General features: G+C 40.6%; 19 protein-coding genes across 29 annotated transcripts; 9 read left to right on the top strand and 10 right to left on the bottom strand.

Annotated features, from left to right (window-relative positions):
- Positions 1–2,972: 2,972 nt before the first annotated feature.
- On the bottom strand, positions 2,973–21,262 carry LOC111602099 (hillarin). 2 transcript variants are annotated; one of them, XM_023319035.2, is made up of 9 exons: positions 21,200–21,262; positions 12,021–12,520; positions 10,243–10,384; positions 9,971–10,179; positions 4,988–5,982; positions 4,037–4,523; positions 3,864–3,977; positions 3,620–3,783; positions 2,973–3,557 (listed from the first exon to the last, which is right to left on the bottom strand). In XM_023319035.2, the coding sequence occupies exons 2-9, from the start codon at positions 12,207–12,209 to the stop codon at positions 3,380–3,382; spliced, it is 2,478 nt and encodes an 825-aa protein (XP_023174803.2). In that variant the 5' UTR covers positions 12,210–12,520; positions 21,200–21,262; the 3' UTR covers positions 2,973–3,379. The 2 variants fall into 2 exon arrangements, with proteins under 2 accessions (XP_023174803.2, XP_023174802.2); XM_023319034.2 differs by having other exon boundaries at positions 21,161–21,252.
- Positions 21,263–21,439: 177 nt separating this feature from the next.
- Positions 21,440–24,079, top strand: LOC111602111 (DDB1- and CUL4-associated factor 11). The gene is made up of 7 exons (XM_023319056.2): positions 21,440–21,819; positions 21,883–22,150; positions 22,224–22,370; positions 22,453–22,995; positions 23,283–23,438; positions 23,499–23,605; positions 23,665–24,079. The coding sequence occupies exons 1-7, from the start codon at positions 21,640–21,642 to the stop codon at positions 23,803–23,805; spliced, it is 1,542 nt and encodes a 513-aa protein (XP_023174824.1). The 5' UTR covers positions 21,440–21,639; the 3' UTR covers positions 23,806–24,079.
- A 201-nt stretch (positions 24,080–24,280) lies between these two features.
- Positions 24,281–26,710, bottom strand: LOC111602110 (PIN2/TERF1-interacting telomerase inhibitor 1). Of its 2 annotated transcripts, XM_023319055.2 has the most exons (3): positions 26,491–26,708; positions 24,716–26,427; positions 24,466–24,570 (listed from the first exon to the last, which is right to left on the bottom strand). In XM_023319055.2, the coding sequence occupies exons 1-3, from the start codon at positions 26,561–26,563 to the stop codon at positions 24,553–24,555; spliced, it is 1,803 nt and encodes a 600-aa protein (XP_023174823.2). In that variant the 5' UTR covers positions 26,564–26,708; the 3' UTR covers positions 24,466–24,552. The 2 variants fall into 2 exon arrangements, with proteins under 2 accessions (XP_023174821.2, XP_023174823.2); XM_023319053.2 differs by having other exon boundaries at positions 24,281–26,427; positions 26,491–26,710.
- Positions 26,711–27,211: 501 nt separating this feature from the next.
- Positions 27,212–32,484, top strand: LOC111602112 (WASH complex subunit 2). The gene is made up of 4 exons (XM_023319057.2): positions 27,212–27,399; positions 27,459–27,653; positions 27,718–27,857; positions 27,920–32,484. Exons 1-4 carry the CDS (start codon positions 27,298–27,300, stop codon positions 32,358–32,360), a joined length of 4,878 nt encoding a protein of 1,625 aa, XP_023174825.2. The 5' UTR covers positions 27,212–27,297; the 3' UTR covers positions 32,361–32,484.
- Positions 32,485–33,297: 813 nt separating this feature from the next.
- Positions 33,298–42,038, bottom strand: LOC111602106. 4 transcript variants are annotated; one of them, XM_023319047.2, is made up of 5 exons: positions 39,613–39,642; positions 38,108–38,159; positions 35,466–35,687; positions 34,516–34,755; positions 33,298–34,434 (listed from the first exon to the last, which is right to left on the bottom strand). In XM_023319047.2, exons 2-5 carry the CDS (start codon positions 38,135–38,137, stop codon positions 33,364–33,366), a joined length of 1,563 nt encoding a protein of 520 aa, XP_023174815.2. In that variant the 5' UTR covers positions 38,138–38,159; positions 39,613–39,642; the 3' UTR covers positions 33,298–33,363. The 4 variants fall into 4 exon arrangements, 3 of the variants coding, with proteins under 3 accessions (XP_023174815.2, XP_023174816.2, XP_023174817.2); XM_023319048.2 differs by lacking the exons at positions 38,108–38,159; positions 39,613–39,642 and adding exons at positions 40,177–40,255; positions 41,848–42,038 and having other exon boundaries at positions 33,299–34,434; positions 35,466–35,864; XM_023319049.2 differs by lacking the exons at positions 38,108–38,159; positions 39,613–39,642 and adding exons at positions 40,177–40,255; positions 41,856–42,038 and having other exon boundaries at positions 33,299–34,434; positions 35,466–35,864.
- A 695-nt stretch (positions 42,039–42,733) lies between these two features.
- On the bottom strand, positions 42,734–49,447 carry LOC111602142 (protein rigor mortis). Its single transcript, XM_023319091.2, has 9 exons — positions 47,874–49,447; positions 47,501–47,813; positions 47,271–47,433; positions 47,050–47,203; positions 43,965–44,830; positions 43,739–43,904; positions 43,525–43,675; positions 43,207–43,464; positions 42,734–43,140 (listed from the first exon to the last, which is right to left on the bottom strand). Exons 1-9 carry the CDS (start codon positions 49,321–49,323, stop codon positions 42,960–42,962), a joined length of 3,702 nt encoding a protein of 1,233 aa, XP_023174859.2. The 5' UTR covers positions 49,324–49,447; the 3' UTR covers positions 42,734–42,959.
- Positions 45,105–47,056, top strand: LOC111602143 (cilia- and flagella-associated protein 206). The gene is made up of 3 exons (XM_023319092.2): positions 45,105–45,819; positions 45,887–46,236; positions 46,295–47,056. Exons 1-3 carry the CDS (start codon positions 45,177–45,179, stop codon positions 47,039–47,041), a joined length of 1,740 nt encoding a protein of 579 aa, XP_023174860.2. The 5' UTR covers positions 45,105–45,176; the 3' UTR covers positions 47,042–47,056.
- Positions 49,448–49,525: 78 nt separating the features above from the next.
- LOC111602148 (transcription factor MafG) lies at positions 49,526–50,117 on the top strand. Its single transcript, XM_023319097.2, has 2 exons — positions 49,526–49,664; positions 49,737–50,117. Exons 1-2 carry the CDS (start codon positions 49,632–49,634, stop codon positions 50,100–50,102), a joined length of 399 nt encoding a protein of 132 aa, XP_023174865.1. The 5' UTR covers positions 49,526–49,631; the 3' UTR covers positions 50,103–50,117.
- Positions 50,118–50,281: 164 nt separating this feature from the next.
- On the top strand, positions 50,282–51,168 carry LOC111602146 (mitochondrial inner membrane protease subunit 2). 2 transcript variants are annotated; one of them, XM_023319096.1, is made up of 3 exons: positions 50,282–50,348; positions 50,435–50,610; positions 50,672–51,168. In XM_023319096.1, the coding sequence occupies exons 2-3, from the start codon at positions 50,517–50,519 to the stop codon at positions 51,085–51,087; spliced, it is 510 nt and encodes a 169-aa protein (XP_023174864.1). In that variant the 5' UTR covers positions 50,282–50,348; positions 50,435–50,516; the 3' UTR covers positions 51,088–51,168. The 2 variants fall into 2 exon arrangements, with proteins under 2 accessions (XP_023174864.1, XP_023174863.1); XM_023319095.1 differs by having other exon boundaries at positions 50,310–50,610; positions 50,672–51,167.
- Positions 51,169–51,419: 251 nt separating this feature from the next.
- LOC111602145 (yrdC domain-containing protein, mitochondrial) lies at positions 51,420–52,214 on the bottom strand. Its single transcript, XM_023319094.1, has one exon. It carries the CDS (start codon positions 52,197–52,199, stop codon positions 51,459–51,461), a length of 741 nt encoding a protein of 246 aa, XP_023174862.1. The 5' UTR covers positions 52,200–52,214; the 3' UTR covers positions 51,420–51,458.
- Positions 52,185–52,752, bottom strand: LOC111602149 (DNA-directed RNA polymerase III subunit RPC10). The gene is made up of 2 exons (XM_023319098.2): positions 52,447–52,752; positions 52,185–52,390 (listed from the first exon to the last, which is right to left on the bottom strand). The coding sequence occupies exons 1-2, from the start codon at positions 52,585–52,587 to the stop codon at positions 52,205–52,207; spliced, it is 327 nt and encodes a 108-aa protein (XP_023174866.2). The 5' UTR covers positions 52,588–52,752; the 3' UTR covers positions 52,185–52,204.
- Positions 52,753–52,847: 95 nt separating this feature from the next.
- LOC111602144 (DNA methyltransferase 1-associated protein 1) lies at positions 52,848–54,566 on the top strand. Its single transcript, XM_023319093.2, has 4 exons — positions 52,848–53,053; positions 53,110–53,499; positions 53,553–54,142; positions 54,212–54,566. Exons 1-4 carry the CDS (start codon positions 52,953–52,955, stop codon positions 54,430–54,432), a joined length of 1,302 nt encoding a protein of 433 aa, XP_023174861.1. The 5' UTR covers positions 52,848–52,952; the 3' UTR covers positions 54,433–54,566.
- A 1,539-nt stretch (positions 54,567–56,105) lies between these two features.
- Positions 56,106–80,101, top strand: LOC111602118 (slit homolog 3 protein). The gene is made up of 6 exons (XM_023319067.2): positions 56,106–56,238; positions 76,233–76,629; positions 77,047–78,237; positions 78,296–78,442; positions 78,509–78,594; positions 79,418–80,101. The coding sequence occupies exons 1-6, from the start codon at positions 56,222–56,224 to the stop codon at positions 80,025–80,027; spliced, it is 2,448 nt and encodes an 815-aa protein (XP_023174835.2). The 5' UTR covers positions 56,106–56,221; the 3' UTR covers positions 80,028–80,101.
- Positions 69,717–71,862, bottom strand: LOC111602119 (lysozyme). The gene is made up of 4 exons (XM_023319068.2): positions 71,644–71,862; positions 70,287–70,436; positions 70,062–70,214; positions 69,717–69,994 (listed from the first exon to the last, which is right to left on the bottom strand). Exons 2-4 carry the CDS (start codon positions 70,432–70,434, stop codon positions 69,813–69,815), a joined length of 483 nt encoding a protein of 160 aa, XP_023174836.1. The 5' UTR covers positions 70,435–70,436; positions 71,644–71,862; the 3' UTR covers positions 69,717–69,812.
- Positions 73,884–74,978, bottom strand: LOC111602120 (lysozyme). Its single transcript, XM_023319069.2, has 4 exons — positions 74,405–74,978; positions 74,264–74,352; positions 74,136–74,199; positions 73,884–74,058 (listed from the first exon to the last, which is right to left on the bottom strand). Exons 1-4 carry the CDS (start codon positions 74,553–74,555, stop codon positions 73,925–73,927), a joined length of 438 nt encoding a protein of 145 aa, XP_023174837.1. The 5' UTR covers positions 74,556–74,978; the 3' UTR covers positions 73,884–73,924.
- A 2,161-nt stretch (positions 80,102–82,262) lies between the features above and the next one.
- On the top strand, positions 82,263–82,797 carry LOC111602141. The gene is made up of 2 exons (XM_023319090.2): positions 82,263–82,641; positions 82,703–82,797. The coding sequence occupies exons 1-2, from the start codon at positions 82,290–82,292 to the stop codon at positions 82,795–82,797; spliced, it is 447 nt and encodes a 148-aa protein (XP_023174858.2). The 5' UTR covers positions 82,263–82,289.
- Positions 82,798–83,265: 468 nt separating this feature from the next.
- LOC111602100 (protein fem-1 homolog B) lies at positions 83,266–88,601 on the bottom strand. Of its 2 annotated transcripts, XM_023319037.2 has the most exons (7): positions 86,716–86,799; positions 86,551–86,650; positions 85,335–85,617; positions 84,524–85,266; positions 84,047–84,462; positions 83,761–83,987; positions 83,266–83,697 (listed from the first exon to the last, which is right to left on the bottom strand). In XM_023319037.2, the coding sequence occupies exons 1-7, from the start codon at positions 86,733–86,735 to the stop codon at positions 83,534–83,536; spliced, it is 1,953 nt and encodes a 650-aa protein (XP_023174805.2). In that variant the 5' UTR covers positions 86,736–86,799; the 3' UTR covers positions 83,266–83,533. The 2 variants fall into 2 exon arrangements, with proteins under 2 accessions (XP_023174805.2, XP_023174804.2); XM_023319036.2 differs by lacking the exons at positions 86,551–86,650; positions 86,716–86,799 and adding an exon at positions 88,180–88,601.
- A 1,768-nt stretch (positions 88,602–90,369) lies between these two features.
- On the bottom strand, positions 90,370–93,230 carry LOC111602104 (maternal protein exuperantia). 4 transcript variants are annotated; one of them, XM_023319042.2, is made up of 5 exons: positions 93,077–93,230; positions 92,503–92,671; positions 92,285–92,437; positions 91,002–92,203; positions 90,370–90,483 (listed from the first exon to the last, which is right to left on the bottom strand). In XM_023319042.2, exons 2-4 carry the CDS (start codon positions 92,656–92,658, stop codon positions 91,022–91,024), a joined length of 1,491 nt encoding a protein of 496 aa, XP_023174810.1. In that variant the 5' UTR covers positions 92,659–92,671; positions 93,077–93,230; the 3' UTR covers positions 90,370–90,483; positions 91,002–91,021. The 4 variants fall into 4 exon arrangements, with proteins under 4 accessions (XP_023174810.1, XP_023174813.1, XP_023174811.1 ...); XM_023319045.2 differs by having other exon boundaries at positions 90,370–90,462; XM_023319043.2 differs by having other exon boundaries at positions 93,090–93,230.
- A 693-nt stretch (positions 93,231–93,923) lies between these two features.
- Positions 93,924–95,486, top strand: LOC111602105 (MIP18 family protein galla-1). The gene is made up of 4 exons (XM_023319046.2): positions 93,924–94,511; positions 94,580–94,692; positions 94,990–95,140; positions 95,203–95,486. Exons 1-4 carry the CDS (start codon positions 94,304–94,306, stop codon positions 95,298–95,300), a joined length of 570 nt encoding a protein of 189 aa, XP_023174814.1. The 5' UTR covers positions 93,924–94,303; the 3' UTR covers positions 95,301–95,486.
- Positions 95,487–117,536: the final 22,050 nt, after the last annotated feature.

Genomic DNA, 117,536 nt, shown 5'->3' with positions numbered 1-117,536 from the left:
GGCTTTCAGCAAACAATGCGGGATTCAGCGCTGGGACCAGGCTATCAGCAATCAATGAGGGATCCAGCGCGAGAAGGCTTTCAGATGAATCTCTTTCCGAGCACCTATCGCAGACAGCGTAGTCACAGTCCGGAAAACATGGAGTTGAATGAAGGAGGACGCCGCAGTCGCAGCTCCATATGCGGCATGCGTCAATTCTCGCCAACATATTCAGGGGAACATAGTCCAAGGCGTTCTGGGGATCGGGAAGCGTCGCCATATAGGCAAGCTGCAATAAACCCTGGACCTAGGCATAGCTCGGGTCAAAGGCATAGCATTGACTACAGGCCAGAACTGACAAGAAATAGAAATGGCGATGGCAACGGCAACGATGCGAAGAGACCTCGTAAAAAGTGGGAGATGAATCTGCCACCTCTCGGACAGCCCGGCGCTCGAGACGATCCGAATAAGAGAAACCTGAGTGGTTCGCGCACCAAGTGGTATATGCGATATCTGCAAAGAGGATTTCAGCCCGAAGAAGCCTTTCGTATGGCCAAGGAGCCAAAACAGCCGGCAGCTAACTACGAATCAGCTCCCGATTTGCCTGCCACGGAGCAGTCAAGCAAATGGGAGAAGCCTTCGGAAGAAGACTTAGCAGATGAATCTGATAATACTATGGAGCACATTGCTTCCACAGATAACGTTCAAGAGCGCGACTTGCAGATCTGTCTGCTGCCCGTTGGTTATCCACAGGCTAAGCTCAGCCAGAAGGACAAAAAGGATCTGGAGGAGGCCATACTCCAGGAGGTTGTCACAGCTGGCTTTAGTTCGTCAGCTCCGTTGCGTTTCACGCACATTCGCTTTAAGGGCGGCTACCTTAAGGTGACCTGCTCTGACCGTATATCGGCGGAGTGGCTAATGAGTAGAGGTGCACACCTCTATTCCTATCGCGGACACCCCGTGATCCCGAAACTAGGCGCTGTGAACTCGCTGAAGCCGAAGCGCTTTTATGTTACGGTCTTTCTGTCGCAGACCGCGGGTAAAACCGATGAATTCATTTTTGCGTTGCTCAAGTCACAGAATCAGTATAAGACACACCTGTGGAAGCTGATCTCGCGCAAGGATCAGTCGGGTGGCGCCCTGCTCGTCCTCAGCATCGATCCGGAGAGCGCTACGGATATAGCGGCCAACGATTATTTCATCTATTATCGTTACGGCAAAGTTCCGGTGCACGGACTGAGAAAGAAATTCGGGGATAAGTCCCCGCCCCGATACAAGAAAGCATCAGCTAAACGTGACTACGAGAGTCCGAAAGCGAAACCAGCTGAAACTGTCGTGGAAGAAGAGCCGATTTTGATGCCTGTCCTCAAGCAGGATCCGGTCGAAATCGCAGATGAATCTCCGCTCTGCATCGATCTCGTCGCCTCCGACGACGATGCAGGCGATCCTTAGACTTAGTATTGTCTCAACAATCTTCCCGGCCCAATTATTGTTATTTGCTCCATGGAGCCAAGTCGATTTTTAACTTCTTCCATTTTTACAGTTAATAAATGCTTTTGGTATTCATTCTACAGTTTTTAACAATTTTTTCATTTGGTTCTTGATCAACTCTTGCAGAAAGTCAACATGAGCGGCTTGTTGTGGGTCAGGTCAGCCAGTCATATCAACTCGTTGGGCAGCATCAGTCTTGGAGTAACTCCCCTTTGTGACCACGAGTTAAATGTTTTTAAACTGTTCATTAAATGTTCTTTGTTTTTCTTTGATTGAGAAAAATGATTTTCTTTTACTTTGGGAAAATGGAAATTCTGTAGCGTAAAGATAAAGCTCTGCCACAGTGAACACTCAAGGAGAAATACTGGAAATTGAAGGAGCTCCTCTAATATTACAGAAATGGAATTTTCTTTAGGCAAACTTTGCTGCTGGCTTACTACAGTAAACGCTCAGTATACAGAAAAGGTATGAGCATCTCAAAATTAGTTGAGTAATGGAAATTTGAAGAGCTCGCCATCATAAAACCAGTTACAGTCTCAGTCAAGGCACTGCCACAGTGAACACTCAGTAACAAGATCATAGATCAACTGACTTGGCGTATATATAAGATAGTTGAATAAAGCTTAAGAAAACCTTCAACATTTGCTGCTGGCTGGCTAACTAAGGTCATGGGCTATGGAGTACAGTGAATAAGCAGTAAAAGCAACTTATGAACATTGAAGGAAGCCTTTTCTTGTATGCTTAGCAGCAGCTAAAGTTGAGCAAGTGAAGAAGCCAGAATATTTAAAAATTACTTTGGCTAAATAAACTTAGACAACTGCCTGTACAGTAAGCACCTAATAAGATGAACTTAAACCAAAATATGCACTTTTATATTGCTCTACAAATTTAAGTTAAAAATTGTTTTATAGATTGGTAAAAGCATAGCGTAAGCCTACAGTAAACACTCTTTAACAAGAACTAGAAAGTGAACTATATTTTACAGCAAAGGAAGTTGGCTTGAGAGAGTTGCGACGGTAGCCTAATAGAAGCTTAGACTTGCAGTGGGAGTACAGTAAATACTCAACAGTCAAGTTTACTACAGTGAATACCCAGTAAAAGGTTGCATTGCACCTACAGTTGCACTTAAATAAATTTAATAAAAGAAATATTTGAGTATATTTTAAAGGCCTATACAACTTGTACCTTAGCGAGACTTCACTGTAAAATGCTCAACTCAAATAAAAATCTTTTTTTTTTCATTTAGTATGCCAAAAAAACATAGGTTTATAATATATTGCTGCACATGATCAGAGAGTGTTTAATTACAATTGATTGTTGATATATTTATGTAGATATATATTATATAAAGAAATATTACTATATATAACTGAAGATATATGCATATATATATGTATACGTGGTTGTATTAAAGACAATTCATAATAAATTATTAGGCTTTAATTAAGGTAAATTAAGTACAAAAAACGGCGATTGTTCAGATATTACTATATAATTTAAGGTCTAATGATTAGAGTCTAGAGTATTTACATGTTTTCAATTCGATTCAATTTGTTACGATATATATATATATATATGAAATATATCTAAACGATGAAGCCAAGTGTGGATTAACAATTGTTGAGCGGGATATACAAGATATATATATATATATATAGCATGTGGATGATTGGTTTTATTATAGCACCTGCACAGTGGTGCAAAAGAGACGTATATATACGTGCCTAGCACGAGGGTAGTCTAAGCAGTTTGTGAGCTAACAAAATCTAGCTTACTAACTTCATGTCCTCACTCGCTCCACAAGCTGTTCAGTCTACCCTCGTAACTATTTTGATATATCTTATATCAAGTTGTTCAGTTTAGTTAATGCTTAATGTTTAGACTATGATTTAATATTGCATTTGTCGTTTCAATTCCTTTTGGAGGAGTTTATCAAATATTTACAGCAGTGCGTGAGCAGATGCTTCTCGCCTGATGAGGAGTTGTTATTGTTGTTGCTGCTATTGTTGTTGTTGTTGTAATGATGCTGCGGTGCGCCCAGCTCGCGTGTGTAGATGTCCAGACCATACTGACCCTCCTCGGGAAAGCTGCAATGAAAGTGAGTCACAGGTAAGGGCACAGCTCAAGGCGGACTGCGAGGTAACCTTACTTAATAATGAAGGTGACGATGTCATCCAGCGTGCTGTGCGTCACATACTTGGCCAGCTTCTTCTCCTCGATGCCGTTCTTGTGCAGCGTGGCCATGAAATCGGTTAGCGGACGGGACATGCGAAACTGCAGATCCAGGCTGCGACCAGCGAAGATGAGCGGATCCTGGCGAGAGAGATTCGAGATTAGAGATTAGCGATTAGCGATTAGCGACTATAGGGATAAGTGTGGTCTCGTCTACCCACCTGATGGGTAATGGGTATTAGGCCAAAGAGACGCGTCGCCTTGGTGGGTCCCCATTCGCCGCTGGCGCAGTCCGGCAGCGGCACCATTACCGTCTGCAGCTCCTCGCAGCAGATCTGGAAGCGGACGAAGATTAGGACTCTAATAGAGCTTGCATGGGGCTCGCGCTGCTCACCTTGAACTTGCAGACAGACTTGAATTTCATGGGCTCGCCCGTCAGATACTCCTGCGGCGTCACTGCGTTGGCAAAGATGTCCAAGAGAAAGGCGCCCGAGCAGGGCGCATGCACTCGGAACGCCACAATGTTGCCAATGACGGACTGCATGACGAAGCGCTTCAGCGAGACGCCATCGTAGGAGAGCTCCTCGTCGCTGTCATAGAACTTCAGGTTGTAGTGGAAGATCAAGCAGCTCTGCATGTCCGTGGGCATCGCGATTCGCACGGTTGCGGCGCCCGTGTCATCCGTAAAGACAACGGCGCCGTAGCCCTCGTCGGCGAAGTGCAGGCCATAGCGAAAGAAGAGCGAGCGGACGAACGGAAGATTCTCGAATTCGCGCAATGTTATGGGTCGCTTCAGCAGTTGCCACTCCTCCTGCAGCGGATAGAACTCGTAGATGAACTCTCGCGGATCCGTGAGGAAGTAATGATCGTCGTACTCATAGCTGCGGGGGACACAGAGAGGGAGAGAGAGAGAGAGAGAGGTGTGTGTAATAGAGAGCGAAAGAGTGGGCGAGATGAATAACACTATGCAACAAGGTATAATAAAATAAAACAAATATAACATACGATTCTGAAAGATATTTTTGCTGAGTTTTGTTAGACAGTGTAAAAGAAATATTTAGCCCCAATTCCTTACTATAGCATATAATGTTAACATTCTGCTGTTCTCCTAGTCAAACTCTTGAAATAGTAAAAAAAGTTCAGTTTTGTTGAACAGTGTAATTTTTTTTAGACTTTTTTGGAGACATTGGCTTCAACTGCTGCCAATATGCAAAAAGAAACCCTCAATTTTGTTGCGCAGTGTAAAAGCAGCTGCTGTCTATAGTAAATATCAGTTCAGTATCACAGCCCCCCCCCCCCCCTCGCCCCTTGTTGCACAGTGTAAGGCCAACAGCTGCTCTCTTACCGCAGGCTATCATTCTTGCCACGCCCCTGCTTGGGCGCCTCCTTGGCATTGACCAGATGACGTGCACCCCAATTGCACTGGACGAAACGCCAGGCGCCGGCCACGTAGACGGCGTTCCAGGAGTTGCGAAAACGCGAGTCCTGGAACTTGACGCCCGGCTGATAGCCGGCGCTCTTCGAGTAGCCCTTGATGACCACACAGTGGAGGCCAGCATAGCTGCAGAGGCGCTTGAAGAGCACGTGGTAGCTCTCGGTGCCGTATTTGATGCCGCGCAGCAGACCCATCGGGGTGTCGCCTCTGAGGTCGTCGTCGAAGTGCATGGCATTCAGGTTCTTGACCGTGATCCAGCGGAAGATCGTGCGCGCCTTCTCAATGTCCGTGGTGCAGCGGCCGACGAGCTGGCGCACCAGATCCGTGAAGGTCTTCTGATCCTCCTGCGCCACCGAAATGGCAATGCGATCCACGTCCTCGAACTCAATGGGATCCGTGTAGATTTGAAATTTGCTGACAGCTGGCGGCGCTGGCACCGGAGCATTCAGTGGATACTCAATGGGCACGGCGCCCTCGCTGAACTCGTCGTCCAGGAAGATGCTCTCGCTTTGCATGTACTCGGAGCGACGTGCGCTAATCAGCTCCAGCATCTCGCTCGACTGGCGATCCACCAAGGCGGCCGTTTCGTAGCGCTCGTGCTCCAGCATCTTGCGCGTGATGCTCTCCTTCTTCTTGCTGCGACGCAGCGTCATGTTCTTCTCCAGATCCTCCTTCTGCTGCTCGTGGCGTAGCGTCAGGATGTTGGCCTCATCGCGATTGCGCCGCGAGGTGGCCAGCTCCTTTTCGAACTTGTGCGTCAGGCGTTGCAGTTCGCGTTCCCATTCGTCCTGGAATTCGTTCTGTATCTTGCGATCCTCCTCCTCGCGCTTGCGTGCGAACTTCCGGTACAGATCGTCCTCCTCCTTGCGATGCTTCATCTCCAGATGCGCCTGCTCCTCGCGAGCCTGCCAATGGACAAAGAGAGAGCAGAGAGAGGGAGTGTGAGTGTAAGTGGAGAAAGTAACTGTATTTAGCCGCATCTGTATCTGTTGCAGCAGTTGCATCTCGTTGCAGCTCGCAATGCTTGGCTTGTTAACTTGGCTAATTATAATGCCACGCTTCAGCTGCCAAATATCTGACATTATCTGCAGTCCAAGCTGAATGCAGGCCAAGCCACCTAATACGCGCCCCGCCCCTACAGTGGTCACGCATTGCGTGCGCCTGCTCGATGAGTTGAATGAATCTTCGAACTATGCGAATTTTTCGTATTTTCATTTTACTCATTTCACTCAGATCTTATCTTTGCTAATATAGACTTATGGCATATAGATATAAATCGTATATAGAGAAAAACTTGAGCAGAAATGAAATACTACGAAAATACTAAAAGTTCGTTTCCATTTGGTATTCTCATCATGAAAAAAATAACATTTAGTATTTTCAATGAATTATTAAATAAGTACGATATATGTATATACTAAAGAAATTAAAGCTAGTTTGGTTTTGGTATTTTCTTCTCTAAAAAACTAATATTTGGTATTTTTTTTAGTATGTACATTATACGTATGCATATAATAATTCATTGAAAAATATAGTATTCATATATTACACAGTTAAAAAATATACTAGAAAAATACTAAAAGTATTTTTGCACACATCTTCTCTTCTTAAATATTCATTTAACAAATAGTTGTTTCAAAAATATTTATCTAAAAAATATATTTTTAAAATATATAAATAAAAAAAAAACAATTAAAATTAGTTTAATGTTTTATTATACCCAATATTAATAAATTCACTTTGCTATCTATGCCAGCTTTGATATGCATAACAGGGAGTCTCCACTGTACTAAATCTATTTTATTCTCTTACTTGTTTTTGTACAGTAAACCTGCTCAAGCAAAGAAAAAACCTTCCCCTAAAAAATTAGACATTAAAAACTTCGCTTTTGTTTGACAGTGTTCCCATAATTTGCGCCTTTTGGTGTTTTTTTAAGTAACATAAAATTCAATTAGCTGGCTTTGTCATAATTACAGTGGAGCTGCATGTTGCATGTTGCACTCAATTTTGTATGGAATACATGTGTGTGTGTGTGTTGGTTGGTTGTAAATAATATGCTGTTAAACAAATTAGTTGCGGAGCGGTTTAATTAATGCTTCCGCATGGGAATTTCGAGGCATTTAGCGCCACACACACACACATACGTTCATATATAAGTCATAACAATATGCAATTAAAACCAAATTTCAATGTCAAGTTCAAAACAATAACTTTTTAACAAACAAAAACAAAGAGTAATGAGCAACAACAACTAAATGGTTCATAGCCCCGTTGACAATGGACAGTTGAAATTGCGTGAGCGTCAAAATAAATATATATTGAGAGCAACAACATTTATGACGCCCACTGTGACAAAAGCTATAACAGTAACGGCTACGACAACAACAATGAGAACAACAACAAGTAGCAGCAGCGGCAGTCACAGCCGAAATCGAAATGAAAACGAAAGTCCAAAAAGTAACGAAACTAATTATTGCGCAAGCTACCTATACAAGCAAATACAATATAAACACACTCACACTCACACACACACACGCCTGCATAAACGGTAAATTGACTGCGTCTGATTAAAGTGCGCAAAAAGCTTAAAGCTAAGCATGAGGAAGTGTGTGTTTTGCAAGCAATAACCATTACATGCCATTCATTGCATAAGGGCGCGCCAATGCCAGAGCGAGATGGCAATAGGCGAAGAGAGCGAGCATTACAATGCGTTACGCACACAGTCTGAGAGAGAGAGAGAGTGCGGGAGAGCTTGAAAGAGAGTGCCAAAGAATGACGCTGCCAACTGCGCTGCCGTCAGCTGGAATGATGAAGCAAAAGCGACGACGACGACATTGCCGTTACTTTCACTCTGGAGCGCATAATTTAGATTTAGCAAACGGCGACGGCGCTGTCGACGCTGACTGACGCTTTAGTGCAGCCGGAATAACGACGCACACACAGTTAGCCGTATATGGAAATCTATGCTGCTGGCGACACTGCTGGCCAAAATATTGGGTACGAGTGCGTTAAACCAGCTGCAAATGAGCGTGCAGCGCATTTTCTCGTAGTTGCAGCTGGTGGGTGTGCGTGCGTGTATGTGTATGTGTGCGTGGCAGTTGTAAAACATGCAAAATTTTTAATGATTGCATGCATGCAATTTTTCACATATTTGTGGCTTTTGCGGTGTGGCAACAACAAAGCCATCAAACACCTGTTCGAAATTTGTTAAATTGAGCGTTGCAATAATATGCGCTTGCTAACTGTTGTTGTTGTTGTTGTAAGTGCTGTTGTTGTTGCTGTTGATCACTCGCGTGTGGCATTCTCGAAAGTGAAAGAAAAACTGTTTGTGGTGCCACCACCAAAACTAACACAGATCACACACACACAGAAAAATAAAAACTTGTGCGATTTTATTTTCGTTTTTTAATCTTTTTTTTTTAGACATAAAATGCGATTATAATGCTTTCACCATCAGACAGATTTTTGCAGCAGATTTGCCAAGTCATGCGCCAAAGCTAAAGCTGATCGGCCATAGATATAGATATATATGCATGCATACCGACGATAAGTGCAGCAGCTGCTCATAAATTGTAATCGAGCTGGCAACAAGAGTTGAAAACTAAAATGCGTTTTCTATATGGAGCAGCAAACGGAAGTGAGCTTAGCACTTTTTTATAGCCATGCCTGTTACAGTGCTGGTTTAGTTATAGACATAGTTCATTCTCATGCATTAGCACGTCTTAAAGCAAGGCCAAGCTACATTTAGTTAGCTCACATAATGGTAGCTGCATAGATACCCTGTAAAGCTTGAACTATACAGAAATGATATACAGCTGATGTAATTTTATAGCTTTCAGAGAACAAAGGCAACGATAAGCTCCATACTTTGGTGAGCAGTTGTCATACAGACAGAGAGAGAGGGAGTGTGTGTGACTGTACCCTATAAAACTCTTAGATCTGCTGCCCTATACCCTTTAATTATTGCAAATTTGCCAAATCATAGTTGCATATACCCTGTAAATCACTCCACATAATTCTCATCTCTGCCTTATGCTGTCAAGTATTGTCCTCGCTTCTTTATCTTCAACCTACTTATGCGCTGCTTTAAGCACACAACAAACTATACCCTGTAAATCTGTAGGTATGCAGCTCAGCTCAAACTGAACTATGCCCTCCATTTGCACGCTAAATGTGGCTCTCAGGTAAGTTTTCTAACCTGCTTATTGGCCACGCAAAACGAAAGACTTAGGCAACAAACTATACCCTATTAGCTGAGCCATACTCTATTACTGTATTCTCGGCCAGTTTAAATAGCTGTTGTTTGTGCTAGCTGCTTAAAACGAAAGACTTAGGCAACAAACTATAATACCCTGTAGAAGTGCTAGCTATACCCTAACTGTTTTTTTCTAGTCTGCCCGTCTAGCTAGCTGCTACGCTAGTTTATTCTGCTGGCTTTTTGGCTTCGCAGTGCCCCACTCGAAACAAAAGACTTGGGCAACAAACTTGATGGCGCACAAGTGCAAATAGCACACTAGCCTACATAATCATGACTCTGGCCAGCCGGCCAGTTAGCCAGCCAGTCAGCCATCGAGTGCATTAATTAAATAGCTTCCCCGCTCCGTCCAAGCCAGCTCAAGCTCAACTAGCAACGCGGATCGAAGCGAGGCGGACATGGCAAAAGATGTAGATGGAGATGGAGAGGGAGCATTGCACAACCGTTTGTTTACAAGACACTGTATCTGTATCTGTGTGTGTGTGTGTGTGTTGGTCCGCTATAAACGACTCTAACAATGATTGCTGGTTAAGAGCAGTTAAAATTTCATTAGATGTTCTGCACTAAATAATTTCTTAATTTGCGGCCAGTTGGCAGTTAGAACAGATATCAATAGCTATATATATATGTAGTCTTACCAGGTAAAAATCGATGGGCTTCTCGCGCGCCTTGTTGTAGGCCTTTTGTATTTCAGTTTGCTTGAGCGCATGGGCTATATGCAAAGCGCTGGCATCGAAGCGTCCATATTTGTAGTCGGAGTCATTTTGAGAGGGGGAGCTCAACTCCCCCCTGCCGCCGTAGCCGTTGGGCGTTGATTGACGCGAGCCCAGCCCACCTGCGCTGCCACCTGCAATGGTTTATTATCAGATATAGACGCATAGTCGCGAGTCAGATATCGCGTCTCGCTCACCATCGACTTCGGTGCGTGTGCCGCGTATTTGTTCGTTCACAAATTTGTTTGTGCGCGGCGCATTCAAGGCTTGACGTATGCCCACAGACGTTTGATCGAGATGACCGGGTCCGCTCTTTGGTACATGTGAACTGCAATAGACCTGCAATAGACCGAAGAAGAGCATTACGTAGTCAAAAAGCAAAGAAACATAAAGCAGAGCAAAGCAAACAAAAGGCGAAGCTCAGGCACAATGCAATTAGATTTGTAGATTGCGTCGCTTAAAAAAATGTTTATTAGTCTCATTGCAGATGAATCTTTGGGCTTCAGTCACGCTTTTGTGTTGCGTGGATCATGCAGTGAAATCTTTCTATAAAAGGTGTGCGAGATACGATAAGATGCTGTGGCCATATAGAGCACTGCTCGGTAACCGAGGCCGAAAATGGATTCAAAGGCAGTTCAAAGTTTTCAAATCATGCTAAGCAAATCAAAGACATGGGCAGGAAAGAGAAAGGGAGAGGGAGGGTAAGAGAGAAAGAGAGAGTGAGATTTGAGATAAGTGTAATAGAAGGCATGACTTGAAGATACTCTGTAATCTATGTAGATTAAGATAGGCAATTCCTTTGCTGGAATTGATGAGCTAAAGACATGACTTGAGACTAAGCTATACCCTGTATATTTACATAAATTTCGAGTGTGTACTTGGACTTGGAGCTAGCCAATTCCACTCCCTATAAGCTGCCCTTATAGGCAAGCGCATGCCATTTACATTTTGGGTCAAATCAAAAATGAATTTAAATCAAATTAGAAATTAGAGACAAGACTTGAAGATACCACGTTTTCGTTATAGAATATAATTGAATCTAATTGATCTCGCTCTAATTTTCATGTAGCATGAGTGACATGTTTACAGGGTATACTAAATAATATTACTGACATTAACTCGCGTTGGAATTGTGCATGAACTAAGCCCATACATCTATGCATGCAATTCATTTATATTCTATTTGCATAGCAGTATAATAATTAATTTATCTAATTGGATTTCAGTTAATCAAGCAGCTTTAACAACAAACAACTCTTGCTAACTGAAAACAATTACTAAAGACATAAATTATATTTCGAAATGTGAGAAAAAGTGAAACATCTCGAAAGTAAGAATCCATAAAAAATATGCTTGTTAATAAAACTAAATTGCTAGCAATTACCATAACTCAAATCTATATATATATATATATATATTATATATAGTTATTATATATATTATATATATATAGGCAAATGCTTCACCTACTCACAGCAGGTGAGCAGGCCTTAAAAACTGGCCATAAATATAGATATGCTGGCACAGATATACAGATATATATATTTGCATAAGCACACTACATACATGGATACACATATATATATAGATATATATATATAGATATATGTATAGTTATATGTCTAGGTCTGACAGACCGCAATGACACACATTTGGCTAAGAGCAATAACAATGTTATTTATTGTTATGCAAAATGCAGTTGAAGTAAGTAAGAGCATGACTAACGGGTATGCGCGACTGGGCGATACCTACAAGGTGCGTGTCAGACACAAGTTTCTGCTTTAATTTCTTCTTCTTATTGACTTAAAGTTATAAATACATTTGACTATAGATTTTGATCAAGAATATATATATATATATATATATACAACAGTATACCCTGCTTTTCGTGACAACTAAGTGCCGCTTATAAAAACAGCAGTAAATAATTTGCTGGTGCAAGTTCGTCGCCTAAGTCTTTCGTTTCGCGGCTTACCTCTTTGTCATCCTGCTTGTGCTGGTTGTTGAAATACGTTTTGAGCGTTAGTTTGGTGCCGCAGTGAACGCACTTGAAGCAACCGGAATGAAAGAATGTGAAATCCTTGAGCGGACCCACACGATCCACCTGATAGACGGTCTCGCTGCAGCGCAGGCAGGTTGACTCGTAGAAATTTGGACGATACATGTTAGTGGAAGTTGTTCCTACAGCTTCCACTTCTTCCACTGCTGCTGCTTCTTCTTCTTGTTAGCTAGTTTCCGGTTTGCTTGTGGTTTTACTTTTATTTCCAAAAAATTTCACTTGCAATTTATATTCTGTTTCGATTGTCTATCGACACGTTTATCAAGTTCTACTTGTTGCTGCTGCTGCTGCTGCTCCTCGACGTTGGTCGTGACACTTTCGGTTTGCCTTGTTCAGCTCCTATGTTAATTTATTGGCCAGCCAATTTGTGCGCCATGTTCCACATCAGCTGCTGCTGCTGCTGCTCAGGCCAGTAGCTGCCCAAAGGAGAGCGAGGAGGAGAAAAACACATAAAATAAGTCAAAAGTGCCAAATTGAAACAACAAATAAATTGAAATCAAAGTGTGTTAACTAGTGTAAAGACAGCACGACCTGGGCATACCCTGTAATTGACAGAGCTTGACCGCGTTTTTATAGAAATACTTGGATTTCTCTTTGCATTTAATGCAATAGCTAAAGTATTCTTTAAAATAGGTATATAACTTAATATTGAATAAGCGAGGGTAGTCTTAATAGTTTACATATAATTATAATTATATTCATATTATAGAAAGTGGTTTAGTTCAGCTTAGAGACAAGGCGCAATCGCACAAAAGTCTTCCTCTGCTTCAACTCCATGCGACTCTATTCCCGCTAATGAGTATCTTATGTGTCATCAACTTTTGAATATGTATTTTAAGTTTTTATGGCTCAAGTTTTTTCGCACCTGCCAAGCCTCTTGCGAAAACAGTTTCGAGCTCTTTAACTTGAATAGCGCCGACTCAGAACCATGGCAAAGACAAATTCTTTTACAGATAAATATTGAAGTGCAAGGAAACTAATGTTCTTGGCTGAACAAGAAAAGAGCTCAGATAAGTTCTACAGATCATTCATTAAGCGCAGTTATGGTCTTAGTTAGTAATCATTAACGGGACTATAAACGATATTTATCGATTTGATGGCACAAGACGTGTGTCTATATAATAATACTCTCAATGCTTATGGTTATAGAAATGACAATAAATTTAGGCAACATTGACACAGTCAATTGTCATTAGATATAGACAGACAGCAATCGATATTTATCGAAAATAATTTGATCACTCAGTGGAAAGAACAAGCATAACAACTGTTATAGCATGCCTATTTTGTGTTTACAGGGTATTAAATTGACAACCACTTTTAGGCGGAATCCCAACTTAGTCGCGTTTGTGTGGGCATTTGAATTTCCTTTTAATACGCGCTAACCCACCCGCAGCAGATGCCTCAAATTGGGCATATCAATGGACAGCAACAGCAACAACAGCAGCAGCAACTGTGACCAAAACTGGCCAAAAGCCAAAAGCCAGCAAAAAAGTCAAAGTCAAAGCCAAAGTTGCTTCATTTTTATATATTTTTTTGGTTTGGTTTGTGTGTCCAAAATAAACTTTCATTTTTGTTGCGAGCCGACTTGAAGTTGGACTGTGAAAATATAATTAATGTATTTTAATCAAAGTGGACAAGAGCAGCAGCAACAGCAGCAGCAGCAGCAGCAGCAGCAGCAGCAGCAGCAAGAGCGCAAATATGGACATCCCACTTGAAAGGTTAAGCTAGAGATCTTGACGAGGCATTGAAAGCCATTTGCCATTGAACTCGCAGCCAAGCAACGTGCAACAATTGAACTTGTTGCAATTGTTGTTGTTGCAACATGCGCGCCTGGCACCAGCTGCGGCAGAAGCAGGCCATTGAATTGTTATTGCTAGCTCCAAGCTCTCTCTCTCTCTCTCTCTCCCTCACTTTTATTTCCATTTAATTAATTGCTGCGATTGTTGTTGTAGATTTTCCACAATTAAATCAGAGTTGGCTAACCATAAAACACATACACACACACACACACACATATATATATTAATAGATTGTTGCAGTTGCATTTGCACTTGCTGCCAAAATTAAAAAAAAAAAAACTTTGCTTTCTTTTCAAGTTTAATGAACGTTAAGCAATTGTTCAAAGCAGGTAACAGGCAACAGGTGGCGGAGCGGGAGTGTGTTGGGGGTAGCCTGATTGCAACATTCAATTGCGAAGGTTGCTGGCCGCTGCTTGCTGCTTGCATGCCACTTTGCCACGTTTTGCGGCAAGCAAACGTTTTGTAATATCAAATTATTTCTACCAAAACCATTTGCCCCAAGTTTCCGTCTTCACAGCGAGCTTTTGCTCTCGATCGAGCATTACCAAATGCAATTAGAGAAGGATGGCGAGGGGCGATTAGTTACTTCCTATTAGATTAACATTTCCTTTCTTTCCAAAATTAAAAACAATGAATTTACACACTTTGTTCAGCGAGAAATTTGGATATCTTTGGAATGTTTTGATTGAGCAATTTAAACAAGCAAAATTGGCTAGATAAAGTGGGGTCATAAACTGTTCCCACTTCTATCTCATATTTTTGTATATAAGCTCATAGAAAAACTGTTCCCACTTCTTGTTTAAATCATAATTAATAAGACATAATTTATTTCCAAACATTTTACAAACATTCTCTTAATAACAATGCAAACTGTTCCCACTTCTTTTATATATAATATAATATAATATATATAATATAAATAATATATGCATTTCTTTTTTTCAGTCTTATAGCAATATGAAATTTTTATATTCTAATATAACAAAATAAAAATCTTTGCTCGTATTAATTATAGAATGCTTTTTAACTGTTCCCAGCTGTTAGCTCACTCAATATATGCACCTACACATATACAACTATATATATATATCGAAAGATCTTTCTATCTAAATATGTTAAACTAATTTTCTCAATTAATACCAGCTGAGAGTTAAGACCAAAACCGTTTTTAAGCATAGATTGTTTTTGGCCAACACCTCGCAGCATTCCTCGCAGCATCACTCATCAAAAAGTTTGACTAGATTCTGTCAATAAGCTGGTCACAGAGAGAGAGAGAGAGGAGAGTAAGAGAGAGATGGATAGAGCATGTCGTAAACTTAAATTGATTTGGCGCCGCTGGCAGCCCACACGAAAAAAAAGAGTCAATCGAGCCATGAATGAAAAACGCCTACAAAACAAATATATATATCTATAGACATATATATATATATACAGATGACAGATCTGTGATGCGATCACAATGTGGCTTTGATTGAATGGTCTAATTAGAGTCTACTTTCTGACATAATTGGCGTGTAATGATAATTTGTAATGACAGACATTGAAGAGATTCGAAATGGGATTTGAAGCCAACTGACAAAACGCCTGCCGCAGCCCATCAGCAAAGAGGGGCAGCGCGGCAGAGTTGCGGATCTTACATAAGCGTTACAAACGCGCTGCCAGCGCAGCGAGCTGTAACTAAGCAGCAGAGGAAGCAGAAGCCAGAACGTGGCTGCCGACTGCTTGATACACGCTAAACATTTCAGATATACTAAGTCAAGCAGGTCTCCAGTTTCCAGTGTCCATACAGCCCAAGCTAAACCACCCCCTTTTGCACCTGCTGAACGTGCATTAAGAGCAGCTATACGTTTTCTATATCCATGCCGAGCAAACTTTGTTTGTGTCCCGCAGCTGGCGTAGAATTTCGCACATGCCAAGCATAAAATTTATCTCATGTATCACTCGACGCGACTCGCCCCGTCTCGTAAGATTTGTTTTCCATTTCAATGCATTTCATAAAATGCGATGCGGAAAAACAGCTGAGCAAACAGTTGAAAGAAATTTGCATTTAAATTGGAATATTTTTGTTTGTTCAATTTTGAAATAAAAACTGAAAACTTTTAGCAAATTTGAGTTAAGAAACTGCGAGGAACACTATAAGTTAAAAGTGTCTTTTATTGCTTGTTGATCTAAAACCAATTTGTGGATCCTCAAACCTTTCATTATGAACTATAAACAAATATAAATATAGTTAAATTGTTTCTATATTTTTTAAATTACAATGTAAAAATCTGCAAAAACTTGAAAAAAGCTGCAAATTTCTAAAATGAAAATTCTGCTAATATATATGTATGTATGTGAGTATATGTGTGTGTATGTATGTATATATGATGCATCATGTATCTATGCACATATGTATATAGTCAAATCTTCCTGAAATCATATCATTTGTTGTTTAAATTTAGTTTTCGCTGCGCTGCAGACTTTAATATATAGAATGGGTCAGTGCTCTCCTCCTCGATTCTCATGAATTCAAGTAAGGTTTGGTGGCTAGCCTGCTGGACGAAGTGTTTTTTTGTGAGTGTGTGTGTGTGCGATGGTGTTCTTCTCAACAGTGGTGTAGAGTATGTAGAGAATGTAGAGTATGTAGAGTATGTAGAGTATGTAGAGTATGTAGAGTATGTAGAGTATGTAGAGTATGTAGAGTATGTAGAGTATGTAGAGTATGTAGAGTGTGTAGAGTGTGAGAAGTATGTAGAGTATGTAAAGTATGTAGAGTATGTAGAGTATGTAGAGTATGTAGAGTATGTAGAGTATGTAGAGTATGTAGAGTATGTAGAGTATGTAGAGTATGTAGAGTAGTAGAGTATGTAGAGTATGAAGTTATGTAGAGTATGTAGAGTGTGTAGAGTGTGAGAAGTATGTAGCAGTATGTCAAGTATGTAGAGTATGTAGAGTATGTCGAGTATGTAGAGTCTGTCAGCGTATGTCGCGTATGTCGCGTCTGTCGCGTCTGTCGCGTCTGTCGCGTCGTCGCGTCTGTCGCGTCTGTCGCGTCTGTCGCGTCTGTCGCGTCTGTCGCGTGTGTCAGTGTGCGCCGTCTGTCGCGTCTGTCCCGTCTGTCCGTCTGTCGCGTCTGTCGCGTCTGTCGCGTCTTCGCGTCTGTCGCGTCTGTCGCGTCTGTCAGCGTCTGTCGCGTCTGTCGCGTCTGTCGCGTCTGTCGCGTCGTCGCGTCTGTCGCCGTCTGTCGCGTCTGTCCGTCTGTCGCGTCTGTCGCGTCTGTCGCGTCTGTCGCGTCTGTCGCGTTCTGTCGCGTCTGTCCTGTCTGTCGCGTCTGTCGCGTCGATCGCGTCGTCGTCGTCGCGTCCTGTCGCGTCTGTCGCGTCTGTCGCGTCTGTCGCGTCTGTCGCGTCTGTCGCGTCTGTCGCGTCTGTCGCGTCTGTCGCGTCTGTCGCGTCTTCGCGTCTTCGCGTCTGTCGTCTGTCGCTGTCGAGTCTGTCGCGTCTGTCGCGTCTGTCGCAGTCTTGTCGCGTCTGTCGCGTCTGTCGCGTAGTGTCGCGTGTGCCTCTGTCGCGTCTGTCGCGTCCTGTCCCGTCTGTTCGCGTCTGTCGCGTCTGTCGCGTCTGTCGCGTCTGTCGCGTCTGTCCGTCTGTCGCGTCTGTCGCGTCTGTCGCGTCTGTCGCGTCGTCGCGTCTGCGTCTGTCGCGTCTGTCGCGTCTGTCGTCTGTCGCGTCTGTCGCGTCTGTCGCGTGTGTCGCGTGTGCGCCGTCTGTCGCGTCTGTCCCGTCTGTCGCGTCTGTCGCGTCTGTCGCGTCTGTCGCGTCTGTAGAGTATGTAGAGTATGTAGAGTATGTAGAGTATGTAGAGTATGTAGAGTATGTAGAGTATGTAGAGTATGTAGAGTATGTAGAGTATGTAGAGTATGTAGAGTATGTAGAGTATGTAGAGTATGTAGAGTATGTAGAGTATGTAGAGTATGTAGAGTATGTAGAGTATGTAGAGTATGTAGAGTATGTAGAGTATGTAGAGTATGTAGAGTATGTAGAGTATGTAGAGTATGTAGAGTATGTAGAGTATGTAGAGTATGTAGAGTATGTAGAGTATGTAGAGTATGTAGAGTATGTAGAGTATGTAGAGTATGTAGAGTATGTAGAGTATGTAGAGTATGTAGAGTATGTAGAGTATGTAGAGTATGTAGAGTATGTAGAGTATGTAGAGTATGGTATGTAGAGTATGTAGAGTATGTAGAGTATGTAGAGTATGTAGAGTATGTAGAGTATGTAAGTATGTAGAGTATGTAGAGTATGTAGAGTATGTAGAGTAGTAGAGGTATGTAGAGTATGTAGAGTATGTAGAGTATGTAGAGTATGTAGAGTATGTAGAGTATGTAGCGTATGTAGAGTATGTAGCGTATGTAGAGTATGTAGAGTATGTAGAGTATGTCGAGTATGTAGAGTATGTAGAGTATGTAGAGTATGTAGAGTATGTAGAGTATGTAGAGTATGTAGAGTATGTAGAGTATGTAGAGTATGTAGAGTATGTAGAGTATGTAGAGAATGTAGAGAATGTAGAGAATGTAGAGAATGTAGAGAATGTAGAGAATGTAGAGAATGTAGAGAATGTAGAGAATGTAGAGAATGTAGAGAATGTAGAGAATGTAGAGAATGTAGAGAATGTAGAGATGTAGAGTATGTAGAGTATGTAGAGTATGTAGAGTATGTAGAGTATGTAGAGTATGTAGAGTATGTAGAGTATGTAGAGTATGTAGAGTATGTAGAGTATGTAGAGTAGGTAGAGTATGTAGAGTATGTAGAGTATGTAGAGTATGTAGAGTATGTAGAGTATGTAGAGTATGTAGAGTATGTAGAGTATGTAGAGTATGTAGAGTATGTAGAGTATGTAGAGTATGTAGAGTATGTAGAGTATGTAGAGTATGTAGAGTATGTAGAGTATGTAGAGTATGTAGAGTATGTAGAGTATGTAGAGTATGTAGAGTAGGTAGAGTAGGTAGAGTAGGTAGAATATGTAGGGTATGTGCAGTACATAGAGTATGTAATGTATGTAGAAATGGAGAGTATCGTAGGTATGTAGGCATCGTAGGTATCCTGGTTAGCTAGGTAGATTGTGTGTGTATGTATGCATGTATTATGTACGAATTTATAAATTGATGAACTGCAGGCCTGTGCGAGTACATCTCACTCTCTGCTCAAATGCTCATATTAAATATTAACATCATTATACTGCTTGTCGATCTAAATGTTAATGAGTTACAGCATACATACATACATACCTAGCCGTGTATATATATGCATATATATTTACATAATTAAGAATGCTTGCTAAAGCAATTGATAATTAGAAACGGGTTTTCTATTCCAAATAACAGCTTATGTAAATAGAGTTAACATTTAAAACTCTAATTTAAGCATCAATATTTCATTATCGAATTGACAATTTCCTATTAGGTAAGCATTCTCAACATTTCGCAGTTAACGAAAAGAAAACTTGAAGCAGTTAAAAAAGTGATGGCATTATTTCTTTTGAATTATTTCCAAAAATCAGTTTAACTTCATACAAAAAAAAGGAATGGAGTGAAAGAAAGAAAACGAAAGTCGCTCAATCAAAATATTTAAATAGATTAAATTAAATGCTATTTGCATAAAGAGCGTTTTGGGCTTTTGGATGTCTAGGTTTTTTTTTTTATCAATTTAGCTGCGTGACAATTTGGTGGCAAGTTTGTTGCTTAAGTCTTTTGAGTCGTGTCAGCAACAATACAAACAAAAACAAAAACGATATGTCATTGTTATCGATATTAATAACGGTAAAAGACGCAATGCAGCAACAACAACAGCGATGTGAATACTTTAATGAGCTTTTATTGGCATAATTGCCAGCAACAACAACAACAACAACAACAACGACATCAAATAAAACGAAATGAAATGAATGTCTAAATAAAATACAGCTTGTTTATATCTATAACTGGTTTCCAGTCATTAGCAATGAAACAATCATAGTTATTTAAACAAAATGCAAATGATTGCGTCACTTACGGCCGCTGCACGGTCAAAAGCAGATAAAGATAAAAATAACGAAAATAGAAAGAAAATAAAAACACATTTAAATTGCGCGCTTACGAAACGAAATGAATAGCATTAAAAAAGGTAGCCGGAGATAACTGTTTTTTTTCATATTTTTTGCCATCTATTGTGGCAAATGAAATGCGCAAATATATATTGGCTTATAATGGAATGTGGAAAGCGGAGGCTAGTGCTGCTAATAGCTTGAGCAAGTACTTTTGGCTAGCGCTAATTGCAAGTGTGCCAAATTCCAAGCTGCTAATTGGAAGTCGCCCTAACAATGGGGGAGAACTGTCAAAAAACCCAATTTGATTCCGGAGCAAAACTAACCAACACTAAAACGCAGTGTGCACTAAATTACACAGACGACGTTTATTATTTACGTACAAAACAGACAAAAGGGAAATAAAAAGTACAAATGTGCAGCAACAACAACAATGACTGCAGGTGCCTGCTCTCTCTCTCACTCTTTCTCCCTCTCCCTCCCTCGTATACTCTATGTGCGTGCGTGTGTATGTGTGTGCATGCTTGCAATCTTTCACTTTTTTGTGTGCCGCTCCAGTTTTTTGTAAATTATTTCTCGTCTCTTTCCATTATTATTATTATTTTTTCCTTGATTATACACACGCGATATACACATACACATTTATTCATATGAATGTATGCAAGTGCATGGCTGGAAAGTTCGCTTTAGACGTTATGCACTTTGGAAGGCCCTTTGCTCCTCCGCCACTGCTCTTCCGCTGCCTTCTAGCAAACATTTGACATACTTTGTATTTCAGCATTTCAATTGTTTTCTGTTATTCTTTCGTGTTTCGGTGTTTTTTTTCTGTTGTTTCGTGTGTTGTTTTCTACGCAGCTAAACAACTTTCTTCTCATGCGTTTTGAGGGGCGCGCGTTGTGCAAAAGTATTTATGATAAATTTCACACACTCATACACACATGCATAGACGGCATAAGCATAAGCTGGTATAGCAACAAAACTCGCCACTAAAAACGCACACACATACACACACATGCACACGCATACAGTTCAGTGAGCACGGGCAAAGGCACGGGCGCAAACAAAAGTTTAAGATTCTTTATTATTTACTACATTTTTGGCATTTTTTTAATATTTTCGGCTTATATATGTGCACAACTGTGTACTAACACAAATGCAAACTATAAACGGGAATGTAACAAATTTCATTACCAAACGCACACATATAAATATATATATACAAACACACACACTCATAAGTGCAAGGCAAAGTAAAGCCGACCGCTGCGCACGCTACTTCGTTAACGATCGCCGAGAGACTGATCTGAGCTTTGAGACATGCGTGAGCTTCAAGCTGAGCAACGAGCTTTGAGTGCTGTTAATTAACAGTATATGTAAATACTGGAATTTAATTTAAATTATAGCCACCTTTTTTAATGACTTCAGAATTAAATAAAACAATGACTCTAGGTGAAAGTAAACAAATAATTTGATTGTAATTCAAATTATACTTATTCACAACAGCTAATACTTATAGTGTTGTAAAATAAGAACTGCTGTTACTTTCCGATAGACCACACAGCTGACGGTTGACATATCGACACACCTCCACACAAATTCTAACAAACAATTTTTGTCGATTTGGTGTAAATTACATTTATTTTGTTTGGTTTGGCTTTCACAGTTATAGCATGGGTAATTCATTGGGGTTCATAAGCGAAGACGATGACCTATTTGACTTACCCGAGGATGGATTTGGCTACAATGTTATCAATTTCACAGTGGATGCCATGGATGTGCATTTTCGTCATCAAAACAATCACCCAAACAATCTGCCAGTTTGTGAAAAGCCAAACGTAGATAAATTTCGAGTGAGCATGAAATTGATAACAATAATCTCTTTGTTTACACACAACAATTGCAAATCATTACAGAACACAGATATGTACAAAGAGGTGAAAGCACGTTGTAGCTTTGTGAGCAAACCAACGGAACAGCGTTGGAATTTAATGCAAGCCCTGCAAAAGCGAGAAAATGGCCTTGCATATCCTGGCAGCGATTCCTTTTCACCTAATCAACAACGATATTTCTCTAATATGTATATACCGAATCATAGATCAATGCGTTTAATGTCGCTCGATGCCAAAGTGTTTGTATCCAAGTTCAATAAGACGGGCAGTAAACTTTTAACAGCTTGTCAAGGTCAGTTCCAGTTCCAGAGTTCCAGTTCCAGTTTGGATTATCAAATAAATTAATGCGCAATTGAACTTTGCAGATGGCTTCGTGCGCATTAATGATGGCTCCAAAGGCACTTATCATCTGCTAAATAGAATAAATGCACGCGATGTACAGTGGAGCATTACAGATGCGGATTTTAGTCCGAATGGCCAGCATTTTGCATACTCTACTTGGTCACGTTCTTGTAAGCATTTATTATAAATAGATAATGCATGTATATTTATATTTTTTTATCTCTCTTACGCTCTCTTTCTCTCTCTGTGTAGTCTATATAATGCCTATTGATGGCTCCGACGATGATTGCCAATGGATTGATGTAAACGAAACTTCAAGCAGTCGGGTTGCTATTTTCTCAATTCGTTATTCGCCAACGGGCGATAAAATTATTGGTGGCAGTAATAATGCCACGGTAATTATTGGAGATGTCGAAACACGTGCTACACAAATCCTGCGTACCCATCGCATGCCTTTAACGGATGTGAATGCCGTTTGTTATGTCAATGACAATGATCCGAATGTGATAATCGCTGGTTGTGACGATGGTTTGTTAAAGGTTTATGATTTGCGTACCTCATTTCGCAGCCGCAGTTTGTCCAAAAGTGTTGTTTCTTTTATTGGACACTTTGATGGCATTACATATATTGATTCACGTAATGATGGTTACCATGTGCTCTCCAATTCCAAGGACCAAAGCATTAAAATTTGGGATATGCGCAAGCCAAGCAATTTGCGCAATCGGAGCAACGCCCGGCAACATCAGTTGGCGATGGCCACTTGGGATTACCGTTGGGATCGAGTGCCACGCGAATGTAAGCAGCTGTTGAGAATGATAATCTTTAGCTATTAAATGTATTATGTATAAATTAAGTTTATAGTATAAATGGTAAGAATACTGTGTGTAAGCAAGCTTAACTTACCTTACCAGACTTTTAAGAGCATTGACCGCAAAGTAGAGTCAAGATCGAACCTGAAGTCTACAGTAAAAGGCGCTGAAATTATTGGTAGTCGCAAAGAAAAAGCGGTTACCAAGTTTATGTCCATTTAATTATTATATAATGCAATAATTATTAACTTTTTACGGAATCCTTTTTTACAGTTTACAATCCACATAAAGCTTTAGATGGTGATAGCAGCATTATGACGTATCGTGGACATCGTGTTAGTAAAACGCTGCTTCGCGCCAAGTTTTCACCTATGGAGCAGACCGGCCAACGTTTCATATATACGGGCTGTGCCACGGGTCGCATAATAAGTAAAAATATAATATATATACATAAACCTACAACTACTCATATATATTATTTCTTCACAGTTTATGACGTACTGACGGGCAAAATACGTGAGGCTATTGAGGGACATAAAAACGTAATACGCGATCTGGACTGGCATCCAGTGCGCTCTGAAATTGTATCCAGCTCCGTAAGTCAATGCCTTTGTAATAATATCTGATCTAAACTATTTCGTTTTTATTTTTGCAGTGGGATACGCATGTTAATTTAAATAATTATAATAGAAATATGGCGATGCAGAGCTTGAAACGTCGTCGCAGTCAAACGCATGAGAATCGACCGTTGCGTCGTTCGCGTCGTTTAGCTAATCGGAATAATACACCTGAGTAGGAGGCCTTTGATATTTGCATATTGTATAGCTTTAATAATTAACAATTAGTAATTAATTATAAAACATGTTCAGCTGTTAAATCATACCTCTACGAGTGACACGTTCATCTATATTCATATACACACAAATATATATATGTATATGTATATAAATCAAAAAATAAAAAAAAATCAGCTGCACAAAAACTCTCCTCTGAAGACTGAAGACAAATTATGACACAGAGGAGAGCTCTCTACAGACAGCAACACAACGTAAGATGCACTTAAATCAAAAGAAGCGAACACTCATTATTTTTATGTACGCGCGCATACACCTTGGCTGGTTTTTATTATTATATATAGTATATATATATATATAATTGTTACACATTAAAAAATGGAAACTATGTACAAAAAAACTAATATATTACCTACAAGTTAAGAATTCAATCGTTGTTTAATATTAAAGATTTACATCTGTTAATCTTTATGTTTTGAATTTTTAACTCATCTACAGCCCTGAGAAGGCATTATAACTGTTTATCTTTTTAATATGCGAACTCGTAAGTTTCTTAAATGTTAGCTTGTTAACCATTCTGCGTGTTCGCTGTTCATCTGACTGATGTCCATATTTCGCCTGTTTGCCCTCCCACAGATTCATGATGCGACACGCATCCGACTTTATCTCCACGATCTTCAGTTCAATGTTCTCGTCGAAACTGTAGCCAGGTATTCCGCTTAGTGTTGAATTCTCGAATGCTTGCATATCTAAGATGTGAAACTTTTCTGCACAAAATGAAGAGATTTGTAAGACATTGTATGAGTTGAGCAAGCTTTTCAATTGCTCCATTGATAGATAGCTTGCGCCACTATTTTCTGCTGCAGCTGTCGCGTCACTGGAGCATTCAATTTCATCAGCTGTTGCACTTACATCAGTTTCGGGCTGCTTAGATTTCTCCTTATTGGCAGGCACTGGAAGCTCTCTGGAGATGTCTTGAAGCTCATCCACATTGGAGGGTTTGCTTTTTTTCGATTTCTTTTTAGATTTGACTTCCTCTTGCAATTGTGGCTGCACTAAGTCCTCTGTGTCTTCTGTTTTACTTTTCTTGTCAGTTTTTTCGTCGATTTCTTTTGGAATTGGGTCCTCTTCTCTATCCTGTGTTTTACTCTTCTTACTTTTCTTGTCAGGTTTTTCGTCGATTTCTTCTGGAATTGGATCCTCTTCCCTATCCTGTGTTTTACTCTTCTTACTTTTCTTCTTGGCAGGTTTTTCGTCGATTTTTTCTGGAATTGTCTCTTCTTCCTTTTCCTCTGTTTTACTCTTTTTGCTTTTTTTCTTGGCAGGTTTCTCAGTTTTCTCTTGTCTTGTTTCCTCTTGCAAATCAAATTCCTTTAGCCCTTCTTTGTCTTCTATTTTATTTTTCTTGCTTTTCTTCTTGGCAGGTAATTCATTATATTCAGGTTGCTTTTGAAATTCAACCTCGTTTATCTTATCTTCTTTATTTTCTATTTGACTGTTTTTCCTTTTCTTGGCAGAGTTGTCAGGAATTGTGTTCTCTGTTAACTCTGGTTTCTCAGTGAGCTCTTCTTTGCTTTTTTTGCTTTTCTTTTTGGGCAGTTTTCCTATATACTCCTCATCTGCATTGCTCTGCTCATTTTTATTATTTTTAGTCTCTTCTAACGCTGGAACTAGTTCGCAGAGTTCTGTCAAATCTTCCGCAGCCTTTACCTTATCCTTCTTTTTCTTTTTGCGCTTTGGCTCATTAGACGCCTCTGTAGCCGGGTCTTCTTTGTGCTCTGTATTCGTACTCTCTTCGGCTGCACGCTTTGATTTCTTTTTTTTCTTCGACGGTTCTTCAATTGTTACCACTTCAGTTTCTGTTATCTCAAGCTCCTCTTTGCTTTTATCCTTCTTCTTGTGTTTCTTTTTAGCGGGCACTTCTTCACCGTTTTCGTCTTCGATTACCAATGCATTTGCTGATCCATTTAATGTGGTATTTATGGTATTCTTGTTCGCCAACCTTTGTTTTATTGCCTCCATTTTCTGTTTGAAGTAATCATTGACAGAGAGTCCAGTGCTTACAGTTTTAACGCCCGCAAAGTTGGGATTCACAGGCTTCTCCTCTTCCATTTCTTCCTCTTTCTCAATCTGCACTGGAATCTCAATTTCATCTGTGGCCTTCTTTCCAAATATATTGGCCAGATCTTTTTCACTGTATTGTGAAAGATCCTTGCCACGTGTGAATTTCTTGTAATGTACGCGAGCTTTACTATCTTTGGATTTTTCCTCCAGTGAAATGCCGCTTAACTTTTCCTTGAGTTTCTTTGGCTGTGCCTCTTTAACAGCGGCTACTGGCGCTTTGAAACCAAAACCCATGGGTCGGGCGTTTTCTTCTAAATCGGATGCATTGCCATTCGCTTCATTTCCGTTCTCCTCCTCTACATTTAGTGATTTTAGCAATCCATTGAAGCCCTCCTCATGTATGGTCCATTGATCATCGCGTGTTTCGTAGCCCAATCCTAGAGCGTCGTTCTTAAAGCGCACTCGTATAAATTCCTGAGAACCATTCTCGTTGGCACCCAGACCACGTCCTTTCGCCCAGCCCATTTTCTCCATCATTTTCATGCCGAAGCGCGTATCATCTACCGTTAAAATAAAATAAAATAAATAAATTCACATTTTTTATTATTCTTTTTTGTGTTCACCTTCGTAGAGCGCCTTGCCGCGCGGACTCAAATTGTAGCGCTTGCGACGACGCGGTTCTGCGAGCATTGCCATTATTATTATATTATATGGCTGTATGCAGGTTTAAATCACTACTTATATTCAATAATAATACAAATTAAATAATAAATAATATTAATAGAAATTAACTTTTAGCTGCCGATACAAACGCTTCCCATGCCAAGCACGTGTTGAACAGCAGCAAAAGAAAATCGAAAACAGCTGTTAGCTTGTGCCCAACGGCAATATCGGGTGTATCGTGTATGGGACAAAAGCTGACAATATATAGCTTAGCACATGTTATGTTAGAGTTGATGTAACTTAATTCGGACTGACATAATTATTATTTTAAATGTTTAATTTCCCACATCATAACATTTTTCTGTGTTAGCTTACGTTACTGGCAAAATGTTGCCTTGCATGACGCTGAAACGTGTGTGAGCCACAATAAATTATGTTAAGCTGCAGCAGAGGAAAGGAACAAGAAACAGCTATTCGGTGGCGCATACACGACAACAATTACAGTTTTCACGTGTGTGACATTCGTTTCACATATGTACATGTAAGTACATGTAATTTTATTATCGATTCATATTTGATCTAACGTAATTGTCAAATTAAAAGGTTTGATCTAATAACATGGGTTCTTGCATTTTGCATGACATGTTGTAACGTGTGTGAGCCACATCAAACCAAGTTCAATTGTGCTTGATGGCAGTCAAAGAGCCGCTGAAGCGGCGAAATCTTTTGTTTATTTACAATCTAGGCATATTTAAAATATTTATAATATGGATTTAAGTGGAGATGTCGATGCGATTATATCGCAGGCTTCAGATTGGAATTTTGCTGGTGACTGCGCGTTGCTGGAGCTAATGAAACGCATCTCCCAAGTGGGCGTGGATTTTGATAAAAAATTGATCAAATTTGTATTAATCACAATGATTTTCAGAATCTGCAAGAGCAAGGCGAACGAACGAGTCAAAATTTAATCCAATTTGAAACGAACGTAAGACGTGCTGATATTGCTCTGGATAATGCAACAAATAGTTTGCGCTCGTTGCAATTCGGACAGCAATTCGTGGAGTATCGCGTGGAGGAGGTGGAAGATGACGATTTTGCGTTGCCTGAGGAGCAGGCGAAGACGGTATTCTTGAAGATAATGTTGCATTTATGTATAGCTTGAACTTAAGCTTTTCTTCCAATTATAGCCTGAGCCTCCGCTGAAGACCTCCCAGCAGCTGGCTGAGGAGTTTCTGCAGAATAATTTGCAAATGTTTAGAAAGAACTTTGAGGCAGTCACAATTGAAGTGCCCGACTCGGATGATGAAGACGGCGCTGTAAATGCCACGTAAGTAATGTCATTTCATATAAAACTTCTATTATCATTCTTCTATTATATATCTCGTGCAGCACTGTGTACAGAGATAAGAACCCCTATGATGCTATCCCATTGCCCTATATTATTGGCTCTAAGCAGTGGCAGGAGCACAAATATGCGGGGCTCTATGATAGTGCTGAAAACAGCGAGGAGGAGCAGCCCGAGCAGTTCTCCTCCAGCTCCTCGGACGAGCTGGAAACAGCTGAGCCAGTAAAGGCAACGCCCCTACAACAATCAGATCCATCACAGCTATCGCTACAATCTGATTCTTCTTCGCTCGCCTCGCTGCCCAAGGAGGTGCCAATGCCAAGACAGCCACCGTCTGTAGCTGCGCCTGTTAACCAAGCTCGCCCTACAGCCCAACCTCGACCTATTATCAGCATGCATAGAAATCCACATGAGAGCGATTTATTTACAGCGTTGCGTGCTTCGCCTCCTAGCGATGATCCGCCATCCAGTTCATCCTCGCTTAACTCCTCTCCAGCGGTTTCTCATGGAAACGTCGCAGCAATGAACCAATCAAGAGCAAACGTTTCGCTCAGCTCGAGCAGCAGCAGCGTTAGCAGGGTCATACAAGCAACAGGCAAACAAACTCCGCCTAAATTATTTGATGATGCACTTCCAGCAGTTGCAGCAGCCCAGCCTGCTGCGATGCCCGTTGCAGCTACCAGCGAAGTAAAACCCGTTGCTGCTGTCAGTCAGATCAAGCGAAAGCCTGTAAATCTCTTCAATGACGATGAGTTCAATTCGTTTATGTCAGAAATTGTGGACAAGGTGCAAGCAAAGTCAGGCAACAGCTCCAAAGCAACTGTGGCCAAGCCCAAGGAATTGCCTGCTCCACAGGAAGTTAAATCGAAACCAATTGATACAGCTTCACGTAGACCAAATCTCTTTGAGGACAGCCCACCATTGAGTCCTAATTTGCAACCAGCAACTGTTGTACAGCCCGTCAAGAAGCTGCCTACATCGCTCTTCGATGACAATTTGGATGACGATGTCGACGACTTCTTGAGCTCCCTAAAGCCCAGAGCAAAGCCACTGCAACAAACATTGAAAAAGTCCCTATTTGATGACGATGATGATGTGGATATAGATGATATATTTGCGAAGAAGAAACCGATAGGGCAGCCAGCTAAACCAACTGCGAAAGCGCCGCTGTTCGATGATCTGCAAGATGACGAGCAAGACGACATCTTTGGCAAGCCATCAAGAGAAGTTGAGAAGCAGCCTGTGCCTGAATTGCCAACAGCTGCAGAGCGCACTGCCAAAGAGACGCCCACAGAGGCAGCTTCGCTTGCCAACAAAGCCTTTTTGTTCGATGATGATCTAGCCGATGATCGAGCTGCTCAGGCTTCTAAAGAAGCTATGAAACAACCAACAGAAGTTGAGTCAGTGCAGCCAGCAACTGCGAATCCGATTGCCCGGCAAAAGCCGACCAGCAAAGTCTCGCTGTTTGATGACGATGAAGAGGATGATCAGCTTGTCCAAAACATCTTTGGCCAGGTCTCCAAGGAACTTGGGAACAAGCAAAAAGTGGCTGAGGCTGCACTGCCAGCAGCTGAGGAGCAGCCCAAGCGAAGTCTCTTCGATGATCTGGACGATGATGATCTATTTGCCACGCCCAAGTCAAATAAGCCTGCATACGCTGCAGCAGAAAGGGAAACTAAGAGACTCGCTGAGCAAGCACGAGCAGCAGATGTTGCCAAGCAAATGGAGGAGCCACAAGACATAGCCGAAGTTGAGAAGCAGCAAGCTAGCAAAGATTCGACTGATAAGGCGCAGCTGCAAATGCCTACAGCACCTATATTCAATGAAGATTTTAGCGATGCGGCAGTAATAAGAGATTCAAAAGAGATTAAAGCAGTGGAAGAGCCAAGTAACAAAGCTGAAGATCATCCGCCAGCTGAGCAGCCAAAATCTGAGAAGGAAGTGAAGCCAGTTGCTAATCTTGATGTGCATCCTAGAGCTAAGGCTGTGAATGAGCAGTTATCCAGTAAGCAGGAAGAGCCAGACGTGAAGCCTGCTGCCAAGTCCGAGTTACCTCCTAAAGCTGAGCCAGAGATGGAGCAGCCATTGAGCAATGAGAAAGAGCGAGTTCAGGAGGCTGAGTTGACTGATTGGAAGCCTGAAGAAAACTTTGAGGCTGATATGCAGTCAGAGAAAGCAGAAGAGGAGCAGCCGGCAACTGAGGATCAGCAGGATCCGATTATCAGTCTCGTTGCTGAGCTAAGTCAAGGCAAAGCCAAGAAGGAGACGCGTGCATCCGAAGATGTGGCTGCTGCAAAGCAAGTTATGCAAAACTATTCAAGCCTCTTCTCGGATGAGCCGCCCGATGATAGCGAGTTCTTTCAATCCCTGGCCACCAGCAGCCTGACCAGCCTGAGCGCCTCCAAGATGTTCGACAGCGAGCACGAACAGGACTTCTATGAGCCCGCATTGCCCGATCTGCCAGCAGCTGCAGAGACCAGCAAGGATTATGGTGGCATGCGTTTGTTTAGCGATGTGCCGCCAGACGATGATGATGATGAAGGGATGCAGGAATCTCAGCCTGCACCTGTGACAGCTTCAGCTCCTGCTCAGCAGGAATCGACCACACCAAAGCGGATTCACACCATTTTCTATGATGACTTTAGTGAAACAGCGCGCGCAGGCGCAGCTGCGTTCTTGGATGAGCAACCTCCAGCGGATGTGGCTAAGCCCAGCTCGCCCATCAAGAAACTGCAAATGCCCAACATAAACATCAATGTGCAGGCGCTGCTGCCTAGCGCAAAGCTTCCCAAAAAGCAGGAGGAGCCAGCTCCCACTCCCGTCATTAGCCAAGCTGCAAGTCCAGCCTTGAAGCCAGTGCCAAACTCAAGTCTCAGCGAATCGGATAATATTCTGCAATGCATTGGCAAGACACGCGTGCGTGGCCCAGCTCATCGACGACCCTCAACGCGACGTGCTAGGCGAGCCAACTATGCCCAGAGCTTGCTAGAGGCACAGCCAGCTGACAGTGTGGTCTCTGCTTCACTGTCATCAACTACTACCACCACATCTAGTGCACGCAGCTCTAGCAAATCCACTGGGCAGCTGCCTAGCTTTGACAGTGACGACAACGAAGAGCAGGCAGCAGATGATGCCTTGTTCAAGGCCTTTGCAACAGGGGCCGCAGCACAGGCTGCCACGAAGATAGCTGTCAAGGAACCAGAGCCAGCTGCGAGGGCTAAGCCTACTCTGTTTCTGGACAGTGATGCAGAGGATGATGATGATGCGCTCTTTGGCAAGGCACTGCAAGCAAATGTGGCAACCATTGCTCCAGCTGCTCCAAGAGCTACTCCAGCCGCCGTTGCTGCTGCTCCAACAGAAACTACTTCAAGTGCTTTCCAGAAAGCTGCTGCAAATGCCTCGCCAGCAGCAACTACTTCTGTCACTCAAGCAACAGCTTTTCCAGTGGCCTCGTCAGCAGAAGGTCCAAAAGGAGCTGCTCCGTCAGGTGCTACGTCTACAATGCCTTCAGTAGATGCTGCTTCTGTTACTCCAGCAATGAATCCTGCAGTGCTTCAAGCAGAATCTTCTTCAGTTGCTTCATCAGCAGCAGTTGCTGCAATTGCATCAGTGGCTCCAGTAGCAGTCCAGGCGCCTCCTGCATTTACAACGCCAATATCTGCACCAATTGCTTTGGTATCCACGCTACCACCAGAGGATGATATGAAGAAGCCCCCAGCCAAGTCGGCTTTCTTTTTGGACAGCGATGAGGAAGAGGAAGATAGTAACAGTTTTCTGTTTAGCCCAGCATCAGCAGCCCCTCCGCGCAGAGCCGCTGCTGGGCCACCCAAATCCTATGTATCCTTCCTGGACAACAACGATGAGGACGAGGATGCACTTTTTGCAGCAGCAATAAGCGAAAGAGCAGCCAAATCAGCTGCGGCTGCAGCGCCATCTCTTGCTCCTTCAATTCCAACGAACGAGAAGCTCAAAGCCGCAGCTAAAACGTTCCTGGACAGCGATGATGAGGATGGGGATGCTGCACTCTTTAACCCAACTAAGTCAATGGCTAAGCCAACTCTGAAGAATGAGTCCAGGGACAGTAAAGCCTTGCCTAAAGAGCAGAGCAAATCGAAGCCTCTGAAAACCCAACTCTTTGATGACAGCGATGATGATGATGATTTGTTTGGCAGCAGAGCTGCCAACCCACCTAAATCCCAGCCAGCTGCAGCAATAAACCAAGCTACAGTGTCTGCCAGCAGCAAAGGGCTGCAAGCCAAGGCAAAGGCAATCATCAAACCCAGCAAAAGTCTCTTCAGCGATGATGAGGATGACGATGATCTGTTTGGCAGTGGTGCAGCTGCTTCAGTTGCTCCTGCCAGTGGTGCTAAGCGTGCTGCAAGGCCTGCTGCATCAAATGCAACAAAAAAGCTAACAGCCACGCCCATCCAGGGCAGTTCCACAGATATAGCGGATAATCCGCTAGCCGATCTATTAGGACCTTAAGGAGCTTTAACAACAAAAGAAATCATATTTAATTACTTCAATTATGTATATTTACACTTAACGATTTGTTTATGTTAATTACACAACTCTACAAGAAAACAGTTGCAAAAATTTGTTAATCTCTAGTAAATTAATTAACAATACAGTGAACACTCGATAGTTAGACTAGTAACTAAAATTGTTAACTCTACACAGATTGAAGTACATAACATTTATATACTACATATATACCTAAAATATATATATGTATATATACTCTGGATTGGTACAAACAGTCGACTTCGCGACTTTTGTCTGCCATCTGTGGAGCGATCACTGCACAAAACGCTTAGCATTAGAGTTAAAGCGACTTTAATCTATAATTACTTGAGTAATTGCAGGTTTTAAGGTTTAATTACTAATTAATTACAGCTTTTAGATTTTAATTAGTTGAGTAATTACAGCTTTCAGGTATTTTTAATCAACAGGTAACTACAAATTAACATTTCAAATTTAAATTACTTAGTAATTACAGCTCTCAGATGTTAATTACTTAAGTAATTAGCCTAAAATCCCTTTTAAATCTGAAATTTGTCAAGTAATTAGGCATATTAGTGTGACTTTAATTAAAAAAACTGCTAATTGGAAGTAATTACAAGTAATTCTTAGTAATTACAAGTAATTACTGCACGTAATTCCTACTTCTAATGCCTAAATCGTTGTCGCTCTGAAAGTGGTAATGTTCGCATTCGGACGTAGAGCACTTATATCTAAATGTTATACAGCTAGAACCTCAATTGATAACGTTTGCGCACTGCAGTTGCAGATGAAACGAAACAAAAACTGTAATTGAGTTAGTTTTGTGGCTCTTTGGTCGTTATTCCGAGGAATTTCTTGTGTGTGGCAGTCGAGCGGGCTACCACTAATGAGTATGATATATAATTTATACATATATAAATATACATATACATATATATATATGTGTGTGTGTGTATGTATGACTGGAGCTCAGTGCAAAGCTCTACTAAAGAGCCACATCTCGATACTTGCGATAGTCATCGGACTCATTGCCCAGAGACAATTTGCTGTTGGCTGTGATGTAGGGATTGGCATAGTTGGCATAGCCGAAGCCGCCATAGTACTGCAGATGCTGTTGGTGCAGCTGCTGCTGCTGCTGCAGATGATGTGAGCCGCGTCGCTGCTGTCCAAGCATTGTGCAGCTGCCCGTTACGCTGCAGGCCGAGGGGCGGCGATAGAGATTGGATGCGGCTGCCGCAGCTGCCTGTTGCTGCTGCTGCTGCAGCAGCATGGCCAAATAGTATTGCTGCTGCTGCGTGTAGTTCTGCAACAGGTTGTTGCCGTAGGTAGCTAGATCGTTCTGCACCTTGCTAATGCCATCGAGATTCTCGAGTGAGATGCAGTTCCGAGCCAGCTTCTTCTGTTGGCCATGTCGCTGCTGCTGCTGCTGCGAAGCAGGTGGCGGCGTCAGCTGCTTGGGCTCTATGGAACAGTAGATGGGATCATTGCTGGCGGAGCCAATCAGCGAAGGCGGCGACGGACGATGCGAATCCTGCAAATTGTGCTTCAGATCATCTATGGTTATATTGAAGTACTTGGCATTCTTGTCCTCCGTGTCCAGCACATGACGCGGATTGTACATGCCGGGCAGCGTGCAGCGCAAGTCCATCAGCGATTGCGCACGATGTCCCGGATTCGAGCTGCTCCTCTGGCCAGGCACGTATTGCTGAGGTGCAAACATGCTGGCATTGAACTCGTTTTGCGAGCCGAACAGCTGATTAGATCCCGCTCCGTTGCCCAAGGGCAACTTCGTCTCATCGCACAGCTGATAGCCCGCATTCTCGAAGCCGCTCAGACGCTGGCTGGAACGCCTCGAGTCCGCCTTGGTCATGGGCACACTGGGCGCTGGGGTTTGCAGCGAGAGACGAGTCGCTAGACCTTGCAGCTGATTCAGCACCTGCGTCTCGCGACGCCACTTAATGCCGGTGGGAATGACGCAGATCAAAGCCAGGCAGTTGATGATGAGCCTTATCAAGTAGGAGGTTAGCTCCGTTAAGCCATGCACCGACTGCAGACCCTGTGAATCGCCAGTTACCAAAATTAGACACTGCTTCAGACGCGCTCTCACTCAGTCTCTCTGTCTGCCTCCATTACTCACCCAATGCTGTGTGGTCATTAGCATCACTAGCACCAGTTCCGGTATGGACAGCAAGCCAATGACAGCCGACCAGGCAAATAGAGGCCAGCAGAGCCCACTCACGAGGCCATGAATGAGAATGGTCGTGGCCACAAACATCACAAAGTACAGTGTGCATAGCGTATAGGCGGCAAAGGGCAGCTCGCCATGCGCCTCCAGCAGCCAAGAGACCTCACACGAAAAAGCGCCCAGGTAGACAATCTGTGCAGCAGGTGAAATTGATGCAAGAAAAAAGCGCAAACATAAATCAAAAAATTGAATGGAAAGAAAAAAGCAAAACGGAAATCTCTATATAAACTGGAGTTGCAGATGAAGCAGCAGCTGTGGTGTGATGCTGTGGCCACTTGAAAAGCCGGAGACACATTTGCGCCGCACTCATCTATCAATCAATTAATGAGTCTTGTCTAACTGTCTGTCTGCCTGTTCGTCTGTTCGTCTCTCTGTCTGTTTGTCTCTCTATCATAAATAGTAGCAAAAAAGTTGAAACGATTTCATTTCATTTTCACTTAATGGCGCAAATAATAACGAAAAAAAAAACATATTGTGGCCAGTTGATAACGGTACCCACAACAGTTTACAAAAAAAAAACTGACAAGAAGCTGCTAACGACTGCCCAATACTTGTTCAAGTTGAAAGAACTTAGGATAGATCAAAATTTCAGTTAAGATATATGCCGTCTTACGACATGCCACAATCAGGACTACAGGGTATACATAGTGTCTGCATATACCCGACTTTATATCTCTATCGGACCGCTAGCTTCAATCATTTGATATCTCTGGTCGCTATGCTTCTTCCATGGCAGTTCTGCAGCAGCAAACACCGAAAGCTAATATACCCCTTATTTTCTTGGCTTGCTGAACGAGCATATTAAGTGTGTATAAGTGTAAATCACGAATTGGCTTACTTACCAGCAACAGGCCTGCTGCCACGCAGCAGATAATGAATAGATTCGCCTTTATAAAGCGCTCCATGATGCGTTCGTTCCAAAAGTTTTGTATGCCGTTCCCGTTCCCGTTGCCTTTGATGCTGCTGTTCTTCTTGTTGCTGTTGCTGTTGTTGCTGTTGTTTTTGCTGCCAGCGGGCCGTTTCGGCTTCTTGAACGGGGACGGCGAATGCGTTTCACTGGCCTTCTGATAATTCATGATCGCGTTGTTTCGTTGTTTGTTGTTGGCCAAAAAAGAAAATAAGCTTTGATTTCGGTCGGCCTTGGTCTTGGCTGTTGGGTCAGTGGTGCGAGGCGATGACAAGCTAGTTCTAGTTCTACTTGGGATGCTTTCTTGTATGTTTCAATGATGAGTTTCGTGGCGCTGCGAATGCGAAAGCGTTAGGCGGCCTAATTGAGGCTTGTCATGGTTTTTTGATTTTTGTTTTTTTTTTATTTCTTTTTCTTTTTCTTTTTCTGTTAAGCTGCCCCTGAAATGGAAATGCAGATGAGTGTTAATGTGTAAGTGATTGTGCGAGAGTGTGGCTAGAGATGTGTGTATGCTTAACAAAAGACTTAGGCAACGAACTTGTTTTGCGGCCAGCTAACGGCATGCCACTAGAGATTCACATTCTGATTCGAGTCAACGATTTTCACTTTTTCTTGAAACAATATTTGTTTGCAAGTTCGTTGCCTAAGTCTTTCGTTCTTAGTAGTTTGTTGCCTAAGTCTTTCGAGCTAGTTGTGTTAGTGCTGATTGAGCAGCTCTTTTCACTTTAGTCTAAGCAATGTTTGCTTGAATAGTTATGACCTAAGTCATTGCTTCCTTGAAGTTCGTTGCCTAGGTCTTTTGCTCTTCAAGTTTGTTGCGGAAGTCATTTTGCTATAGCAGATCAAAAATATATAATCGAATTTGTTTACCTCTTGGACATTTATTTTTCACCTATTGAACAAGTGCAAGTTCGTTGCCTAAGTCTTTATTTCTAACAAGTTCGTTGCCTAAGTCTTTAAGTTCTTCAAGGTGTGATTCCTAAATCTATTGACCTAGTTGCGAACAAATAAGTACGCCATGTTTTTATATTATCATAGGCCAAATCTGTTCGCAAGTTTGTTGCTTAAGTCTTACAAACAAGTTCGTTGCCTGTGTCTTTGTTTACTCGAAGTGCGTTGCTCTAACACCTCGAAAGCATACTGAACTTCGCTTTTGATAAGACAATATTGGCTTGCAAGTTCGTTGCCCAAGTCTTAATAATTCTAACAAGTTCGCTGCCTAAGTCTTTTGTTTAGCAGCACGCAAATTTGTGCACAAATAATTGACTACTTATGTCATGAATTATAGCTAAGCGCTAAATGCTCAGACAGCCAGACGAGCACTCACACACACACACACACACATGCACACACCTGTCACACACACACGCAGACAGCTAGTCAATTAATCGTGTTAGCGAACGCCAACGTCAGTTAACGGCTTAGTCAGTCATTTGGTAATCTGCCTTTAATAGTCAAACAAAATTGCGTCGTCATCAGAATTGGAGTCTCATTCAATGCCGTCAACAGGTGTGCCATCAACCCAATCATAAGCATAATCGTCTTCGCGTTGCGTGGGTGACAAGCGTCGGCCCAATGCCAATGGGCCGGATATGCGCGCGCCTTAAGCGCTTGGGTCACCGCCCCGACGTGGCCCATTGAGAATTCTGCGCGAACAACCGCTTTCTTCGTTCAACATAACTGCAAACGTTGCTCAGTTGACCAGCAGCTCGTCTTCCTCTCCTCATTTCTTTAATTCTCGTTGGCTATGCAAACATTGCGAGCAAATTCTTTTCGGCTCGTCCGGTTTGTTTTTTTCGGGCAATGCGTTGAGTAAAACGGGTTTGTTTATTATTAGCCAGCCAGCGGAGCAGCAGAAAAATTGTTATCTCGCTTTGCGTATTACCTCCAAAATGTGTTAAGTGAAATAGGCGAGCTCCGGGCACAACTGGACGGAAGCTGCACGCTGCGCGTTGCGCTTATCTAGCCGCACCTCAATTGCTCTAAGCGTTCAATTACGCCAAACTGCCGAGAGTTGTGTAATAAATCTTTCTGTTTGACTTTTGAGTGATAAGTTAGTGTTGCTTATATGCATATATATATCTCTGATATATCAGCGCTCAAATGAGCCAACGATAATTCACTTGGAAAGCGCTGCGAGGCATTGCATTGATAAATAGATATACTATAAGAAATTTATTTAGGAGCTTTCTTATATTGATTTTAGAGTTGGAGCTCTGATGATTTTAGTTAAAAAGAAATGGGCCTATGACTTATCTGATGATTGCTAGAGTACATTATAGATTGCTTAGTGTAATCTTCTGGTAAACTATCTAATCATTACATTTTATTGATAAGAGCAGCTATATTTTCTATATATTTTTGATCATAATAGCAGCTAGAAAATATTTTTTTTGTTAATTTTTGTGCTCTTTATTTCAACTAGAATTTTAAAGAGTTGCAGACATTATTTTATATAATATAATTTGACATGATATGATATTAACATGATAACAATATTGTGAATGTTTTCTTTTTGAATGAAATTAACTATGATATGCTTGAAATATTAGTGCAGGATCTGTCAATGATTCATACCATGTTATAAAGGTGCAGATTAGAATTCATATGATACGCAAAATTAAAATATCTAAAAGAGAAAAACTTGAGATCAACTCTAAATATTTATTCTGTGCCTTCAGCTTGAGTTCTAGAAGCTTTTGTCTTTTTTTTTTCTAAAACTATATTTATTATTATTATTATTTTTATTATTATTATTATTAATTTTATTATTATTATTATAATTATTATTATTATTGTTATTATTATTATTATTATTATTATTCTTTGAGTTGAGTGCCAAAAATATGACAAGTCTTGGGAATATTTTTTATATATGAAAAAACGATATATTTAAGCTGTCTACCAAAAAAAGATAGGTAGATAAAATATTTTTCTCTATAAGCTTCGACTAGGCTTGCTTTGGTTTAAGGCTGTGTTTTTGGGAATATTGTTGTCATATATAAAATAAATCTATAAACGCTAATTAAACTCCCCTTGGTACCGTTTTCAACGCAAGGATATTAGAAACCAGAAGCGTACAGCAAAGTAAGCGGACCACAGAACGAAAGGCTTCTTGAAATAGCTGTCGAGACAAGCCAGACCTGCTCACCTCTTGGCCGCTTATAACTTGTCTCATTGTTGATTTGCACTCATCAACAAATTCATGAATATGAGAAGTAGAAAACGTCTCTTAAGTAGATCAGCTATATGTATGATATGTATATAGAAATGAATATATATGTGGCATTTTAGCCATATTTATGCATATATATAGACTCTTATTCTAGAGTAGTTCAATTAGTTAAGCTATGCTAAAATTTGTGCCGATCTTCAAAGGGGAATCTTTGGAAAAACAATTAAATTCATTGTTAAGTTTAAATAGTTTTTGCTTCTAGTTGAAAGGCAAGTCGTGCATGCCTGCTCAGTGATGTAACAGAGCGAAATCGATTTAAATATAATAGAGGCTTACACAAGGTGTGTTCAAAAAGTAGCGTGTATTCTGTATTCTGATGGACGAGCATCGAAGGATGACGAACCTACACGAGATTTTGTGATATATTTCTAGATGAATTTCTTGTTAATAATATTTTGAAGTGAACTTTGACTAGTATTTAATCTCTGATTGGGGAAAAATAGATATTGATATTGATGAGAACAAATATTTTTATTATAAATTTGCGGTACTTTTTGAACAGATCTCGTGTATCGGAAATGCATATAATCCATAAAAAAATTAAAAAAAAAAACTAAGTAGCTTTAATTGACTGTTCAGGCATATGTCGTAAATATTGACAGATTAGAAAGCGTTTTTGTTGTTGCTGTTGCTGTTGGTGTCAGCTGCAATAGTTGAAAAAAAAAAAAAAACATTCGCCTATCGAGCACTGCATTCGGAATGTAATGGCCCCTTGAGCCACAATACAAATTGAAAGACAGCGCGCCCTTGACTGTCACGCCTCGAACGCCCACTTTTATAGTCTCTCTGTGCGAGTGTCTGGGAGTTGGCATCTGTAACAGCGCACAGCGTGGTTTTTTGGCATTACAAAACTTATGTAGATTCCGCATAATTTGCTGTGAAAAAAAACACATTTCGAAACAACAATTTGCATTGTGTTATATATATGTATATATGCTGTCTCGCTCTCTAGCTATTGCTGTACTCTTCCATATGGAATTAAATATTTAAGTTGCTCATGATGCTATGATTGTTATATGTATGCGCGAGTGTAAAGCGTTGCAGTTGTGCGGCTCTTGCGTGTGACTGCAAAGGCGAGTTCAATAGCATCCGCAACAACAACAACAACAACAAACAATAAACAATAATAAACCATAAATAATCACAATATGAAATGGCATGAGTGTGCTGCATATGGCTGAATGAGCAACAATGCAATACGGCGTGCTTAAACTATTATGCAAATCCTGAACTATGTTGAAAGGAAAAAGCAAAAGCAATAAATAGGAATTCCAGTTAGTGCGTTAATGCGTTTCAAAATGTAATAAAAATATATGTGTTTCCATATACGTGTATAGATATATATAAATAAATTTATATATGCATTCATGTTTTTTGTCTGTTCGATTTGATTTCGTTTTGATGGGCTTACCTTTCACTTGATTGCAGTTTAATCCGTCGTTAGTTGCAACAGCCACAAAAACTGATATCGTATGTGTGCGAGTCTCTCTCTGTTTTGTGTGTAAAGAAAAGCGCAGAAGAAAGACGAATTGTAGAAATTATCGTTCAAGCAAGAAATGATTTCACATGCGCCACAGCCCGGGCCGGGCCTAAGATACACTCCCAGAAACTACGCAAAAAAGTACAAAGCGACTCGTGGGTAGAGTGAGCGACTGGCAGATGCCCTGGACCAATTCCTTGCCTAAGAGATATGCTAAAAGTTAAGTACTATGAAGTTGTGAAATGTCTTTAGCTCTTAAAGTTCCTGAGTTTTGGTTTAATAGTGGGTATCCAAAAATGAAGATATTCTATATCTTCGTATACCTAAAAAGTTATAATCTACAAAATTTGATAACTGAAGCTCTTCAAGCTCTCGAGCTAGAATAAGAAAAGGCTTCATTAGACAATAAGTTAATATCCTATTGTGATATTTTCTATATGTTTGAATGGCTTAGAACAATCTGTATTGCAAATTTGATGGTTCCGTTGTAAAAGTTCTCGAGTTGGGTTTGGCTTGGGTGTGCAATAATTTAACAGTTAGATAAGTTGCACCAATAAAAAATATATTTCATATTATAAATATGCTTTGAGAGCATTCGCATATCAAATTTGATGTTGCTAGCTCTTATAGTTCTCGAGCTATGACTTAAAAAGTGTCAAATGCTATTTATGCGTCAGGAAACCAAGAGGTTCAAATGTGTTTAATAGCTAAACATGCTTTAAGCGCACCCGCATACAAAATTTGTTGTCCCTCGCTCTTAAAGTTTTCGAGTTATGTTTATTTTGTGAAAATGATTTTCAAAGTTATTGAGAAACTTGTGATAAATATATTCATTAAAGTTGATAAACTTAAGTTTATGGATAGATGAATATATATTTTTTATTTTTTGCCGTCTTCAAAGAGCAAGTCTACTAAGCATACAGCATACAAGTCAGGAAATTCTCGTTTCAAAGCCTTCATAAAATACTTTAAGCTTCATAAATATGCCAGAAATAATACTCATTCCAATCTGAAATATGTCTATATACTTAGTATTTTACTGTCCCGCTTTTTTTGTATGAACAATATACCCTGTTTAGTCATTTGCAGTGGATATCATAACACCAGCAACAACAACAACGATAAGCGACATATACACAAAAAATTGTTGAACGTTGAGTCATGCTGAGGGAGAAGTCGTCGTCGCAGTTGTTGTCTGTTGCTGGCTGTCACATGCAAATGGGCAAGCAACAGCTACCAAGATGACTACGGCTGTGACATATGTGTGCCAGGAGAAAGACAGCGAACAGCAGCGGAAAAGTGCTTAAGTAAGAAAAGCCCGAGCACTTGTTCTAACACTTTTACAAGCAGCGCAGCCCAATTAAGACTGTAAAAAACGTGTTTCCTCATGTAATTCTTTTTATTTCGCTTTTTAATTTACTTCTATTAAGCGCGACACTTGAGCAAAAGCGAAATGCACTTGAGCAGAAAACGAAAAAAATTACAATTTAATTGCGTTTTAATTGTTCAGCGGACAACACGTCCCCAAATAGACGTGAGAACAGAGCGCGCCACATGCGTGGTCATGCAAATATATACACACACATACATACACACACTTACACACTCACTAGCAGATAATCGTAACGTGCTGCGTCTAACGGTAACGGTTTAAGCACAACGCGCGCGCGCGCGCTCTTCGAAACAGTTAAAAGTGAAAATCGAAATGACTTAGGCAACGAACGCGATTTCTCGTCTTCCTCTTCTACGACGTCTCATACAAAAAGCAATCGACGCGTCAGCTGAGTTCAGCGGCTGCCCCACAACTGAATCGTAGCTTGAGTCTTTGCCCGTTTGGTTGCGGCTCTGCTAGCGTCGCTGACTGCAGCTACGACGTCGGCGTCGATGTCATCGCCGGCGTCAGCTGTTCGCTTATTGAAATCATCTTTGATACCCATCTGAAGTGTGCGCCAAATGGGGTATATTGAAGTGAAGTGTTGTTAGGAAGATTATTTTTATACAAATATGTTTTTCTTATATATGTAGTAGATGCTGTTTGTTACCCATTAAATGAACAAGCAAATTGGGTATACCATGTATAAGCAATCATTAAGAACTCAGTGAATTTATAGAGAACTTCGTTCATTCCAGGGTATGCTCTAGTCGAGCACGCTGCTATTATATTGCATATTGTCTCTTCCCTCTGTTCGCACGCATTTTGTCGCTGCCCGCTTCGCCGTTGACGTCGCTGCTGCCGCTGCGCACCTTCGTTTCAAACAATTAAGAAAAAACTTAATTTCTAGCTGCCGCTGCATTTGCATAATTTGATTGTCGAGACAAACCAAAACAATACTCGTTAAGATTTTTTTTTCCTTTTGTTGCTGGCTTTTTTGTCTTTTGGGCTAGCTAACGGGAAGGCAAACAAATGGGCCGAGCTGTCCATAAGAGAGTCTTTGGACCAAGGGCCCAGAAGTTGTTCTAATTAAAAAATAAAAGAGGCGCATTTCTTTTCAAATATTTCTTTTTATAACTGCGTTTTTCTGTGTGTTTGTTTGCCTTGGACATTTTGAATTGTGATTCGTATAAATTCATGTTTGGGGTTTCCATTTGGAAAACATTTTTGGTAAAAATAATTGATTGATCAATTAGTTTGGTTAATAAAAGCTTGAAGAAATATGAGCCATGTCTTCAATAAACAGTTGATGGTAGGTGTTTGTATTAGGCTAAATGTGAGCTCAGCCTGCCTCCTCAGCATCCTCGACTGGCTCCGCTTTGCCCGTTGGGTCCTCATCGAACATGGGCGGCAGCTGGCCGATGCGTTTGATCTGCTCCATTAGATCGGCTATTTCAGCGGTGCAATTGCGGAATTTGCGCAAGAACAAATAGCCACGCAGCATTTCATTGTCCAAGACGCAGCTGCAAGCAGAAAGCAGTAAAGGATTAAAGCTGAACTTAGCCCAAATGATCAATCTATAAGCTTACATAAGTGCCGCTGCGGCATAGTTGCCTGTCTTCTCCAGCTGTTCCAGCCATTTGTTTATAATTATCTTAATGATGGGATCTGTTGCGGCCAGATGGATGCGCGCATTTATCAATGCCTCCTTGAAATACTCATGCTTCAGCAGCATTTCAATGGCCTCTGTTTGCATATCAACAGCCAGCATATATGTCGCAGCATGCAAAATGTAACCCTGCTCCTCCATTTGCTGGGCATAGGCCTTGCAGCAAATCTGCCAGAAGCTGCAGTTGAGAATTAGCATTAGATGAATGGGAAAGAAGCAAAGGCCATGACCGACTTACACATAGGACACAGCGGGCGCCAAGGATACATGCCACTCGCTTAACGTTTTGTTCGCAATATGTTGCTCCAGTTCATCGCGTAATTTAAATGTCGTAACAGCCAGATTAAGTGGAGCAATATCCTTGTTGTTGGACTGCTTCAGATTGTTAACTGAAATGGATGAGAGTCAGCATTAGATATAAATATATATGGATAAGGTTCAATTTAACTAACGCTCTGTAGCAATTAGCTCCTTGGCCATAACTTTGGTGCTGAACAGCTTTGACATGAGCACCGCTTTGTCTATCTTGGCTGCATCCTCTGTGAGCACTATGGCCAGCTTCTCTAGAGCGTTCTTGTTAAGCTCCTTCTGAGCGAGGCACAGGCAGGTTCGGCTATGCTGTGAAGGGTAAAGAAGAGCATGAGTAAAATATTACAGATCAATGATCAAACTACTTACAGACAGAAAACTATTTGGCAAAGTTTGAGTTTCCAGCTGTTTGCATTTCTTGCACTCGACAGCATTTGTGTTTGTGCCTTTGGTTTGCAGACTTAGAGCTCCCATCATGGATTCAATTGGAGGCTGCTGCTGCTGCTGCTGTTCCTGTTCCTGTTCCAGCTCGACTGCCTGCTCATTGCATGCAGCTGTTTGATTGGCTCTACGCTTTTCGCGTCGTTGACGCTTCTTTTGGGCAGCGGTTAAAGCGGGTTGATTGGATTGTGTATTGGATTTGTAAGCCCAACGCAGCTTGCCCAGCGGATCCAACTTGGAGCGTATCTGTTTTTCATTGTTAGCCAGAGCCTCTTTGATGCTCACCAGCTCGAGTGAAAGTGTCTTGCCACTGCACATAATAATTAGCTCATCGGAGGGCAGAAAGAGGCCACACCACATGGGGCATTCGTATTTGATGATTAGCGGTGGCTGCTCCGGCTCCTTGGTGCTCCACATGCAAACCTTGCCCTCAATATGAAAGCTGAGCAACAAATGTGCATGCAAATTGCTCCACTTGACCGATGTAATGGATGCCATCGGATCGGTGTCCATAAATTTGTGCAGCTTGGTATAGTCACGCGTGAGCGGGTGCAACTCCAGCACATGAATCAAACGATCGTGACCCACCACAGCAAACACATTGGTCGCAACCGGACTGAAGGCTATATCTGTGACATAGCGCGCTAAGAGGACTGACCAAGGCAACTGACCCACCGCCCAGTCAGGTAAGCTAGGGTATAGTTTAAGACTACCATTATCGGTGCCAACCAGTAGCAAAGGTCCACGCACATTCAAATAACTGGGACGCTCGATATAGCGCAGCAGTATGGCCTCTGTAAAATGGAAAGAGAGCGAGGGAGATTCATGTAAATTCAATAAGATTTTTGTCAGAGAGAGAGAGAGAGTTGATTCAGCCAAACTGTGGAAGAGGGTAGGGCTAGAGAGGGCGCTTGAAGGAGATTCGGCAAGACCTTTGCAACTACAGTTGATGCCACAAGCTCAGTTTAGTTTGTGATTAAATTATCGATCAAAGTTGTTGCCAGGGACAACTTGTTTCCTTGTTTAAATAACAAAAACAAGGCAGAGAAATCAAGTCACATTTCATATTTACGTTCTAATGCGCGCACAAAAGTTAATAAATTAATAGTTGCAGTAGATTAACTAACAAACAATTGCAACATGTCGCATCCTCACCAGGAAAAGCTCGATGATATTTGCCAGAGCATTGTGTCGCAGCTAGAGGGGCGCGACGTCGAAGTGGATAGGAAATTTATAGATTTTGTGGTGCATCTGCTCGTTCGGGACATGCGCCTTGGGCTATTGAAAACAGATTTAAGCAAGCCAAGCTCATGCCACATCAAGACGTTCGTCGACAACATTATCAACGGCTATTTGGACAACACCAATACAACCATGGCCAATCTGCGTTTGTCCTGGATCATGAAGACAGGCCACGGCATCCAGTTGTCTTACGTGCGCGAGAAATACGAGAATGACTATCAGAATCAGCTCAAGCTGCTCATTGATGATATTCTGCAGTATCCAGAGACTTGCAGCAAAGTGCAGCTGGATCAATTATTTTCCAAAATGCAAGTCTTCATAGTGGCCACCAATCATCTAGGCTGTCCCAAAAACCATGTGCTCCTCAAGCTGGCCGCCATGGCATTGAATAGCGTCATCGGGCGCAGCGACCTACAGAACTATGTGCTCAAGAAGAAGTATCACAGGAAAGAGTATTTGCAACGTTTGGCTGACACTGTGGCTGGCATTGTCATCTACAACAACGACGGACCCGACGGCGATCGCGAAAATGTTCGAAATAGTGAGTAGAAACAGAGCTCTGAGCCACATTAATTCCATGCATCTGATCTACTCCATCATCTCTTTAGTAATTGGAGATTTGCATATGGCCCAAAGCAATACAAGTGCCGCCTTTGAGACAGCGCTGGAATATCTCAAGGAGCTGAGCACCAAGTGCCAGACTACGATTAGCGACCAGTTGCAGTTCGATTGCAAGAACGCGGTGCTCTACTACCGCATGTCGCTGGCTCAGATGGAGCGCGTCAATCAATTCACAATCACGTTTAATATGCTGATGCGATGCTTGGTCGCGCTGCAGACCAGCTATGAGCATACGGCGTATTTGGTGAGCGTGGAGACGGGTCGCTACGAATGTGTGGTGGCCAAGATCAACGCAACACTGTGCATGCGCAGCTCTATTGAATCGGAGCTGGTATTTGTAAGTAGTAGCGAGAGATCTGTGGTAGATCCTTGAAATACTTATCGTTCCATTGCAGCCACACTTCGTCTACCTGTCCAAGGTCTGGGCGAATCTCAACCAATATTTCAATCACATTGTCGAGTTGAACAAGCTGCGTGAGCGTCTCGAAGCCCAGGTCCCTACTCAGATGGTGGACCGCGCGAAGGAAACGATTTTGGAAATTCAGGAGCTGGGGAAACATCAACCTGCAATGCGCGAACGCACATTCGATCAGCTCATGGAAAGTTTGAAGCAGTATCAAACTGACGGCAACTTTTGCAGCCTCGCTCAGGCGGATATCAAAGAGTTTTGCGCTCTCGCGATGGCCTTGACAAATGGGCTACTTCTGCCAGCCAAGGTGCTGCGCAAGCTCTGCATGAATCTCGACATTAAGTTTGGTTTTCAAGACGAGACTTATGCTCGCATAGGTGAAATCTGGTTCGAACGTTTCATAACCGCTTTAAGACAGTCCATCTTCAACAATGCCAACTTGGCCTTACTGTTCAAATTGGACCATATTCTGATAGCCAAAGAGATGCTGCCAGCGCCCGTAGAGCGTCCGAAGACAAAGAATTTCAGAGGACAGACAGAAATGGTGATTACCAATGACTTGGCACCGGCCAATTGGATAAACGTGACTTGGAATGCCTGGGATTATCATCGAGAGACAATCCATCTGGCCGAGATACGCAAAAGACAGACGCGAGATGCCCAATCAAAGATCACCTATGGCAAACGCAATGCACAGAATCAAACATACAATGTACGCCATCATTTGCGTTAAGCATTCACCTGCATTTGGTTGTCGCGCCGCGTAGATGCCCACCACACGATTCACTATGAAGTAAATCATGTTATTCTGCCACATCAACGAATAGATCTCCTTCTTCTGCACGGGACGAAACGTTGTCTCTACTCGCATGCGCTCCACATCCAGTATGCCCACCTGCATGAAATTTATGTTTAATGTAGTTCTATATATGTAAATAAATAGTTCGTGGAATTTTACGCACAATGCCATCGAAGGTGCCATAGGCTAGCTGCAGGCAATCAGGACTCCAAGACAAGGAGTAGACGGCGCTGTTCACATGCACGCTCTTTATGGGTATGCAGCGCTCGGTCAATTTGGATATGTCGAATAGTGCAATGCGTTTGTCCGAGCAGCCCAAAGCAATTCTAGCAAGTTAACGGAGAAATGAGTTGACTTGGCCTACAGTAATACTACAATATTTAACGGACTCACTTATTCATATCATTGGGGCATTCGGCCATGGCGCGTACGCCGTAAGCTAGACAGCTAAAGACAGCGCTTACTTGTCCATTAAGAGGATTCAATAGAACCACACGACGGTTGCGCATATTTAACCAGATTTGCGGATATGCGGCGCTGGCCACGCATGAGAGAATATCCTGCTCGGAGCACTTGTGCAGTTGATCTCTGATGATGTTGTAGCGACGTGATTTGGCTTCATAGCTTACAGCCCAGAAATGCAATCGATGGCGGCTAAGGGAGACAATTGTGTGATCGTTGAGCCAGTGCAGCTGCATAGATTTGGCTGCAAGGAGAAGATCATGTGCTATATATCTCAGAGATAGCTATTCTCCTGCTCACTCACCTGAGATATTTGTCTTGCTATAGTTTTTGGCGCAATATTCACCCGTTTGCGTATTCCAAATCATAATAACATCGTTGTCATTAATGGTAGCCAAGACAATGTCTGGACGAGCTGGCAGCAGCTCGGTGGAGCAGTAGCTCAACGTATCTATGCTGGCTTGCTTGGCCAGTGGTTGGGAGTTGGTTTGCAGCTGCTGTAGCTGTGGGGATTCGGGTGCATCGTGCACCTCGGCTTGATGGTAAATGTGATGCAGCACCTCACGCTTGGGCTTGGAAGCTTCGCCGTCGACTATGACAGCGTCATCGCTAGACGAGCTAAACTGTATAACCTCCAGGCTGCCTTCGCTAGCGCTGTGAATAAGTTGCTGATCCTTTTCTGAATTGTGGCTGCTATCGCTGCGAGGACCAGTTGTTCCTGTTTGCTGGCAATCCTGCAGTGTAACCTCCACTTGAGGCTGATCTTTGGGACTCTGGCGATGAGCTGCTAGTTCCGCTTTCATAGTCTGACAGGCCTCCATGAAATCGAGGCCCACATTGTTGGCGGGCTTCTCGAGACCGACAAAATTGTCACAATCATCTGAGGATTTGCTTGTCAAACGTGGACGCACGCTAGCCGGAGCCCCGAACTCCGATTCCAAATGGTCGTAGTTGTATATATCGAACAGATCATCTGCCTCAGCTGCTTTTGACTTCAGAAGCGGCGCCTTGGCACTGCGCCACTGCTCAGGCTCTGCTTCCGCTTCTTCTTGATCATGCTCCAGCTCCTGCTCTGGTTGCAGGGACATTTCCCGCCAGGCCAGGCCACAAATGCTGGCATTCCGGCCATGTCCATTTAACTTATGCACTATGGTCATTTCATTTAAATTACAGATTAAAGTTGAACCAGCTGTAGTGCCCACAGCAAACAGATGCTCATTGTATGGCGAACAGCGGAGCACGCTTAAATTATGATTACGTTGCGATAAGAAGGTGGGACGTCGGAAGTAGCTGTTGGAAGCGACGCAGTAGATGACCAAACTGTTGGCATCCACCGATAATATGTTGCCATTGCATATATAGCTCATTAGCACATTCGACTGTGGATACATGCGTACATCGCGTGCCTCATGCTGATGCTGATGTGCCTTATGCCCGCTGATAGCCACGCCTAGTTCACAATCCCAGACGAACACGCTCCAATCCTCGGCAACAATGGCAAATTGTTTGCCATGAGCATTTGATAATATTTCTGACTTGTTTTGTTTACCCCAGAGAGGGCTGACATCAAGTCCACTTATGGTGATGCGCGTGGACATGGTTTTCACTTCTCGATCCTTCGCATCCACAGCCGGTATATAATTGATGCTTTTAAAGCCGGTGTACAGCAGCCCGCCATCGGGCGTTGCGACTGCAAGCGGCGTTTGTACGCAGATTGGCGTTGGTACATTATTTATAATTACTGCCGGTTTCATACTGATGCAATAAATTGAAAAAAAAAATGGAGAATTTTTCAGCAGATTTCACTTCTGCAACTGATGTTAAATTCTTCCTCCTTCCGTTTCGTCCTCACTAACTTTCCAGCACTTGTTATCAAAACTATTCTTAAAAGGATAGTGCGCTCTTTGGTATTTTTTTTGCAGCTTGAGTTTTTTAGAGTTTGTTGCTGTTGGGCACACTGTTTCTGATTACTGCTTTTACTGCGAATGGTAATACGCAAAAACATATACAAATTACGGAAATATTAAAAACTATTAACTGCAGGGGATTAAAAACATTGACTATGGATGCAAAACGTGAGAGAAAGTCATCTTTGGTAAGTGCACAAATGATTTAACCTTAGTTGCGTTGCTTTTCAGCTATAATAAACTTCCATTGCTTATGACAGGCTCCACTTTCGCCATGTCCAATACCAGATATAACTGATGATGAGCTGGTGACGATCTCGGTGCGTGATCTGAACCGAACGTTAAAGATGCGTGGACTCAATCGGGAGGAGATTGTGCGCATGAAACAACGACGTCGCACTCTGAAGAATCGGGGCTATGCGGCTAGTTGTCGAATTAAGCGCATAGAACAAAAGGACGAATTGGAAACGAAAAAATCATATGAATGGACGGAACTGGAGCAGATGCACGAAGACAATGAACAGATACGCCTGGATGTTGCCAACTGGAAAAACAAATATAAAGCTCTCCTACAATTTGCTATTCAAAACGATATACCTATTCCAAGCGAACTGGAGGGCTGTTGAGTTCAGCCAGTGGAGTAACATTAGATCTAATCACATTCCAGTATCAGTTCGAAAATGAAAATCAAAAAGAAACACCTGTAACCATAGTACAATAGCTGGAATTTGATTTGTAACACCCTCAAACTCAAATTAAATTTTAATAAACATTTGTATACGACAAAATCAGACACCCTGTTTGAAAAAAATCAAAGTGAATGTCAACGTATACTTGTGAATGTTGTAAATTGTAAGGAAACAGCTGTATACGTATGTATATTATTGTTATGTATTCATTTGAAAGACGCAACCTAAACTCATATATATGTATGTACATACATACTTACATGTGCTAGCGGTGCGACTTTTTTCACTTTACATATAAAAACGCAAACCTTCAAAAAGGCTACCCAGAACTAAACCCCAAACCATGCCGTCATGGCATTTCGTCGCTTTGGTAAATCCCTACTCTATGGCTTGCCACTAGGCATCACGTTCCTCGATTGTGTTGGATATGTGGCTAGAGTTGATGGTAAGTCTGCACTGAAAATCCCGATAAGAATGACTGTTTAATTGAGGCTTTTAACGTGTAGGCACTTCTATGCAACCCGCTCTTAATCCGGTGGCAGAAGAACGCGATTATGTATTCCTTTTGCGCTGGGGTATCCACAACAGTGTAGTGGAACGTGGCGATATAATCTCCCTAATATCACCCAAGGATCCTGGACAAAAGATAATCAAACGCGTTGTGGGCATGCAAGGAGATGTCGTATCCACTCTTGGTTACAAACATGAAATTGTTCGTGTACCCGATGGCCATTGCTGGGTTGAAGGTGATCACACGGGCTACTCTTTGGATAGCAACACTTTCGGTCCAGTTGCATTAGGTCTGATGTCCGCCCGGGCTGTAGCTATCGTTTGGCCACCGGAACGTTGGAGGATATTGAAGAATGAGTTGCCCCGACGAAGGCGACCCGTACAGGTGGCCAAAGCCAACTACTACAACTAGGCACAAAGACTGAAAAAGACAAAGCTGTTGGTAGCCACTAAGTAGTCACATACATACATACACTGTTTGTACATATATATATATTTTACTATCGGTTTTGTGTTCAATTGGTATCATTCTGTTACGCGAAAAAATTGTTTCAAAATTTTTAATGCTAAATGACTATTAAAGTAGATACCATTATATTTAACACAAAGTAGTACTTGGTCACACTTTTTATGTGCTTACTGTGAATTCGAACTAACAAATAGCTGGATTTCTAGCACAAGCATTAGTGTGACTAATGGAATAATGGGTACTATATATTCGTTACTTTTAGTGATCACCGATTTTGTTCCCAATTTATTGTTATAATAATAATTAGAATTTATTTAAATTAAATGATTGACATAGCCAAATTCGTGCAATACTGATAGTGTCTGCTTAAGAGCCACTCCAGAGCGCACGATCTGATAGCATCCCGGCTTGGCCAGGTCAATAACTGTAGAGGCCAGACGTCGCTCCTCCGTTTGTCCAATGCGACCGGCATCAAAGATAGCGCCCAGCTGTGGCCAAAGCGCATGGAATTCATTGATTTCCAGACTGCTTGGTGCACTAGACCGATTTGCACTGGTCAACGCCAAGGGTTGCTCTTGCCAACTAGCACACAGATTCCGTATGAATTGGAAGTCGGGTATCCGTATGCCAATTTTGCTGGTGCTTGGATTTAAGAACCGATTACTCAGATGCGCCGTACGCTCGACGATGATGGTCAGGGGCCCCGGAAGCAGCCGAGTTAGCAGCTCGTCACTCAAGTGGCTCGCCTGACCATAGCGACGCAGTGCAGCAATATCGTTCACGCAAATGGCCACCGGTTTGTGTTCATCTCTTCCTTTGATTTCGTAGAGACGCTGTATGGCCTGCTCGTTGTTGGCATCGCAGGCCAGACCATAAACTGTATCTGTGGGCAACGCAATCACCTTGCCCTGTTGCAGGCATTGCTCCGCCAGCTTTAAGGCATTCAGCGATTCGGCAGAACAAATGGGGGGTACCTCAAGCTGTTGCTTATGCATGCTGCTGCTGTTGCGAGTCCCTTGGAGTCGTCTTAGTAGCAGCTTTTGTAAATAGCGCATTAGTCCTAATCCCTCCAATTGTGTCCGCACTGATGATTACAGCACTTGTAGAAAGTGGTCATAGGCTCATCCGCCGATCGTGTTTGTATTTGCATAAAATAGGCGCGCTTGTGTGAGCAGGCTGGGCATTCAGCATCCGTGGAATCAACGTTCTCCCAAGCTGCAACGCCGCCCAAAACGTGATCAACTTCCTAGAAAAAAAATGAAATTAGAACAAAATTGCATCATTCGGTTTTTGTCAACTAACCTTCAGACGAGGATAGGTTTTGGTTGTTATCTTGCGCTTGATTTTCGATATGAATGGGCACGTGTTGCACGTGAATCTGTGGCTGGAGGTATCTTCTTCAATAATTAATATATTGCCGCAAGACGGGCAGAAAAACAACATAGCGAAATGCGAGCACGTTTAACAATCAACTGTTAAGTTACCAGATCTGGCTTGCCCGGCTAAAAGAATTATCGATTAAAGCTGTAACCAACACTGATATACGTAAGCCGTCGTATATAAAATGAGTGAGTTCCACGTTGTTTTTTTCGTAAATCTAAGCAATATGTTAATAGATAAATGATAACAAACATGAGAACATTTGAGCGAAAACTGGCTTGATAATCAGTTATCGAATTGGCAACTGTTAACTTAACAGAGCTATCGATATATCTTGGTGAAAAAACGTTGATCAACACCGACCAGCAGAGGTACACAAAACAAGCGAATTTAATAAATATTGAATCAAATTGTAAATTAAAAGCAAGATGTCGGCTGATGTACGTGATATTTTGGACATTGAGCGAGCTAATACGCCCGAAATAACCAGGGACTCATTCCTTGCAACAAAAAAGCGTAATTTTGAGCGGTAATTGGAAGCATGCAATGCTTTTTGTTCGCTTCTCTAAGTTAATTTATTTGCAGTACAAAACATGCTTCCCGGCGTCCGGAAGGAATGCACCGCGAGGTCTTCGCGCTGCTGTATACAGACAAGAAGGATGCACCGCCTTTGCTGCCGACAGACACTGCACTGGGCATCGGGGCGGGTTATAAACAAAACAAAGCTCGGCTGGGCATGAAAAAGGTGCGCAAATGGGAATGGGCGCCTTTCTCGAACCCCGCTCGTAACGATGCTGCAGTCTTTCATCATTGGAAGCGTGTTAGCGATGACTCCACAGACTATCCGTTTGCCAAATTCAATAAGCAATTGGAGATACCCACATACACAATGACCGAGTATAACGCACACTTGCGCAACAATATTCAAAACTGGAGCAAAGTGCAGACGGATCATCTGTTTGATTTGGCCAGACGGTGAGAGGAATAGTTTATCCTCTATCAATTTATACTCATTCTTACCTCTGCAGATTCGATTTACGCTTTATTGTTATGGCGGATCGTTGGAATCGCCAACAACATGGCATCAAAACTGTGGAGGAGCTTAAGGAACGATACTATGAAGTAATATCGCTGTTGGCTAAGGCCAAGAATCAGTCCGTTGAAAAGAAAACATTCGTATACGATGGCGAGCATGAGCGTCGTCGCAAGGAACAACTGGAGAAGCTCTTTAAGCGCACAACGCAACAGGTAGAAGAGGAGCAAATGCTGATCAACGAAATGAAGAAAATCGAGGCGCGCAAAAAGGAACGCGAACGCAAAACACAAGATCTACAAAAACTCATCTCTCAAGCAGATCAACAAAACGAGCATACGACCAATACGCCAAGCACACGCAAATACGAAAAGAAACTGCACAAAAAGAAGGTGCATCATCAGCCGCGACCCTCTAAAGTAGATTCGGTGGTAAATGCCATCGAAATTGGCAGCAGCGGCATCAAATTTGCCGATCTACGCGGCTCTGGTGTATCGCTGCGTTCGCAAAAGATGAAATTGCCCGCAAATATAGGACAGCGTAAGGTGAAAGCGCTCGAACAGGCCATACAAGAGTTCAAAGTTGGTAAGCTACGAAAATATTGCTGAAGCAAAGTAAGAGACATTTGTTGTAACTGACCAAACTTATTTACAGATCCTGCTCCACCGCCCACAGAGGATATATGCACCTCCTTTAATGAGCTGCGTTCGGATATGGTCTTGCTTTGCGAACTGCGCACAGCTCTTTCCACCTGCATCTATGAAATGGAGAGCTTAAAGCATCAGTACGAGGCTGCCTGTCCAGGCAAGACGCTCAATATACCGCCCTCCTTGGTGCCCATAAAGAGCGAAACCCTGGAGCCCAATGCAAACTAGACAGGCAGCGAATCACGGAAGATAATACGCACGTCTTACTAATCAGCGCAAGAACAACAGTAACAACAATTGCACTTAACCCGTTTGCCACTCGCTATATTTGTGCATGTGCGCTACTCCCAGTCTAGTTAGTAGAATAAATAGAAAAAAAAAAAAAACAAAAAGAAAAAAGAAAATTGTGTTTTGCAGCGATCACAGATCACACATATGTGTGTATATATATATATATATATATATATAAATATGTGAAAATCAAATAGCCAACGGTCAAATGGAGTGTGAGAACTTTTTTCTTGCTGCCGCTAGCTGTGATTTATTTACCTCTTTTCATCTTTCCAGACGCTCTTGGCCTTAGTTTTCTTCTCTTAAAACTATTTGGGTTACGCTGGCCTCGCCAAATATGGCTGGCATGCAATGGCAATCGGCAAACGCAATGTGGATATGTACAATTGAATGACTGGCCGGCCCGTTGGCTGATGCTGCTGCTGCAGCTGCTGCTACTGCTGTTGAACGCTTGACTTAGTTGTTGCTGCTACTCTTGGCCTGGTGGGTGTTGTCGTTGACTGCTGCTTGATATAGCCTGCTAGCTGTTGCTGCTGTTGCTGTTGATGGCTCTAGCTGCTGCTTGATATTTGTTGACTGATGCTGTTTGATGTTGCTGATGCTGTTGCTAATGCTGTTGCTGTTGCTTCTTGCCGGGCGGGAGTTGTTGCTGACTGCAGTTGGTCTTTGATATAGTCTGCTGACTGATGTTGCTGCTGAAGTGAGTTGCTGCTGTTCTTGATGTTGCTGATGTTCCCGCTGCTGTTGTTGCTGCTGGCCGATGTAGCTGTTGCTGCTTAATGTTGCTGCTTCTTAAATTTGCTTCTGCTTCTGCTTAATACTATCTGTTGTTGTTGTTGCTAGCTGCTGCTGCCCACACACAGTCGTACCTGGTCGTAGACTGGTCATTCAATGAATCTGTTTGAGTCAGCAGCCGTAGCCGAAGCAGCGAGCGACTTCTATATTTGTGAATGAAGTACAAAACGAAGTCATGCCGATTCGGGAAATGGGGAATCGGGTTTTGTTTAGCTGCAGCAGAGCTCAGTCGAGTTTTAGTCGTCGGCGCGTTTAGTTCAGCTGACAGCTGCGGCGTTAACTCTGTAACTGTGTGTGTCTTGGATGTTGTTGTTGGTGTTTGTGTTAATGTAAATAAACGTGTGTGTTCAGTGCAAAGTTCGTTGCTTCAGTCATTCGTTGCGTTTTGCACAGAAGCAACAACGTGAAGTAAATGCAAATGCTAAGGCCAAATGTAAATTGCAGAATTTTTGAATGGCCGTCGGCAATAGCTGTTGAGTATCCTGAAGGCAGTCAGGCAAACAAAACGTCTTTGCATCCGTTTCCGGCTCTTTGTGCGCTCGTCTTTTATGAATGAAATGCTGGCGCGTCATGTCCCTGTCCCTGTCAACTAACAGACCCATTGTTATTGTTACCTAGAAAGAGAGAACAAGTGAAAGAGAGAGAGAGGGCGAGTGACAAAAACCCTAACCAAGTGCAGCGTAAAGATCTTTATCGCATTTTGCCTTCTGGAGCAGCAAGACAAGACAGCCAGGTAGACAACACAAAAAGAAGTAAAATACTTTCGGTCAAGTCAAAGTCGGCTTAAATATATATGTATATATATATATAAATATATCTAAGTCAGCATAAACGTCGCCTGTTTGACTGATAAATCGCTTAGCTTATCTGCTGTTTAAGTTTCGCACGCTGATAAATCGAAGTGAGAGCGAGCGAGTTCGACTCATTCAAAATGTTGCCCAAACTAAGGTGAGCTTTAGACATTTATTGATTTACCTTTTATATATATTCATTTATTTAAAGCTGGACATTTGGGCCGCATTTGTTGACTATATTAAATGAAATTTATTATATATGTTAGCAACGCCCACCTGATCTGCATTCCAAATGAGCCAATTAGAAATCACATAGCTGATCTAGATTGACTATATATATATACTATATATACTCTCTGCATATAAATGATTTCTGTTTCTTTTATTAAAAGATCCGTTTATTTAAAATTGATTTTGATTGCAAATTCGTGCTCTAATGATGCTCTTATTTCGTATCAATTAGGCCGCAGGCGTGGAACTTAGAGCTAATTATAGACCTCATAGATTAGAGTGAGAAAAGGCCTTAATAATTGGCATATTAGTCATATGCGATATATATTTTGATTAGCTTAGATAGTTGATTTTATTTAGCTAAAAACTTTTGAACTGTTTTCAAAGATATATTTATCTATATCTATATCTTTATAATATATATATAATATTTGCTGACTTTTAGCTAAAAATATTGATTGCCTTAACATAAGGCGCGCTGTTCTGAACATGTTTCGAGCAATGCACATTTTCTTATACAAGATGCGCGCTATATTGTATCTCTAGCCACAATTTGTCTATATCAAATTTGGTTGGATAAAAAACTGTTTAGACTACACAGTTATATGTGCTTTATAGCTGAGTTGGACTGAAGACGTTGTTGTGTTTTAAGCTAAAAAAGTTATAAAATAAGAAAGTAAAAGGAACAACTCTTTCTGCAGGCTTTAAAGGGAGTGCTGGACAGATTGACAGACGAATACTGCTGCTGTTGAGCCTGAATTCATAATTCCTATGCGACTTCAATGTGGTTCAGTTAGGTTAATAAATTTATAATGAAATTGTACTTTAATCAACAATTATTGTACTTCAAATTATTAGTTTTAAATTCCATTTTTAGGTACTTCCAGTTTTAAAGAAAGTTTTTCATATTTTGCTAGAGCTGTTGAGTTTTTAATTTAATTCAATCTTCTTCTGCTTTGATCAGAGCTTGAGAAGAAGCTAAAGCAGTATATAGACCCTTGTTGCCCACAATAGTCTTATCCCAAAATATATCTGTGTATACTATAAGTATTACCTCCATATATACACTAGCAATAGAGTTACGCCTCTGCTGTCTCCTAATAGATATCTCAAGCTGCCGCACCACACATAAATATTTAATTTATGGCTTTTTACCTTTGTCACCGCCACATTTATGTTTGGACATTTGAACTGTTCATCTAATATGTATATGTATAAATAGTATTTAATTTTCTATGATTTTATGTTTATAAATGTTGTGAGCTTGCGTCACGTAGCGAAGCTGCCGCTGACTTGCTGGAAGCTCATTAAACGCTGCTAACTTTGTGGAACAGCCGCACTTCCGTTGCGGGGGCAATTATTGCGACTCCCTGCTGTCGTTTGCCCAAAAAAAAGATAGAAAAAACCAAATTCAAAATGCGTTAAGAGTTTTTCAAAAATTATCAACACACACAAACACTCACACACACATGTGAAGAAAATGAAAAGCTAGACGAAAGAGTTAAATGTAATGTGATTGTTGTTGTTGTTGACAGCTTGAATAGTGTTCAAGCGAGCTCCGACAAGAAGTTTGTTCAACCTACGCACCTTGCACACACGCACACTCTCACACACACACACATTCACATACATCATAGTTTAAACGCAATTAGCGCTTTGTCGTTTTGTTTTCTTTACATTTCATTCGTCTACGACTTTTATTCCTTTTCTTTTTCAGCTCTCTCGCTCTCTCTCTCTCTCTCTCTGTCTACTGCTGGCATTTTTCTATGCTTCTCTAATTTCGTATAGTTCATAATTTTCACAGCATGTTGTCTGCTTCTTCTTCTTACATATAAACAACATTTTTATTTTTATTTCATTTCGTACGCCCACAACGTAGCCGAAATTAAAAAGATACAGTGAGAGAGAGAGAGAGAGAGAGAGGAGAGACAGGAAGAAAGGCTTTGAGGGGAGCGAGTGAGCGAAGTAAACGTACATAATTAATGTTTATATAATTTTTTTGTTACTTTTTTTTTTACTGCTTTACATGCGCTCATTAGCCGCTTGGTTTGCTTAGTCAACGTGGTTGTGTTGTTGTTTTCTGTTCTGTGGCTGGTTGTTGGAGCTCAGCTGGTATCAAGTTCGTTGCCTAAGTCTTTTGTTTGCCCAGCTGTGGGCGTCATTTATAAGCCGCCGTTTTGCAGCGGCAACAGCGGCAGACAAGTCTTCAACTGTGCTACTTGCTGGTCCATTGTTGTTTGCCAGTTGCTGCTGTTGCTGGTTGCTGCTGCTGCTGCTCCACAACAAGTTGCCAAATTTGGCAACAACAACAAACGCTGCCCACTTCATATTGATAAGTATGTCGCCACAGCACACACACACACATACACTTGTATATAGAACAACTTGAATGTAACGCATCTCACTTTAACTGAGCTTCATTTCAACTGCATTTCATTTGTCTGAGTGCTCTAACGTGTACTGAATGCCATTAAAAAACGTATAAAAAGCGTATAATGCTTGTTTGTAGGAGGCTAACATAGATGTCCTAAAGTATATATATAAACTAGTTGGAAATGAGAAAAGAGAGAGAGAGAGAGGTAGAGATTATAATTAAGTTTCGCTGTAGATCATATACGAAAATCGATCTAGAGATTTGCCATCTTTTAACATAACTCGGGAACTATAAGAGCTACAGATAAATAATTTATCATACATACGCTCTTCGAGTATGTATATATAAAGAAAACTTATTTTTTTAGTGTGTTCTTCCTAGCATCTACCTGAATACCTAAGGAGTTTCTTACAATAATATTAATTAATATAATAAAACTTAGTATGTGGATCACCTTGAAGTAAATAAACTATATATATTATATCTCGCTTGCTGCATAGCTCCTTCAAAAATTCGTTCGATTATGGTCTTCTAACATTATTTTAAGCATAGCTCGAGTACTTTAAGAGCGTCTCATGCACACTTAAAAAAATAATTCTCTTTTTCTGAAAATCTTAATAAAAGCAGTTTTAATGTTGTCTACAGAGCATCTTCTAGTCGTCCCTATTAGTTTTACTCATTTTTTGCTAATGAACGCAGCAGCGGCAATTTCTCGCAGTGCACACACTGAGAGCTAGAGCCATTCACTTAGCATACTCCTCCGCAGCATCCAATACAACAACAAGAATAGCTACAAACAGCATCTACAATTTCTTGACATACAAGTTGAGCGGCTGGCATTTTGTGTGTGGGTTTTTCGGTGCTTTTCATAGACTGATGTGTCGCTACGTGTGGGCTAGCACACAGTTATGTGTGTGTGTGTGTGTGTCTGTGTGTGTGGCATGTTAGCCGCATTGTCAGCCATTGCTTACAAATCGTACATTAACTTTAATTTGGTGCATTTCGAATCTATTTCCGCAATGCAGCGCTTATCTAAACCAGATGCCACGCCCTCGCATTTAAATGCCATTTAAAGGCAAATTGAAAATTTGGAAAACTATTTAAGATGCATACGCATTGATCAGTTTATCGTAGTTTCGTTTTTATTAGTTTTTTCTCTTTCATTCATACAATTTTGACAGATTTTATGAACTCTTCATGGAATATAAATCTATCCATATCTACATATACCTGCGTCTGAAGTCTGTGTGTCTGAAGTCTTGTGTCTCTGCTTTTTGGGCCTTGTCTTGACTTTCGAAATGTCGCAATTAACAGGCGATTTAGCATTATGCACGTGCGTTGGCGGCGCCAACGTTTTTGAGTGTTGCGTGGGCTGTGAACTTGGGTTGGTTTTTCAGTCATCAGCTATGCCCTACCTTAGCTGAGCATAACCATATTATTATGCTGTTTGTGTGGCAGATAAGCAGCGCTGAACGAACATAAAATATAGAATAGAAATCGGAATCTGAATAGATAAAAATAGCTATGGATGCAATTTATAGTTATGAATCATTTCTGTGATCATTAATCGAATTTTTCCTTCATAAAATGCTATAATGATTATATGATATGAATTCCTTATATACATCTTTACAGTTAGATGTATAGATATTCTTACATAGGTGAGCAGAGAGAGGTTTATGTCTTCCGAATGAACTAGGAGCAGCTTTAGTCTAAGGAAAAGATCACAATGGAAACATTATTAGCAACAATTGCTACAATTGAGCCGCCCATTGAAACGTTAAACGCCTTTAATATGTCAAGAGACATGACAAACTGATTTCTCGGCAAGATACGACTCAATGACATGTTGCAAGCCTTGCCAAGCTGACTGCAGACGTGCTGCAATGAGACGTCCTACCACACAGAAGATATAGCGCTTAGATTAACACGACGATAGCTCCATGGCCTGATGGAACAGAAATTCTTTTGCAGAAACTAAGTTGAGATTGAGTTTTGGATTGCATAGTCGAGGCGGTCTACTCTTTGGTCGTTTTTCTTTGTCTGCCTTACTTTCCTTACTCTTCTGCTTCTTGCTAAAGTATAATTATTTAGTTTTGTATATATGAATCACTTAGTAATATATTTCAATAAAAACCTTGCTTATAAATTATTGCATTATATATACTCTATATACTCATAATATTTCAATTATAAAATTCATAAAAACGGCTTAACATCTGACTGAATTAAAGCCTCAGTCAATTGCAGGCAGATACATTTGTATCTGTGTCTGTGGCTACACACATACACACATATATGTCTGTATATAGTATATGCATTTAGATTAGTCTGCTTTTTTTCTAGTTTTAAATTACGGGCAATATTGTCAAGCGGCTGCAAATTAGTTTACAAACTTGTTTTTTGATTTTAACAACAACAACAACAACAACAACAACAACAATTGGTAAACATATTTTTGAGAGTGGGTTGCGAACCGGAAATGTGTGGGTGTCTTCTGTCTTTTTGATTTGCGACTGCTGCCAAGCCGGTCGCTGCTTTTTGTTTCTTTTTTTGTTTTGTTAAGCAAATTACTTTTTAATTGAACACACACTCACACACAGATACACCTGTAGCATAGCTTGAATACTCGAACAATTAAAAATGCCTAATAAGTGACAGCCATTGAGAGTCAAGAGCTTTTTTCAATTGCCTGATTTGCTGCTTGCCAATAACAGAATTTTATGAAAAAAAATAAAATTTTTAATACAAAATATGAAATGAAATACAAATTTAAGGCAACTTAACTCACTGCAATCGAGCTTAGCTGACTGTTTAATACTTGTGCAAAAGTTTTTGCTGCGAGATCTGAAAAAGATTCTGATCCAAAATCCTTATCTAGCAATTCTTTTCAGAAGAAGTCAACTAAAGCTGTTATTTTTATTTTATTTATGCCACGCCCACATTTTGTGTTTATATATATATTTTAAGTGGATGAACAGGTGAATTTTGTAATTTTTATTTATTATTTAATTTAAGTTAATTTAAATTAATTTATTTTTGGATTTGTCGCCTAATGGACCAAGAAGATTTTTAGGCAAATTGTTGTAGGCAAATAGATATTTAAAGTCTGTCGTGGCAATAGTTGTTAGATATATAATAGACTTAAGTGATTCATATAGATCAATTGCCGATTGTTTAAACGTTGATATCTGTAGAGCAGGTTAAGAGTGAGTCACTAGGTTTAAGCTGTAAAACTGTGAATGAGGCAGTTTAATTCGATTAACAACGCGTTCAATTAGAGTGGCTATATTTAGTCATATCTTGTCATATCTCGCATGCTTCAATAGCTTATATCTCACATGCTTCAGCAGCTTATAATGCTTCTATAGCTTCTCTAGCTTCTGTTGGAAATGTAGAAAATAAGTTCAACTCGACTAGCCAAAGAAATTTGAAGACTTTATCAGGCAGGTCTTTAGCTTCAATATCGTCGAATTAACTAGCATTAGTTCATATACGATCAGACAGACGGATGAACAGCTAGTTGAGCAAAACTTCAAGCCAAATAAAGCTGAATGTCGAATCAAATCAAATGTATTTATACATACAACATACGCCCGCTCGCTCGCTTCTGTAGCAGGCATAACAAAAATACAAATACGATGAAATATATGAAATGCGAGGCAGCAGTTGCTTAATCCCAAGGCAAAGGTAAACAAACCATTTTTGAAATGACTTTAAGCTGGCATTTGTCTGCAAGACCGAATCGTTCAGTTTATGGGCTCTAGAACATTTCCGTCCCAAACGGCAGCAGCAGCAACAACAGCTCTGATGCAGGCGCTGTTCGATTTTGTTACCTGCGCTGAATTTCATTTAAATTAAATTGGGTTTTATATATATACATATATATATAGATTCATTCAGTCAGTGCAGCCTCTTTGTTGCTGCTGCATTTTTTTTGTGTGTGTTTTGCTGCCTGGGCATTTGCATATGAATGTTGCCCGCGGCATTGGCAGCAACAACTAAAAGTAATTTGGCATTAAATTTATGGCTGCAGCGGCCGTAGGATGCCAGGCAATAGCTGCGGTTGTTTGTTGTGTTGACGTGCAGGTTAAATGTTAACGTGCACGTTAACTAATTAAAAAGAGCGCTTGAGTGAGAGCCCACGCTTTGCTTTGCTTAGCTTAGCTTTTACTTCAAGTTTGTTGCCTAAGTCTTTCGTTTTTTTTCGCAAGTTGGCCTTAATTTTCCAGCGTAATGTGCTTAACTTTTGACACAATTGCCTGAGAGCAAATAGAGTAGCTGCTGCTAGCTACTGTGTGATCGAGTCTGTTTAATCTAAGTTTAAGTGTTTCTTGGGAAATTCTATTTGTTTGTTTTGGCTTAAGGACAACATCCGCTTCCGTCTTAATGTGCAGCGCTCTGTGATTTCAGAGTTTCGCAGGAAAGGGTCTGCTGGCAGGAGCGTGTGCACAATCAGAAATCCCTTCTTCATTGCTTCCTGCCACGCACTCGAATTCCACATCCACATTCCCATTCCCATTCACATTCACATTCAAAACAGCAGCAACAGCTGCTGCTGCGGTGTCTTTTGTTTGCTGCACGTCTGCGGTTGCAGCTACTTCAAAGGCAGCCACTTACTCGCACATGTCTCTGGCTCTACCTCATCCCACTCTCTTGCTCTCTCTGGCTCTGTCTGTTTGCCTTTGCGTGACATTTTGACCTCTGACTGGCTTTGGCCAGGTCGCAACTTTTACTATTTTTCACGCATACATTTGCTGGCTAATATGGCAGAGAAACGCATCAAGGTGCGCGCAATTCAATTATGCCCAAGTCTTATGGACCACCGACAGCAGCGGGCACTTAACTAATTACGGCAGCTTTTTATAATAAATTAAAATCCAAATGAGTTTGAGTTAAGCTAAGTCAAGTCTACTGCCATCAATCTATGTCTATTGTTGTCTAAGTATAAAACTATATCAAAATACCCTTATATGCATTACATATAAATAAAATATATATATATATTAGATATTTTCTATATTTATGTTTTTGACATATCTTTTATCTCTTGTTATAGTATCTCTGCATTGTTGCAAAAATATGCTGCCTTTACTAACTCTCAATATATCTCAACAAAAGCTTTTCTTCTGACTTCATTCAGCTGTCTCTATTCATATGCGCTCAGCTGTCAGCCATTGAAATATGGATTGGAAACAGTTTCTGGATTATCATTTTATTAGTTTATTACACTCGCAAAAAACAATCTATTGAATTTATCTCTAATCAATCTCTACAATAGCTAAGCTGCCCCTTTTATCGACCATAAAAAGCTGTAAGCCATCAATGTGTATTAGATATGTTTGATACGATTTGGTTTGATGTCCATTCAACTGTCTCTATTCATGCGCCCATAGCTGTCAGCTCGACTCTGGCAGCATTTAGTTGCGCTTTCGAGCGTATTTTTTAGATTTGGCGCTCGCTCAAGCGATAACAATGCAGCAACAACAGCGGCTGGAGCAGCAGGTTGTTATTGACTTGGCCAAGAAGCCAAAAGCCGCATATGCACACCACCCAAAAAAGCACTGAAGTCTCTAATTTAGCCTTTGGCCTTTGCGATTTGCAGCAACATGTTGCTGTCAGTATTAGCAACATGTTGCCTAATTTGACTGCCGCAACAGCAGCCTGCCTCTTGAAGCACTGAAGAGGGGTATATTGCATATGAAACTAGTAACGTATGAACGCAGATAAAGAGAGCAGATGTTGCACTTAAATATGCCATATAGCTATCTCTTTCTAAATTCAATGGCTTGCATTCGTTCTCAGCTCCCAGTTATGTGGCTAATATGCTTGAGGCCAGGTCGCCAGGTTGAACAGCTGAGCAGCCGCAGCAGCAGCAGCTGCAACAAATTGTTCCAAAGTGACAAGCAAAAAGTGGCCACAATTGTCGTTTACTTTTAATAAGCACTGTGTGGCAACAAGTGCAAGCAGCAAATACAACTTGGGCTGCTTAGCTACGGCAAAGTCAATGAAAATATCTTAAAATACAATTTTGATTGAATTGGAATATAGATGCATAAATATATTAATAATGAACATGAAAATGATAATTATAATGATAATGATTATGAAAATTAAAATACTAATAAAAATTTAAATTTGAATAATAATGATATTGATGATACCATGATAATGATAATGCTAATGCTAATGGCAATGAAAATGCTAATGCTAATGCTAATGCTAATGCTAATGATAATGCTAATGCTAATGGCAATGCTAATGCTAATGCTAATGCTAATGCTAATGCTAATGCTAATGCTAATGCTATTGCTAATGCTAATGCTAATGCTAATGCTAATGCTAATGCTAATGCTAATGCTAATGCTAATGCTAATGCTAATGCTAATGCTAATGCTAATGCTAATGCTAATGCTAATGCTAATGCTAATGGCAATGCTAATGCTAATGCTAATGCTAATGGCAATGCTAATGCTAATGCTAATGATAATGCTAATGCTAATGCTAATGCTAATGCCAATGCTAATGCTAATGCTAATGCTAATGCTAATGCTAATGCTAATGCTAATGCTTGCTAATTTCAGGCAGAGTATGCTCTGTTCGCATTTGCTTCGATGCACTTTATTTTCGACTTATTGCCCCACCAAAGAAGGCGAAATAACGAAAAAAACGCGTTTTTAATTGTTCAGTGGCTTATCGCATGTTTTTGGCCATTTTGGGAGCGCAAATATGTTGAAAAAATAAACAATAAAAAAGACAACAACATTGAGCGCATTACTATGTGTGAGTGTGTGTGTGTATTACTTGCGTGCCAATTGGGCATTAAATTATGTGAAAATCAGTTTTCGCATTCGCTCACTTTTTGGCCCGGCCAGCAGCTGGAGACGGTCCAAAGAAATTGCAACCGATTATCGCCTCTGTTTATATATTTTTTATTTACTCTTGCTGTATTTTTACAGTGCATAGTGCACTGTGAGGCAATCAAATGCAGCGCAGCGGGCGGCCAACACCTTTGTTGTTGTGATGATGCTGCTGCTGAGGCGGCTGCTGAGGCTGCTTACTGCAGTCGCAGCAGGCAAATAGTCGATATATCATTTATATATATATATCATATATCATATATATCATCATCATATTAGTGCATCTGATTCTGCATCTGCAGTTACATCTGTATCTCCCTCTGTACCTCTCTCTGTATCCCTATATAGTATATCCATGCCTAAATCTGTATCTGTATCTTCATATGGCTCTATATATCTGCATATATACAGATGCGTATCTTTACTTGTTTGTCTGCACCTTCGTCTGCATCAGCATCTATCTCTATCTACACATTGCCAGCATCAACGGCACATCAAGCGCATGTCTGCAACCGACAGCAACAACAACAATCTTTGGCTCGTCTTGCTGTGCCACAAAGCAAATGCTGCAATGCCGTTACGAACAACACATTTTGAGTCATTTGGCAGCGCGCGCGCTCGCTCGCGTTCGCTGGCTCACAGAAATACAAAAATTAAAGAAAGAAGGTTTATTTCCGCTGACGTGCCTTAATTTCAGCCAGTTGTGAATACATTTTTGGCCAGAGTGGCTTTTGGTTTGAGGCCGGCTGGCTGTCTGTCTGTCTGTCTGTCTGTCTGGCTGGCTGGCTGGCTGGATGAGTTTCACTGTGTTAAAAGCGGCGCTATGATTGCGCCTACACAAAACAGCTCTCGGGTGTGCGCTAAGCTTCAAGCGGGCGACGTGACTTGGGAGAGTGATTTGTTCAAGTTTTTAATGGATTGAATAACATTTTGAATTACCATGTGAAATACCATGAGGATAAGCAGTTATAAGTGAGTTGTAAATGAGAGTGAGAGCTGTCATGGCATTCAAATGTTGTTTATAGACTAAGCCATAAAATATTTGACAAAGCTCAAGATGTAGCTCAAAATTTACAAGCTACTTGTAAAGTAGAGTTGTAGCATGTTTGTTGACAAAAAGAAATATGATTTGACATGCAGACAAACTTTTGCAACCAGCTTATAAACTAGAGAACTCATAGTCCAAAAGAGTATTTAAGACTTCGCCATAAACTTGAACACGTTTATTGTGTGGGAGACGGCGACTCAGAAGAATGTTAATGCGAAACTGCCTGGTAGATTGGCTTGTTGGGAGTCTTTCAGCTCTTCAGCTCTGCAGCTCATGCGCCTGACTTGTTGTGCCTTGATTAGCGAGCGAGTGCTAAAAAAAGCAGAGCTCGTCGACGGCTAAGGCTAACAAGTTGGCTGCCAATGCCGTCTAGACAAAGCATATGGATATGCCGATTAGCACATGTCAATGGGCAATGAGTCAGGCAGCCAGGCAGGATCAGTGAGATCGAGGTTCAACTGCGTGACTGCGCCAGAGCGCAAGGGCGTGGTTTGATCTTATTTTGGCCTAGGACAAATCAAATTGCTGCTGCTGCTTTGTTGTCAATGCATTTTATGCATAATTAGCTAACCAGCGACAGTGACGAATACATCAAGCTGACCAAACACACAAAAGGAAGCAGCAACAACAAGAGGCAGAGGCAGAGGCAGAGACAGCGACGGCGACAGCGACAGAGGCAGCGGAAATTAAACGCACTGAAACGTTTCGAACATTACGTTTTGGTCGCAGTTGTTGTGAGTTGTGGCCAGATTAGCGTGACAAAAAGGGCGTTGCAGGCAGTGCTACGCATTTAGCTTGTTTATAGCTGAAATTAGTTAGTGTGCATGAAAGCTCTATTTGGATGATCTATGATTAATTTTGAATGGCATATGTGGCATAGCTGGGAATTGAATTATATTCTACCATTTGCTGACTTTCTAAACGACTCTTAGAGTTTCATAAAGTATTTGAACAGAGAATTTGAATAGTACAAAATAAAAAATATATTTATTAAAGTTATTAAATTGATAACTTTTGTGAACTGAGAAATTGATCAAACCAGCCTCGCATATATTTTCTTTTATTTTAAATAACTTTCCATTAGCAATGGCTATAAATATACTGTCAAAATATATTATAGATATCAGCTTAAAAAATCAAAATATGTTAGAAATTATTGCATAAAAAAGTTTTAAAAATTGCTGCCTTCTGGCTTTGCTACCAGTTTTAGCTTGTTTTCTAGCCTTTTTCTAGCTTCTGACATGTGATCAACACTGATTGCAGGAGTCGATAGCTGAGCTGCATATCAAAAATGTTTGAGGTGAGCGTCCGCTGTGTGCAGAGGATGTTGCTGCTGTGCCTTTTGACCAGCTACGCAGCAGTAACAGCAACAGTTACTGCTGCTGCTGCTGCTGTTGCTTTTGATTTATTTTGACCACTCACATATGCAAAACGCATTCTAATGGAACAGCAGCAGCAACAGCAACAACAACAAGGGCTACATTGTAATTTGTAGTTACGCTCTGATTTTTGAGTTTCATTTGTAGCTTCACCTGCTGCCATGAATTGTGCTTATAGTTATTGTTATTATTATCATTATTGTTGCTGCTGCCGCCGTTGGTTGCACGCTTCGCGCGTTTAAGAATGAAAGAGCTGCTCATTGTTTCGGCTTTCGGCTTCCATAAGCGGAAGTGCGGCTTTTGCTGGAACGGAAATGCAAATGATATTGTAGACAATGCCCGGGCTCAGCTACGCGAATTGTTTTACATGTTTTGCACTACCTGAGCTGACCAAAGCCTATCAATTACAAAGTGAACGCTTGTAAAAGTAGCTGCATTTAAATGTAGTTCGTAGAACCTAGCTAAAGTGTCTTCAGAGTGCAAAGGCTGCTCGCATAGAGAGGCGTTGGCTGTAAGAGTGCTGTCTTTTTATTGCCTTGAATATATTTAAAGCTGTTTCGAAAGGGTATATTAGGCTTGTAGTGAGCAGTTGGATAGTTGATCATGATATGGGCACTCATCAACTATAATCTGCGATCTCAATGATCAATCCATAACTGACTCCTCTTATTAGCTGAATACCAAGTAAAATTGATTTAAAGCTTGGTTTGCTCAGCTTACAGATCTGGGATCTACTAATAAGTAATGCATTACTATGAACATCTCGGAATTCTGTGGCATCCAGAGATATCATATTAGGTATGTAGACTCGCTTGCAGCAGACTCATATGCTAGATGACTCGTTTTTTGAATACCTTTCCTTGCCACGCTTCAGCAGCAGGCACATATCTAGACACTCAGAGCATCTCCTAGTCAATCACTCGTTTTTAGACCAATCTTACTTGTTTTACCTACAGCAAACTGCATTTCATTAGATCAAAAATAAAACGTAGGTTGTCCTACGCCCTTGCAGTCAGCCAGCCATATGGATGCAATGGCAAGACGCATCTAGGAAGTGCAGATGCCCAAGCTAGATGTCGCCAGAGCTACGATTGCGACTTCGTTTGCCGAGGCGTTCAGATCAAACTACAGCAAGCCAAAACGCCCACGTTTAGTTGATTGTTGCTGTTACTGTCGCTGTTGCTGCGGGGCGTGGGAGTAGTGAATATAAAAGAGTTACGGCTGCTATAAATGTGTATAGTATATATGTATATTCATGTATGTGACAAAACAAGAAACTCAAGCCAATTCGTTGGGCGTTTGCCATTAAGAAAGTTATTATTTATGGCCATAACAAATATTGGTTAGCGAATTATGTAAAAATTATTATTGCTATTCTAACCAGTAAAAGAACGATGCTAAAGATTTGAGCGCCGACTTCAAACGAATCACGAAAACTCAAAAGCCTTAAGCACAAATTTAAATGCCTTTTTAAAGATTTTAACAATGTATAACTTACTTAAATAGATAACTTGGAATTAAAGAGTTCGCTCGCAATAAAGGCAATATTCTGTTCGCTTGGTATTTGAGAGGAAATCGAGTTGCCCTCGAAAGTATGCCACATTAATTTGTCCGCAAGAATTAAATGAGCTGCCTAAAAGTAGGCAGCATAAAATAATAAAATCCAATCCATTAATTTCTTCAGTTTGTGGTTTATTTTCAACATTTCGTTTTCAGTTTAAGCACAATTTGCATTTAAGATTTAGTTTTCATTTGCAGTAGACTTACAAGCTAATACCTGATATAAAGCTAGATGGAAATTCACTTGGTTACTGCACACTCAATAGACGGAGTTGTCTAAAATAAATTGAGTGTACGTATGGGCGACAAGGTGCTTAGTTTACAGGTAACATCCAAGTTAGGTAAATTGCGTGTATTGCGACAGTAGCGATTCCAGCCCTTCCAATACTTGAAGCCATCGCGTTGCTGTATTCTCTGCGCACAGGCAATGTCATCCGAAATATCATCATTGGACAGATCTGACAAAGTATATTAAGATTAGAGAGATTTAAAAATGATATATTCTGTATATGTTCCTTAGCTTACCTTCACATTTCATATTGCACAGACCGCCAGGGCGTCCCTCTGCACAGTAATCCTTACTATTGATTTGAAAGAGTCCATAGTTTTTGCTATTGTTCTCATTTCTCGTCACTTTGTTTGTGTCCAAAAAACTCTCATGTTCCACCAGACAGATCCCTAAAGAGATATGAGTATTTAATAATAAGTTTTCTATATATATATATATATATAAAAATTTCTGCTACTTACAATTGGACATCAAAGTCTTCTGAAATCTGTAGGTCTCGACCAGCACACGCGTTAGCTCGCATCGCATATACTTCTTAGACTCCGCCTCTTTGCCATTCAGCAGCAGGCAGAGCAGCAGAGCCGGCAGCAGTAGAACTTTTGGCAACATTTCTGAAAGCATTTTAAATATATATCAACCATTGTCACTTGTGTGCTTGTACTAGTACAAGCTAGCACGCGTAATTAAATGTAGATTATGCACATTAGTTCCAGGAATGGACAATTGATAAGCGACTCATTATATATGGGCATTCATTGTCTAGACTCACGCGAATAGCCAAACGGTTCGAAAGGCCACTTTTGTGACTGTAACTCGGGTGTTCCACACTCGATTGCCAAATGTGATAGGTCTTTCGACTCGATTGAACACGTTCAGTTGGTATTTAAAAATTTCAATTTTAAATCCCAGAAAAGCATATTTCCTGACTGAGCTTTGACTGATTTTTATCAAATCTGTAATTGGGATACCTTTTCAGATTCATTCATTATTTCATTAGATTGTTGAATGGAATACCCCTTCTGTTGCGTATAGCTTCAGAGCATTGATGTACTCCACTCCGAAAAATAAATCTGTTGACTTTGCATGACTGTAAGTCGGATGTATCTTGCACGATTTTGGAATGGAGTACGGAGTTTCGAAAGCATATAGATTCTAAGCATCGATTCTCCTACGCTGCTTCTCCATTATTTTAAAAATTTTCAAAATATCAACTTCAATCCGAAAATGACCTCTCAAAGCCTGCATAACTCTAACACGGACATACGTTGCCCAAAACTCACTAACTAGTCCCATATCAAATATTTAAACGTAATTTGAAGAAGTATTTCAAACATTTATTGTTTAAACTAACTGTGTTGGGCTATGCAGTTAGGAGTCTCCGGCTAGCATTTGATTTATGGTATGCGATTAATTAGCACATTGAATATTGTTGATAATAACAATAATGATAATTTAAGTTATTGTTTGAAGCCTCTGTGAAGTCTATTGCTTAAGCCAACAAGTTTCGAAGAACTGCTGCTGTGTAAACAAAACGTCAACAAAAGGAAACGTGTCAGCACATCTGGATAGCTGAGAGAGTTGACTTGTTTCCGAAAACCGGAGAACAAAAAAAAAGTGTAAAGTAAATAATATTTGATGGCATATAATTATATATTGGGAAACTACAAGCAGAAAGATTTATGCATGATTAGATTTTTATGGTAGAGCATCATCCAAGTGCTTTAGGTATTCAAAGCACGTAATTTATATTATTTTTTTGGCTAAAGAGCACCTTCCTACCTTTTGCGGACTCAATTATAAAGTAATTACAATGTTTACCTTTAGTTAATTAACTGAAACGCAGTGGAGCAGCCGCCCGGCGCAGCAATAAAAACTAGTTTCAACACGAATACGAATTGTGATATCTTTTATTATTAGTTGTTTTGTATCTTTTGTATTCGAGTTACGCTTTAAAGGCTAGACATGTGCGCCACAGCGGGGCCCCACACAGTTACTGAAACCGAAATTGAAATACTTCACAAAGTGTTCTTTAGGCAGCGCAGCCCCAAAACAAAACAAAGCCAAACGCTCTCATCGAATGAGACGTTGGCGCTCGCCTTCACGAGTATTTATTGGCAATTCAGACTCTCGCAATTAGCTGCGCTCTGGCTCTGCGTTGAGCACTTAATACGTACTTTGTATACAACGAGCGCGAACTGACCAAGAGAGCATATTCGCTTTGATTGCAATGTCTGTCTGCCTAACTTTTCGACTATCTGTCTGTTCGACACTAATGAAGAGGGGCGTGGATATAGATAGAGATAGAGATTGAGATACGTAGAGATGAATAGATAAATAGATATAGATTGAGACAGATAGAGATAGATACAGTTATAGATAGAGACAGCTATAGATAGAGACAAATAAAGATAGTTAGATAGAGGGCTGGCAGTTTAAGAGCTTGTCAGCTTGTCTGAATACGCCCTCTTGGGGATTTGGCGAGTGTGGAACTGCAGTATTTTCCACACTCTTAAGAAAAGTATAATCTAGACAGTCTGCTGTTCTATGCATTTGGGGCGTAACGAATAATCAATCAATTCTTTCAATGCACGCGTATTATGCAGTCAGTTACGCCCGACTGCAATGTTCTTACTTGTTTGTTAATGATGTTGTTGTGCCTACAGTTGACTTAGTGATAAGATGTGTCTAAGGTGTACAAGCACATATATATTTATATATATATTTAAATGCTGATATTTATATATAAATATTTATATTTAAACGAAGTTCTTTCCAATTTAGTTATTTGTTCGCTGAATTCGATATGTCTCAATATATATATGTATATAATTTACTCTGTCTTATCAGCACTCACTATATATTCTTTATCTGAATCAATTTATCTGTTCGGTTTTCGCAAAATGGAAAGTGGAGACATAAAAAGAGTGTAAAAAAATAGCAAGGTGATGAGTTACCCTGTAGAAAGTAGAGCCTATAGAGAGTTAAGCGCAGCTGTTATCTATGGAAAGAGTAGAAGGAACTTTAGCCATGCAAACAAGAAAGATAAATCTATATTCAAATTGCGCCTATCTATATAAAGAAGACGTTACCAGTTACCTCTCAGCTACACAGCAAACGAGATACCCTGTAAGCAGCGGAGCTAAATAAGTAGCTGGATAACTTCAATGTGTCATTTTATATAAGAAAGAAGAGCAAATAAAAGTCTATATCATTCGAGATGCTTTTATATACATAATTAAGAAAAAGTTTGACAACGAGATACCCTGTAAACTGTGTGCTGCATAGTAAGTGAAGTAGGGCAAAGTACTTTAAGCTCTTGTTTCTATATAATCAAGAAAGATATAGTCTGAAGCATACATTTAGCTTAACAACAAGCCAATATAGCCCTTTTCCACCTTGAAAACAGGGTATATAAGTATACAGCAGCTGAAAAAAAACCTATTTTCCTTTCTAAAGTTGATAATAATTTAAAAATAAACGCAGCTCTAGATTTAAGGACAAACATGAAACCCATATACCCAGTTTTAAACTCTAAAAACAGGGTATACCACTACTCAATGACTAAAAACTCTTCAAATTGCATTAATTAATGCTGCTTTTATCTATATAACAAAGAAATTCTAGAAATTTCTCTATAAACACGTAACACAAAACGTATATACCCAACTACACTTACTGAAAACAGAGTATAAGCATTTGCTGTAGCTGTACTATGTTAATATTAAAAATATAATTTATAGAAATATCTAAAAGATCAAGAATATTTAGATTAGATAATTATATAGATTAGCAGCTAGCGAATATACCCTTTGTCCCCTCTGAAAACAGGTTAATGCATTTCAATTGCATGTTAAACATTTCTAGAGCGCAATATTGAAATAAACTGATAAGTTGGATTCCTGGAAAAACTTAATCGCGTACAAAATGAACTCAATATGTGTCTGTTTTTAATATAATTGAAAATGCAATGAAAGTCGAATGAAAGGAGCGACGCTTACGGCTAACAGCTAGCATATATGTTTAGGACTAAGAAAGCTGAACTCTGAACTCCCGTCGAGAGTCAGAGCTAAGAGAAACAGTTTGGACCCCGCCGAGGGGCTTAGCAGCGGGAGACATCGGGCAGCGTGCGCCCACGACATTTGCTCATCCAGCCGGGCCAGGCCTGAAAGCCGTGACGATTGAAGATCTGCATGGCACAGCGCGAATCATCAGAAATCTCATCGTTCAGAAACTCTAAGGCGAGAGAGAGAGAGAGAGTGAGCTCTGTTGGGAGTAAATTGTTAGATTATGCCGTGGGCCTTGGGTTTTACCTTCGCATTTGATGTTGCAGATGCCACCGCGACGACCCTTGCGACACCAGTTTTTGCTGTTGATCTGTTAATGAGCTGAGCGAAATTAGAAATGTAGCAAAACGAGGCTAACTGCGCTTGGCATCTACCTGAAAGAGTCCGTAGCTGACGCTCTGATTGGGCAGCTGCATGGACTTTGAGGTGCTGCGGCCACTCTCCGATTCCACCAGACAAACCCCTACATCATATAGGTCAGTCGTATGATCGGTTAGTTGACTCCAGTTACTTACAGTTGGATAGATAGCTGCGTGGAAAATCGTGACGCAGCAGCTCCTTGGCCAGCTGGCAGCGTGTCAGCAGCTTCGATTGCGTTTGCGTCAGCAACAGGAGCACGCTGAGGGTCAGGATAAACACGTTCGCTTTACTCCAACGCATAGCCATTTAGAGACAGAGGCAGACAGACCGACACACAGACAGACAGACGGATTGATTGACTATTTGTTTTTTTTTTTTTTGGGTGCCTGGACCACTTTAATCCTAAAGCGCTTCCGCAGCAACTGACAAACTACAACTAAACACGCGTAGCGTACGAAGATGGGCCTTTTAAAGCCTCGCACGCAATTTAGTGGCTCGCGTCTGCTCATACTAGACAATCGTTCTCCACGAAATTGACATACATATGATGCAATGAGCAGAGCTTGCGTACAACTCAAGGTGGACAAATACTAGATACACTTTCTAGAACAGCACTGACTTGAGGTTCGAGATTGTTTTTAAAGATTGTTGGATAGATTTTTTTAGAAAAAGCTGAAGTGGAAGTGGGTATCGATCTCAATCTGATATTCAGAAGAAAATCTAGTTAGGAGATCTTGTGTCAAATATAAAATCGATAAATCTATCTGAGATACAAATTTCTATCTACTCAGTAAAAAGCAAAGGACACTTAGTCTAGAGATCTAGAATCTCAATCTTACTTAGTTATGCCTTGCTATATCTTAGATAAAGATACATTTCAGTTAGTTGTCATGGAGTTAACAATGCTTGGCAAGTAATTAGCAGAGAGAAGTATCAAAGGAGGGCAGATGTTGCTTTCAGTTGTTTTCGGAACTCGATTGCAACGTGCATTCAGAAGAGATCTTTAAAGACAACAAATTTATCTTTAAGGTCTTAGATAGAAGGAATTTTCAAGTGAGTCTGAGAGCCTGTTTAATTGCAACTATTAGAATTATATATGTGAGGATAGTCTGTAAGCTGTGTGACCTTGAGAGCAAGATAGCTAAACTTAAGTATAAGCTAGCTAGCAGGCAGGGAAAACAGAGCTTAGAGTCTTTGATGAAACGAAATCAATGCAAGCTCTGACTGTGATAAGATATTATTTTATATATTAGGTATATAAGAACCAAGTACGTAGGTTGCCCAAACTCAAGCCTCACACTAAGATATTACTACATGCATACACCAATCCATAATATCAGACCTGACTCTACTTATATACCCACCTCATCTTCATCAAGTCATCTCATAAGCATCTTCTATGGCAAATTCATAGTACGTGCAGCTAGTGCATAATAAGAACAGATACATACTTTCAATTAGCATGCATGGGGGCAACGTCATCATCGGCAACAACAATGTCACATGAACATTTATTGTGTTGCTTTCGCTTTTGCGTGAAATATATAAAAAAAAAAAAGAAAAAAAATTGGGAAATCGATGTCACGTCGGCATTTGTCTATTTTTCGAGCAGATTGCATACTAAAAGATACAAAAGTATCTTAAACTAAGACACACACACACAGTTACAGTTACAGTTACAGCTACAGTTACAGTTTCAATGCAATAAATCGCACGCTCTAACTGCGTTAAGCGCTTAATTGGCAAATTGTCTTGCACAAGATACAAAAGTATCTGTATCTGTATCTGTAAAATTGTATCTCGAGCTATGGCTGCTGCGCCGCTTGACCTAAAAAGAATTTCCACACACAATTTCAATTGACTTTAGCATTTTATGCAAATGCAATTTCACAAATATATCCACTAACCGTTTTATTTTCGTCGAAAACAAATGAGAAAAACTTTTCCATGACAATTTTTGCTCGTTTTTTTTTTGTATTTTAGCTGCCTGCTGCTGGCTTTAACGCTCGTTGCAGCCAATCAGCTGAAGGATCTGCTGGAGGATGCAACCACAGCAGCCAGCACTAGCTCTTCGAGCAGCACCTCAACCACCAGCCCAACCACTGTGAGCGCGTATGTCATCTCGGCGGCAGCTGTGCCCGCCTTTAATGCAGCCACGCCCAAGTCCAAGTCGAAGCTAGCCACGGGCAAATACTTCAATAAGAGTTCGCCCAGAAAACGCAAGGCCGAGGAGGTCTCCTCCTTGCCGCTGCCCGTGGACACGGATGGCCTGCTCGAATGGAAATGCCCCAACATTTCGGGCTCACGCAATGCGGAACTCGAATGCGGCTGCGATCTGCCACACACGTTGCGCTGCAACATCGATCTGCATGGACTATTGGTGAGTGGAGCCAGCAAGAGCTGTTAGAGATTACCTAAGCAAATGGTAGACTGATGGGTATATGATATGGGTAGTTCACTAGAAGCTTAGAGCACATCTGGAACTGAGTTGGAGATCTGGAAAGATCTTGTCTTCACTCACTGAACGAGTGGATGCTGTGGATGAAGCTAGTAATAGAGTTGGTTTAATGAGCTGATGATCTCTTTCAATCAGATCAGAGAACAGCTGAGGGATTCTACTTAGGATAGACATTCAAAGGGGAGCTTCTATTGAGAGATGAACTGCATCAGAGCTCAGCTGAGACTAATGAGTACAATCTGAGTGCAGATTAAGCTCAAGCAAATGCTGACTATGAATACTTAGCGCAGCATCAATTCACTTTAAAGCGCTAAATTGATTTTCCTCTCGCCCAAACAGCTCCTGGCAGACAGATTGCGCAGTTCGCCCTACTCCATTTCGTTGCTGGACTGTTCGTTGCGCAATGTGACGTTCCTGAGCGATGCCAAGATCTTTGATGGGATCTCGCTGCACGGCTTGGTCATCTCCTCTGGCGAGATCAAGCGAGTGCATAAGTCCGCCTTTCTGGGCATCACGGGTCCACTGCAGGCATTAGGACTGCCTGGCAATGCGCTGTTGAGCGTGCCATGGAATGCTTTGTCCACGCTGAATACTCTGGAGCGCCTGGACTTGGCCAACAATAAGATAAAGGCGCTAGGCACTGCAGACTTTGTGGGTCTGGGCAAGCTCATCTACCTGGAGCTCAGCAGCAACCAAATCTCAAGCATTTCACAGCGCACCTTTAGCAGTCTACGCAAATTGGAGGTGTTGAAGTTGGGCGGCAATCGCCTGGGCGACTATGCGCAGAGCTTGAAAGCCCTGAGCCAGTGCCTGAGCCTGCGGCAGCTGGATCTCACGGCGAACAATCTGAACGGACCGCTCAGCGAGCAGACGCTGCCTGGCATGCGAAATCTGGAGAGCTTGAATTTGAATAGGAACATGATCAAGAGCATACAAAACAAGGCCTTGGCGAACTTTTCTCGCCTGGTCAGCCTCTCGCTGCGGCACAATCAGATCGATGTGCTGCAGGATCATGCCTTCTTCGGGCTGGGCTCATTGGATAGCCTCGACTTGAGCTACAACGGCATTGTGGCCATTTCCAGCGCCTCGCTGCAGCATCTCACCCGCCTCACCGTGCTCGATCTGACGCATAACTTTCTGCGAGCTCTCACCTCGGACTTGATAGCGCCGCTGCCATCGCTGCGGGAGCTGCGTTTGGCTGGCAATGACATCTCGATTGTGGCGCGAAATGCCATGGACCGAGCACAGGAGCTGCAGAGCCTGCAGATGCAGGAGAATCCTTTGTCCTGCGATTGCAGCATTCGTCCTTTCGCGGAGTGGCTGCAGGTCTCCAAGCTAAGCTCCAGCCTGAGCGCCTCTTGTGTCACACCTCCTCGGCTAGAGGGCGCTCCTCTGCTCCAGGTGCCCGTTGAGACGCTCACCTGCGACATGGACAATGTGGAAAAGGATAATGCGAATATTATGGAGCATCTGGAAACGCTGGCCAAGCCCAACCAAACGTCAGCTCACGTTAAGGACTTGTCAGAGGAGGTTTGCTCACCCAGCGAGTTCTTTAAGGCATTCAAAGCTAACTTTTCGATTCCCTCAGATCATTCTACATGAATTACACTACTCGGCGGACTATGGTCTGATTTTGACGTGGCTGCTGAATCTGAGCAAGAAGGATTACATGTGCGATGCCATATTCGTTTACAAGGAACAGAACGTCAATGAGATTCTCATTGATAACTCACCTGTAAGTAGAGATGATAATAATCAGGGAAGTTGAGCCTAAGTAAATGGGAAAACTTATTGTATCTAGATCCACTGCGAGAGCAAGGTCGTCAATGGACAGAACACTGTGAGCGTCATAGTGCCCGACAGCTCCTCCCTGGACATTGGCGAAAGGTGAGTCCCTATGTACTCTCTATTTACTCTCAATATAATCTATATTTAGGATGCACATCATCTGAGTCTCTATGTGCTCTCTATATACACTCAATATAATCGATATCTAGTCTCCATGTCATCTGAGTCTCTATGTGCTCTCTATATACACGCAATATAATCTATATCTAGTCTCCATGTCATCTCCGCATACTCTCTTAATGCTCTCTATAAGCTCTTTGTCTCTCTCTCTCTGTATTCCCTTCACATACTCTCTCTATACTCTACATATATTCTTTATATACCCTACGTATATTCTCGACATAATATCTATATACTCTCCACCTACTCTCCACTCTTACTCTCCACACTTACTCCTTTCAGATGCTTTCTATATAGCCTCCACATACTCTTTATATATTTTTCCCACAATCTCTCCAATCTCTACATACTCAACATACTCCCCACTTCATACAGCAACTCCATATGCTCTCTCCACTGCCTTTACAGTATCTCTATACTCTTCACACACTTCACGCCTACTCTACTCTCTTCATACAGTCTACATACTCTCCACATACTCTCCACATACTCTCTACATACTCTACACATACTCTCTACATACTCTACACATACTCTACACATACTCTCCACATACTCTCCACATACTCTCCACATACTCTCCACATACTCTGCACATACTCTCCACATACTCTCCACATACTCTCCACATACTCTCCACATACTCTCCACATACTCTCCACATACTCTCCACACACTCTCCACAAACTCTCTATATACTCTCTCCAAGCTCTCCTTACTCATGCCTTCCTTGCCTTTACAGCTATCGCTTCTGCCTGGTCATGGTGCAGGAGCAGAATCCCAAAGCTGAGCTAAACATTGGCTGCTCCAACATAACGCAGCTGCAGCTGAGTAGTCCTGGGTCCAAGCCCGTTCTGCGTCAATATCAGCGCCGTCCTTACTATACGCCACACGAGCTTGAAGTGGATCCGGATCAATCAGATGGCGAGGATTATCAGCAGCTGAATCAGCGACAGTTTAGCAGTGGCAGCCAACAGCAGCAGCCGTTGCATCCGCATCAGCAGCAGCCGCCGCCGCCAACGTTGCTGCACAGCTACGATGTCATTGATTCGTTGCACAAGAGTTTCCTGCCAGGCCTGGGGCTGGGCATTCTGGTCACCTCGGTGGTTGTCCTGATTTGGGGTGCCACGCGCATACGCCAGAGTGTCAGTAGTGGAGCAGGCGATGGCAGCCTGAGCAGCAACAGCAGCAGCATGCATCATCACAACAACAACAACAATAACAGCAGCAATAGCAGACCGGGCACGCCCACCGCCACGACTTGCTACGCCGCCTCGGACCACATAGCGAGGATGGCAGATGCAGAGAATGGGACGCGCTACCTCAAGCTGCAGGCAACGACAAGTCTGTAAAAGGAAAAGGCGCCAACCACTCAGAGCCAATTGAACCAATCGAACTTGTGATAGTACAAGCACTTTGTACCCAAATATACATACATATATATATATATATATATATATATATATATCATAGAATATATATACACACATATAGCATATGCTTATAAGTGGGAGCTGCTATCAGCTGCTGTCTCACGCACTAATCCAAAAACTTGGCCTAACACTAACCCAATTGTGCCATAAACTAACTCACAGAAGAATTGCACCTGCATCGTGGTTTATCTATATAAGAAAGGAAAGAAAATCTAAAGCTAACATTGATCTATTGACTCATATAAAATACTTCAAAGGCGTCTGAAAGTTGTCTATTTGAGTTTGCAACTTTTTAGCCGACAAAATTGTTATATAATTTTCTATTTTGCTCCATGTTCATCTTAAGATCAGAGACATTTCAGACTAACCTCGCACATATATCTTACTCCATAGCTTTAAGACTCCCCTATGAGCAGGCTCTTCCATCGTGTCTGCTAAAGAAGCGCGCAAAACGTGCTCGAAAGCGAAACCGAATCAAACTCGATTTTCCAGGGCTTTAACTGCTGCATAATCCTAATTTCAGCCAAGTCTCCTGCAGCTCAGCAAGAGCATTGCAACTTCGGCTTGTCGAGGCAAACTGCTCCAACTTTTCTATATACTCAACAAGTTTTGTTAGCATTAGGCTTAAAAAGTTCTACGTCGCCTCTTTGACGTTGCCGTAGCATTAAGGAATCATAAGTCAAGACCCTCTAGGCTTACGCTTTAATAATTTATTAACCATATACCAAGCACACACAAGAAAACAAACAAATTGTAACTAAGCCGCAGGATAAATAAAATGTTGAAAGTACTTTATGAGGATGGCAATGAAACCACAATGCAAAGTCGCACTCGTCACATTGTTGGGGGCGTGGCAGCGCGCTGTGCATGAAAAATCGAAGCCTTGGCCATTTGGTATTTGGACTATTTTTATACACATACATAATATTAAGTGGACTATTAGCATGCGTATGACGTCACAGCGCGCTGAACTTTTCAGCTGAATTAGTCAATTACATGGGCAATATGAGCTCATAGTTTCTTAACCTCCCACAGGACACGAGACACGCAGTTTAAAACAATTAGCGTCAGCAACAAATAATAACTAAATAACATGGACAAGGCGGGGTGTGAGACATGGATATGGTCTAGTTGAGCTGATTATTGACTGTCGCCCAGCTAGAAATCAGAGTTGGCTCAATGCTGCTCAAATATTGCAGCACTTCCACAAAGCCGTGACCGTCGCCCTCAAGCACCCGCTGCGCTAGATCTACCCTGTATTTAGCGAGAGTGCGTGATAAGGGCGTATACATCACTTGATCCTTGATCAAGGATCTGTATGATAATCGATAAGTATCTATAAATGGCCTCGATACTTCTAACATTACTTGACAATTCTTAGAGTCACCCAAATAACAATCTTTATGTAAGATTAATTGTTATCGATAACCTGCCTTAAATCGATAAATATCTATTTTTAGTTCCGCTTCTTCAAGCATAACTTGACTATTGTTAAAGCTATCAAAAGGCATGCATGAGTATCTAATAGCTTAATCGATAATAATGAAGAATTTTTCAAAATCGATAGATATCGATATTCAGTTGAAACTAAAAACTTTTTTGATGAATATAAAGACTTCTTTCCTAGAGATCCTACAGACTTAAATCACCATAACTATCTATAGTTTTTTTTAGAATCGATAAATATCGAGAGCTCTATTATATATATTATATACCGATAAGTGGATCTACAGTTTCAGTTTCATATATGCGTGCAATTCATATATATTCGGACTACATTGTGCTACTATTATGAAGGGTAAGAAAACTTAATTACAGGGCATCGCGCAGTCGTGCAATTGTTGTGCGTATTTCGCTGCGGTCTATTTGTGTTGTGGTCATCGCTGATATGGCGACGCGTTAGTCCAGACTTGCCAAATGGCCAGACGTCCTCGTCGGCTGTCAGTTGGGCGACAACAATGAGCACGGCCAGAACGACAAAGCTGGCCACGGGCAGGACGACGCGTTAGTGGTTTATCGATTTTGTCACACACACCGACACACACACTACAATAAGCGTTGTGGGTGTTGCGTGTTAGCAAAAAAGTAAAGGAAATAAAGTAAGAACTAGGTTCGCAGTTCAGTTGAAACTTGTTTGGAGCTGGGCGCCCGCTGTGGCGGCCCTGTTAAAACGGCCTCCACATGAGCATGCTGGGCTTTGTCTACTTGGTGCTCATCCTTGGCTGGATATTGATCGTGTTGTTTCTCAAGTGCAAGAAGTCGCTGTCGGCGCCCTTTCGCTTTGGCGAGAACTACACAGATGCCATCGCGGAGACGAATGCCGAGCGTCGTCCCTCGGTGCATGTGATACAGCTGCAGAGCGAGGATATCGAGCAGGAGGATCATTATATGAACCATTTCCACAGGCAAACGGACAACTTGCAGCGCTACTCGCATCGTTCGACGCTCGAGGAGCGCACCATCGAGCGCACATATCCCACAGATGCGGTCATCAATCCCGCCTACATGCACGATGAGGACTATGTGATTAACGGTAGGCGTTGCCTGACTGAGCCCTAACTTAATTATGAATTTCAATTTTCTCTTAACCCTAGCGCCGCCGCCTTCATACGAGGAGGTAATGCGACAGCCGCAGGTGTATCCGCAGGTGCGACACAATAATCATAAGATTAGCGATCTAAACATTTAGGCTACTTAACATAATATCTCTCTGTACATATGTATTTGGATCAGCTGTGATTTCTCTGAATTGAATATAGAAAGATACATATATATATTATATATGTATATGATTTCGGTTACAAACTTTTGTTGTTTTGCGTATTTCATATATTTATTTTTGTGTTGTGGGCCTTCAGCAACAAAATCAATTCAATTGATTCTACAAATTGTTGCAATTAGCAGTTAACATTAATTATACACATATAGAAAATGTACAAAATGATTTTACATATGATTACAAACAAACAATCAGTCAAAGTGTATGTGTGTGTGTGTACGTTGTAAATAAATAATTCGATGAAAGTGTGTATAAGTGCGTGTGTATGTTTGTCGTACAAATTAAGTCGAAAGAAAACATATATAAAAACAAACTAAACTAAATAAGCATAAACATGTGTCGTCTCTATATATATATAAAATATATACATATATATATATATATATATGTGTGTGTATGTATATGTGTGTGTCCGTTTATGTGTATGTGCGTGTCGGTATTTGGCTAAATTAAGTCACTAAATTCGTCATACATTTACATAAATATGCATAAAGATTTGTGCCTTGGCTCAAATTATTCACAGTTCTAATGACTTGAAGTTGAGTTTCCGATTCCAATTCCGATTCGGATGTTCGATTTTCATTCCTCTTCTGTTTTGGCCCAATGTTTTGGCTATATATATATTTAGATATATATTTATATGCATCTATGTGAGTACTTTATGGACACTATGCATTTGTATAAACGCCTCCAGCTGCGTAGGTATCATGCCCTTAAAACTTATTCTGTTGCTGGCAATTGAGCGCGCAGCTAAGCATTTGAGACTCGTGTGCGCATTTTGATGGCCATGCAGTATATTGGCCAAGTTAGCTGCGAGAAAAAAGAGCAAAAATTAGCAAACAATAATGTTACTCAAAATAAACGATCCTTTACCCTGCTTGCAGGCTGTAGCTGCTGTTTGACCCGCTGCATTCACCGCATCCAAATGTGCTCCTGCCTCCACGAATAGCTGCAATATGCGCGTCATTTCGCCCTGACGATCCTGTGAGCTATTTATCTTCGTCACCAAAATATGCAGTGGCGTATTCCTGGCTACATCCACAGCCACCACGGAGGCGCCGCAGTGCACCAAAACCAAAGCAGTCGCATAGCAGGGAAATCTGACAAAAGAAAGCAAGAATTATATGGAATCCTTGACGAATCTAAGGACCTTCCTCACTTGCACATTTCGTTGGTATAGAACTCATCTATGGGTGTAACACCATTCACGGCCAGATGCAGCAGGGTTTGTCCATCCTGCAGGCGCGTATCATTCTGTATAAATTTGCGAACTACTAAGAAGAGCTGTTGTATGTGATCCTCATTGATGTCCTGATCCTTCTTGCGACGTGCGAGCTGAGTGACTATTTTAATTAAATACAACGCTGTGATGCAATTCTGATTGTTCTGATCCTGCAATAGACTGACGCAGGTGTTTGGCTTATCGTTCAGCATCTTAAGCTTGTTATTCTCAATCTCCTGCTGGCATTTGGTCAGCACGGGCAGCACGTGATCTAGGGTCAGGCGATGGTTCTCCACACGCAAAATCTGCGCAAAAAGTTGCGCAAAACGCAGCAAATCGCGATCCACGCTGACCTGCCAAGAGAGATTTAAATGTTAATAAATGAAATTCATTGAGTCAGCAATATTATCTTACATTGTTACGCATGCGCAGATCGATGGCATAGTTCCACAGCACTTGGCACTGTTCGAATCTGCCCTGATCTGCCATCACGGCGCCTCGATAGACAATTGCTTGCGGCAATTCCGGATTGTTTTTGCCCAGCACACGCTCCCGTATTGCCAACGACTCCATATGTATGGAGTGATGATTCAGCTTGATGGCATTCAACTCGGGCAAATTCTCTGTTTCGAACCAGCTGTCATATGCAGGTACCGGCTGTTGCACCTTCTTACGAATCACAAGCCTAGGATCGCTGTAGCGCATCTGCATGGCACGCATTAAATAGCTATAAGCCCGATTTACATCATACTTCGTCTTATCATTCGCATACGTAGCGCCCAGCAACTCCAGCGCTGTGATCTGTTCCTCCTTGCTCATCAGCCCAGGACGCTGTATAAAAGCCTCCACAACATCCTCATGCAAGCGCTCTGCAGCCTGCAATGCTGGTGTTATGCCTGCCTCATTCTTTTGCAGTGTTGCGCCATGATCGAGCAGAGCAATGACCACATCCAGATGACCGCTCTCTGCGGCATAATGAAGAGCTGTGGCTCCACACAGAGCTTGATCATTAGGTCGCGATCCATTCTGCAGCAGCGTGTTAACAACCAGATGATGGCCCTTGTAGGCGGCTATCATCAATGTGTTGTTGTTAAACAAATTGGTGGCATTCACATCGGCGCCATGTTCCAACAGAAACTCCACAATGTCCAAGCGACCTGTACGAGAAGGAAATACAAATCAATAAACGAAGCTCAGTTCTCTGCAAGCTCAATCAATGTTTTACCCTCATAGCAGGCAGCGCGTAGCGGCGAAGACTGCGCCTTGGTATTGTGATTGATGGAGGCGCCAGCCTGCACCAGCATCTTCACAATCTGCAGATGTCCCATGCCAGCAGCTACCCACAATGCGGTGGCTCCATAAACCACCAGCCCATCGAATATAACATTGCATTCCCGTTCCAGGTCGACGTCGTAGTGAGAGAGCAGCGTCTTAACGAACGTCACATTGCCTGACATGGCGGCCATTGTGAGTGGCGTTAGCGATTGGCCATCGGGCTGATCAAAGTTCTGTGTGAGAGAGTAGAAAGAGGGAGAGAGAGATGTTAGTATAGAGCAGAGCATACTGTAGAATGAATATGGGATTTTTACTATGTTGCTAATTTGTATAAGAGCTGAAAGTTTCCCTTTAGAGAGATTGTTTCTATAAGTGTGAACATTAAGAGCTTTGGTTTCTTAAGTACATGTCGAGACCTTTAGGAGCCAGGTATATAAGGTGTGGGTTCTCCAAAAGTATACATAGATAAAGAACAGCTCGCATCACTTCACTTTCAGAGCAGAGGTTGGTATGTAGATTCCTCCATAACAATGCTTACTCTGTTCACATTAGCCACAGTTCACTGTCTATGCATATTTTCAACTATTTGATATGTATTTGATTTATGTATGCGTGCTTACAATACAAAACCTGTGCTCCATCCTCTATAACCCTAGTTCACTGTCTATGCATATTGTTCTCTAGTTGATATGTATATTTTGGTCTTATTTTGTATGCTTATGAGATGCGTGCGCATATATAATATTTCGAAATACTTTTCAGAGTCAAGGCTGAAACTAGCGAGCATACGAAAATAGTGCGTTTTCTTAGCTTTTTGCAGCATCAATTTTTCGTTGGGGGAAAACGTGCATAGAAATTGTCGCTGCGAGTTTTCCTTTGTTGTTGCTGTTGTTTATTTGGTTTTTGGCACGGCGAATGTAAATATTACAAATGCGCACGCTCTTTGTCTTGGCTGCACAGATACTAGATATATTTATATATATATGGGCTGGCCATATGGACGCTGCGTAGTGAGACAAGATCCAGACATGGCCTGTCCAAAGTCCAAGGCAACAGACTTTGTGTTCAGGGCTGACACCAATTGCGTTTTTGGCTCTAATAAAAATAGCAACTGGGTCAAGAAACTCAGCAGACCCGGGACCCGAGACCCGCGGTCCGAGACTCACCGCCGGATAGGTTATATAGCTGGTTAGTGGCAATTGGTCGCTAGCTCCACGCCAGAAACTTGCGCCTGGCCAAGCGGATTCGTACCAGCGTTTCCGTGTGCTGTCAAAAAGTAGAATTAGTTAAGGGTTAATCCTGGCCAGAGCCAGAGAAACTCTAGACTTTACCGATATAACTCCGCGTGCATGGCCAACGACTGTATAAAATGACGATTCTATCTATATATTCAACTGGAGCTGTGACTCGTACAAAGGACGCAGCTGGACTCGTCAAAAAATTCGATAAAACTTCGTGAAGAGAACGAAACCAAAAAGGAATTCCAGCGCCCAACCCCATGTTTGCATATGGCCACAGCAAATTCATTTCTGCTTTTAAGAGGGGTTGTTCATCAGTCAAAGGACACACATTAGAGGGTAGAACGTGCGCAGGCGCCGAGCGAGCCACAGGCACAGCTGATGTGACAGGGGAGAGAGAGAGAGAGTACAGTGAGTGGGAGAGCAGCTCTCGCACTCTCAGATACTATGGGGGTTTGTTTACAGATATTGAGAGAGTGAGAGAGTGCATGTGTGGGGGTTTGTTTACGGTTCGTGCCAGCTGTTTGTTGCATTCCATTATCAACTACTAAATTCCGCTTAAGTTACGTTTATTGGAGACTGACGAAATTTGAAGCCTGAAAGGTATTTACTGAACTAACATAGTAGAAGCTTGAAAATATGTTTTTCTTGACCATAATATGCAGGTATGGTTGTTCCTATGCGCGTTAGGTGCATAGGGATATAATGATATGACTTAGTATACAATCATCTCTTGGATTTAGGCGGTATTTTCAACAAGTCGGATAGCAATGTGAACGTGGGAACGTGGGTTCGAGGGTTCGAGCTAGGATATTATTATTCGCGTCCTTTGTCGATAACCGACTAACTCGCCCAACCTTTATCCAATCTTCGTAAGTTGCCACGCTTCGGAAATGCTTTTTATAAGTACTCAAATATTGATGATAATTAAAAAACGCATAATTTCAGGAACTGGCTGCTGGCCAAGTTCATGTCGAGCAGATCCAGAAACAAAAAGAAAGAAAGAGAGCACACGCGAGGCAATGAATAATCAGTTAAAGATGAGACTATAATCGCGAATAGAAGATGACGAGGCAGCTTTTCGCCAAATAAATGAATATGTATAAATACATATATACCTATATACATGTTTGTTTGGTTGAAGAAATGCGTATCAAAATTTGTGAACATTAATTGCAAATTAACAATTACTGCTCGCTTGGCAGCGATAATAAAACATATATAAACACCCGCTAAATACACATGGAAATCAAATAGAGAGCGAGAGCGAGAGCGGGAGCGAGGGAGCTTAAACTAGAGAGTGGGGGTAGTTGGTTGGTCTTCTCTCTCGCTCTACTTCTCGCCCAGCTGTGAGATAAACAAAGAAAGCAACCAAAAATAATAGCAAAAGAGATTCGATTATACATATATGTATATCAAAACAATATACCTATATATATGTGAACATTTTCATTAATGACGCAGTAGAGTAAATTACGCTCATTACGCAAAATCAAATTAATAGTTATTTGATAGAGTTGCTGGGGACGAGGAGTGCGTGTGGAAGCTGCAACTTACCGTATTAACCAAATGAACTTGTATTTCTTTCGAGCTGATCGTGTTTAGGGCCTCAACAAATCTCATCATTTGGCTGCTGCGCGCTGCCAAATAGAGGGTATTTACCAATGAGAATTTGATTTTCTCATCGGGAAACTTTTTGTGCAGCTCCTCGGTAATTTCCACGAGCATTCCGTGTGCCATATTAAAGTAGCCAAATTCCAAAGAATCGTCATAGATCGAGGTATTTGCGTGCTCGTCCTGGTCATCGTCATCAATATCCATGTTGCTCAGCAGCGACGCCAACTGACGCAGCGTGCAATAACTAAGTAAACCGCTTATATTGCCGAATTCTCTGATCGCACAAAATAAAGAAAAACTTTTTATTGATACCAGCACACACGAGCACTTGTTCACAGCAACAATGTTACTATGCATGCGAGCCAATCGCTCAGTTCACTTGAGCTACTGATGCCTATCGATATATCGCATATGCTATGTTAACAGCAGAACAATGTTAGCGGCCAGTGTGACAAAATATATGTTAAAACTAAAAAATACGTTGCGCATTATGCAGTTTTTAAAGAATTTTAATCTATATATTACGCTCTTCGAAATACTTGTTAAACAGACCAATATTATTCTGTACAAAATTGAAGCGATCAAACCTCCGTGCATCAGATCGGCAGATTGCTTTTTCCAACGATTCCTGCTGAGGGTTTCGAGCCCTAAAAACCATGTAAACATTTAAAATTAAGTACGTCCTCCGATTTGCTGTTAATATTCCTATGAATTTTATTTATATTGATAATTAGTTTGATTGTTGCATGTGAAAGTATAGAAATTTAGTTCAAAATACCACCGAATCTTTTCTAGTATGGATGTTACAGCACAGTTTTATCCACCAGTGTGACCCCAAATTTTATTAGAATTAAGATGCGTTTCTTATTTGTAATTTCCATTTATTCAAAATTAAACTTATGTGCAAACATGAAACAATTGTGTGAAATACAGCTTGAAATAAAACATACATACATATATTTTATGTGCTTGTGTGGGTGTATATATAAGTTAGGTTTAGTGTTTTATCTTTTAATCAGCTATAGTTTCTCCTCTCTCTAAACATTTATATGCGAAATCAGTTTTTGACCTTTTTATGTTGTGTGAATTGCAGACTTGAAATTGGTTTAGTATGTTGCTGTTGAAGTTGATATAAATGTTTCTGTAATAGCAGTATAGAGGTGTGCGATCGCTAATAACTTCTCTCCTGGAAAACGTGTCATTTTTTTTTAATTTTTTCATTATAGAGCATTTGTGTCGTATATACGTTAAGCTTCAATATGAGATTTTTTAAACATTGGGTAACCTAATGTATATATCTATATATATTTCGTTTATATATCTTGCTGTGTCTATTCTCCAGGTTTACCCAATGTTGTTTCGAAATCGAGGCGTTCCTGAGCACATATTTTCCAATTCATTTTGTTGTGTGTTCTTCTGTTGGTATTTTGGAAAATTATGACTGGAACGCAACGATACTTGATAGCATATTCAATTATATATATATATATATCTACATATATATATATATTTATACATATATAATGCTTGATCTCTTTTATGCACCAATTATAAAGTCAGATCTATTTCTTGTTATTCTTATTTTGAGGGGTGGGTTGGGTTAGATGTGTGTGTTTCAGCAGTAGCCCAAGCACGAAATTCCAGAGTTGGGTTAACTTGCACCATTCTTATATATAAATATATATATATCTATATATATACATATATGTGTTGATAAATACGTATATATATATATCATATCTCAATTATATATATAGATCCATAATTCATATTCCATTCGCATTCTTTTTGTGAGTCTTTTCAATTAGGGCAACGACAACCAAGAATCACATTAATTATATATATCATATACATACATATTATATATATTCCATGTTCATATTCATATCCATTTTCACTAACATGTCCTTTCACATATATACTCGAGTATTATCACATTGGGATAGCCACGTGTACATGTTGCGCAAAAAAAATATAACTTGAAATTTTTACTTCTTACACTTGAATTTTGGGTTTCCAATTTGTTTCTAATCTGTGCCGTTCTTCAAAAAGGAAAGTTCGCTTCGCTTGTTGTATTATTATTATTATATTATTATTTTCCATTCCTTCTTTCATATTCATTATTATTCCTTTTCTAATTTTTTTACTATTTTTCTATGTTGGTAGATTCCTTTGACAAATTTTTGTGGTTTTTATCATCATATTTGGGTTATCTGTTTGTGGCTGGAAAAGTAAATTTTCAAACTAATTCTGTTTGTTAATCGATTTCAATGTATTTTTACATAATTTACTAAATTTGCTACAATGCATTGTGGATTTTACCATATAAATTAGGTATATCTATATACGTATGCACTCAACTAAAAATTATTTTACAGTGCGCTTCACTGCTTACAAATTCACATCTAATTCACTGGCTTTTTCAGCAGTAAGCGCTACAATATATATTTATATATATACATACATTATATAACTTTATAAATATATACAAGCTTAGCTACATAGCAACAATTGTGTTTCATAAAGCTGGTTTTTTTGTAACAATATTTATATCATCTGTGTGTATAAAAAGCATATTAAAATCTAAATTAACAAATTATATAACAATAAGCTATTCAGCGCGATTCAACTGCTTACAAATTTCATTCAGCAGTGCGCTGAATAACATATATACAGAACTACATTAGCTATCAATAGCATTATGTTTGTTGGAAAAGCATATAGCAAGTGCAGTGTTAAAAAGATAGTAAAAAGTAATTTACTTGTTTGCGCCGCGCCCCCGTTAGTTAGTTGCCGCAATGGGTACATAGTTGGGCAAGGAGATGCTAGCCGGAGCTGTATTATTTAGTGACGATTCGGCATTCTTGCCCTCCTTAGTATTGAGAGTGGGACGCGTGTTGCGTTTGCGTTGTGGACGTCCGCTGTTCTTGATAGGCGATGGGGTTTTGGTAGTAGAGTCCGGTACAGATGATAAGCTCTGCGACTTATCCCCGCCGGCACCAAATTCATCGCTGGCCGAACGTGAACCATTTCCACCGCCCCCGGACTTGTGGGTGGGCGCGTTACGCTTATTGCGACGACGAATGGTACTTGGCTTGATGATCGGTTTAATGGTAACCTTATTGGGATCAAAGAAGCTATCGAGTAATTCGACAAGCTCATTTTTATCTTCGACCTTAAGGCTTGCAATACCTTGCAGGGCAGCATCCAGCCCCTCAGCATGCTTTTCAGTCCAAATGTCATTCAATGTCGTCAAATCAAAACCATTCTCTGCCAGCACAATACGAAATTTGACGGCACGCACACGATGATAGAGCGTGGTCTTGAAATAGTTCAAGAAGACGGGACGAAACGAATTTTGTCGCTCTAAATGAACATTTTGTGTATCCAGCTCCTTAACATCACCGCTAATTGCCTCTGTGAATGGCTTAAGAGCGTTAAACAGATTGCCCAAGGCCTCCGCCGATGAATCTGGCTCAGCAATGTTGCAGCTGATGTCTAAATTACTTAGCTGCAGAGCCACATTGAAGGTTAGCTTGGCACGGACGCTGGCACTGCCATCGAACTCATCTCGCTCCTTTTGTTGGAGTCCATTCTTTACATGCTTATCAGCGCTGCTACTATTACTATCAGCTTCGTTATCGTTGACGTTGCCAACGCCCTTGGCGTTCTCCTCCTTGGCCTTACTCAATATCTTTGACAGATTGCGTAGGCTATAGTGTTTGGTATCGCCAACTGAGGACTTGGCCAGATTGAAGCTATTTACAAAAGACTTTACTGTCTTGGTGAATCGATCGAGCATGCCGTACTTGACCAACGATTGCAAGATCATATATGGAATGAACTTGCGTTCCTCATGGTAGAGCAGGACAATGCCATCCGAATTCGGATTTTTCGATTTTAATTGATCCAGCCAGTCAAGGAAGTCTTTTAGAGCAGCGACCTCTGATTTTGATTTGATGATCTGTGGAAAGTGTACGCAAAGATGTCCCCCCAATTAGAGATTTAATTGAAGCACAGGTGTATATCTTCTTTTATCTGTTACCTTGTAAGTCTGCATCGACTTCAGCATACGAAAAAATCCAATCGAAATTACGCGAACCTGATGACGCTGACGCGCAGCAGGATTTAGATTCATATACGGCATAATGTATTGCTCGAAATGATCGGTCGGAGTATAAGCTGCCAATTGGACAATCTGCCGTTTGGAAAGAGATTGAGGTTAGATTCGATCACCATTAAGTTCGTTGACCCCGCCCTTACCTCATCGATGAGACGGCGTCCTGTTGTATCGATGTCAACGGCAACCAGAATGTAGTCGCCATTTGCTAGCTCCTCCTTAATAGGGACGCCCGTCGACGCCGAGGACTGATCCGCGGCAGAGATATCAATTACTGAATCCATGCTAATGGCAACCATTTTGGTATATGATCTAACAAGAGAAATAAATACCAATTAAAATACCAAAAGATATTCTCTTAACCTTCACCGATGAGAACAATAACGATGCGCACAGATCGAAGATGAATCGCGAACTGAACTTTGTGCAGATTTTTAAACAAGCAAAAACAAATAACGGCACATTTCCAGGACAGTTTTTCGCAACGCCATCTTTCTTTCAGCTCTCAATTTCTTTTGTTCTCACACACAAACAGTGACATGTATGTATGTATGTCGGTACGTATATACGTATTCACGTATGTATGCATGTTTGTGTGTGTGTGTGTGTGTGTGTGTGTGTGTGTGTGTGTGTATGTATGTATGTATGTATGTATGTACGTACGTACGTACGTACGTACGTACGTACGAATATATATAGTAATAGTTACTCACTTACCTTTTCCACTTACGTTCGGGCTTAATTCGATGGGCTATTTCGCTTTTTACGAACTTTTTCCTTTATTTTTCAAAAGGGTAAAAAAGCGAGATTTGCTTCCGTTCGACGAGCTTTCACAAATAAGAAACAATTCGTAAGACTAACAAAAACGAAATGAATACAAATCAAATTGCAGCTAGGCATGTGCCGAAAATTTCAATTTCAAAGCCTACTACAAATTACTTTGTTAGCTAAGTACAATGGTCAGCGAAGCTAAAATAGTGCATCCACAGTGCAACAATTCACACGAATTAAGTCTGACTCTTATTTATTTTTCATTTACTCTATTTCTATATATATATATGTTTGTCTTTATCCCACTTTTTAATTACAACTCGTTGGAAAGTGAAATAAGCCGGCGCACTTATTACACATGCAACAGCTTTAAGCCCAAAACGCACGAACGGGAGAGCACAGAACACTGATAAGCTGCAGTGTTGCGAAATGTATTACAGTTCTATGCGGGTTGCTGGCAAACTAAATCAAACCAAAAGAGAGCAAATCTGACATTGTGCTTGCAGTTTCCAATGCTTCACGCATTTGAGTGTTAATTGCAAAAAAAACTGTTACAAATGCCATTGCGCAGAGCGCTTTTGACGTCACAGACGCACACCAACCAGGGCTGCATTTCCGCGGGAACATATCGAACTAACATAGACCATATGGCAACGAAAACGAGAGAACTAACATTAGAAGATTTGCTCATGTTTATTTAGTTCAAAAATTGCGCGTACATGTCCATATGACGTCACAAATTAGCAAGTACTTGGAGCGTGAGTAGACTTGCGCAGTGGCTTACCTTGTAGTTTCGTACTTGTATTGCAGCCCTGCTGATACCAAAACAAAAATCAGCTGTCTTAGAAAATTTAAGTTCGTTGTGATTGCATAGTAAATGCTATTTGTTTAAACATCACACAAAGTTAAATATAATACTTCAAAATTAATAGAACATTACGCTGGACGGCAAATGATTATAGACCATCGACAACAAAACGATAATAGCAGTACAGAGACAGCAAGGCACTCTCTTCGAAGCAATGCGTAAAAGATAAAAACACGGAGGCGATAAGAGCAACCCAATCAAACGTGCCAAACAACAGATACCCATACAACTATACACCTAGACAAACGCACACACAAACAGTTATTCACAGGGGCATAATTAGAGCAAACAGCAAAACGCTAAATATGTTGTCTTACATTAAGCGCAAACTCTCCGAATCAGACAGCGGCAGCAACAATAGCAACAGCAACAGCAATTCAACAGCCGCCGCGGATCTCGTTCGAAAAACAAGTCAAATGTCATTAGACAATGGTGCAATTGCCTATGGAGAGGATGCTTTATTACATGAGCTGGGTTATCGCAATGCCACAGATCTACAAGAGACAATCTATGGTAACGAGAGTATTGCAGATTAATTGATAATAATTATATAATTAGCATATGTTGCTTTATGCTTACAGATCTGTTGCGCACCATACGCGATCCGGAGAAGCCTTGCACGCTGGAGGACTTAAATGTTATCTATGAGGATGGGATTTTCGTGATGCAGCCAACGCGTTCGAATGTCTCAGTGGTAAGTGAAACTATGGACTACATAAACTGTGCTACTGTACTACTGCGCTGTGTTGCTATTGTTATACTGTGAAACTGTGCTACTATGTTACTGTACTATATTACTTCTGTACTACTGTACTACTGTATGTTTGGACTGCTGGACTACTGGACTACAAGATTACTGGAAAACTTGTCTACTGCTCTACTGAACTACTGGAAAACTGGACTACTAGACTACTGGAATACTGGACTACTACGCTACTGTGCTACATTACAGCTGTACATCTGCTCTTAAATAATATTCTGTCTCTTTAAGGTGCGCATTGAATTTAATCCCACTGTGCCGCATTGCTCTCTGGCCACGTTGATCGGCCTCTGCATACGCGTCAAGGTGGAGCGTGGTCTGCCGCACAATATAAAACTGGATATTTATATCAAAAAGGGCGCACATCAAACCGAGGAAGAGAGTAAGAGTTTGTTATAGATCACTAAAAGGCAAACTTATTGATTCATCAATTGCCTCTTGCAGTTAATAAGCAAATCAATGACAAGGAACGCATTGCAGCTGCCATGGAGAACCCCAATCTACGTGAGCTAGTCGAGAATTGCATCAAGGAGGAGGAATAGATGTGCAGCGTGCAGCTGCTCGATTGTGGTGTATATAGAGATTTAAGTCGGTTTTAGCTTCTAAGTGTACCAAGTACTTGTCGCCTTTTGCTGTATGAGTTGTATACAAAATTAAAGTTTTAAGACTTTTTAAAGGGGAGAACAAATTATATTCAAGAGAGGCTGATCATGTCATCATTTTAGCAATATTTCTAAAAAACATTTATATATATTACCATTTGATAAAATGTATTTATATATTTTCAATTGTAAAGCGAGAGAGAGAAAGTTGGGTGTATATTTATGTTAATATATAGATATATATAGATATATTGATAGAACAGTTGATGAGTTACCTAAAGGTGTGAGCTACGAAAGCCAGTCAAACTTGTTTATACAATTCTAATTGCCTCATCCTGCATATGATAGATAGATGATATATATTTGCTGTTAGAACAGAACCTTGCTAAATGCTTACATATTTCCCATAAGTCGAGGGCTGGATTCTTATTGTCTTTGCTACCAATAAGCCCTAGAGCTATTTAGATAAGGTCTACTCGCTGTCTCTGCCCGTTTCATCTGGAATTTAAGCTACTTTAGGCCTTGTCTAATGCATTGCTGATAATGTAGACCCATTTTCCCTAAAGCTCTGTGCTATCTAGAGTAGCCCAGTAATTGTTGCTAATCTTTTGAAGAGGCTCGCACGAACCGTGTGCAGGGCAGTTATCTGCTGTGAAATTCGTGAATGGAATTGGCAGCCATGTTGGCTACCATTTGCAGATGACGAAACAGCTTATCAAGCCAAGTATGCCTACCATAAACGAGGAGTATGTGCGAACCGTGACTAAGTCGCTTATCAGCTAGCGCAGGTTGTTGCTCTTGTCTTTCGACACAAGAAATTTCAATTGAAGCCGGAGCTGGGGCCATTTTTAAACTTTGGCGCACAATTAAAAGCAGCTGCTGCTTGAACTTTACTGCAGCCAATATCGAGGAAGGACACAGGGCGAAGGACGTCGGACACGGACGACGGACGACGGACGAACAACTCTGCAAATGATAATAAAAAAAGACAAAAGCGTTCCGGCAAAAGCATATTGCGAATATTACGCTAATTGGAGCCGGCAATCAAAGTGGACTGCGCGTCTCAGGCACGTTGTGTCGTGCTCTCCCCAAGGATGCTGCCTTCTAATCGGATGAGCCAGACTAAGCGATACCCTGACCTGAACTTTGATGGGAACTTAGTCGATATTGTGGGAATAGACATCTATAATGATGAGAGATGGATCTATGGGCAGACAGACTGACAGGCAGAGCTAGTTCGACTCGATTGCTGCAGCTGTTATTTGCCAAACCAATACACCCTGCTTATTCATTTTCAATTTTCAACAGGGTATAAAAAGGCAAGAATGTTGCCTAGCAAAAATGTCCTTTAGCTCGCTCTCAACGTTGCTCGAGCTGCGTGTCAAACACTTAAGCTTTCAGCATCTACGCTGACCTTCACCTGTCGCAGGCGTCTTTTTCTTTTTACACCCGCTCACGTGGTGATAAGCAGAGTATATAGGTTTAATGCAATGTTCAGCTTTGCTCTAGGACTGTGAGCAGCAAGAGACCTTATGCCCACATACCCATATCTCGTGAGCTGCCTGCACCTTTGCAGCTGGCCCCACGTTGAGCTCCACCTTGGGCGACTATTAAGCAGTCAGTTACGCCCGTTTGCAATGCTCTTACCTTTTCTTCGCCTTTCTGCTCAAGGATCATAGGCATAGGCATTAATAAGTTTGCACATATCCATTAGCAAACGGATTTGGGTCCTTCTTTCCTATAAGTACGAACAGCTCTTTGATGAGACATCCTTCCGGCTTGCATTTTCTCGGAATTGCGGCCCATTATTATGATTGCAACTGCCATAAAAACGGGCCACCACGAATGGCCCCACTCGCATTTACTCTCAAATTAACATTCGGATTTCAGTCAACGTTCATATCTTCTGTATTTTATTGTGGCCCAGCGTGCACTATCTTGGTCAGAGCTTAACGACTTGCCGATTGTACTTGACTAGCTTCTAAAAAGACATGTGTATGTAGTATAGTATATTACTATATCATAGAGTATGGAATCATTTTTATTACATATATATCTCACTGTGCACTACTTGCATAATTTATATGTTAAGGAGCTTCCGGGAGAGCTCTTTCTTCAGTAGGTATGTAGGTACATACATATATATGTCTATTTCAATTCAGTTAGCAACTGTAGGAAGTTCTCTCTGGGGATCGACGTTAGGGCTGATCACACCTGTTTATATTGCTCTGCTTCTTCTTATTCTTTCAGCTTGCTTTGCTCCTTTCATCTTATCTTTTCTTCTTCTACTTTTGCTTCTGTAACTTTATCTTCAACTCCTTCTGCCTATATTAAAATATCTAAATATTTTTGTTTTACCTTTTCTTTTATTTTTCTTCTTCCTTTTAACTTCTCTTCGTCTAATTTATTCTAGTTCGCCATTTTAAAAATTCTTACTCTTCTGCTTTCACTCTTTCTTGTTCTTATTCTTCTTTTACTCTTCCTTGTTTTTCTTCTCACACTTTTTCTTGCTCTTCTGCGAATCCTTTTTCTTCTTTCACATTTTTTTGTTTTTTTTTTTTACTTCTTTTGCTTTGTCTTGTTCTTCTTCTTCTTCTTCTTCTTTTACACTATTTCGTTTTTTTTCTTCTCACACTTTTTCTTGCTAATCCTTTTTCTTCTTTCACATTTTTTTTTTGTTGTTTTTTACTTCTTTTGCTTTGTCTTGTTCTTCTTCTTATTCTTCTTCTTTTACACTATTTCGTTTTTTTTCTTCTTTTACTTTCTCTTGTTTGTTTTTTCTCCTTTATCTCTTTTCACTTTTTACCTTTCACTTTTCAGGGCATTCAAACTTCGGCTCTTCATGCCTTTCATGCCAAAATGTGCCCAATTTGTTGTTGCTCGACATTTTGCTGTCGTGTTGCTACTTATGTACATGCAATTGTAATACATAATTGTTGTAGTTGCTTGTATAATACACTACAAAAGGTTACACAAGGGGCATATCAGTTGCTGAGAAGCCTCGCTATATTAATAAGAAATTTGCAGTTTAGGATATGTTGGAGATATACCTAAGATATAGATAGATGTAGAGACATGTGAATTGATGTATGTAATGATGTATGTACATACATATATATGTCTATTTCAATACAGTTACCAACTGTAGGTAGTTCTCTCTAGGGATCGACGTTAGGGCTGATCACACGTGTCCACGTGCTGCTCGCTGAGCGAGTATTAAGCAGTGCGTGGCTTTATTTATTTATTGTTGCTGTTGCAGGTCAGGCTCATCAGTCGCTTAAGGCCGGAAGTAACACTTGATGGCTTGATGTTGCGGTGCTCGTGCTTACGCCGCGTATGCGCAATATGCAAAGCTGTGGCAACAGCAATTGCAACTGCCTTCGGCTGACCATGCCCACAGTCACAGACAGCGGGCAATAACAACAATGACAACAAGGACCACCGGGGCAACTTATGCAATAGCAGCAGCAGCAATCGTGACCAGACAGCAGCCGGAGCTGAAGCTGGGGTGCAGCTGAAGTCGGGGCTTTGAGCTTTTATTGTTTGCACAGCACTTAATTTCTGTTGCACTCGGCTTTGCCATTTACTTTTGCACGTAAAATGTGCCAACGTTATGAAAGCGGTCCGCCTGCTACCCCACGTACTGATTGGTGGCGGCGGGCGTGGCAGTGGGCCTGGTGGCGTCTCCCAAGCGGAAGTGGTCGCGTGCGTCGCATCCTGTCAGCAATTATGGTGGCCCCTAGCAGCACCAGCACCAGCAGCAGCAGCAGCAGCAGCAGCGGAGACAGCGGTAAGGGCAGCCAACAACAATTACACTTACCCAGACAGATGTTGTTATGCTTGTTGTTGTTGTTGTTGTTGTTGTTGTAGTCAGCGCAGCGTTGTAAGCCATTTTAATTGCTTGTCTCTTTTTAATTTTCAGCTCTTTTGTTACTGTTCCATGTTGCGAGTGTGTGTGTGTGTGAGTGTGTGTGTTGCTCCTTTATTATTCATGCTTGCATTTCCTGCACACTCACACACACACACACACACGCTCTTCACTCTTTATATAAGCGCATTTATGCAGATATCTGTGCTGACTTTCTTAACCTGAACTCAGCCCATTAAATTGGCCGAGCAGAGGTCTCTGCTCTTTGCACTCGGCTCGTTTAAGTGTTGTCCATTTGCTAGCGAACGAACTAATGTCGACTGCACATCAAATGACATTTGAGCCCCAACCCCGGCTGACCAGTCGACGCTTGCTCGTGCCATTAACAAAGCTACGTTTTGGCCACACAATAGCTGAGGCTACACATACATCTATGGATCTGCTAAGGTGGGCATTCAGCAGTTCCCTGCGCCTCTAATCGATAATAAAATGGCAACGAGACAACTGCATTGGTCAGCAGCAAATAATTGAAACATTGCCCCTTGAATGGCATCGCATTCAGAGAGTTTGTAAAATGGAAGTGAGACACGATCAAGGAGGCAAGTAGAGGGAGGCTGTGGAAATTGGATACCTAAAAGACGGGCCAGCAGGCAGGCAGCAGTGTGTGGATACCAGGAGTTGCACTGAATCAGTTGCTCAGCTACTGTTACTGGTAGATATACGAAAAGTAGGTCAATTTATATCTTCATAAGTGTCTAAGCACTAAATTTAATAACTCTAGTTCTTATACATAAAAATAGTGTGAGGTATCCAAGAGCTAGCCATTCAAAGGGGAGATTACAGCAACTGAAATAGCTTTTATCTAATTATACCTAACAATAACTCACAGACCCCATAGCCATCATAGTGCTCAAAATATTAAAAATTCCAACTTTAGTATATGTCTATACTGAAGAAGACTTGTCATGCCAAATCTGATATCTTTAGCTCTCAAAATTCTCGAGTTATGCTTGAAAAACTGAATATTTGAAATGATTTTATGTTTGGAAATGATAGAAAGTTAGACTTGATAGGAAATACTAAAATAGTTTTCATTTCTAGATTCTAGACTGTAGATGGATTTAGTATATATATACATATATATTTATATATTTATATACTTTAAGATTCAGGATGTGCTCTCTTCTAGTTGATTTCTTCCATTGATTAATCTATTGCATTTGTCGCCTTTTAAGTTTGTTTAAAAACTGTTAAAATAATTTTTTGTATATGTTTCAATATTTCAATTCTTATTTCAAAATTTATTATAGCTAACAAAAATGCAATTTAATCGGAACAGAACATTTTGTACATAATATGAACAGCTTAAAAGCATAAATAGATTGTAGTCGGCCATAGGCGACTGCACAATACCGGATTACGCCTCTATAAATATAGCCTTGACATGTGAAATGTATCTGATCATTAGTTGGCCAACTTCTAAATTCAAATGGAATATATAGTTGTTTAATTAGACTTCATATACATCCTAGTCTGTGTATTAGAAGACTTCACTGAAGAGCATAGACGAGAATCTATGCATATTCCCCATTCCTGACATACATTGCACCAAGCCAATATACTCTCTTTGTAACTGCATGACAGAGTATGAAAATATTCAAATAAATATTTCACTGCGGGCGGAAGCATTAAGCTCATTTGTGGCACTTAATAACAATAATAATAATTAAGCTAAACAATTATTTTGTGACCTCATTTTGCGACTGCCCAATAAAAGCCCGAAAATGGCGCCGAAAATTATGCAGAAATATGAGAAATTAAATAATGCACAAGTCGCACTCGCATTGTTTAATCTAAATTCAGAGAGAGACAGAGAAAGAGAGAGAGAGAGAGAATTCTGTTTAAATAATTGATTGAGGGCAACCTACTAGCTGACTGACTGGCAAACCGAGTTATGAACTTCCTAAGTGCTGGCCACACACAAAAATGTGAAAAAGGAGGAAGAAGAGGAGAACAACACTTAAACACGCATTTCTGTGGCCTTCTACAAATTACTTATGCAACAAATTTCAAATTACATCATAAACTCGCAGCACACAACACGGACAAAATGCAAAGCAATTCGACACAGCGAAAAAAAAACTTATTTACTGCCAGAGCGAGTCGACAACCGCGCTCACAACTCACTTTGCCACTGAATTGAGGAATACCCTTAATGCAAAAAGGGGCATATGCATTTGCTAATGAAGACTGATGCAGACCAATTTGCTAAGGTTTCCTTGCCAAGGAAAGTGAAAGACATTAAATTTTTTATTTTAGATATTCAAAAGTTTTTCATAAAATTGAAATTATTTTTTAAACTTTGCTAGCTGAGGGAATAAGGAAAGTGAGAAATTTTGAAATAAATTTTAAAATTAAAAACTTCTTAAAAATTTGTAAATGTTAAACTGACAGGTTGGACTTTGTGATTGTCTCTGTCTGAAGACTGACCAAAGACTCAGCACAAGCCGCAGTGCTGTAGAGTAAACAAATGTACTTTGCTGCTGTGTTGCAGTAGCGTTATACACATTTTGTCATGCTGTTTGTCAGATATATTTTGCAAATATTTATGAAGGCTTCAGAAATTATAAGGCATACTCTAGTATACACAGGATATATGAGTAATCAAAGAAGAACAAGCAGCAGGCTATGTGCAATTCCTCAAGTAGTTTAATACAGCCAAAAGGAATATGGTTTAATATATAGATTGACATTAATTATATTACAGAGTATTCAAATTCGGTTAGTTAACTGTAAAAGAAACAACTAAGCACCTTTAGATATCAAATTAGATCTTTAGCAATAAGCTCTATATTCAATAGATTCTAGATTGTAGATTGAAATTTAATCTGCCTAAAATCACGCTTGTCTCATATTATATATATATATATATATATATATATATAAAAGAGTGAACTATGTATATTTCTATATATATATAGAGCAATCAGCTCACACTAACATTATAGAGTATCTGTATTCGTGCTGGTTTCGCCTTGTCTGTCATTTCTATTCTGGTGTATGTTTGTTTGCTTTTTGTTTTTGTTTTTATTTTTTTTTTCTATATTAATACACTGACCGCAGGCAAAAATAAATTAAATCATGAAATAATAAACTGAATTAGGTGCAAAATTTTGTTATGCGCGCGCTTTTATTTTATTTCCAGCTGCTGCTGCTGCTGCCTGCTGTCGTTGTCGCCATTTGCCATGGCTAAAACAATTTTCGGACTCGATTCGGGTAGCTGCAAAATTTAAATGGCGCAAAACTGTCAAAAACATTTAATTGCAGCCAGAACCAATTGAAAGTAAAAATGTGTGTCAAATATAACATTTCAAATAGGGTAAATCGGCCAGACTTTTTAGATACCCTAGAAAGCCGTTGATGTAGCGTAGAGCGGGTAGATTGTTTTTAGTAAAAGTGACAAGTGAGTGGCCGAGACTATATAATCAATATAAATAGTTTCGATCAGCATCAACAGTTGAGTCGTTCTGGATCTGTCTGTCCAACTGTCTAGCTGAGAGTCTGTCCTTTCGACCGTTTGTCCAACTAAGTTTTGGAGCATTTTGCCGGCAGGTGTTAAAGGTGATCAAGAATCGATACAAATAAATAATAAATAAAATGTTAATCGCCATCAACTTTTTGGCTTTAGAGCATTTGTCGCGCGCTCTTCGATTTGTCCTGCCATAAATTTGAAATATAGATTCAAGATATATATTAGCTGACCCAGTTTTAATATGCTCTTCCAATTCTTATGTTTCATATAACACTCCCACATTATATATGTATATAGCTTAAGCGAAGCTCAGGTCTCTCCGGGTATCTTCTAGTCGAGCACATCCAAGCAGTGCAGACTTAAGTTTGTTCTTTTCAAGAGTATCAAAATAATTATAAATTAATTATTAACTGACAAAACTATACAAAAATGTCATAAATAAAGGGCGCGCACACACATACACACATAAATGCTTCGTAAAGCAATAAAACTGGGCTTCTTGTAGTTGCAAATGTATTTGCATGTTAACATTCATATCCTTAGTATCTGTGTGTAAAAGATATTGTGGCATTTGTGTGCCGTCTTCCATACATATATACATTCATATACAGATACAGTCTACATGGGTCTGGGCATGTTGTTCAGTCTGCACAAAAAACAAAACAAAATAAAAAAAGAGAAACTTTTATAATAATTTGCGCTACAAATTTGAAATTGTAATGCGGACTCATTAGAAAGTTTTTCATTCGAATTTGTTTTCTGCTGCGGTTGCTGTGGCAGCTTCATGTGGATTATTTTCTGATTTCATGACTGCTATATACATGTATCCTCTCTCTCTCTGTCTCTGTCTCTCTTCCGCTCTACCTCTGCCCTTTCTTCTGCCTCTTTTTATGTTTGTTTCATGTGCCATAAATTGCCTACCGAGTAAAAAGCAATCGTTGTTTGTTCTGTCTCTGTCTTCGTTAGCGCCGCTGTTGGCCGCGCAGTCAGGCTTCACTGTAGCTTATGCACTGTCACTAAAAGTTGGCCATACATATATATATATATATATATATATACGAAATGCTGCGCTTACAGCGTATGCTTAGGCGTTATGAGAGTCGCTTTATGCTGAAATATTGTCAAATTATGTGGGAATCGGCATTATCAATATATATATATACTAAATATATATGCGTATCTATATATATTTACATGAGCTATAAATGTGTTTGCTTTGTGCAAATGACTTTGGCCTTGGCCATACGCTCTATTTGTTATGCATATCACTTTGGGCTTTGTTTGTCTCGCACTTGACTCACATGGCGTATACTTAATAACAAACATATTTATTTCGACCTGCCTTATTAGAGATGAGCGCAAAGAGCTGGCCACGAGCTGAGCATGAGCTGTAAAGTGTATTAGCTGAAATGAATAACAAACAAAGTGTATTAATTGATTACAATGGCCAACATGACGTATACTTAATATGTGAAATATCTAGAGTATTGTATGTTTGAGATGAACAAGTCTTACTAAAGAGCTGAACATGAGCTCAAAAGTCTGTTAAATTAAGTGAGTATGAATATATATTTATAAATGTAAATAAATTCGTTGGTTCTCGTGACGTATACTTAATATTTATATGCATATTTGTTAAGCTAAAACAATTTGTTGCTAGTGATGTTTTAGTGAGGCAGATGATGAACTTATACTACACTCTACACACAAACATTACACAGTCTTATATACTACTTTATGCTACTATCTGGTGCTGTGTATTGCTATCTACTACTACTATATACTCCTACATACTACTACTTCTATATAGTACTATATACTTATATTACTAAGTACTACTATATATATATTTATTGCTAAATACTATATATATATACTTCTATCTACTACCATAGTCTGCCATCTACTACTACTTTCACATACTACTATATACTATTATACACACTACTATATACTACTTAAGCATCTACTACTATTTTACAATTTACTACTATTTAGTTAACTTACTTCTTCACTGTCACTGCATTTGCATATGCTTCACTGTTGCATTGACCTTCAGCTCTTCTTCTACTACTTTTTAATACTTTTACTGCACGTTTCCCCTGCCTTTACCACCCTCACAAATACTCGAACGAACAATAGCTGTCAAAAGTGTTGTTGAGCCCTGCAGCATTGTGTTTATTATCATTGCATTGCTTGAGTATGTTTTCTGCTTTCGTGTTCACATTGCTTGCAGCTAGCAGGTAATACACTTTTAATTAGTTGCAATTGCATCAAAAGTTGCGCGCAAACACCTTTTAAATATGCTTCGCATTTTCCTAAGCAAAGCTCCACCTCTGTGTGTGTGTGTGTACGTGTGTGCGTGTGTTCTTTTGCGTTTGTGTTATGTGAAAATTAATTACAGAGAGGCTCATTAGCATTTTCGTTGCGTGTTTATTTTGGCTGGCGGCGAAACTCGCTTCCACTCCCATATAAGGCAACAAATCCCGTTAGTTGCAAAGGCAGATGCAACAGCAGTAGCACTAGTAGTAGCAGTGGTAGCAGGCGCCGCAGCTGTTGTCGGTGCAAACTACACGAGTTCAGACAGGATCAAAGGCAACTGTGATTAACCCACAACATCTACTGTTCCAGACGTGGCAGGTGCTGGCAAGTAGCTACGTCTCTATTTAAATGGAAAAACATAAGCAAAGGAATATGGAGAATTATAAATTGCTTGAGAACAAAAATAAATAAATTTAAGCTTTGAGTTAATTTCGTAGAAAACTAAAATGAAATTAAATTAAAATAAATGAATAATAAGAAAATAATTAAAACTGTCTATATAAAAATAAAATAGTAAAATAAAAATGTATATATATTAATAAAAAGTTGAGAAAAAATATAGCAAATTATTTTTTTTAATTTTTTATTTATTTTTATAATTTATAAAATTTGAAAACATTTTATAGAGAAACTTGCGTGATGAATATGTAAAAAAAACTACATTTAAATCACCAAGGGCAAAGCTTGCTCTTTGTACCCATTATGATATCCGACTACAAAAGGCTCTGCTGGCATTGTTTTTCATTTATTTTCCTATTATTTTCTATTTTTTATTATATTTATATTAATTGTCTGTTAACTTTCCCTATGGAAATTCAGTTGTATTTTCTGCTTGAATATTATGAAATATTGTTTGTAGCTCGCAAAGCAGCTGCTGTTAACATTTACATAGTTTTCATTCCCCCTTAACTTTAAAAAACTCTCTTCAACCACCTCGCCCAGAAGGATATTGGATGACCCTCTCGTAGTTCCCACTTTGCCTTCTCTATTCTCTTTTATATCTTTTTTTTCCTTTTCCCCCTCCTCGCTTTTCTTTCTCCTTTACCTTTTTTGACCCCTCTTCGCTCTTCTTCTCCCACTCATTTCGTCTTCTTCTCCCTCGCTTCAGCCCTCCCCTCTTTTGGTAATATCAACAAAAATGCATTAGATTGAGCACACAAGCGCATTGGCATCAAAGTAATTGTTGCAAAATACAACGAACAAAATAAAAGCTCAAAAGCAAATAATACAACACAGAGTGGAAAATAACCAGGAGTGTGTCTGTGTCTGTGTGTGTGTGTGTGTGTGTGTGTGTGTGTGTGTGTGTGTGAATGGGGGTACTTATAAAGTGCGCATACTGCAGTTGGCATGCAAAATTAACAACTTTTGCGCCAGTTGAAAGTTAAGCGCACAGGAGCGAGAGAGCGAGAGCGAGAGCGAGATAGAGAGAATACACGGCGGAGTTTTAATACGAATTTGCTTGTGAGATTAAAACACGCCGCGAAGTAGGCAACAGCAACAGCAAACGGGGCCAAGAAGTTGCAGTTGGATGCTCGAAGCACGAGAGCTGCAAACTACAGCAGACCAAATTGAGTTCCTGAACTTGTTACCAACTTATAGTATCCATTGCAAATAGGCTGTAAACAGGGTCGTTGCATTTTTGTTGCTGAGCAGCTAGCTGCGATGCTATAGAGTCTATAGATGCGCGATCAGGTTTGATATGAGTTGAGCTGAACATCGTTAATAAAAGCTCTATTTAGTATTTAGTGTGTATACTTATGAGAACATCTAGAACTATAGACATCAGATTTGGTATGACTACACTCTATGAATATAGAAATATAAGTATTAAAAGGTTTTTAGTAAACATTGCTTTAAGAACTAAAGTCTTTATGTGTGATAAGTGAGTACTTCTTGAGTGCGCATAGATAAAAGCTATTTCAGATGGAATCTTCCCTTTGAATGCCTAGTTCCTGTGTACCACACACTATTATTGGGAACTATAAGCACTAGAGTTATCAAATCTAGTACGTAGCTACTCTTTAGCTATAAGAAAATATAAATGGACTCACTTTATATATGCAACTCAGCTCACACACTCTCACAACGCTGCCATAGCCTACCACTGCTTCCCTCCTCGATCGTGTTTCATTTCCATTTTACAAACTCTCTGAATACAAAGCCATGCAAGGGGCAATGCTTCTATTATTGCTGCTGACCAATGCAGTTGTCTCGTTGCCATTTTACTATCGATTAGAGGCTTAAGCAACTCCAGAATGAACACGCTACGGATCCATATGGGGCAGTGGCCAGAGCATATCTGCTAGTCGAGCAGTTTCTATCACACATTTGGTTGTTGTTAGTGTTGTTTACAGGCTGCGTTGTTATGCAATTGAGTCGCTAAAATAGCACACACACACATACACACACGCACACATATGCGATAGTCTCATGAATAATGCAATTATAGTGCTAGTTGCTCGAGCAGCAGCTGCTTAATTATTGCTGGCTGGCTGGCTGGCTGGCTGGCTGGTTGAGCTGTGCTGGGTCTTGCCAAGCAAGGTACCTTGACACCTGAATGCATTGAATAAACACCATATGTCAGGCTTAAAGAGCAGCAGCAGCATCATCTCAGCTGAAGGAGCCTGGCCAAAAAATGTTTTGAGAAATGGGCAGCCAAAGTGGAAACGCGATGCATTCAGCTGTTTGTTTGGCTGTTGCATTTGTCATGCTGCTAAACGGAAAATGCAAAATGAAAGCTGCCACAACAAAATACACACACACACACACACACAGGGGTAGGAGGGAGGGGGAGGAGCCGGTGCTGCCGCTGCTGCTGCTGGCAGGCAACAGCAGCGACAACAAGCGAACAAAAGGAAATGCCAGCAAAATTGCATTTTGAGTGCAAATATTAATTTCAGCAACTGCAACGCTGCAAGGGGGAAGCAGGAGTAGGGGGAGTGGGAGGGTGGGAGCATGGTCAGAGTCAGCGTGTTGCAATTGCTATTTGTGTCATGTAATTCAAACGTGCGGCCAAAAAACATTTTGCTAAAATGCATTCCACAATGACAAATGCATTGCGCATCCTGCAGGACGCTCGTCGTTGCCCACCGGTACTTAACGTAATGGTGCACATAGTTATATAGACCTTGAGCCACGCCCCCTTTACGAAAGCCTCTGTCATTTACACACACACACATTTTCACAGCTTAAATGAATTAAAATGGCACAAAGTGAAGTCAAATGCAAAAGCTTGACCAAAATGTGCGGACATCCCATGCTCAGCTAGACACACACGCACACGCACACACACATGCACACAAACTCACTCACTGCTCTGCTGCTCGTCTTTGTGTTAAAAGCAACCAAGTTAAAATGTTTGTAAAAATATAGAGCAAGGCCTTGGCAAATGCGGCGCTTGAAAAGCTAAGTTTTCCACTGACCTACTGCAGACAGCATTATAAAACCAGCTATATCTAATATTATGTATATTATTATTAATATTATATTATTTTATTTTTTATTATTTTATTTATTATTTTAATTTTATTGCTTTTCAAAAGGAGTCATATTGCATACAAATAAATTCAAGATATATTTAAAAATATATATTAAAGATAAGTGTAAGTGCTCTTAGTGGATAAGACCGACTTGGATATACCCTGAAAGTCATGTCGTGGAGCTGTTGCTTAAAATTTAGTTGCTATCTATACATATATGCATACTAATTAATCACGCCCACAAACGTAGGAGCTTTGTCTTCCTTGCTCCTATCAAATCATTGAATGGCTTCGGCTCCTTGCGATTCTCTTAATTATAGGTGCAGGGTATATATAAAAGTTAGAGTAAAATTTAGAAATATATTAACTAGAATGGTAAGAGGTATACCTAATACACAAAGTCATCGACTTCAACGTCTAAAGCTTTAGTCACTGAGGTTTGTTATAGATTTTAATCGCTTTTATGAAGAAGACAAGTAAATTAGAACTACGAGTGATATAGGCGAACATAAGTGGTAGACTCTGTGGATCGACAGACAAGTAGATGGACAGTCAGACATACAGACATATAGACAGGTAGATAAACATATAAATGCACATACAGATGGTTGGAGAGAGGAGTCAGATATACATACAACAGACATGTCGGAAGGAGTAGACAGGAAGACTTACGTACAGAAAGATTGACAGACAAATTGACAGACATATTGACAGACAAATTGACAGACAGATTGATAGACATATTGACAGATAGATTAGAAACAGGCTGACATACATTTTGATAGACAGTTTGACAAACAGATTGACAGACAGAAGTCAAAAGCTGGATCTGCTCAGCTCCCGTTGCTCATCCAGAATTGGCACACCTTTCAACAGACCAAACTCTCTCGACCCAATATGTTTAGACTATAAAATATATATTTAAATTAAAGCAAAGCAAAAAGTCTATTGAAAGTCATTTGCCTCTCGCTACAATTTCCTTTTTAAAAAAGTGCTTGATATTTTTAAAATTTCATTTGGTAAATTTCTATGGGCGCAATTAGACAAATTGAAGTCAAATATTTGTTTATTTTCTCATTTAGCTAGACTTGAAAGTTGCGCAAGCTGCACAATTATTTGGCTTACGGCAACGCACTTTGACATTAGCCACACACACGGTGTGAACAAAAACATTTCTCACTTTCTTTGCGTCTTAAGCGCAATGTTGCGCATACGCAATGTGCGCCAGCTCAGTGCAGCGTAAACAAGCGACAGTAACAGCAGCAGCAGCAGCAGCAGCAGCAGCAACAACAATCAAAACAACAACAAAAGGCATTTCGCTGACACAGAATGTGATTTTCACTTCAATTAAATGGATGCGCCTGCTGCGGGTCGTCGACCATTATGTGAACTTTGTATAAGTGGATTTTACTCTAGAGAGAGAGAGAGTGCTTGTGTGTGAGTGTGCGTGTGTGTAGGGACTTGTTTAGTCAGTCAATTTAGCAAATGCCGGAAACGCGAAAGTTTCTTAACGCGCTGCGTTTGCAGCTTGTTGCCAGCATTTAGAAGCAAGAACATAGCTTGCCATCGGCTTGCTTGTTGCTGCGGTGTATATTGTTGCTGTTGCTGCCACAGTTTCCGTTTGTAATTATGTTGCCGAGCTCTAAGAGTTGGCCACAGCAGCAGCAGCAGCAGCAGCAGCAGCGACGCAGCGTGCGCTTTCAATTTCCGCATTGCCAAATTGTTTGCCAGAATCAAATTCAAATTACAAAGCAATTTCTGTTCGAAAATAGCTTAGCGCACACAAGCACACACACACACACATACACGCACACATACACATATATACACGACACACACACACTTATAGCTAAGCTATCGACAGTTTTTGCTAGCAATTGACTTGCGCTCTATCTCTGTCGCTCCTTTGCAGTTGTTCAACTTGCTGGCGCAGACATCCGCCGGATGCCAGCAACAACATGCTTAAAACATTGCCGAAAAGTGTGCTGCTTTAAAAATAAATTTGTGCTGTGCTGCGATTTTTGTTGTTTGCCTTTTTGCTGCACTTTATTAAGCATACGCCACGTCCGCCAATCGCATTATCCACATTGACTTGTCGCTCAGCCATTGCAGCGCCGTCAGACTGTAATTACAATTTGCGGAGCGGCGACAAGCGCATGCTTAATCCCAGAATTTGTGTGTCCAAATGTGTGACAGATAGTGCCAGAAAATCTTTGTTGTTGCTGTTGCTGCAGCTGCTGCTGCAGCTGTTGTATTCTGTGTTGCGAGCGGCGCTGCTGCACGGATTTGGTTTGGCTTCGTGCGGCTCTGCATTTTGGCTTGTGGTCAATATGCAAATAAGTGCCGCGGGAGCGTTTGCTATACGAAACAAATGGAAAATCGCTAATATGTCAGGATTGAAGTTGTTATGGGGTGTCAGCTTCTAGCATTTGAGTGCATTAAGTGCAAGTGAGCAAATACAGTTTAGCTTAACATATATGTATATATGTCTGTGATTCTACAATGATTGTATTTCAAATCTAAGAAAGGTAGAGCTGATTTTTACATATCTAAACATAGTCCAAATTTGCTAGATTTTAGAATAATTTATGTTAGCGCATAAAAGTATGCAATAAATTTTTGCACTAAGCCAGCGTGATTGATTTTCAGCGCAGCTCAAAAGTATGCAGCGAAAATTTTCACTTTTAATTTTTCTATTAAATAAGTTTAAATTGTTTAAAAACTAAAAAAGTTGTAAACAAATTTTTGAAAAATAGTATTTCATAAGTTGTATATATTTGAACAGAAATTTTTGAAGCTCAGCGGTATCAGCATATTTTTGGCTCTTTAAGCTAAAGCCAAGGGCAACGTTTAACTTGCAAATTTTCTTGACGTGCCTAACATTTTTTATTAAGGCATTTTTGGCTATGTTATGCATTTAAATGACACAGCAAAAAGCGGCACACACACACACACATACAGAGAGACACTCTGTCGAGCGTAGGGCAAGCCCTTGGCCAGAAGTAGCCTTCACCTTTGCACTTTTCTTTCGCTCGTTTATTTTGCTTAAGCAGCTTGCACAAAACGCTTGTAATTTGCTTGTTTCTTTGCACTTAAATTAGATGACCGTGCGCACACACACATGTACACATAATCGCACACAGGTAAACAAGCATTCAGGTATACGTTGTGTTATTTTTGAGTTTTACCTTTGCGCCTTCGTGTCCTTGCAGCTGCGGCACTTGTCAAGTCGTTTGCTTGGACCGTGTAAACAACATGAGACTCAGAGAGAAGGGCGTTGGGGGCTAGAGCACGACCTGGCCAACTACTAAATGCATTAATGCCAGCCCCTCGAGTAGCTTGCGCCTGCAGCCAGCTACAATCCCAGTTACAGACTCAGCCAAAAGCTCACCTCGCAAATTTGCGCCCCATTACGGGGCACACATGCGTGTGTATGTGTGTGTGTGTGTGTATGTGTGTGTCAAGTGAGGCTAGAATGTTTACGCTCTGACATGGCTAGAATGCTCAGCTTGGCGCCTGAAGTGTTTTTGCAGCCGTTTTGATTGCGCTTCGCATCAAGATCAGAATATTTCTTGAGCACCTGAACCTCCAACCCAGCGTCACCTACGGCTCGTTAAGTGTCATCAGAGCAGACAGTGGGCGCTGCTTATATGGCATTTGATGCTATTTTAAATGCATAAGCTCGCGTGTTTATTTTTGTCTAAATAAATAAGCACAAGTGAAGCGACGCGTCGCGTTCTGTTAATGTTGAGTTGAGCTCAGTTGAGTTGATGTTGATTTAGAATCTGGCCATAAAAATGTTTATTGCGCGGCTGCTGCTACTTCGACTGAATGCTCGCGGCGCTTTAGTGCAAGGCTGTGTAGACTTTTCGGGCACCTGGGCTCATTAGCAATTGAAGCTAAGTTCGGACTCGAGCTGTGCCGCCAGCTATGGCTATGCAATTTTCATTTGTCAAATGCGTCGTTAGGGCAAAGCCCAGAGCTTCATCAGTTCGTAGTTGTTGCTGCTGCTGCTGTTGTTGTTGTTATTGTTGTTGTTGCAGCTGGGAAACAAAGCAAATGCTGCTCTCGTCTATGGGGTTAATGCATTTTTAATGCATTCAAACACATACTGAAGACGTAAAATTGCATTCAAATTGCTTTAATTAAGTGGATTTGCATTCGAAATTGACACAAAATTTCCCAGAAGGCAACAACAACAACAACAACTACAACAGCAGCAAGTCTGCAGTAGCAAGAGCTGCTCTGTGCCAAAAAGGGCCACGGCACTGGCGTGAGTTTTAATTGATTGCTTCATTAATTATTTACATTAAAAGTAGGCACACATGTGGTATACTTAATTTTCATATGAAAAAGCCTTCCACTCGCTACAACAGCTGAGCTGGGTGAAAGGGCACGCATTTAAATGAAAATCGAAGAGGTGTGCTTCAGCAGAGCGTGTTAGACTGCGATATACGCCGACTTAGCACAGCTGGGAGATACCCTGTAAAATGAAATTTCAAGCATTTCAGTTTTAGTTATATGAAAAGTAAGATATTTCCTATGTGGATATGCTTAAGTAGCTTCCACTTAATACATTTACGGACTAAAGTTATTATACTTCACGAGTTATGCTTAAAAAATCAATTCATCAGAGAATATTGTTAAGAAATGATGAAGTTAAGCTGCAAGCGATAGACATAAATTCATATTCATATATTGCATTTAAAGTCTTCCGGCAAAATGTATCTAAATAAGCGTTACTTGCTGCACATGTATGTGCGTACGAGGGCTGTCTGAAAAATTGCTTACATAAGGAGATATGTAATTTAAGGGGAAGTTAACTATGTGGAACTAACTGACTAAGATCTTTGGCTATATTCATAAACAATGTTGGTGTTCGAACCTGCATACCTGTTCCACTAATCAGACGACAACTACTCGACAGACGAGTGGCTAAGTATATAGAGTTTATAGAGTTACAATATAAACTTATTTCAAGTCAAGCTCAAAAATTTATAGTCATTCTTAGTCTATAAAATACTAGCAACTATTTAATATTTGAATATTTTAATAAAAGTTTTTAATATTTAAAATAATATTTTAAATAAAGTTTTTAAACTTCCTTTAGCTCGTCTCATGCACAAGCTGTCATATCCTTTTCAAAGAGTTCAGCTTGTATATTTTTAATAACAAATTCAATATTTGTAATTGAAACATATATGAGTATGCCATATTCTGCTCTCTTATTATAAGTCATATATATAGATATATCTATTATTTACGGCATTCAATGCATTTTTATGAACAACTTTACAAGTAGCTGCAGTCAACTAAGCTCTACGCACAATTTATGTATTTCTGGTAATTATTAAGCAGACGAGAAACAAACAACTTTAACTAAATATATATTTATATATATATATAACGAAATTTATGCAAGTCAATTGGCAAATATTTGCATAGAAATGTTATTTAAATATTTGGCAAATAATATGACGTTGTCTATTTGCATTTGAATTGGCTTTGAGCTTTGATAAATTTGTGCCAAAAGAGTCAAAAAGGACACGCACAGGATGTGCACACACTTATGTGTGTGTGTGTGTGTGTGTCGAGTAAACACACAAAAGTTTTGATAATTTGCAAGTGTCGTTGACAATCAGAAATGTTTCCTCTACATCGCTGTCTGTCTATCTGTCTGGCTGCCTGTCTGCGTGTCCTTGTGTATCCTTAGCTTGACACTTTAAGTGAAATATGCAAATAAATGCATCTGTCTGTGTGCGTGTGTCTGTGTCCTGCTTTGATTGACTTGTCAATAAACTATTCAAATATTTGCAGAGAACACTTAAAGCTAATTAGCTGAGTATTTTATGATGATTTATATGATTCACAGGACATGCGTGCTGCTGTCCTTTTCAGTTGGGCCACATGTGTAAATGCCAAATCGCTGAGCCGCATAATTATAATGAAGCGTTTAACCTTAATTCGCTGTGTTATCCTTTTATGCTACTCTTTTCCACTCTTTTCTTTATATAGCGAGAAGACCCCGTTTAAACATTTCATTGTGCTCGCATTCCTTATGCAGGTGCGACAAAAAGGCTTTGCAGCACGCATTAAAAATGCGCCGTCTGCTAATTAAGTTAAGCGAGAAAGAGAGAGGGCGAAGAGTACGAGAGATAGTTCTATAAAGTGTGCTCTAGTCGCCAGTGCTCGACTTCAAAATACCCTGCAAATGCAAATATTAGTAACATAAGCATAAATACCAAATCTCGTTGCTCTAGCTTTTGTTGTGTTAAAATTATGCAATCAAAACCCTGACAAAATATCGATATTTATCGATAGCTAGTAAAATGGAAGAGCTATCAAATAAAGAGTATATATTTTTACAGCAGCCTTTATGTGAGCATATATATTTAAGATTCTAAAATTGTAGCTCTCGTAGTTCTCGAGGTAGACGTATTTATGTGGTGCATACAACCAGGCGAAAGGACAAAAAGATTAAGGGGCAGGCAGAGTGACAGATGAGTGTACATACTCTATGCCACGCCTACATACATATGCACAAAATTCATTATACACCATTCATAGTTACAGGGTATTCAAAATAGTGAAAAGCAAAAAAAACTTAAAAATATAAATGGAAAAAGCCAGGCCGTGCCGCGACACAATGGCGCACGCATTGTGCTGCAGTTACTTTTTGTGCATCAAATAGAACAGATGCCTTGCTCCACTCTACTGTAGACTCCTTGCTGCTATCTGTGCACCCGCCCCTCCCCACTCCCTCGCTCCACATGCGGGCAGCATATGTGCCACGCCCTGACCACATTTTAATTGGGCTAAGCACATGTGTGACATGCTATTAGTGAAACTTTTAAATGAGTTAGTTAAGTAAAGCGGGTAATGCTGTTATGAGTTTTGGCTCCAGCATTACAAAAGCTCCGCAGCTGACACACACACTGATTGTCACGTGCATAAGCCATTGTGTCTATACATATGTACATACTTATACATATATGTATAGCTATGTGTGCATAGTTGATGAAATGTTTCACAGAAGATCCTTGAATTACTCTCAAGCCAGGCAACTCAATGCGAACTTACACACAGTTAGCATTCAAAGTAGTTTATATAATTCTATTTACACGGCACTCGCATTAACATTTGTATGTAAAAGTTAACAGCATGCGCTTTTTAACTTTTTTTGCTTAACTTTCACTATGCCTTATCTTATAGATGAGATGCAGCTCACATTTTTTATTCAACAATCTCAGTTTTATCTTTTTTAATAATTATTTCTCACTTTCATTAATATATGCTGCATATACTTTAGCTATTAAGTTTCACTTTCTATTACCTATTTCTCCTACTTCGCATATAAATTGCTAACAGGGATGCGCTGTTAATGCTAACAGTTTAACAGCGCACAAGGCTTAACATGTATATGTTATATGTAACAGCTTACACTTGTTAACATTTGCTCTTTTAGTGCGCTGATAACATTTGCATGTTAAGCTTGACAGTTGACATCACTAATAACATTCGCATGTTAAGCTCAACAGTAGACTTTGTTATGCAAACGGTTAACAGTCATGGCTCATTAACAACAGCATGTTAAGCTATATATTTCGATTTTATGCTAAAAGTTTTCTCTCATAATGTGTTAACATCAATCCCAATAAAACTGCCTTCAATTAGTGAACTCAGCAAAAACAAACTCGACCGTAAATGGGCAATTATCATATCGTGATATTTCGGTTTTTATCGAGAATCGTGAAATGTTTTCTATAAATACGGGATTTTTTAGAACCCTCGTGGTAATTAGGGCATATGTTAAGTGCGCGCTGTTAATTTCCGATTCAGTTCGAGTAGTACTCTTTTTTTTTCATTATTTCTTGTGCGCATTTAAATGGCAAAAACAGTTCGATATGTTGGCAAGTTTCTATATCCTCCTCCTCTCCCCCTCCTGCTTCTCTTTCACTACTTTCTGCTCCGCTTCATCTGCTGCCGCCGCATGGTATGCAGCAATTATCGCAAATTATATGACCGATATATGATTGCATTTATGCCCAACACAGAGACGGAGAGACAGACAGAGATGAAGCTCATGGAATGTGTTTTTTCTTCTTTTTTTCGGGCGAATATGAAACAAAAAGAATGCCGAGAGAGAAAAAATATTATTCAATTACGTCAATGGGTCATTGGGAATGTTGCAGCTATTCGAGTTACGCGTTGCCCAATTGATGGGCGTAAATATGCGTTGCAATAAATACTTGAGGTTGCCTCTCCCATCTCGCATTGCCCATTTCCATTGCCCACCTCCCGCACAGCTCGATAAATTCCATATAACAGCAGCAATCTCGTTCAGTTCGTCTCACTCACAATAATTTTATTTCTCTCCTTCTTTTTTGGCTCGAATTACGTCGGCTTTTGTTATCTGGATTTATGCCACGCATCCGACATGAATGAATGCTCTATTTATTAGGCTTATTTCGACAGCAAATTGTAGTCGATATAATCGCAAATGGGCATTTGGACACACACGAAATGCTTTTTCTATTGTTCGTCTTTTATTTCAAATAATTATGAACTAAAATTTGTATGAAATTTTTTTTATATAAGTGGATCAGAGAGTTATAGTGTAGACTAGAGTATAGTAGTAGCAGTAAATTGTATGTAAACAAATAGCTGTGTTGTTAAGTGGGAAATGACTGACTAGAAAATACCCGGCTTGGCTCGGCTTTTGAAACTGATCAATGATATATACTTCATAGAACTTTTGGCTTTGCTGGCTCTGTATATCAAGTCGAAGTTTATCCCGCTTAACCAGTTTCATAAATGATTAACAAATTAAATCGCCATACTCATTAAATTTATTCAGACTGAGAGTAAGATGTATGCGATACTTAACATTACCCTGAGATTCTAAGGAATTCAATGACTTATTCTGCGATTCTCATAATTTCAATTAGTCTCCATTAAAAATACATATTTTTACT

The sequence above is a fragment of the Drosophila hydei genome, unplaced genomic scaffold (genome assembly GCF_003285905.1).
Source record: "Drosophila hydei strain 15085-1641.00,03,60 unplaced genomic scaffold, DhydRS2 tig00008125-arrow-arrow-pilon, whole genome shotgun sequence".
In the NCBI taxonomy this organism is placed as follows: Eukaryota; Metazoa; Arthropoda; class Insecta; order Diptera; family Drosophilidae; genus Drosophila; species Drosophila hydei.
The sequence above is the reverse complement of the archived record's forward strand: the minus strand, read 5'-3'. Positions and strand labels throughout refer to the sequence as shown.

Bases quoted from the DNA above. Each gene is read 5' to 3' on its own strand.
- LOC111602143 (XM_023319092.2), top strand. From the start codon at position 45,177: ATGTCGCATCCTCACCAGGAAAAGCTCGATGATATTTGCCAGAGCATT. The intron at 45,820-45,886 runs GTGAGTAGAAAC...TCATCTCTTTAG, and splicing joins TCGCGAAAATGTTCGAAATA to TAATTGGAGATTTGCATATG. The intron at 46,237-46,294 runs GTAAGTAGTAGC...GTTCCATTGCAG, and splicing joins TTGAATCGGAGCTGGTATTT to CCACACTTCGTCTACCTGTC.
- LOC111602112 (XM_023319057.2), top strand. From the start codon at position 27,298: ATGGATTTAAGTGGAGATGTCGATGCGATTATATCGCAGGCTTCAGAT. The intron at 27,654-27,717 runs GTATTCTTGAAG...TTCCAATTATAG, and splicing joins CTGAGGAGCAGGCGAAGACG to CCTGAGCCTCCGCTGAAGAC. The intron at 27,858-27,919 runs GTAAGTAATGTC...TATCTCGTGCAG, and splicing joins GACGGCGCTGTAAATGCCAC to CACTGTGTACAGAGATAAGA.
- LOC111602120 (XM_023319069.2), bottom strand. From the start codon at position 74,555: ATGGCTATGCGTTGGAGTAAAGCGAACGTGTTTATCCTGACCCTCAGC. The intron at 74,200-74,263 runs GTAGATGCCAAG...GCTCATTAACAG, and splicing joins TCAGCTACGGACTCTTTCAG to ATCAACAGCAAAAACTGGTG. The intron at 74,059-74,135 runs GTAAAACCCAAG...CTCTCGCCTTAG, and splicing joins CTGCAACATCAAATGCGAAG to AGTTTCTGAACGATGAGATT.
- LOC111602149 (XM_023319098.2), bottom strand. From the start codon at position 52,587: ATGTTGTTTTTCTGCCCGTCTTGCGGCAATATATTAATTATTGAAGAA. The intron at 52,391-52,446 runs GTTAGTTGACAA...TTTTTTTTCTAG, and splicing joins AAACCTATCCTCGTCTGAAG to GAAGTTGATCACGTTTTGGG.
- LOC111602142 (XM_023319091.2), bottom strand. From the start codon at position 49,323: ATGAAACCGGCAGTAATTATAAATAATGTACCAACGCCAATCTGCGTA. The intron at 47,814-47,873 runs GTGAGTGAGCAG...TTCTCCTTGCAG, and splicing joins TAGCAAGACAAATATCTCAG to CCAAATCTATGCAGCTGCAC. The intron at 43,141-43,206 runs GTAAGCTTATAG...TTCTGCTTGCAG, and splicing joins TATGCCGCAGCGGCACTTAT to CTGCGTCTTGGACAATGAAA.
- LOC111602145 (XM_023319094.1), bottom strand. From the start codon at position 52,199: ATGCGCTATTTACAAAAGCTGCTACTAAGACGACTCCAAGGGACTCGC.
- LOC111602141 (XM_023319090.2), top strand. From the start codon at position 82,290: ATGAGCATGCTGGGCTTTGTCTACTTGGTGCTCATCCTTGGCTGGATA. The intron at 82,642-82,702 runs GTAGGCGTTGCC...TCTTAACCCTAG, and splicing joins TGAGGACTATGTGATTAACG to CGCCGCCGCCTTCATACGAG.
- LOC111602111 (XM_023319056.2), top strand. From the start codon at position 21,640: ATGGGTAATTCATTGGGGTTCATAAGCGAAGACGATGACCTATTTGAC. The intron at 21,820-21,882 runs GTGAGCATGAAA...AAATCATTACAG, and splicing joins CAAACGTAGATAAATTTCGA to AACACAGATATGTACAAAGA. The intron at 22,371-22,452 runs GTAAGCATTTAT...CTCTCTGTGTAG, and splicing joins CTCTACTTGGTCACGTTCTT to TCTATATAATGCCTATTGAT.
- LOC111602110 (XM_023319053.2), bottom strand. From the start codon at position 26,563: ATGGCAATGCTCGCAGAACCGCGTCGTCGCAAGCGCTACAATTTGAGT. The intron at 26,428-26,490 runs GTGAACACAAAA...TTTTAACGGTAG, and splicing joins CGGCAAGGCGCTCTACGAAG to ATGATACGCGCTTCGGCATG.
- LOC111602100 (XM_023319036.2), bottom strand. From the start codon at position 88,596: ATGCATAGTAACATTGTTGCTGTGAACAAGTGCTCGTGTGTGCTGGTA. The intron at 84,463-84,523 runs GTAAGATAATAT...CTCTCTTGGCAG, and splicing joins ATCTGCGCATGCGTAACAAT to GTCAGCGTGGATCGCGATTT. The intron at 83,698-83,760 runs GTAAAGGATCGT...TTTTTCTCGCAG, and splicing joins AGCTACAGCCTGCAAGCAGG to CTAACTTGGCCAATATACTG.
- LOC111602118 (XM_023319067.2), top strand. The intron at 78,443-78,508 runs GTAAGTAGAGAT...TATTGTATCTAG, and splicing joins TTCTCATTGATAACTCACCT to ATCCACTGCGAGAGCAAGGT. The intron at 78,595-79,417 runs GTGAGTCCCTAT...TTGCCTTTACAG, and splicing joins TCCCTGGACATTGGCGAAAG to CTATCGCTTCTGCCTGGTCA.
- LOC111602106 (XM_023319047.2), bottom strand. From the start codon at position 38,137: ATGAATTCTAATCTGCACCTTTATAACATG. The intron at 34,756-35,465 runs GTAAGTAAGCCA...CCTGCTGCACAG, and splicing joins TGGCAGCAGGCCTGTTGCTG to ATTGTCTACCTGGGCGCTTT. The intron at 34,435-34,515 runs GTGAGTAATGGA...GGCGATTCACAG, and splicing joins TAATGACCACACAGCATTGG to GGTCTGCAGTCGGTGCATGG.
- LOC111602104 (XM_023319042.2), bottom strand. From the start codon at position 92,658: ATGGTTGCCATTAGCATGGATTCAGTAATTGATATCTCTGCCGCGGAT. The intron at 92,438-92,502 runs GTAAGGGCGGGG...TCCAAACGGCAG, and splicing joins GACGCCGTCTCATCGATGAG to ATTGTCCAATTGGCAGCTTA. The intron at 92,204-92,284 runs GTAACAGATAAA...CACTTTCCACAG, and splicing joins AGTCGATGCAGACTTACAAG to ATCATCAAATCAAAATCAGA.
- LOC111602146 (XM_023319096.1), top strand. From the start codon at position 50,517: ATGGCATTTCGTCGCTTTGGTAAATCCCTACTCTATGGCTTGCCACTA. The intron at 50,611-50,671 runs GTAAGTCTGCAC...TTTAACGTGTAG, and splicing joins ATATGTGGCTAGAGTTGATG to GCACTTCTATGCAACCCGCT.
- LOC111602099 (XM_023319035.2), bottom strand. From the start codon at position 12,209: ATGTATCGTCCAAATTTCTACGAGTCAACCTGCCTGCGCTGCAGCGAG. The intron at 10,385-12,020 runs GTAAGCCGCGAA...GGTCTATTGCAG, and splicing joins ACAAGCAGGATGACAAAGAG to GTCTATTGCAGTTCACATGT. The intron at 3,978-4,036 runs GTGAGCAGCGCG...GTCCGCTTCCAG, and splicing joins AGTCTGTCTGCAAGTTCAAG to ATCTGCTGCGAGGAGCTGCA.
- LOC111602148 (XM_023319097.2), top strand. From the start codon at position 49,632: ATGGATGCAAAACGTGAGAGAAAGTCATCTTTG. The intron at 49,665-49,736 runs GTAAGTGCACAA...TGCTTATGACAG, and splicing joins GTGAGAGAAAGTCATCTTTG to GCTCCACTTTCGCCATGTCC.
- LOC111602119 (XM_023319068.2), bottom strand. From the start codon at position 70,434: ATGTTGCCAAAAGTTCTACTGCTGCCGGCTCTGCTGCTCTGCCTGCTG. The intron at 70,215-70,286 runs GTAAGTAGCAGA...ATATCTCTTTAG, and splicing joins GAAGACTTTGATGTCCAATT to GGATCTGTCTGGTGGAACAT. The intron at 69,995-70,061 runs GTAAGCTAAGGA...ATACTTTGTCAG, and splicing joins GTGCAATATGAAATGTGAAG to ATCTGTCCAATGATGATATT.
- LOC111602144 (XM_023319093.2), top strand. From the start codon at position 52,953: ATGTCGGCTGATGTACGTGATATTTTGGACATTGAGCGAGCTAATACG. The intron at 53,054-53,109 runs GTAATTGGAAGC...ATTTATTTGCAG, and splicing joins AAAAAGCGTAATTTTGAGCG to TACAAAACATGCTTCCCGGC. The intron at 53,500-53,552 runs GTGAGAGGAATA...TTACCTCTGCAG, and splicing joins CTGTTTGATTTGGCCAGACG to ATTCGATTTACGCTTTATTG.
- LOC111602105 (XM_023319046.2), top strand. From the start codon at position 94,304: ATGTTGTCTTACATTAAGCGCAAACTCTCCGAATCAGACAGCGGCAGC. The intron at 94,693-94,989 runs GTAAGTGAAACT...TGTCTCTTTAAG, and splicing joins CGCGTTCGAATGTCTCAGTG to GTGCGCATTGAATTTAATCC. The intron at 95,141-95,202 runs GTAAGAGTTTGT...TGCCTCTTGCAG, and splicing joins ACATCAAACCGAGGAAGAGA to TTAATAAGCAAATCAATGAC.